General features: G+C 36.6%; 1 pseudogene; it reads left to right on the top strand.

Moving 5' to 3' along the window:
• The first annotated feature begins 33512 nt into the window (after positions 1-33512).
• On the top strand, positions 33513-115040 carry LOC137777363 (tigger transposable element-derived protein 1-like; annotated as a pseudogene).
• The last annotated feature ends 29139 nt before the right edge of the window (positions 115041-144179 follow it).

Here is a 144179-nt window from a genome sequence, read left to right as displayed (position 1 = left end):
TACCTGAGATTGCCATGCCGTGGGAAGATCAAGCTAGCCATGTGGACAAGCCATATAGATAAAGTTACACAGATAGTCCTAGCTGTTCCAGCCACCCAGTGTAGGCATCAAACATGTGAGTAAAGAAGCCATTGTAGACATTTCAGTGCCAGCAGGCACAGAGTGGAAAAGAATCAATGAAGCCACTCAACAGGCTGAACCAAGGCCCCAACTGAGCAGTCCCAACCAACTGCACTCTTCCAAGCCACCTTAGCTGAGGCCCCAGACGTTATGCAGCAAAGATGAGCCATTCCACACTGTGCCTTACTCAAATTTCTGACCCACAAAATTGTGAGCGTAATAAAATGCTTATAGTTTTACTCCAGTAATTTTTGGAACAGTTGTTAAGCAGCAATAGATATCTGGAACAAGGGGAAACAGGGTTATGTGACTGAGATTCCGTGATCTCAGTCCAAACTTTAAAGTTTAATAAGACTTGGTCTTTTCTTTGCTCCTTGCTCGTAATTCCTCCCTAAAAAAACAAACAAACAAAAAACCTCAACAGATAACAGAAACCTCACCTGCTATTGGTTTGCTGCCATTTAAATGTCCTTGTTTCTCTTTGATCTTCTGCCAAGTGACCACCAAAGTCTACAGGACTTCCCTTTGCAAAACATATGGATCTTGCTTGAAAGAAAAGACTAAAGTTTGCATATGAAATAATCAATATTATGCCGTGGTTTCACTATTTGAAGACCTACTTTCTGTCACCCAGTAAGCCTGGAAATAAAGGAGCTATTATTATGAACATGATATGTAGGTTTTTAAATTTTAATGACAAAATTATGGCTCAAGTACATGCCAAGGGAGGAAAGAAGGCAGGTACAGGGCCACACATAGCTCACCAGAGGGCCTGCTAAGTATGTGCGAATAGCACTTGAGCACGCATGCCTAGAGGAGTAGGTCTGTTGTAACTTTAACAATGGCATCTTCTGTTTCCAATTAAATGCTGGTTCGTTTAGGAGGTACCATTCTCAAAGGAACAATTATTTTTGAGTCTCTAAAGTCTCTGAATAGTATATTTTAACTCTGTCAACTCTCATTGCCTTCTGTAAAACATCACAAAAGCTCAAGGTTAGAATTTATTTTACAAAGAAGGAACATTTTGTTTTGTTGTGTTTGCCTACAAGGAGAGAAAAAGTAAACACACATGGTCTTAAAGTGTTCAGCTGTTTAAAACTCTAGCTTACTAGCAGTGAAGAAATGTAGTCTCCTATAACCATAAAGCATTAACTCATGTGTAGTCCTATTTTTACCTGTTTCCTCAGAAGACCTCTCTCTTCTCTTCTTCATCTTCTCCTGCTCTCCATCTTTTGACTGATAGCTAAGAATAGCCTTTTATTTGGATTCTCCAACTAATTACATTTTTTTAAACCCAAACACTACCATTTTTGGGGGGTAGGCCTTATTTGTTAATTTGGGACTTGTGTTAAATATTTACTTTAACATTCTCTTGAGATCTGTGGGGGATTGACAAGATCAGGAGTTTCCCATTCAGGGCTGAGATGTTTTTAGTGTGCTTTTTATCTTCTTCCCTAGATAAGAGAGAGAGAAGAATGATCTGCTACTCTGAAAACTGTATAATGTGCTGGATTCACAAGCACTTGTCATCACTCGTTTGTGGTCCTATCCCTAGATGATTCATGATTTCATTGTAGTCTGTCCATACCGTCTATTTATCCATCCAGTAATCTATATAATTATTGTTTCTTAAGCAATTAGTAAACTAGACAGTCTGGTAAGTGTTGAGGACACTAAAATAGACTAAGGCATGGTCCTCTCAGGGAGCAAAGATGAGAGTCATTGAGTTTGCTTTAAATAAATATTGAGTCTTAATTAATTTACCAACTTTGCTTGTAGGTATAAAAGCTCTCTTTCACCCATAAAACACCCAACTTATTAGCAAGGTTATCTTTCTCAGCAATTACTAAGTTTCCATAGTGATTTAAGTAAAATCTATATTACCTTTGGCTTTCCAGATCACTGTTTTGGCAGAAAGAGATAAGGCAGGTAAAAAAGACTGTGGAAATATAACATATTATCAACTATAACCTCAAAGCAAAATGTGTTCAAATTTCATCTAAATGTGACCAACTGTTAAGAATATTATGTGCTTCTTAAGATGAGTAAAATCTAAGTCTCTACGTATATTGGCATGTGCTGTTAAAATGCATTTTCATGTTGCATTATGGAAAGATTTGCATAGCTTAATATAACCACAGTGAGGGTATCAATTTAAGTATCCAGTGAACCCTTCAACCTGTGGAGATTTTCTTCTTACAAATGAAAAGCTAAAACTGTTACTCACCTTTGCTCCCAGAATAGAACCAAGGGGGGGACTCCCGATGGAGCTGAAAAGGCATACAAATGCAAAATGGATAAAAAGAAATCCTTTCAGTTTTTTACAGACATAGCCTGTAATCAACCCATGGATTTCATTGCTAGTGAAAGAAAATCACTGAAACAACTAACTTTGTAGGGCTTCAGAATTTTTATGAATAAGAATAACATTTTCCAGATCTTCTAGTGAGATCAAAAAGCACTGAAGGGAAGACAAACAACAAAGACATCCTCATGCTTCTGGGCATGATGTAATACTGTACAGGGACTGGGAGCACGGCCTCCTACCCCAGCTGTAGAACTCACAAGGGTCCTTGGCTCCCACATGTTCCCCACAAGGGCAGCCTAATGATTCTATTGGGGGAGGGAGCCTGAAGCACAGATTCCACTCATGGTTTTCTGTTTTTGAAAGCTGGGCCTGTTCTCTTTGCTGAAAACAGGTCCATATTCCTTAACTCAGAGCTCCATACCCGTCTGTTCAATAACAAAGTAAGAGGTACTAGACATAGCATGAACTGACTCCTTGGGTTAGGTTTTCTTTTTGTTCTTCTTCACCTGGAGTTTAATTGGATGACTGCTAAGACATTCTATAGCCGCTCCTCTCATGTCTACTTCCTTGTGCCGTAAATATTGCTCCTGCTTTCCTTGAGATGGCTGTCTGGCCTCTTACACAGGCCAGATGACCTGTGTACTTGGGGGAAGAGAACAGTTTGTCCAAGAAGTAGAGACAATAAATGTCACAACTGATAGAATATTGACAGAGGATTTTTAATTTTAGATAAAATAATGCAGGGATGCTTTTCTAATCTCATGGCCATTTCATTGAATAATGGTTGCATTCATTTTGCTACTTGGTGTCCATATAACAGAGCAAGGGATTATTAAGTTAAATGGGAATGTAAAAGAGTGATTTAATTCTCCTAGGAAATATGGGACGTAGCAAAGCCACTCTTTTCTTCACCTCTGCTTTATAAAATAATAACTTTTCCTTTTATCTTAATAATATTAATACCTGTCCATTGAGGGAAAATGTAAATAAAAACCATCCATCATTAACATTTTGGAAGATACTGTTCTCTCTCTTTTGCTTTTTATACATATATACACAATTTCTCTCTCTATATAGTCTTTCTTTTTCATCCATCCATCCATCCATTATCTATATACTAGACCACAAAACCTTAGCACCCTCTTCCCCAAACTACTCAGTTTTGAGAAGCCCCCAAAAGGTTCCCAGAATTGTTCACAAACCAGTCTGTCAGCAAATATCACCACAATGCATCTGCCGTGTTTTCCTCTCTTACTTAGGTTCTGATTTGGTGTCTGGGTCTCAGAAGTTCAAGGAGTTACAGTTGTTACTGCTGACGGTGGCCTTCATGAAAATGTCTGTGGCTAGACCATGGGTTTACTTGGGGTTTTGTTCTTCTGGCAGCCCAGGCCAAAACCTGGATTGCCATGACTGATTGTTTTTTTTCTTTCTTTCATAATACAAATTCAGTCTGTAAGTAAGTCCTGACCCTTCTAGTATAATATAGCATCACCTCTGGACTAAACAACAGCCCCTTAGTCCTTAATCTCCCTGCTTCCTGTTCTCTACAAAACAGGGAATTTTTTTTAACCTAAGCGAGATCATACTTGCTTTCACTAGGAATGCAGTGGTCTGTCAGCCATGTCCCTGCCTAGGATCACCCCCTGACCTTGTCTGCTTCCTCTGGTGCTTTGTATTCCTTAGCACCAGTCTCCTTACAGTTCCTCCAGCTGTCAAGATCTCTGCCACCTTGTAGCCTTCACATGTATTCTCCCCTCCATCTAGCATGCCCTCCAGATATCTGCAGGGCTCACTCTATCTCTTCATTCAAATCTCTTGAAATTCCTCTGTGTTAAACTACCCCAATTAAAATGATCCCTTTACTACCATACCATTCCTTCTCTGACTTTTTTTTGGATAACATTTATCACTATATAATGTATTATAATCTAATATATAATATTTTTGTATATTTAATATATTAGAAAATATGATATGCTTATATATAACATGATTATAGACCATATATCATAATTATATATTTTATATAACTATATTATATATTAATTTTTTACTTGGTAATTGTTTCTTGTCCAAGAGCAGAAAATGTGTTTTATTCACTTTTATATTCCCAGCAGCAAAACCAGTGACTGTTATGAAGTAGTTGCTCAATAAATATTTGTAAATTGAATGGGTTTATAAACAAATGGAAGTCATCAATCCTCAGGGGGCCAAAGTTAGGCTGAGATCTGTGTTTAGATGAGAAGAATAGTCTTTGTGCCACACTGTGTCACTTGGGGCAACATACTAACTTTTTTACCCCAAGAGTATCACAGAATCTGTGATCTTTGCTCATCCCTCAAACCAAGAAACAAACATTCACTAGCAAAATCCTGGCTTCATGTTTGTTTACTCTTTTGTCACAAGATGGAATTAAATCAGTTCATGCCTGAGTCCTCAACTCCCCCCCCCCCACAACATTCCTTCTTTCTTACTTCTTTTACCAGTCATCGCTCCCTACACACAAGCATGCATATCAAGCCTTCTCACTCCTTCATGTAGCATAGAAGACTCATAACAGATACAATTCCATTATTGGTCCACAAACAACAACACCTTTATTATTATTTTTTCTACAACACCTTTGTTGTTAGCAAGATAGTACTTTATCAATATTTTGTAATTCCATAGAATAATTTATGTATTTAACCCTCTTTTTGGTTATTAGGCTGTTTCTGATTTCTTGCTCTTACAAACAGAATTACTCTGAATATCCCTGGGGCTGATTGCTGACTCAAGGGGTTCACACCTTGTTAAATTTAGTAATCACCCTCCAGGATTATTAACACAATTTGCACACTTAGCAGCAGTGCCTGAGAAGGCCCATATTTTGTCACTCGCACAACACTAAGTCTTTTCAATCTTTTTGATCTTTGAAAATTATAGGCCCAAATGGCATCTTGTTGTTTAAAAAAATTTATATTTCTTTAATACTTGGTGAGTTTTAACATTTAATATTTCGTAAATATTTGGATATCCTCATTCATGAACCTAATTCATGTCCATTAATAACGATTTGGTTATTTGACCATTTTCTCTAATAGTATTTGCTTTTACTTTTACATTTAGATAAACAAATAAGGTCTTTATTAAGAATATTAAACATTTACAAGTAGGAAATATTTTATTAAAATTTTGCATTGGTCCTTCCAGTGACCAAGAGTGAGATGACTTTGTATCTGGGGCCTTGGAGGAACCATGGATCAGGACCCCACGTTGGCACTGACAGTGGCTCATCTGTCATCTCTGAATTTCCTTTGATACTCTCTAGGGATGGACTCCCACATCTTCTTGTCTTTTCTGTATTGAAATGCTTCCTCAAAAAAAGTTTTTAAAGGGCACATGGGACTAATTTTCTCAGTCTTGGATATCTCCAGAGGTCTTTATTTTCTCCTTTTAGCTTGGTTGACAATTTTTAGCTATGACTTCATTGTCATCTTACATCCAGTATTGCTGTTCAAAAAGGTCAGTTATATTCTGAGAAGACCGCATGAAATGACAGCCAGCATGGCAGGACACAGGCTTATCCTCTTGCCTCAATCTGGGGTACCTCTGAAGAGCCATCTTGGCTTCTGAGCTCCTGGTGGAATCAGATGAAGCATCTGTTGGTACTGAATCTCAGCTTTGTTTCTCCCCCAGTCCTGCAGCTCAAGTTGCCTCACAGGCATTTTGGTTTTGTTTTTGTTTGTGGGAGTGCTCCCCAGTAAACTTTCTGTGTGCAAATCTGCATCTGTAAGCCTATTTTTAGGGCATCTAATCTAAAACAGTTGTTCCCAAATTGGACTGAGGAAAAAAACCAGACCTTAAATTAGGATGTTGGAACTGAATCATTGGTGAATGGTTGGTAATGAGAGCACCGTCACTGGTGGTAGGTAGAGTACAGATAGGCTCTGGAATGCCTTTGTGTTGCAGTGGTTAAAACTTTCACCAGTGGTGAACTGGCATGGAAAATTAAGAAAGAGCTTAATTGGCAGTGCAATATTTTAGGGGCCTGAGAAGTTCAGGGTGTGTAGTAATTATATGGGATATGGAATCCTATAACTCTTAATGATTATAGGCTGTACTTTGGAGAAAGACAAAGAAGTATGAAGAATGATTTATCACCAACTTAATGTAAACAGTAAAAGTCAGAAAGGCTCCTTCAGAGCATACAAAACTATGCTATTTCTTGCAACCAGAGAATAGAAAAAGCTGAAGATGATGCCTAGGACTTAATTAAAAAGATAATAGAGCTTCTTAGAAGGTTGAGTTCTCAATCTGGCAAACTTTCTGTGCTCTGACCCTGGTTGGGAAGGAAAGGGGCTCTGGGCCTTGGGATTAGATATCTGAGTCAAATCCTTTGATAATATTGAAACCACATATCCCCCTGAACCTTCTGGGTCTGTAGAAGTGTCCCACTCCTTACTGTTAAAGGCCTGAACTCCATACTTAAATAAAATGCAGAAAACCTTGTCTAATAAGACAGGATGTACCCTCTCTCCCCAAGGATTCACCCTGACAGCCTCTCCTGGCCACAAGACCAGTAATTAGGATGAAAATACATTGTTCATTGGGGAAAGTTCTGGGCTTTTCAAGGGATAAAAGGAATTATACATTGAAAGATCTGAAAGACCTAGCCAAGATATACTGGTGAGAACCAGGTAAGTAGTTTATGCTGGATCAAGGAGAACAGGATATGAAGTTGGACAAGGGAGAGTTTATTGAGTTGGGAATGCTCTCCTGTGATAAAGGAATTCACACCCTGCCAAGGACCCTGTGAGGCAGTGTTTCTTTCTATGCTTCTAGATGGTCACTTGGGAAAAGGAGTAGTCTGCAATGAATAAACTAGAAATGACAGAATTTCTATGGTAGTTGATGGAAGAAGGTATCAAAAGCCTTAGAGAAGTGGACATGCTAGAGTGGGTATATTTCATAAGTCCAGAAAACCTCCTGCTGACTGTGTTCTGCGGGAGAGCCCATTCAAATAGGCTAGCCAATAGTACGCATTTACAGACTTGCCCTAGGAAAATGATAACTCTTCCGTCCTCTAATATAGCCCCAATGATCTCATGTCAAACAACCCAGATGAGCAAGAAGTGGTATGTTCATATCATTGGTAATGTATATGTGCCCCAGAGAGTGAGAGAGAAACCTATTAAGGTTCAAAGACCTATCACATTAGTGAAGTTTATAGAAGTTGAGGTATCTGGGGCATGCTAGAGCATACCCTCCAAAGTAAAGTATAAATTATTAGGTTTCCCAGGTCCCACCACTAAGAAGGAAGAACAACTCTTGGTAAACCTATTTGAGATAGAGAGGCAGTTCATTCTACACTTTGGTAGAATATCCATCTATCAAGTGACATGGAAGGCTGCCAGCTTTGAGAGTGGCTTACTCCAGGAAAGGACTCTACAGTAGGTTCAGACTCTAGTATAATTAAACCTGCTATCTGGGCCATATGACCCAGCAGACCCTATGGTATTAGAGGTATGTGTGGTGAGAAAAGTTGCCATGTAGAGTTTATGGAAAACCCCACTGTGAGGATCACAATATGGATACCTGTATTTCTGGAGTAAAGTCATACCATCTCTAACAGATACTTGTGCAGCACTTATAGCTCCTGGCATGCTAATGGTCCTTGATAGAGATGAAGTGTGCCAGTCCATGGGAGATAAAGTAACCATGCACCTAGGACTGCTCATCATGAGCTTGGTTCTTTCAGATCCATTAAGTTATAAGGCTGGATGGACTCTGTAGCAGTCCATTGTAAGATGGAAATATTTCATCCAGGGCCAAGTATAGGCTAGGTCAGAGGGCACTTAATAGCAGAGGAGGTGCAAGAGGGGGGATTGATCACACAATATATTACCTGGAAGTTACCAGCCTGAGTGAGCTATGGAATGGCTCAGCTGTGTCACCAGTTTGGAGATAATACCCTATGAGGATGGAGTACCACTACCCAAGATATAATGTACAAATCAACAACTTTTATATATGCTGTATTCCACAACAGGTGGGTAATACATGGAGCCAGGAAGCAGAAGTGGACTTAACTATCATTCCCAGGAACACACTTCAGGAATTTTTGCTTTCCTTCCCTGCAACTCTAAGCTTTGCAGGTCTGAGGTCTTGGTTCTTAGTCGGAAAATGTTTCTACTGGGGAACACAGCAGTATTCTTGTTAAATCTAAATCCGCCACTTCACATTTCTTACACTAAGAAACTAACAGGCAGGGAAACGTGTTCTGATCATTAGGAAGAGGTACGGCTTCTACTACACAATTGGGGATAGGGAAGAATGCTTGTCAACTAGGTGATTCACTGGGTGTCTCTTGATACTCCATTGCTCAATATTTATGCTTAATGGAAAAGGGAAGCAGCCATGGGCTGAGAAAGTCATGAAAACCAGGGAGGGGCTCAGACCCCTGCCCCCCCAGGGGTGATCTACATCATCCATCCACATAAGAGTAACTGTAACAGCAGGGGCAGTTAGTCCTAGTAATCTCCCTTTTGTAAGTTTTCTCAAGCAATAGGATCAACGAGAATTCTGGAGGAGATGCTCCTAGATGGGGTAAACTTATTATATGAAGCAAATAAATCTTAGTAACATGAGTGTGATTAGTACCCTCTGGCATGAACAAGGCTCTCATTCTCCCAGTTGCCGGGAGTGTAGGCTGCTGACCAATCACAGTTGGCTCTCTCCTGAAGCATGCTCTTCAGGCTAAGGAAGCTGATTCGCACAACGTTTTAACCCTTCTTTGGGTAAGCTTGTACAGCTGTCCCTCAGTATCCTTGAGGAGTTGGTTTCAGGACCCCTGCAGATACTGAAACCTGTGAATGCTCAAGTGCGTTATATAAAAATGGTGTAGTATTTGCGTATAACTTGTGCACATCTTCTCATGTACTTCAAATCATCTCTAGAATATTCATAATACCTAATACAATGTAAATGCTAAGGAAATAGTTGTAAATACAATGTAAACGCTATGTAAGTAGTTGCTGGTGTGCAGCAAATTCAAGTTTTGCTTTTGGAACTTTCTGGAATTAAAATCTTTTTTCTTTAATTTTATTTTTTTATTTAAATTTTTATTGGAGTAGAGTTGATTTACAATGTTGTGTTAGTTTCAGGTGTACAGCAAAGTGAATCAGTTATACATAGACATATATCCACTCTTTTTTAGATTCTTTTCCCATATAGGCCATTACAGAGTATTGAGTAAGAGTTCCCTGTGCTTTACAGTAGGTCCTTATTAGTCATCTATTTTATATATAGAAGTGTGTATACATGTCAATCCCAATCTCCCAATTTATCCCTCTGCCCCTCTTACCCCCTGGTAACTGTTAAGTTTGTTTTCTACATCTGTAACTCTATTTCTGTTTTGTAGATAAGTTCAGTTGTGGCTTTTTTTAGATTCCACATATAAGCAATATCATATGATATTTGTCTTTCTTTGTCTGACTTACTTCACTCAATATGACAATCTCTAGGTCCCTCCAGGTTGCTGCAAATGGCATTATTTCATTCTTTTTAATGGCTGAGTAATACTGCATTGTATTTATGTATCACATCTTCTTTATCCATTCCTCTGCCGATGGAAATTTAGGTTGTTTCCATATCCTGGCTATTGTAAATAGTGCTGCAATGAGCATTGGGGTGTAGGTATTTTTTTGAATTGTGGTTTTCTCCAGATATATGCCTAGGGGTGGGATTGCTAGATCATATGGTAGCTGTATATTTAGTTTCTTAAAGAACCTCCATACTGTTCTCTGTAGTGGCTGTACCAGTTTACATTCCCACCAAGAGTGTAGGAGGGTTCCCTTTTCTCCACACCCTCTCCACCGTTTATTGTTTGTAGACTTTTTCATGATGGCCATTCTGACTGGTGTGAGGTGATACCTCATTTTAGTTTTGACTAGGTTGTAGCTGCAGATACAGGATGCACAGATACAGAGAGGCGACTATAAGTTGATCCATCCAGTGGCAGAAAGGCCTTGTTTCAGTTTGGGAGATCTCTAGGAGCTTTCCCAGCTCCAGAGTCCCCGAGGGTTTGGCTGAAACCTCTGTTGTATCTGCATCACAGTTCAGCTTCTCCCATAGCCCTATCCTGCTTTCCTCACTTCATTCCAGACGTGCTTCCAGAGATGGCAAACTCCCCAGTAAACTTCCTGTGTGCACCTTTCCATCTTATTGTCTGTTTCCTGGGGAACCCAACTAAAACAGAAGACTGAACCAATGGAAAGACATGTCATGTTTTTGGATGAAAGGTTTCAATACCATATGTTAATCATAGTTGAGTTAAGTTTTAAGTTCATTGCTGGCCCCAGTAAACATTCAGACAGATTTTGTAAATTAGATAGGTGATTCAAAAGTTCATATGGAAAAAGAAATAAGCAAGAATATCCAGGGAAATGCAAAGAGGATGTTAGTTGGTCCAGCAAATTCTGTATGTCAGAACAGCTACTTCTCCAACCTCACAACTGTTAAAGAAACAATCATTTATAGCCAAGTAATTTTTCTTTAGAATTTATTTTTCAGTCATGTTTATCCTGTATTGAGATAAAATAGATATAACCAGATTATATATAAATGATGGTAATTTTTAATAATGTAGTGAAATTCTGAAAGAATTGATTCATCACCAAGGTGTTTTGTATCCAACTTGGGCCTTTATTACCAACTAGCTCAGTCTGGTTTGGTGTACAAACTTATATTCTTATAGGAAACATACTCATGGCAGAGTATTGTTTCATTAGTACTATTTTTTGCTTGTAGTGATATATTCTATAATGCTAACACAGTTATATGAAATAATGGGGTATCATCATTAATTTTCAGGAAAAGATCAAGATAGTAAACATCTTCAGAGGCAAAGGATTATGCAACTCAACTACAAAGAAATTAATTGTCTCTCACATGGTTTACATTTTCCTGTTTTTTAAAAGCAGTAATAAGTCATCGGTCATAAGTACTGACCTCTAAGAAGTCAGTAACTGATCAGTAAGTCAGTAACCTACTGACCTGTAAGCTCAAACTCTGATCTAATTTCTCTGTTTGATTAAGGCAGTGATTATTTCTTGATTTTCTTCACAGTGAAAATGAATACCCGTTAAATGACAAAATCATGTCCACAAACTGTATGGTGTTTCAGACTGAAGGTGTGAAGGCCAGAGAAATTTGGTTGGTCATTAAAATGGTACTGGGGCTAAAACAATTGCTATTTGTAATTGTTGCACCAGTTCTTCATGCTTTCTTTGTATGCAAAGACATTGTGGCTATTTCAAGAAAATAATGAGTTGATAATATGGGGTGAGATAAAAGCAATTTCTTCTTTACAAAGAATCCAACTCTCTTATTACTTCTATAAGCTAAAGTATCTTTACCTTTGCCTGTCTCGCTTTACACCCGCTACTGGGAAATTTTAAAAGAAGATTGGGATGTACTCGCAAATCAATAGCTACTCCAACTGGAAAATAGGCACCTATATAGATATCCTTGTGGCTAAAGCTTTATTTAAGAAAAAACTTTTTTCTAGGATAACTACTCTGCCACCTGTATGCTGTGTTTCTGTTCAAGGGTAGTATTATGCTTTTTGTCAATCCAGGACTTCACTGGCCCCATGTAACTTTGTGATTCCGTTTATCCTTAACCCAGACTCTGCTCCAACCAAGCCAATAGATAGGCTTCTGTTGCTGCTGCCCACTCTTGGTGTTAACTCCCACCTCAGTGGCATCTCGACCGCCCCTTCTCTTATCCACATTTATCACTTCCTTCAAGAACCAACTCCCACATTTTCCCCCTCCAAGAACAAGGCCTGCTTTTACTTTACCTTTTTGAGCTCCCACACTTTTTAAGTTTTCCTTTTCTTCTTGCTCATATCTATTCTGCAGAACTTAAAGCTTCATGTTTTATCTATCCCAGTTAAACTCAAGGGGCATTGTGTTGTGTTTTCTTTTATGCACCTAAAGAACTCATTTATTCACACAGTAGTTACTTGATACATACTGTTTACTGTGAATTTATTTCTAGAGATGATTATTGTCTCTTCAGTATTGATTTTTTCTTTTACCTTGAGCTGAGATGAAGGCAAAATAAATGCAAATTTCAACTTCCTGAATAGTCATTGACTGAGGTGACTGTAAATGAATCACGCTCTTTCCACTACTCTGGCTCTACTTTCTCATCTACCGTTATCCCCGGCCTCTTCCAGTCTCAGCTGCCGTGTCAACTTGTATCAGTGCCCAGGGTTCAAATGCTTTATCGAAATAACAAGTCACCAAGAAGTGTAGTTGGTTTTGCAGATAGTTTTGCCACCATGTTTCTTTAAATTGAAGTAGTTGTTGAATTTGGGCCAAAGATGACCCAAATATAAAAGAAAAGCAGTCTGCTAGCGGGAGTTGTATGGGGAGTTATCAGTGTCCACCGTGGCTCATTCAAATCCAATCACTTGATGCTCAGTCTCTGAGGAAAATGGAGACGGTGATCTGGTGAACATAGTGTTCTGAGTGGCTACAGCTGTGTGGGCAATGAAGTTCTGAAACTTTAAAGACCTGGAATCTAGGACTTGCTCAGATATATTTGTGGAATAAACAGGTGAATGAAAAGGAATGAATAAATGGTATTTGTAGATTTCTGTTTCTCAGAGGGTCAACCATGTCAGAGAAGACATGGGTAAAAATCTCTGTAATAAGGCAAGCTTAATGCTGACAACCGCTACCCATAATATTAGCGGGGACACAACTGTTAGAAACTGGCCTAGGAAGCTCAAAGCGCCCTGAACAAAATTAAAAATAAATGTGCAAATGGGATTATTTTTCTGTCGCATTGTAAATCTATATGCAATATATAAATATGGCCATCTGCCTTCCTTTGAGGAAAAAACTATTAACCAGTAAATTCTTAGTATAGGAATCAGTTTTGTTCTCCTGCCCTTTTCTGCCATCTTTCCTTCCACATTCCAAAAGTTTCACGTGAAAGATTATTGATATACTGGTGACAGGCTTTAAATCACAGCACACAGCTAAATGGGTCTTTATTTGAAACCTTTCTTTAGCATAAAGGTAAAGAGTGATTTGTTTTGCATCAAGATGATAGAGAAGTAGGAAAAAGTTTGAAGTCACAAAATGAAACATGGTTTGCTGACTTATAACTAACTTTTCTAGACATTACCTATTTCTTGAGCCTGTTACGAGTAAAGTTCTGTCAGGTGCTATGGATTAATTTGAAAAAGAACATGTTTGAGCACCTGTCCTCAAAGAGAATGAAGTCTAATTTGGGAAAGACAGAATACATATATATGATAAAGACAAAATGTGTATCTGATCAAAATTATGATAAAATCCAGTAAATAAATTCCACATAAGTGATGCAAATAACAGAAAAGCACAATTGCAGCTGAGTTGTGATAAGGATGACATTTTGTAGGCAACTCAGAGAAGGCTTGTGCCTTCACAGTAAAAATAGCTCCCTGAAAACAAGTACTGTAAGTCAGCCTTCTTTAAACACCATTTTGGCATGTGAGTGATAACCATGTCAGATGAGATTTTTCTGAATGAAAAGAGGGGTTATATATGAGGCATATAGGGGCAATAATGTGATGGCAAAAATAATCATTCCACTGACAAGTCATGGGGTCCACACTTGGCCAGAAGCACAAATGTCAGTGTAACTCCTATGTTGAGCAATTGAAACTCAGGGAAGGTAATCATAAAACAACTTCATATTAATTTCCTCTCTCCATTTAAATTCATCTTTGGGGCTTCTTCTTTCTCTGTTCCTGGCAGGCCCCATAACATTTCTCTGTACTCTCAAATAATAAAAGAGATAAGAGCCAAGTTCAATCACAAAACCCAGGCTCAGGTCAGTAATAAGCGTGATTAATACCATCAAAAACAAGTAATATTCAGAACCCCAAATTTGTTTAAAATTTAGACTCCTCTCCTCCCCCTGGCAGCAGGTGGGAAGTCTACCGTAAGGACGAAAGAGTTGCCGTCTTCTCTCTTACCCCATCTGAGCTTTCATGCTCCTTCCACTAGCTTGTTCACTGTAACAGTTTCTGACCACTTGGGCCTGGTGCCTGGGGAAGGAGGAGATAAAAGGTGTTGCAAAGTGTGGTACTGCACTGATACGGGTCGAGAATTGATGTTGGTGCTTTTTGGATGTTCTGGGTGTTTAAAGCTAGTGGTCTCTCCCTATCCCTACCCCTATCCCGAGCATTTCATGGCTTCTTTGGAGAATTCCCCTATTTCTGAGGAGTTTTTCTGGAGTCCCTTTGGAAGGGTCAAATACATCTCCATTCTGGTTTGATGACTGACTCCTTCCTCTGCTGTTAGGAATCCAGTCATACCTCTAGTTTCTTTCTCCAGGTAGTCTTCTTGGATGGGCCTTAAGAAGAACCATGTGTAATATTCCATTGTATATATGTACCACATCTTCTTTATGCATTCCTCTGTTGATGGACATTTAGGTTGCTTCCATGTCCTGGCTCTTGTAAATAGTGCTGCAATGAATATTGGGGTGCATGTGTCTTTTTGAATGACGGTTTTCTCTGGGTATAAGCCCAGGAGTGGGATTGCTGGGTCATATGGTAGTTCTATTTCTAATTTTTTGAGGAACCTCCATACTGTTCTCCATAGTGGCTGTACCATTCCCACCAACAGTGCAAGAGGGTTTCATTTTCTCCACATCCTCTTCAGCATTTATTGTTTGTAGACTTTTTGATGATGGCCATTCTGACCAGTGTGAGGCGATACCTCATTGTAGTTTTGATTTGCATTTCTCTAATAATTAGTGATGTTGAGCAGCTTTTCATGTGTTTGTTGGCCATCTGTTATGCCTTCTCTGGAGAAAAGTCTATTTAGGTCTTCCACCCATTTTTTCATTGGGTTGTTTGTTTTTTTGACATTGAGCTGCATGAGCTATTTGTATATGTTGGAGATTAATCCCTTGTCGGTTACTTCGTTTGCAAATATTTTCTCCCATTCTGAGGGTTGTCTTTTCATTTTGTTTATGGTTTCCTTTGCTGTGAAAAAGCTTTTAAGTTTAGTTAAGTCCCATTTGTTTATTTTAGTTTTTATTTCCATTACTCTAGGAGAAGAGTCAAAGATCTTGTTGCGATTTATGTCAAAGAGTGTTCTTCCTACATTTTCCACTAAGAGTTTTATAGTGTCGGCCTTACATTTAGGTCTTTGATCCATTTTGAGCTTATTTTTGTGTATGGTGTTAGGGAGTGTTCTAATTTCATTCTTTTACATGTAGCTGTCCAGTTTTCCCAGCACCACTTATTGAAGAGGCTGTCTTTTCTCCATTGTATATTCTTGCCTCCATAAAAAGGAACGAAATAGTGCCATTTGCAGAGACATGGATAGACCTAGAGACTGTCATACAGAGTGAAGTAAGTCAGAAAGAGAAAAACAAATATAGCATAATATCGCTTATACATGGAATCTAGAAAAATAGTACAGATGAACTTATTTGCAAAGCAGAAATGGAGATACAGATGTAGGGAACAAATGTATGGATACCAAGGGGGGATGGGAGGTGGGATGAATTGGGAGATTGGGATTGACATATATACACTACTATGTATAAAATAGATAACTAATGAGAACCTACTGTATAGCACAGGGAACTCTACTCAGTGCTCTGTGGTGACCTAAATAGGAAGGATATCTAAAAAAGAGCGAATATATGTGTACGTATAACTGATTCACTTTGCTGTACAGCAGAAATTAACACAACATTGTAAAGTAACAATACTCGAATAAAATTAATTAAAAAAAAAAGAACCGTGTGGGCCTTCTCTCATAGAAGGCCCGTGTGGTCCAAGGGAATCACTCACACACACATCTGTGTGTGCAAAATTGTGAAGGACTAGATGTTGAACACCTCCTCTGAACAATTTTCACTTGATCATTTTTATCAGATTTTTCAAAATTTATCTATTTTTTAATCAGATTTTCTATCTGATCCTTTTTTGTGGAAGGATTGTCTATGATTCACAGCTGAAACATAACATCTTAACATCTCTTTTTATTAGTATGTTAAGAGAATAAGTTATATAACTTTGAGTCAATTAACTCTTCTAAGCTCTAGTTTTCTAGTCTTTTTTTTTAAGATTAAATAATTATGTTCAGCCCTTAGCTCATAGTAAGTGACCAATATGTAAGAGCTATTATTATTTAGCATTTGTAGAATCATTGTGCTTGAGAACAAGAATAATGCATATTTATGTACACTCTCTGAAGATGTGTCAGCCTTGTAATTATCATGGTACCCTGAGATTTCAAAATAATAAATTTATACCTAGCGACCTGAGTATTTGCTGAAATGTTTATTCTCTCCTGTGCAAGGTTTGGATGTCTTCAATATTTTATTTGCTCTCTTAGTGCGCATTTTTCCTCTTTCTTTTCTAACTGCTCACTTCACTTGAAGGGGAAAAGGAAGGGGGTTTATTAACATGCTCTGATGTATATGTCCTTTCCTAACATTGCTTTTTACAGGAAAAATGTTTTTTGGTGATAGAAACAGAGTGGTGTGAATAGGGTAACAGTAAATCTGTCCTAAAGCCACTTTCCAACTGTAAATCATCATTATGGAGGATTGGCTTTCTCCTCATGGTGACACTTTACCCAGTGAAGTGACCGGAAGGATTGGAAGTGATTTCTACAGTATCAGCCTCTTTGGCATGATTCATTTCTGCCCTCATCTCAGCCTGAGCAAGTGGGAGCTCAGTTTCTGGTACTGAGGATGAGGATGGCAGCCCCACCGCAGTGAAATCTCCAGACATTACTACACCTCCCACATTGTCAGCTTCCCATAGATAAAAAATTTTTAAAGCTGTTATTTGGTTTTGTCAAAGCTACTTTAAATTGAATCTGTTTTGCATTCCTCGCTTGTAGGTTTGATAGCCGTAATCTAATAAAACAATAGGCTAATTCTTTAAATTACTAGGAATTCACAAAGATACCTTAAGTAATGATATGCTTCATACAATTATATCTTATGTTTTTACAGTGAGATGAATTATTTTAAATTAAAATTAGTATCAAACATTGGTTGGATAGTAATACATTTTTTTTGTTTGTTTTAAACCTTTGTTGTCAAATAAAACACAGGTCCAGAAAAACCATACCAAACAAATGTGTAGCTTAACGGCTTATTTCAAGTGAAAAGCTTATGACCACCATCCAGGTCAGGAAAGAGAATGTTTTCAGCCACCCTCCCTGTATGTGCTTTATCCTAATCTTACCTCTTTATTCAGCCAGACACAATCACTGTCCTAACTTTTATAGCAATTAATTCCTTGAATTTCTTTATTGTTTTATCATCCAAGGGTGTGTCCCTAGAAGCAATAGTTTTGTCCAGTTTTTTATTTTATAATGAAAAAAATTTCTATTAATCTGTAATTTCCCCTTCTGTAACTTTCTTTTCTTTATCATTTATTTGCTAAAGAATATAAATCTCTACCCTGCAGAGTTTCTAAGTTTGGATATTGCAGACTGCTTACCCTAGGTGCTGTTCAACGTGTTCCTCTGTCTTCTGAATTTCCTAAAATTGGGCAACTAGCTGGATCCAGAGGATGTGCTTTCATTTCTATAGGACAAGAAGGATCATTGCTTGATTTTTAAAATCAGTTTTTAAGAAAATTAATTGGATTCTTATCCTCCAAATATAACATAATAACCATTTTTTAAAAAATGCTTATTGTTTAGTAACTTGTGTTTCAACATATTTGGGTGGGTTTCACCCAGTTGCAATTATTATCACGACTGAAGCTCAAATTGTCCCAACTCTGGCCAGTGGGAGCCTTTTCAGGTTGATTACTAAGTTCTTTTCTTACAATTCTAACAGATTTTGATAGCTCCCTTGCTGTCTAGTATAACAAGATGCTCCACTTTTATCTTTATTTTCTGTCATAGACTTGGAACTGCCATTCTTGCAAGAAGCTCTGGGTTCTTTTAGTGGAATACGGTATTTCAAGACCAACATATGTATTCACTAGAGAGATTTATTGGTCTCAGTTGTGTGGTCATTTTTTCTAGGCCTTTTTAGTGGGCAGAGTTAGATAGAATATGCATTTGTGTGTGCACACGTGTGTGTCTGTGTATGCATGACTCATAGATTCATAGGAATATTTCTAGTTCAAATACAGCACAACAGAGTTTTTAAATTTAATTTCTTCTATATTACATCTGTATTTCCTTTTTGCTACACCATGAAGCCTGCTTCTCAAGGATGTAGGGGATGACAGAATATCCCATACTGGGCACACAGCTATATCACACTAGCAGTACTCAGCTCCAGCCAAAAGACATAGACCGCCGGAATGGATACAAAAACAAGACCTGTATATATGCTGTCTACAAGAGACCCACTTCAGACCTAGGGACACATACAGACTGAAAGTGAGGGGATGGAAAAAGATATTCCATGCAAATGGAAATCAAAAGAAAGCTGGAGTAGCAGTAACAGTACTACTAATATGTAATTGAGATTATTTTTTAAAATTCTTGCATATGCTCTTACCACCACCCCATCTTTTATAGTTGTACTATTTGTAAAATTTCAGAACCTATAGCCATTACCGACCATCTTCTCCCTTTAACCTCCATTTTTAACTCCACCTTTAATGCTTACTACCAGTCCTGTGTCAAAGTTTCTCTGGTTATTTTAATTGTCTGAAGATTTTTCTCTATTTTTCAGAAAGGACTTATGGGAATAATATTCTCTGTCTTCCTGCATGTAATAACCAACCATTTGTCTCTGCTCTTTATGTTTGAAAGTCAGTTTTGCTGGGTAAAAAATATTTGGCTCACATTTCTTTCCTTGAGTATCATAAGTGTTACTGTCAGCAAGTCTAGTCATCTAACTTTATTTCTGTTATAAGAACACTTACTCTTCCTGCCTAGATGCATAAAATATTCTTCTGTTTTTTTACAATTTAAAATCCACCTTATAAGCTCTTTCAATATCTAAGTTTCAAGTGGCATTTTAAAACTTTATGTTTCAGGAAAGTCTTAAGTTTCTAAGAAATTTCTCTTTCTCTTTTTTCTTAATTTTTTAATTTAAAAAAATTCTTCCTTTTATCCTCCATTTCTCTTAAAGCACTAACTTCTATGTTTATTTGGTAATGTGTTGTTTCTAATTTAGCCTTCATTTCTGATTTTTTCTTTTATTTCTAATTATTTCCTGAGTTTAGTCACCTAATTCCTGAGTTTTTCTAATCATGATTTGTGTTGTTCTTTCATATCATTTATCATTTTCTTAATGCCTCTTAGCTTGTTTTGAAAAAGAAGAGTGTGGCTTGATCTGTTTTGTGGACATGTCTTTCTGGAATGCTCAAAATGTTTTTAGGAATGTTATTTTGATATTTTTTAAATCTTATAATAATTTCAGATAGAATTTGACCTTTTTTCCTTCTAATAACTTTGAATAGAATTTGACCTTTTTCTTTTTCTATGCTCAATTTTATTAATTTTACTGGATTTTTAGAAGAGGGTGTGGTTCAAGATAGCTTCTAAAAACACGTTTCCTCTTTTGTTACTTCATTTAGTGTTCACAATATGAGTATTCATTCACTGAGATTTCTTGGCTTTCTTCTACCATCCTACTCCCACCCCCGACTTTTATCTGAAGTTTTTCTCTTCTGCTTTTATTGCCTGTTTTCCTGCTCAGTTTTGATTCTGCTTCCAGGAGTTTCTCCTCAGAGTGGGTGTCAGTTTACAGGGATTAGTCTGCTCTGTCTTCTTCATACCTTGATAGCAGTCCCTTAAACTTGTCTGCCTTTGGATTGGGTAAACCCCTTCCAGTTCAGCTGCTGTTCTCAAGTTGGTCCATCAAACATCCAGTGATTACCTGGCGGCTACTTTGGGGTTCTGTTGTTTTCTGGTCCACTAAATATCTGTTGCTTCCTCCTGCCTTCTCCTTCACTGGCAATGACTGAAGGAAGATCTGGCGGTGGCTAGTGGTTTGTCCCCGTCTGCTTGTTTTTGAGGATGGTAGGACAAGTTCTCACCTAGTTTGTTATAAATGTTGTCCATGGGTTTTTGGCTTTACTATCTAATTCCTCTGCTCACTTTGATAATGGGGATTTGAAGAAATTCAAAAGCTTTACCACTACTGCCACGTTCATGATTTTCTTTCTAAACATAAGATTTACTAGAATTTTTTCTAATACACAGATATAAAACACACACAAACACACACACAGAATGGTGTGTCACAATCTATACATTCCAGTTGTTATTTTTAAAATAATATAAATGCGGGACTTCTCTGGTGGCACAGTGGTTAAGAATCCACCTGCCAAAGCAGGGGACACAGGTTCAATCCCTGGTCCGGGAAGATCCCACATGCTGCAGATCAACTAAGCCCTTGTGCCACAACTACTGAGCCTGAGCTCTAGAGCCCACGAGCCACAACTACTGAGCCCGCGTGCCAACTAGTGAAACCCGTGCGCCTAGAGCCCGTGCTCCACAACAGGAGAAGCCACCACAATGAGAAGCCCGTGCACCACAATGAAGAGTCACCCCCGCTCGCCGCAACTAGAGAAGGCCCATGTGCAGCAACGAAAACCCAACGCAGCCAATAAATAAATAAATTAAATAAAATAATATAAATGTAATAAAAATATAGAGCACAGAATATATTTTTACTTTTAATCTCAATAAAATTTCAAAATTTGACTAGGTACTGCTCTTCTAAAGCTCTCACAGTAAATTCATAGCTGGGGAGATGTTTTTGTTCAAGTTGAAAAACCTAAACAGAAAGGTACCATAGGGGCCTTTAATTGAATTTTCCACTTTTTTGTATTAGATATATACAGATAGTACGTCTTTGGTGTCACTCTTTGAATAACACCATCTATTTATAAAAATAGATGAACAATGGGTTGGGTGAGTACCTTAAACATTTGTAATTGAGAGGATAGATAATAAACATTGCCTTATGTGTCTTTGCCTTTGAATTTTGAGCCTAGTATATTTGTAAAGTAGAAGCAGCTCCCATTTGACATTCTGTAGTTTTTCAGAAAAGCCATCATCAGCTCCTATTAGTACAGTAGGCCTGTAATGAATACATATCTGATACAATTGCCTTATTTTCAAAAAGTATAGCAGTTGTAAATGGGTTCTGGTGATCCTATCTAGTGAGTATTGTCTTGTAGTTGTACCTGTAATAAAGAAAAAGGAATTAGATTTTTGATACCCCTTTTTATCCTAAAGTATCCCCAAGTGTATAACATAATATTGTAAATCAAAAAGTTTCCCTTACAGTGCTCACATAATGTTACCCAGTTTTATGTGAGTCTAAGTAAGAGACTTCTTTTTTAAAGATGTGTTCCACTTACTACTGTATTACCTATGTGTTGTCACATTGTTACCGATTAAGCCAGCATAGACATATGCTAACATACTTACACTAAATTGTTCCTCTTTGATAACAACAGTTGATAATCAGAATAGCTTCTGCCACATTCAAAGGAAAAGCGAGATCTCTACTTGGAGAAGTTTGAGCCATCAGTGAGATAGGAATAACCACGTTTTCCTCAATATTTTATTTAAGTTGAAATGGGCAAAAAGTGGGGAACCAAAACATTAAAACTACCTATTGACACTGCCTGAAGAGGCCCGTAGTCTTATCAATGAAATCATGATCTTTTCCTGCATCCTTTTCCAACAAGGCAATTTTGATACCCAGCCAACTTCAGAGGGCAGTTTGAAAGTTGACTACTTTCCTTCTTTCAAGGGCTGATTTCTGAGGTCCAAATGTGTCTCAAGGCTTCGTTCATTGTAGATGGAACTCATATGTTGGGAACTGTTACAGAGGAAAACCCATCAGCTCTGGAGTCACAAAGCCCTTAGTTCCGTCCTGGCTCAAAATCCTCCTTATCTGAACTGGAACAAGTTACCTTCCTTCCTGGTTCTATTTCTTCACGTATAAAGTAGGTCTAGGGACTTCCCTGGTGGCGCAGAGGTTAAGAATCCACCTGCCAATGCAGGGGACATGGGTTCAATCCCTGGTCTGGGAAGATCCCACATGCCGCAGAGCAACTAAGCCCGTGAGCCACAACTACTGAGCCCGCGTGCCACAACTACTGACGCCCATGCGCCTAGAGCCCATGCTCCGCAACAAGAGAAGCCACCGCGATGAGAAGCCTGTGCACCGCAACAAAGAGTAGCCTCCGCTCGCCGCAACTAGAGAAAGCCCGTGCGCAGCAACGAAGACCCAACGCAGCCAAAAATAAATAAATAAATATGTCTAAGGATTTCTTATTTAGAGTGTATTATCTAGATTTAGGGTTTGGCACATTACATATTGTAGACATTTAAAAATATACCCATTTCCTTGTCATATACAGAAGAATACATCTTCCAAAGTCATGTAGGAAATATATGTGACTTGAAAACCTCCCTAGATGACTTTATATGCTCCCAGTGCTCCTGAAGAACATTCCCGGGAGAGTAAGGCCTCTAGGTACTCATGACCAAGCAGCTAAACAAATCAGTCTCTTAGATACCAGTCACCAAAAGATGAAATTGAAATGAACTGTTATTAATCATTGGTACTTTATTTGTTTAAATTAATTAAAAATTTATTTACTGCTTATAGCCATTATATTTATAAAACATCTGATTATGATTCATTTAAATGTCACCCAAAGCTTATAAAAGGAAGCTGCATGAGTCTTTTTTGAAGACTAATATAAAAGTAAAGTACTTATTTCTTACGTAAAGAACGGATTTATTGTTTTCACTTTAAGGAAACCCTTAACATTAGAAAATGTAAACTTACAGAAAGTGGGATTTCTAAAAGCAAAGAGTCCCTGGATGGGACAGACTGCGTATTGACATTATGCTAATTAGAGACTTGAATCACTGACACCTGCGTTGCTTAGAGGGACACAATGCAGCATCAAGGTCTCTGTCCTTTTGTTGATTTAAAATGTTATCCTTGAAATATCAATGTTATAAATATTAATAAAAATACTAAGAGCTTGGCAAGTGGATTCCAGGAAGACTAATGACTTCCAGTTAAATATCAAGTCATTATTCTAACGGACCTTTTATTAGGCAACAAAGATGGAACAAAGCTATAAGCCCTTCATAAAGGTCTTAACAACCATTCAATTGAGACAAAAATTCCATCAACTAGTTGTTTGACCTAAATAGGTTGATTGTTTCTGGATGAATTAATCAGCCTTTGGTTATCATCTCTCAATACCAAAAACAGGTCTGGCTGATTTTTTGACTCCTTAATTGGTTGTCTGTCCAGTTGGGGCACAGGTACATGCACATAAACGTGCACAGTTATTTGTGTGAGCCAATAACTTAAGTCAGTTCATCCCCAGGTAGTCTGATGTATGTCAGTGTAAAGGCATCTCAAAAACATAGCATTGAACAATGAAAAGTAAGATGCATAAAGGATATGTAGGGTAAAATATCATTCTACTGTCCATTTATCAAACTACACTATATGTTGGTAATGGATGCAAATTTATGTCAGTTAAAGTATGGAAGGTGAGTAGAAAGGATGCATATTAAGTGTGCAAGACTTGTGCCTAAGAAATGGGTGGAGGAATGGGATGTGTAACAAGAGGGCAAAAAACAAGGGGCCATGTTGTGATCAATAATGACAGTACGCCGTAAAAGGTATAGCATGATTGATCAGAGTAATCCTATGTTAGAATATAAAAGCGGGGATATTTGCAATTTATCTTTGTATTAAGAATATGGGCATTTTTCACCCTGACTTGAACTTATTTAGCATTTAGAATGACATATGGTGTCATTCTGTTTCCTGTGTGTCACGTTGAATGTGGAAATGGTAGGCCTCCTGAAGAAAGCATCACCCTTCCAGTTGTTCCTCAAAAATCCTTTTAATGTGAACTGGTGGCCAGGCCAAATTATACTACACACTCTGACTAACCTGAGTGTCTATGCCAGTGAGGAATGTTTTGTTACTTCATTAAATTGTGTGCTATAAATACCTTCTACCACTAATGGGTTTAGGGTAAAAGTTCATAGTTAGGACATTATCAATTTAACTTCATCATTAAAACAGTAGCTAGTGGAACAGATTTTACCTGGAAAACACAAAATAACACAAAGAACATTGTACCCCTAATATTTTAGGAATATATAAGATAATTAAATACATATAGCACTCTCAGTGAGAAAGACAGTAAAGAGCTATTGTCAGAACTCCCAAGGATGAATGCAAATCCATTTAATATTAATCATATTCTAATTTCCTTAGGAGATCTCAACAGTGCAACTTGATTGTCAGCCTGACTTTGTCCATACTTACATTCTGAGCCATACAGTGTTTAAATGATTGCATTAAACTCTTTTTGTGTATGTTGTATATTTTACACTATAGCTGTCTGTATGGAGTAGTAACTTTCAAGGGCCATTTTTCCCCCTTTAAGCCCGGTGTTTTGAATGCAGTGCAAAAAATGTAATAAGACTGTAGCCTATTCATGCAGATGCATTCATTTCACAGAGGTCTTCCTTTGAGATCAATCAAACCAAGAAAGAGAAAATTCTCTGTAGTCAACAAAATATACAGTGCATGTCTCTGTTTCTTGTCAAGTACCTCAGATCTGCGTTTAAGGATGGCCTAAAACCCCCTTAACAGACTTTACGAAGGAAAAAAAAAACAGCATGAGTAAAAAATTGTAAATAATTGCCCATTTCTATAGCAAAGTTCAAACTTCTCTCTTGAAATGGTGAACCAACTCAAATAACAACATTAGGGAATGTCCTTGTTGAGGGATAATTAATGGCCTTGTACTTTTCTCACTGTTTATTATGTACAGTCAAATAGGAAAGGAAAATGTTAAAAGCTCAAAGGCTAAAGCTGAAATGTATACAGCAGATTTATTACGTGTTCAGTTTTTGTTTTGAGAAGTCGCTCATTTTAATTTCATGTGTCATTTCTATTATGCAGAACAAAGAAAAATACATTTGTTACTCATGCAGAAGCTGCAAGCATCTTTTAAGGAAAAGCTTTAAGTTGTGTCAAATCTGTTGAGGTATCTTCTACTTAATACACTCAAATGACTGAGTTAGTTTTACATTTCAAACTTTAAGGTGGGTAGGTAATTAAGGAATGTTTGTCACTAATGACCCAATAACAACAAAACCCCACAATACATAGTTGTGCTCAAATATTCTAAAATATTTAGAATATTTTAATATAAACAGAATGCTAGAAAACATTGTACAATTTAGGGAAAAAGACTAACATTGTTACTTCAGTGGTTGATGATAGCAGTTGACTAGTGAAATAGTTTGCACAAAACAGTTTTTCTGAATGCAGTTTCAGTAATATGGAACTGTATATTCTGAGAAATATGGGAAGATGTAGGAAATTGTTGCATAAACTTCTCTGACTAAAGTAGACATTGTGATGAAGTATAATCTCCTAAAGTAAACAGTTACTACGTTAAGAATGTAGAAGCAATCACACAACGTTAAGTATTTTGCCTTGGCAGCTCTACTTTTATTGTCCACTCCTTACTTTCCCTGGGATGATACGTTCCTGCCATCCACAAGCTTACAAAAATGGGCAAGGGGCTAATACATATAGGAGTAAAAATCTGTAGAGAAAATATTACTTTTTAGAGAGCAGTTAAATGTTACATAGGCCTAATTTCTTTACCTTGACCGAAAACTATTAATGAACACTGCATCCAGATGAGTCATCTCAGTTGACTGAAAATATTTCTGTGACATAAATTGTACCAGGTAGCAGATGTCAGCCCACGAATCACCTTTTGAAACAAGCAAGGAGAGGAAATTATCACAGAACCCACTCAGTAATTCCTAAATAACCCTCGGGACGCTGTGCATCAGGTTAAACATACTTCCCCAAACACCTCTCTCCTGTGTTCTTTCTTCAAGCCCTCACTTCTCCCATAGTCTTTCAGCTCTGCACTGAATAGATCTCAAAATTTACTCACAATAAGGTAATCAAGACTTGACTACGAAAAAAAAGTATGTGTATTTAAAAATATCAGTTATCTTATGAATTCCAAATAATAGTTTTTCTTTCACCTCGGTAGTTACTGATTTTCCTCAACATATTTTAAAACAAGTTCCTATGACTTGTCATACATTCTTTTGATTATCTTTAGTGTGGTAAGATTTTATTCTCAAGAGCAGAATTTGATTTGGTGTGAAGTCTTATAGATTAGATAGATGTTGAAGGTTTGTGATACAGTAGGTCCCCTACATACGAATGAGTTCTGTTCCAAGAAAGCGTTTGTAAATCCAACAAAGTTAGCCTAGGTACCCAACTAACTCAATCAGCTATATGGTACTGTACTCCAATAGATTTATTACACTTTTTATACAAATAATACATAAACAAATACAAAAAATAAAGAAAGCATTTTTAATCTTACAGTACCTTGAAAAGTACAGTAGTATAGTACAACAGCTGGCATACAGGGGTTGGCATCGAGGAAACAGGCAAGAAATAAAGATACTGTACTACTGTACTCTATGCAATACTGTACAGTAAAGTACACAAAAGCACAACCACTTGTAGAAGATGCACGCACGTGACAATGTACACCAGACTCGTGAATTTACTTACGTGATTGGACATGCGAATGCATATTCGCATCTTTGAAAGCGCACAACTTGAAGGTTCGTATGTAGGGGACTTTATTCTTCTGATTTAAGAGAAAAAAAAAAGAATAGTGATGAGTTTATCTTGCAGCTTGGGAACTAGTCTGAAAGGCAGTTCCTGAAGAGGTTTACAAAACATTTTGAGTAATCGAAACATTTTGGAATGAATCTGTAGCCTTAAAATTGTGTCTACTCTGAAAACCAAGATGGTGTGCTTGTCTTTAGAACCCCTTGCCTGGTGCCTTCAAGTCTCTCCATTACCTAGGTGTTGAGTTTATCGCCTGAAAGATATGTGGATTCTCTACCTGTTAAACTGTCATTTATATACTCCAGATGATATCCCTAGCTTTTGAGAAACTGTTGAAGCATGTCACATCGACTGCTACTGGGAAGGAATGAATATACTCAGCAATTCAGTATTTTACAATCTTATTAATTTTTAGCATAAAGTCAGACATCTCAAGTTCACATTTCAATTCCATCATTTCTTAACTATGTGACTTTTGGGCACTTTACTTAAATGTTCTTGACCTTATTTTCTTCATGTATAAAATGGGAATAATAATTATTCCTGCTTTGTAGGACTGTGGTGAGAAACAAATGAATTAATTCATATAAAGTATTAAGTCTTGGCACATAAAACACATTTAATAAATATTTGATAGACTTGTTGATTTTATGGTGATATTTTGTAAATACTGTGCTTTAAAGCATTATTCTTCCTGCTTGGCTTTTCATCTTAATAAGATAATAACATTTTTAACAAAAAATAAATAAATACATCGGTGAAATTCAGACTCAATAAAGACTCAGTAAAAGATTGAGAAGTATTTTGGCACAGAAAACCCATTTCTACCAAGCTTTTTATTTTATATACTTAAGGCTCACCTTTAGTGAAATTATTTGCTATCATCTACTGCTTTGGTTACTCCTCATCTGAAAACCTCTCACATAACTGAGGATCACTCTTCCAAATCAATATGAAGGAGCACAATTTTTAAAGTAGATTTTTAAGCATGTTTTTTCAGGCCTATAAATAAAGCCTACCATGTACGCATCTAAAAATGATTTTTAAAATGTATTGCTCTACAACAAATATTTTTATTATTTATATTTTGGTTTCAATTCAAAGAATTCAGAATATACCATTAAATATTTTATTTGAAAGACAAATTATATATTCATTGGATGTGATAAGTATTAAACATTAAAAAATTGTCACATAGATCTCATAATGCAATTGATAAATGAAGAAACAGCAAATAAACATCTAATCTTACAAGTTATAAAGATAAGTCTTGTACCCATTTAGACTTCTAGGCATGATATTACCTAAACTTTCTGGTGTGTCTTGACTTTTCAAATAAAAATATGACCCAGATAGTTCCTAAAGGAATGTAAAGGGACTGCGTATTTTTAAAAGTGTATTCTTTGATTTAGAAAGTGTAGGGATTTTTTTTTTCCGGATTATCATGACTAGTTCAAAGGGTGGGAAGAGATGTCTGAAATTTAAAATAAAAAAGATTGTGTGGAGAGATTTTTTTGAAAATTAATAGCAAAAATAGATTTTCCAGGTAATCACTTGACTTGGTATTATCTGTGAATGATTACAAACACAGAATACAGAAATGCATTGTTTTAGCTGGAGTTTCCCAGAAAGTAGAGACTGAAGCAGAGGGCTTGTATGTTGCTGCTTTATTGGTGAGTGTAATCTTAGGCAACAGGAGTGAGGGACAAGGCAGTGAAACAGGAAGGAGGGAAGACAAATGATGATGCCTTATGTAGTTGGCCACTCCAAAGTACGATGGATTGCTTAATCCCACAGCAAAGTCCTCCTAGAAGCCATAGATGCTGTGTCTCAACACAATCCATCAGGGGAGAAACGGGAGAACCATTTGTCAAGTGGCTTTCTTCTCTCATTGGTTAAAGGTTCACCCCAAGAGTGAAACACCTTGCGTGTCTGGTTTCCAGGACAGAGAATGAAAGGGTTATGGAAACAGTCTGATGGTCTGAGATAAAGCACTGTCAGAATGTGCATGCATGAAGTGACTGGGCCAAGAGACAGGCGAGGCCTTATTATTTCTGAATCATAATGAATTCAGAGGAAAAATTATCAACCATATTTTTGCAAGCCAGGGATAACTACTTGGTGACTTTTTAATGTATTTTCTCTCCATCACTTTTTCTGTGCCCAGCTTGAATTCATTTTATGTAAATATGTTCTCCACCAGCCAGTATTGTGTTTGGCTTTAAATAATAGAAGTTCAGTGAAAAAGAAGTAGATTTATCACATATAACACGAAGTTCGAGGACAGGCACATGAGAACTAGACAGGCACTGAAGAACCAAGTATGCACTGAAGAACCAGGCTCCTCTGCCCCTGCTCCACATTCCTTACTGATAACTGTGCCAGGCTATTCCTCTTCATCACATTTTAGTCAAAAAAGACAGAGTAAAAAAGACAGTTCATGAATAATTCTGTGTATCTGTTTTTTTAGACAAAACTTAGTTACATGAGATAACTTAAAGCATCTACTACATGAATATATTTTACATATATTTTTAAATTCACATTATTTTAAAAACCTACTTTTTAAAAAAATTTTATTTATTTATTTATTTATTTATGGCTGTGTTGGGTCTTCGTTTCTGTGCGAGGGCTTTCTCTAGTTGCGGCAAGTGGGGGCCACTCTTCATCGCGGTGCGTGGGCCTCTCACTAACGCGGCCTCTCTTGTTGCGGAGCACAGGCTCCAGACGTGCAGGCTCAGTAGTTGTGGCTCACGGGCCTAGTTGCTCCGCGGCACGTGGGATCTTCCCAGACCAGGGCTCGAACCCGTGTCCCCTGCATTGGCAGGCAGATTCTCAACCACTGCGCAACCAGGGAAGCCCCTAAAAAACCTACTTTTAATGATATACCAAAGCGCATCTTCCTCAGGAGTTACGTTCAAATATTAAGGCCTACGGAGAAATTTCCTATAATCAGAATCACTCTTAAATTGATTTAACATTCTAAAATGGATCAGTGTAATTCACCACGTTAACAGAATAAAGGAGAAAGCAATAGTATGATTATCTCAATATATGAAGAAAATTCATTTGATAAAATCCAATACACTTTCATATTTTTAAGTCTCAACCAACTAGAAATATAAGGAAATTTCTTTAATATGATAAACACTATTAAATTTTTAAAAGCTACAGTTAATATCATACTTGATAGTAAAATAGTGAACACTTTCTCCCTGAGTCTGGGCACAGAGCAAGTGTGTTCACTATTATATTTAACTTTGTACTAAGAATCTTAGTGCAATAAGACAAAAAAGAAACAAAAATTATAAAGAAAGACATAACAACACTAATTTTAGCTAACATGATTGTGTACATGTAAAATCAGAAGAATATACAAATTATTGCTGTAAGTTAATTTAATAAGTTTGCTAGATTCAAGGTCAATATACAAAAATCTCTGATAATTTCTGTAGACTAACCAAATATTAGATAATAAAATTTTAAAAAATACCATTTACAGTAGCAGAAAAGTATTAAACTTATACAAATAAATCTAAGGTAAGATATGCAAGTCCTTTACCTTGAAAACCTCAAAACATTGCTGAGAGAAATTAAAGACTTAATAAGTAGCTATGCCATCTTCTAGAATTAGAAGACTCAATATTGTAATTCTTTTGTTTGAATTCTCTTTGCTTTCTCTTATTCTCTTCCTTTTACTTCTTGTCCTTTCTCCATTTCTTCCTTGTTTTTGTAAGGTAAGCAACATTTCATCACAACCTCATGAAAACTGTCTCATGTAGCATTTTCCTTCATGAAAGTACATTTATGAATCTTTGATCTCACCAGTAAATTTATAGCACATAGATGCAATATTAAAAATGATAGTATGGGGGGCTTCCCTGGTGGCGCAGTGGTTGAGAATCTGCCTGCCAATGCAGGGGACACGGGTTCGAGCCCTGGTCTGGGAAGGTCCCACATGCCGTGGAGCCACTAGGCTCGTGAGCCACAACTACTGAGCCTGTGCGTCTGGAACCTGTGCTCCGCAACAAGAAAGGCCGCGATAGTGAGAGGCCCCCCCCACCGCGATGAAGAGTGGCCCCCGCTCGCTGCAACTAGAGAAAGCCCTCGCACAGAAACGAAGACCCAACACAGCCAAAAATAAAAAAAAAAAAAAAAAGGAAAGGTTTAAAAAAAAAAAAAGATAGTATGTCTCCTAGGCCAGTGTACAAAATCCTGTTTAATTCATAATATAATTTATATATTTTATTTTACAGTAAAATTTGGAGAAAGAAATTTGTTCCAACACTGATAATAAAACAAAGATCAAAATATGAGGATTTTTATTATAAATTTTTGAGCTAGAGGAAATTAGATTTAATGAAATGAAGATGAGATAAAGCTGCAAATTAATGAACTCTCTGACTGCCAGGCACCTTGTGAGTATTTTATTCTCACAATTCTACGCCTTACCTGTAAGGTATACGTTATTCCTGTTTTGCAGATAAGTACTCTGAAGCTCAACAAGTTTAACTTATCTAGAGTCAAATAGCTGAAAAAAAAATATGAATATGAATCTTTACTTGAGTATGACCAGCCCTACAACCCATATTGTTTCTTCTGTGCAATGCTGTGAAGAGTCATAGGAAATTTCATTTCACTTTCAAAGACTTCATGCCCAGTACCTTCCTGGATTTCCTGAAGGGAAGGAACTCTGAGGTAACTTTTTTTCCAAACCCATTGCTTTACAATTGAGAAAACTAAGGCGAAGAGAATTTGAGCGACTCACTACGTATGGGCAGAGCCAATCCCAAATTCTGTTCCTTTAAATTCTGGTAGCTGCCTTCCTATTTCTACTGCTGGTGACAAAATCCAAATCCTTGTTATCTCTTGCCTACACTACTGCAGTAACCTCCCCACCGGTCTCTCTGCCTCCAGTTAATAATCCTATGTACTGCTGCTTGAATAAACTTATTAAACACAAATATTTGTTACACTAAAATGGGATAATAATACGGTTGTGAGGATTAAAAGGGATAAAACATGTAAAGTTCTTAATACACGGCTAAGCACTTAGCATCAAATAAATACTTGCCATTATTATTTTCCTATGCGGAGGCCATAAATGATATTCCATCGTTCATAAAAGGAAGATACTTTCTCTGGGAAGAGGTTTCATGTGCAAGTGATTGCCTAAGGAAACGCTGCCTGGAGAAATCGGTAGTAAAGTGGAGGAATCAGGACAGGGAAGGAAAAGATCCATGAATACGTTCAGGTGACACCTCAGCACCAACTGGATCTCATAGGAGCTCTGAAGTATACATTACACCTCAAAGTTTATTCCACCTTGAGGCAGGGGAGATGGGTGGCTTTATATTACTGGTCAGTCATTGGCTGTGAGCCACCCTGGGAGAGACATAAACTCCCAGCATTTCTGTCTCTTGGCCCGTGTGGTCAAAGTATCTGACATAACCCAAGTGACATCTTCAGGAAAAGGTTTTAGGAGCAAGCCAATAGAAGCAAAGCATACAGGCCAGGGGACGGGTGCACAGGACTGCGAGAAGGGTAGGCAGAGTGCCAACAATGTCCAGCACCTTTCTCTGTATCACACTTGCAATCTTCCTTCCTATTAAGGCCCGTTTCCCACTGTTACTCTTCACTTATCCTATGTTCCAACCAAGCCGCACAATTCATTCATTCACAGTTTAATCAGCATTTGCCAGGCACCGTTCTAGGTGTCGGGAAAATAATAGTAAACAAGTTTTCTCTCTTATTGAGTGCATATTTTCTTGGGGAGATAAATAATAACAAGCAAACACATAATCTATATGACATCAGGTAAGGACATAGGTGAAGAAAAATAAGAGGATAGAGTGTCAGGGCTTTTTTGTTTTTTGCTTTTTGTTTTAGATGGGATGATCAGGAAAGGCCTCTCTGAGGAGGTGACGTATTAACAAAGACATAGGCAAGGTGCAGAAGTAAAATCAGCTAATATTTATTAATCAGCAGAAGAGAATTCCCAGGGAAGAGAAGAGCTGTGCCCAAGCTCTGAGGTAGAAGGTGCCTTGCTGCTTTTGTGGAACCACACAGAGGCCTGATGATTGGAGTCTGGTGGGTGATGGAGAGTGGTAAGCGGTGAGGTGAGAGCCAGAGATCACAGGACATAGGTCTTGGAAACTACAGTCGTGGTGCAGACTTCTAACTGTGCTGAGAAGTCACCAAAAGCCTCTGAGTCAATGAGTGACATATTTGCCTTATGTTTCCAAGTATATCAGGTATTTCTTGCTATTCCAGAAGGCATCAGAATACTTAGTGGCTTAAAACAGCTACCACTAATTTGCTCACAGTTCTGTGTGTTGGCCGTTTGGCAAGGGCTCAGTTGGGGCATCTTGACTCTGCTCCAGGGAGGTGGCTGAGCTCAGTCATGCTTAGGCTGTCAGTTGGCAGTCAGCGGAGGCCTTCATGGTTTCGGAAGGCCTTCCTCGTGGGTCTGATAGTTGGTGAAGGCCGAGAGCTGGGGTGGGGCGGGTCTTGGTTCTCCTCCACTGGTGCTTTCACGTGTATCCCTTCATGTAGGCTTCCTCACAAGGTATGTGGAGCAGATCTGAGCAGGAAGATCTGGAAGTCAGTTATGGATAGGTTAAGCTGAAAAAATTCCTTAGCTGTACAGAAGTTTTATGTAGGCGTTTGGTACGTTTAAGTGAGAGGTCAAGATACACACTTAGCTGCTATTTGAAGGCAGTGAATTGGGTGAGATCATATAATGCGTGAATATAGATAAAGAGTAGAGTAGAGTCATGACTTAGTGCTTCTTAGGTTGGGACAAGAAGTGGATTCCGCAAAGGAGACTGGGAAAAAGTAGACGTTCAGTACCTTATTAAGCATAACCTAACTAAGAAACCAAGTATAGATGATTGCGTATCATGAAGCAGAGAGTATGTTTCATCCAGTCTATGTACCTTTGTTATTTAAAATGAAGAAAACAAAAATTGTTTAATTAAATCACATTCTATTTCAGGGATTTTTCTTTCTCATGTTTCTATTATTTTAATTTCTACTCTTCGAAAGCTTCTCCTCACCAAAGTACTGAAAAACCTGAAAAAAAATAGGAGTGTTGGGTAGAGACTGAAATGTCAGCTTCTTTACTAATAAAATACAAGTTGGAGGAGAGGATATAGGTTAGCATTAGGCAGATTTACCACCTGCTTGGAGACAGTCCTAGGCAGCCACATCCTAGCCTTACTAGAAGTTTCTCTACTACTACATATTTTGTTCTCCCAAATTCTACTGTTTTGTTTTTATTTTTTATGTAAAATATAGAAAATGTTGTCATCTTTGTGGAGGTCCAATAAAGAGCATCCTACTTCCTTGCCAAGATTCAGAAGAATTAAAAAATAAAACAGAAGGACGGCCAACAGAGATCAAAATGTCAATTTTATTATTAGCAACTGCTAAGTTGGAGGACTTAGTTTGAGGGCCTAATGAACCTGCTAAACAAGCTCCAAAATTAGGTAGACTTTCCAACACATGACAGGCAGTACTGGACTTGGGCAGGCCCCAGCTGGTGGAGGTGGGCAAAGAGCTGCCCTGGGAGAACAGTGGAGAATAAATAGCTGCTTCTGTGGGCAGTTTAGCCTTAGAAGGAAGCAGGGAGGTTCTGGTTATGTAAGTCTTGTTTATTTTTCCCCAAATTACACCCTCAACCCAGATGGAGTGAATAAAAGTGTAGGGAGAGGCCAAAGTGTATACCCACTCAGGATGGGGGTGGGGGGGAAGGTTGCCCCAACAAACATTCAGGGCTTTTGCTTTGTACAGGCATATTATTGGCACCGTTTAACTGCTTTTTTTGGGGGGGGGTTCAAAAAAAGAATCCATAGTAATATTTCTAGAAGTAATTGGAATCCTTGGAAAGAAACTGTTATAAAAAATAACATTTTCATCTGTATTTTCATATGCAAAAGGAATGAAATAAATTTATGTGTGTGTATTTGGGAGGTGTTAGGGAGTTGAAGAGAGGGAGCTTGGCAGAAGGATGAAGCACGTGGCTTGGGCTTGATTCTGCTGAGGGGATAAAAGGAAATAATGGAGGAAAGGCATTGAATTAAAAGTTCCCTGAATAGTTCAGCCTATGGTGGAAACATGGGCTCAGAACAGTTGTGTTGCTGTCCAGAGTGAAAGGTTAGGGGAGGGAGAGAGACATGCAGTGTGCATCTCAGTGTTCCCTAGTTGAGTGTTCTCACTGTAAAGCGAATTGGCCAGCATCAGGCATGCGATGAACATAACTTCCTTAAAACCATTTCCTCTGCTTCACTACAGTGTGCACAAGTGTGAGGAATCTGCTGTTATGATTTGGCCCCTGAAGAATTAAGTAGGTAAATGAGTTCTAGTGTATCCCAAACAGAAAAATAGCCGTCCTGTCTAATCTTTGCCCTAGGCGCACTTTGAATCATCCTTCCAATGCCCACTTAATTACGCTAGACTGACAGCTGCTCTTCCAGGCAGCGCCCTAAATGGCAGTCACTCTGGAGGGGCGTCCCCAACATGTGACTGCAGGATTGGGAGCACATAAAAATTATTTTTGATAATTTCACTTGAATGGAAGTTCAAGGATACCTACCACCTCCCTCTGGATATGTTAACTATTTTTTAATGATGCTATCTGATATTTTAACAATGTATGCAGAGCAGCAGAGCCTTGAGTTTGTTGTTTAAATATCTTTGATGCTGTGTCATAACAAATTAGTTTCTAAATGTTGCCAATTTGGCAGACAAAGCTGATTATTTCCCGCAATCACACTGCATATGTGCATGAGATTATAATTAATGATCAGGGATGCCAGCCATACTTTAATAATGATCCTTCAGTGTTTAGGAGCCGATTAGAGCGACTGGCATTTGTACCCTCTATTGGGGCAGAGGCAAGAGAAAGGAGGCAGTGAAGCTGGATAGATCCGTCAGCGTCAGAGAATCAATAGTTTGCTGATTTCTGTTATAAATTTGAAGATTCTGGGGGAGTTATTGACAAAGCTGCTGCTGTGAATATTAACAGAGTGTTTATGTAGCCTTCACTGAAGCAGTGCAAGTCCTAATTAGATTGGAATTGGTCTTTTGGCAACTTTGCAGTATTTGCTTCCTCAACATACCAGCATGCCACATGAGGACTCAGAGCAGATTAGTGATATATTTCAGAAGAATTTATTGTGAGCACTAAATGTCAGGATAGCAAAGGTGTTTCATCATGATGAAATGAGATTTATCAACTCTCGCTTCCCAAGATTTTGGCTTTTTAAAAGACCACGTTTTCTTTCTGTTTCTTGGCAAAAATGTGGCCAACAGTGAATGTTGTTAACGGAAGATGATAGCATTGAAGATAAAAATGAGAGGGAGAGAAGGAGGGGGAAAGAGAAAAAACACAAATCTTTATAAATGGAGCCTTAATGAAAGCTTCTTTCTTTCTTTCTTTCTTTTTGGCTGTGTTGGGTCTTCGTTTCTGTGCGAGGGCTCTCTCTAGTTGCAGAGAGCGGGGGCCACTCTTCATCGCGGTGCGCGGGCCTCTCACTGTCGCGGCCTCTCTTGTTGCGCAGCACAAGCTCCAGACGCGCAGGCTCAGTAGTTGTGGTGCACGGGCTTAGTTGCTCTGCGGCATTTGGGATCTTCCCAGACCAGGGCTCGAACCCGTGTCCCCTGCATTGGCAGGCAGATTCTCAACCACTGCGCCACCAGGGAAGCCCAATGGAGCCTATTTTAAGAAGGTAATCTGAAGCTTGGAATTCCAAAGCAATTAAAGTTTACAGTGATTTTTTAGCCAAAGGATTCATCCTAGGGTAATTTTAGATTATCTGATATTAAAAATAGAGTTTGATTTGCTTACCATTTAGAACTCTATCCTGTACAAACTAAGGTAAATCTGTAGTCTCATGGACCTTTTTGCAATGATGCTTACTATGATTCCAAAAGGCTTTGGATAACCCTAATTCCCCTTCTCCCACATCTTCCTAAAATACTGTAATACATCATTCCAAGGCAGATCTATTCTTCTTTTTAATGAAAAGGCTATGTGATGATTAAACTCTTATGGGGTATCTGGAGATTGTAACTTTGAACAGAACTGCAATGAGGACTTTCATCCCAGCAAAAATAAAGCAAGGCATGGAGAGCTAATGTTATGGCACCATTTTTAGGCAAGAAAATCACAAGGAGGGCCTGCTTTCTTAACCATGATTTGGATGGCACTTTCCTGGGATTATTTTGAAACCAGGTTCTTAAATTAGAGGACAATATTTCATCAAATGTACATATATTTGATAAAATATATACATATAGACACACATATATAATTTTTAGACTGGGAAGGAAGAATTGGAGTATATGTTTGATATACCAGCTTGAACAGGAAGTCAGATTAAAGAAATTATAACAATTTGTTTGCTCTTGCTTACAGTTAAATTGAATAAACACCTAGAGATAGACACAGAAGCAAAATTACCTTGGGGATGCCAAGCTAACTCTACCCATCCCTTGGGGTCTCTGATGGCTCCTAAGGCAGGCTGAGCAGTCCTTCTAGAGATTCACTGATCACTCTTTTCCAAGGCTTTCTTCACTCTTGAGAAAGAGATGGGGGGGGTGGGTAGAACCATATGACATCTTGGGATTCAGTGAATAGGAGCTTGATCAAAAAGCTTAAACCTTTTAAAAAACTTTTAAAAACATGTCCTATTACTTGTTTTATCAATTTCTTTAAAGAATTCTCTATGTACTACAGATTGCATCCATTTAAAGTGTACAATGTGATGACTTTTGACAAATGCATAATAAAATTCTAGAAAATGCAAATTAATATATAGAAATAAAAAAGGAGATCTACTGCCTGGAATGGGGCAGAAGGAAGAATTGACTATGATGGATGGAAATGGAAATGGAATTGCACTCTGTCTTGATGTCCTGGTGGTTTCATAGGTGTAGTAGGGTTTTGATCAAGAACTTTCTGAAACTCTCTTGTTTGTGTTTATTTTTAACTGTGTAAGTTATTGATTTAGATTCTATTTGTGTGTGTGTGTGTGTGTGTGTGTGTGTGTGTTATCCAGGTTTTTTGCACTTAATTTTTCCCCCTTTTGGCGTTTTAGACATTGTCAATAGAAAAAACTCAAAAAGGATAATCGAGCTGAGTTTAGTCTGGAAATTGCTTAAACATGGATTGAATGTTATCACCTTTATCAAATTGATCTTTGCAGAAAGATTAATGTTAATGCTTTGCATAATTAAAAAATTAGACTATATATAATGCAAGCTAAAGCATATTTAGAAAAATACTATTAAACATAAATGTGACCTGACTCTGGAATGCTTCACTGGGATCAGTGGCCACATTATCCTCACTGTCATGGGCATTCCTGCTTTGGAAATGAAGGAGAAGCAGCATTATTTTAACTTCAAAAGAGAGAAGTAACTAATGACCTTGTCTTTACAACACACCTTATACAATACCTCTGCCTAGTATTTATAAATTCATTCCCTTACTTTCTATCACTATATCTCCTAATTTGAGTGAAAGTTTTTCTTTGCAGACAATTTTCATTTTATTATAATTTTCCTACAGAACTGTGTATATAGTGGTTACTAAGCACATTCTAACTACATGAATGGAGTAAGTCTGATTTATTCTAAGATGATGTTTCAATGGGAGCTTTAATCAACATGACAAGAGTCAATTTGGGGAACACTAGGTCTCTCTGAAACTGCTATGTAGAGAATTACGATATGTGCCCTCCCTTCTATATTCCTACACATCTATCAGATTGGATCTCAAGTTCTTCATTCCTACTTGTAAACAGATTACTAATAATACATTTTTGAAATGTTTCCCCTTCATTTGTATCTACATTTTAATAAGGCTGTGGTGTAAAAGTGAAAGGCATGAAGCTCAGAAAAGTGAACTTAATGTCTCAGTTAATGGATGGAAGAGGACTCCAGGGTCCACAAAGACTTTTCTGATGCCCTCATTTTCAAGCATGATGCTGGTACAGGTTGTGTATTGTATAGGTATTAGGTGTTCAAGAGATGCTGAAGAAAAATTCAGCAGGCAGCTGGTACCATGTGTTCCTATTTTTAAAGAAGTATAGCAAGCTATTTCAATCACATACACATTGTATAAGTTAAACAGCAGCATATGTAAACCATTCATTCTTTTTTTACAACCTAACTTCTTAGGCCAAGTGCTTCCCAGCATCTACATAATACCTGAGGTCTATCTGAACACTGTTTAATGAGCACATATTTATTGAGTCTTGTTGTCCTTAAATTTTGCTAAAAGAAATATGAGACATAGCCCTTGTCCTTATAAAATTTATAATGGCAAAAATTAAAGAAAATTCAGTACTGAACTGCATGGAATTTAAGAGGAGTTCTGAGAAGGGGCTGAGAAATCAAACTCATTTTGGAAGGTAGGGTCTCTGGAACTGGGTTTGAGGAATAAGCATGTTTCTCAATGGCCTAAAATTTAACAGAAGGTCAGTGGAAGTTGGGGAAAAGTCTTCTGACAGGGGAGGAGAAAGTACTCCAGTGGAAATTGCTGTTCTCTCTTTTTTTTCTGAGATAAGTGTCAAATGTACTTTGAGGTATTATCCTGCAGGAGCGAGTGGCCTGTGTTTAGGGACTTTATTTTTGGTGTGCCTTTTAATTTCCGTTAGTCTCACGCTATGCAAAGTGTTCCAAGCACCAGCAGCTTGGGTGTCACCTAGGACCTGGTTAGAAATGTGGATTATCAGGACCCAGTTCAGCCCTGCTAGATCAGAATCTGCATTTCAAAAAGATCCCAGGGGTTTTCTCCCATTGACAAATACATAATATATTCTTACAGCTAGAAAAACAAAAACAAAAACAAAAACCCAGGTGATTCATATGCATAGTAAAGTTTAAGAACTACTGCTCTAGACAAATATTGCTGTGTCCTAGAATTACCTGGGGAGCTGTAAAATCCCTGATGCCTAAGCCACACTTCATTTCCATTAAGGCAAAGTCTGATGAATGGGTAGAACCTGGGCATCAGAATTGTTTCTTTAATGATGCCCAGGTGGTTCCAGTGTGCGCCCAGGGTGAGCACCAGTGTGTCACGTACTGCCAGCGCAGCACCTGGAACAGCAGTAGGTAGAATTTAAGAGTATCTCTCAATACTTTATAAATTCTGATTGCCTAGGTTGCTTTACAAATTTTCATTGCGCGCACACAAAGTATTAGCGTATCCTTTTAATATGTGTGTGAAAATTTAATTAGGCATCATTTCAGCAGCTACTCTTGAGACTGGCTTTTCCTTTCTCAAGATTACTCTTCAGACAGGTTTGGCTGTGTCAAATACAAAACGTTGAAGTTTTTTGGTTCCCTTAAGGAATATGCGGTAACAACATTTGATCAAAGATAAACAGGATGAAGTGAAATAGGATGTACTGCAAAAGCTACATAGTCTCCCTATTTGAGAGTTCATCTGTAATTCCCTTTTGTTTGGGCAACTTCCCTAATGAATAAGGATATTTTTAGCTTTTAAATAATTTTTTTTTTTTTGGTAATCTTTGAACCATAAATAGGGAAGTATTATTTAATCATTCATAGTGGTAGAAATAACCATTTTTTAAAAAATGATAAGTATTCAGACAGTAACATGTTATATGTTAGAAAATTGAGGAACTCAAAGAGACTCATTCAAAATATTGGAGGATAAATTTAGTATACTTTTTGTCCTTTCCTATGAAACTTACATAAGAGGTTTATGAATCCGTATTTGAATGAGAACTAACAATCAGGTCTCTGTTTTCTTACACATTGCTGATGCAAAATAATTTTGTGGATAATTTTATCAATTTCACTTACATGCATGCTTACATTATACTTCAGTAACTGAAGTATTCTTAGGTGTACTTAAGTATACTTATGGTCAAAATGAAAAATAAGATGAAACTTCATTATAAAGCATTGTAGTATCCTGAAGTTATATTTGGGGATAAGCCCAATGGATATAAACATATATTTTTCACAAATCAGATTTTGTTATTTTCTTCACTAAATATCTTTATTTATATATGTGTGTGTGTATTTTAACTTATTATTTGAAATAACTTATTATTCTGAAATAATTTGAGACTTATAGAGTAATTGGAAAAATAGTACAGAACTATTAAAAGAGGCAGAACTTCCATAGTGGTGGAGTAAGGACCTCCGAAAATCTGCTTCTCCCTTAAAGCAATAAAAACACTGGCAATCAGCCTTTTCAGAATTCTGGAAATAAACTAAAGGATTTCAAAAATCCAAAGAGAGTTTATTCAACAAAATGACTGCAACTCAGGAAAAACACTGGACTTTATGGCACTTTAACTTGCCCTGTTTCCAACTCCTCACTAATTCCAAGATCCTTGAAAACCAGAAGTGTAGCCTCCACTGGAAGGGGAAGAATGGATTGTATCCCCAGGGCATTTGTCTGTCAATCAGCAGCAATTGCTTAATACTGCTGTTGCCCTAGGCAGTGATACCAGTTGGGGGCAAATCAGTGGTAAACCAAAAAATTTACAAAAATCTGTGGAATGAAAAGTCCACAGGGGGCTTTGGAAAGTTCCAGTGTGTTCCTGGGAATCTAGAACACCACGTGCATGCATAGGCTGTGCACTTGTGCAGAGCTGTGGGCATGCTAAAGGAAGACCTGAGATTAGGAAAGACTAAATCTCTCACCTCTGGTGAACCTTGGGGCCTTTCAAATGAAAGTTAAGTCAGAGTTCAAATTTGCTGGAACATTGAAGCTGTGCCCCAGGGCACACAAAGGCCTTTTGACAAATAGTAGAAGACTTATTGGTTCAAGACATTTAAAAAAATCTCTGTTTAATTATTAACTGAATGCTAAGCTAATCAGTGGCCACATACAACAGGGAATACAGACTTTGCATAATTAGTCCAGGAATGTCACTAACTAAACAGATTACAACAACCACAAAAAAACAAAACCAGACAGACAGAAACAACAACAGCAAGAACAGATCTTTGACAGGGGATTTGATTTCCAGACTTGTCACATTATATTATTTAAAATGCCCAATTTTCAAAAAAAATTTGTGAGACACACATAGAGACAGGAAAATATGGTTTATACACACACACAAAAGCAGTCAATAGAAACTGTCTTTGAGAAAGCTCAGATGTTAGATTTACTAGAGGCATTATTTTTCTCTTGCTGACATAACAAATTACTAAAAATATAGTGACTTAAAACAAGATGAATGTATTATCTTGCAGTTTTGTAGGTCAGAAGTCTGACCTGGATCACTGGGCTAAAATCAAGGAGTTGGCAGGACCAAAATTTTTTCTGGAGCCTCTAGGGGATATTCCATTTCCTTACCTTTCCCTGCTTCCAGAGGGCACCCATGTTACCCTGTCTTCAAAACTAGCAATGGAGGTTGGAGTTCTTAACACTTTGTATCCCTCTGACCCTTCTTTCATACTTGTGTCTCTTCCTGACTATAGCCAGGAAAAGCTGTCTGCTTTCACGGACTCATGTGAATAGATCTGGCCTACCCAGCTAATCCAGGATAGTTTTCCAGTCTTAAAGTCTATAAACTTAATCACATCTACAAAGTCCTTTTAACAATGTAGAGTAGGTAACACAGACACAGATTCCAGTGATTAAAGAGTGGACATCTTTAGGGAGGGGGCATTATTCTGCCTACCATATGGGACAAAGACTTTAAATCAGTCTTATAAGTATGTTCAATAACTAAGGGAAACCAGGTCTAAAGAATTAAAGTATACCATGCTGTACTTAGATATTCAGAACTTACGCATTTGATAACTGGAAGTTTGTAGCTTTCAACAACATCTCCCCATTTCTTCCATATCCCAGACCCTGGTAACCACCATTTTACTCCCTATGAGTTTCTTTAAGTTTGGCTTTTGTAGATTCCAACATAAGTGATATTGTATGGTATGTGCCTTTCTCTGTCTGACTTAATTCACTTAGTATAATGTCCTCAAGTTCCATTCATGTTGTCAAAAATGACAGGGTGTCCTTCTTTCTTATGGCCAAATAAAATTCCATTGTATATACTGGTGTCATCCCCCACCCACCTCTTCTTTATGTCTTGGCTGTTTTGTAATACGGCAGTGAACATGGGAGAGCAGATTTCTCTTTGAGATCCAAATTTTCTTCCTTTGGCTGTATACCCAGAAGTGAGATTACTGGATCATATGGTTATTCTAGTTTTAATAATTTCCCTAGTTTTATTGAGATATAATTGACATACAACATTTTATTAATTTAAGGTATAGAGTATAATGGTTTGAGATATATATTTCAGAATGATTGCCATAATAAGTTCAGTTAACATCCATTACCTCACATAGTTAGAAAATATTTTTCTTTTGGTGAGAACTCTCAAGATCTATTCTCTCATAAACTTTCAAATACACAGTTAACTATAGTAACTGTGCTGCACATTATATCCCCAGAACTTATTTATCTAACTGGAAGTGTTTACCTTTTGAGCACCTTCAGCTATTTTGCTAACCTCTCTACCCCCTGCCTCTGTCAACCACCAGTCTGGTCTTTGTAACTATGAGTTTGATTTTTTTAGATTCTACATATAAGTGAGAACATACAGTATTTACCTTTCTCTCTGACTTATTTCACTTAGCATAATGCCCTCAAGATCCATCCATATTGTCACAAACGGTAGAATTTCTTTCTTTTTTATGGCTAAATAATATTCCATTGTATATATGCAGCACATCTTCTTTATCCATTCATTGGTCAGTGGACACATAAGTTGTTTCCATGTCTTGGCTGTTGTAGATAGTGCTACAATGAATATGGGGGTGCAGATATTTTTTTGAAATAGTGATTTAGTTTCCTTTAGATATATATCTAAAAGTGGAATCACTGGATCATATGACAGCACTGTTTTTAATTTTTGAGGAACTTCCATGTTGTTTTCTACAGTGGCTGCACTGATTTACATTCCCACCAACAGTGCACAAGGATTCCCTTTTCTCTATATCCTTGTCAACACTTATCTCGTCTTTTTTTTTTTTTTTATACAGCAGGTTCTTATTAGTCATCAATTTTATACACATCAGTGTATACATTTCAATCCCAATCGCCCAATCCATCACACCACCACCCCCACGCCCCTGCCGCTTTCCCCCCTTGGTGTCCATACGTTTGTTCTCTATATCTGTGTCTCAATTTCTGCCCTGCAAACCAGTTCATCTGTACCATTTTTCTAGGTTCCACATATATGTGTTAATATACGATATTTGTTTTTCTCTTTCTGACTTACTTCACTCTGTATGACAGTCTCTAGATCCATGCATGTCTCTACAAATGACTCAATTTCGTTCCTTTCTATGGCTGAGTAATATTCCATTGTATATGTGTACCACATCTTCTTTATCCATTCGTCTGTCAGTGGGCATTTAGGTTGCTTCCGTGACCTGACTATTGTAAATAGTGGTGCAATGAACATTGGGGTGCAAGTGTCTTTCTGAATTACGGTTTTCTCTGGGTATATGCCCAGTAGTGGGATTGCTGGGTCATATGGTAATTCAATTTTAGTTTTTTAAGGAACCTCCATACTGTTCTCCATAGTGGCTGTATCAATTTACATTCCCACCAACAGTGCAAGAGTGTTCCCTTTTCTCCACACCCTCTCCAGCATTTGTCGTTTGTAGATTTTCTGATGATGCCCATTCTAACTGGTGTGAGGTGATACCTCATTGTAGTTTTGATTTGCATTTCTGTAATAATTAGTGATGTTGAGCAGCTTTTCATGTGCTTCGTGGCCATCTGTGTGTCTTCTTTGGAGAAATGTCTATTTAGGTCTTCTGCCCATTTTTGGATTGGGTTGTTTGTTTTTTTAATATTGAGCTGCATGAGCTGTTTATATATTTTGGAGATTAATCCCTTGTCTGTTGATTCGATTGCAAATATTTTTTCCCATTCTGAGGGTTGCCTTTTCGTCTTGTTTATGGTGTCCTTTGCTGTGCAAAAGCTTTGAAGTTTCATTAGGTCCCATTTGTTTATTTTTGTTTTTATTTCCATTACTCTAGGAAGTGGATCAAAAAAGATCTTGCTGTGATTTATGTCAGAGTGTTCTTCCTATGTTTTCCTCTAAGAGTTTTATAGTGTCCGGTCTTACATTCAGGTCTCTAATCCATTTTGAGTTTATTTTTGTGTATGGTGTTATAGAGTGTTCTAATTTCATTGTTTTACATGTAGCTGTCCAGTTTTCCCAGCACCACTTATTGAAGAGACTGTCTTTTCTCCATTGTATATCCTTGCCTCCTTTGTCATAGATTAGTTGACCATAGGTGCGTGGGTTTATCTCTGGACTTTCTATCTTGTTCCGTTGATCTGTGTCTCTGTTTTTGTGCCAGTACCATATTATCTTGATTACTGTAGCTTTGTAGTATAATCGGAAGTCAGGGAGTCTGATTCCTCCAGCTCCGTTTTTTTCCCTCAAGACTGCTTTGGCTATTCAGGGTCTTTTGTGTCTCCATACAAATTTTAAGATTTTTTGTTCTAGTTCCGTAAAAAATGCCATTGGTAATTTGATAGGGATTGCATTGAATCTGTAGATTGCTTTTGGGTAGTATAGTCATTTTCACAATATTCATTCTTCCATTCCAAGAACATGGTATATCTCTCCATCTGTTGGTATCATCTTTAATTTCTTTCATCACTGTCTTATAGTTTTCTGCATACAGGTCTTTTGTCTCCCTAGGTAGGTTTATTCCTAGGTATTTTTTCTTTTTGTTGCAATGGTAAATGGGAGTGTTTCCTTAATTTCTCTTTCAGATTTTTCATCATTAGTGTATAGGAATGCAAGAAATCTCTGTGCATTAATTTTGTATCCTGCAAGTTTACCAAATTCATTGATTAGCTCTAGTAGTTTTCTGGTGGCATCTTTAGGATTCTCTATGTATAGTATCATGTCATCTGCAAACAGTGACAGTTTTACTTCTTCTTTTCCAATTTGTATTCCTTTTATTTCTTTTTCTTCTCTGATTGCCGTGGCTAGACCTTCCAAAACTATGTTGAATAATAGTGGTGAGAGTGGACATCCTTGTCTTGTTCCTGATCTTAGAGGAAATGCTTTCAGTTTTTTTCCATTGAGAATGATATTTGCTGTGGGTTTGTCCTATATGGCCTTTATTATGTTGAGGTAGGTTCCCTCTATGCCCACTTTCTGGAGAGTTTTTATCATAAATGGGTGTTGAATTTTGTCAAAAGCTTTTTCTGCATCTATTGAGATGATCATATGGTTTTCTTCAATTTGTTAATATGGTGTATCACATTGATTGATTTGTGTATATTGAAGAATCCTTTCATCCCTGGGATAAATCCCACCTGATCATGGTGTAAGATCCTTTTAGTGTGTTGTTGGATTCTGTTTGCTAGTATTTTGTTGAGCATTTTTGCATCTATATTCATCAGTGATATTGGTCTGTAATTTTCTTTTTTTTTTTTGTAGTATCTTTGTCTGGTTTGGGTATCAGGGTGATTGATGGTGGCCTCTTAGAATGATTTTGGGAGTGTTCCTTCCTCTGCAATTTTTTGGAAGAGTTTGAGAAGGATGGCTGTTAGCTCTTCTCTAAATGTTTGATAGAATTCACCTGTGAAGCCATCTGGTCCTGGACTTTTGTTTGTTGGAAGATTTTTAATCACAGTTTCAATTTCATTACTTGTGATGGGTCTGTTCTTTTTTTCTGTTTCTTCCTGGTTCAGTCCTGGAAGGTTATACCTTTCTAAGAATTTGTCCATTTTATTGGCATAGAGTTGCTTGTAGTAGTCTCTTAGGATGCTTTGTATTTCTGCAGTGTCTGTTGTAACTTTGCCTTTTCATTTCTAATTTTATTGATTTGAGTCCTCTCCCTCTTTTTCTTGACGAGTCTGGCTAATGGTTTATCAATTTTGTTTATCTTCTCAAAGAACCAGCTTTTAGTTTTATTGCTCTTTGCTATTGTTTTCTTTGTTTCTATTCCATTTATTTCTGCTGTGATCTTTATGATTTCTTTTCTTCTGCTAACTTTGGGTTTTGTTTGTTCTTCCTTCTCTAGTTCCTTTAGGTGTAAGGTTGGATTGTTTATGTGAAACTTTTCTTGTTTCTTGAGGTAGGCTTGTATAGCTCTAAACTTCCCTCTTAGAACTGCTTTTGCTGCATCCCATAGGTTTTGGATCATCGTGTTTTCATTGTCATTTTTCTCTAGGTATTTTTTGATTTCCTCTTTGATTTCTTCAGTGATCTCTTGGTTATTTAGTAACGTATTGTTTAGCCTCCATTTGTTTGTGCTTTTTACTTTTTTTCCCCCTGTAATTCATTTCTAATCTCATAGCGTTGTGGTCAGAAAAGATGCTTGATATGATTTCAGTTTTCTTAAATTTACTGTGGCTTGATTTGTGACCCAAGATGTGATCTATCCTGGAGAATATTCCGTGCGCACTTGAGAAGAAAGTGTAATCTGCAGGTTTTGGATGGAATGTCCTGTAAATACCAATTACATCTATCTGGTCTATTGTGTCATTTAAAGCTTCTGTTTCCTTGTTTATTTTCATTTTGGATGATCTGTCCATTGGTGTAAGTGAGGTGTTAAAATCTCCCACTATTATTGTGTTATTGTCGATTTCCTCTTAGAGCTGTTAGCAGTTGCCTTATGTATTGAGGTGCTTCTATGTTGGGTGCATATATATTTATAATTGTTATATCTTCTTCTTGGATTGATCCCTTGATCATTATGTAGTGTCCTTCCTTGTCTCTTGTTACATTCTTTATTTTAAAGACGATTTTGTCTGACATGAGTATTGCTACTCCAGCTTTCTTTTGATTTCCATTTGCATGGAATATCTTTTTCTATCCCCTCACTTTCAGTCTGTATGTGTCCCTAGGTCTGAAGTGGGTCTCCTGTAGACAGCATATAGACAGGTCTTGTGTTTGTGTCCATTCAGCAAGCCTGTGTCTTTTGGTTGGAGCATTTAATCCATTCACGTTTAAGGTAGTTACCGATATGTATGTTCCTATTACCATTTTCTTAATTGTTTTGGGTTTGTTTTTGTAGGTCCTTTTCTTCTCTTGTGTTTCCCACTTAGGGAAGTTCCTTTAGCGTTTGTGTTAGAGCTGGTTTGGTGGTGCTGAATTCTCTTCGCTTTTGCTTGTCTGAAAAGCTTTTGATTTCTCCATCAAATATGAATGAGATCCTTGCCAGGTAGAGTAATCTTGGTTGTAGGTTCTTCCCTTTCATCACTTTAAGTATATCATGCCACTCCCTTCTGGCTTGTAGAGTTTCTGCTGAGAAATCAGCTGTTAACCTTATGGGAGTTCCCTTGTATGTTATTTGTCGTTTTTCTCTTGCTGCTTTCAATAATTTTTCTTTGTCTTTAATTTTTGCCAGTTTGATTACTATGTGTCTTGGCGTGTTTCTCCTTGGGTTTATCCTGCCTGGGACTCTCTGTGCTCCCTGGATTTGGGTGGCTATTTCCTTTCCTATGTTAGGGAAGTTTTCAACTATAATCTCTTCAAATATTTTCTTGGGTCCTTTCTCTCTCTTCTTCTGGGACCCCTATAATGCGAATGTTGTTGCATTTAATCTTGTCCCAGAGGTCTCTTAGGCTGTCTTCCTTTCTTTTCATTCTTTTTTCTTTATTCTGTTCCACAGCAGTGAATTCCACCATTCTGTCTTCCAGGTCAGTTATCCGTTCTTCTGCCTCAGTTATTCTGCTATTGATTCCTTCTAGTGTAGTGTTCATTTCAGTTATTGTGTTGTTCATCTCTGTTTGTTTGTTCTTTAATTCCTAGGTCTTTGTTAAACATTTCTTGCATCTTCTTGATCTTTGCCTCCATTCTTTTTCCGAGGTCCTGGATCATCTTCACTATCATTATTCAGAATTCTTTTTCTGGAAGGTTTCCTATCTCCACTTCATTTAGTTGTTTTTCTGGAGTTTTATCTTGTTCCTTCATCTGGTACATAGCCCTCTGCCTTTTCATCTTGTCTATCTTTCTGTGAATGTCGTTTTTTGTTCCACAAGCTGCAGGATTGTAGCTCTTCTTGCTTCTGCTCTTATCTCTTATGTTTTTGATGATAGCCATCCTAAGGGGTGTGAGTTGATATCTCGTGATTTGACTTGCATTTCCTTGATAACTGGTGATGTTGAGCAGCTTTTTGTATAATTGTTGGCCATTCGTATGTCTTCTTTGGGAAAAAAATGTCTATTCAATTTCTTTGCCCATTTTTAATCAGATTGAGTTGTTGAGTTGAGTTGTTTGCTGTTGAGTTGTTTGAGTTCCTTATAAAATTTGAATATTAACCCCTTGTCAGATACATGATTTGCAAATATTTTTCCTCATTCCATAGGTTGCCATCTTATTTTGTTGGTTCTTACTTTTGCTGTGCAGAAGTTTTTTAGTTTCATGTAGTCCCACTTACTGATTTTTGCTTTTGTTGTTTGTGCTTTTGGTGTTATATCCAAAGAATCATTGCCAAGACTAATGTCAAGGAACTTTTTTATCTGTTTTCTTCTAGGAATTTTATGGTTTCAGGTCTTATGTTTATATATTTAATCAATTTTAAGTTAGTTTTCGTGAATGGTATAAGTTAGGAATCCAATTTCATTCTTCTACATATGATTATCCAATTTTCCCAGCACCATGTATTGAAGAGACTGTCTGTCCTTTCCCCAGTGAGTGTTCTTTGGTCCCTTGTCAAATATGAGTTGAGTATATATGAAAGGTTTATTTGGGGGCTCTTGTATCTGTTCTATTGGTCTGTGTGTCTGTTTTTATTCTAGTACCATACTGTTTTGATTGTTGTAGCTTTGTAGTGTAGTTTGAAATCAGTGTGATACCTCCACCTTTGTTCTTGTTTCTCAGGATCGCTTTGGCTATTCAGGATCTTTTGTTATTCCATATGAATTTTGGGATTCTGTTTCTTTATTGAAATAAAGAAATTAAAGCATTTTCATGAAAAATGCTATTGAAAGTGTGGTAGGGATTTCATTTTTCCAAAGAGGATATACAAACGGCCAGTAAGCCCCCCAAAAAGTCAATATCATCAGTCATCAGCAAAATGCACATTAAAAACCAGAGATACCACTTTACACCTATTAGGATGGTCAGAAAAAAAAATAAATAAGACGGGCAATTTAACAAGTGATGACAAGAATTTGAAGAAATTAGAATGCTCACATATTGCTGGTGAGATTGTAAAATGATGCTGCCTTTTGGGAAAACAGTTTGTCAGTTTCTCAAAATGTTGGACATAGAATTACCATGTGATCCAGTAATGCAACTCCTAGGTATATACCCAAGAGAATGAAACATATACCAACACAAAAACTTGTGCATAAATGTTCATAACAACATTATCATAAGAGCCAAACAAAACTAAAAGCAATCCAAATGTCCATCAACTGGTTTATCAATGCAATGGAATATCATTCTGCAATAAAATAAAGGAATGAGGGATACGTGTTGCAGCATAGATGAATCTTGAACACATTATGCTAAGTGAAAGCAGCCAGTTACAAGGACCACATATTGTATTACTCTGTTTATATTAAATGTCCAGAATAAACAGATTCAACAGACAGAAAGTAAATTTGTGATTGTTGGGGGTTGAGTTTAGGGGACAATGGAGAGTGACTGCTAATGGGGTGCTGAAAGTGTTCTAAAATTAGAAAATGCTGAATATTGTACAAATCTGGGAACATACTAAAACACACTTAATTGTACACTTAAAAATGGTGAATTTTATGATAGGTAAATTATAATTCAATAATTGTATTATTTTAAAAAGAACTAAAAATTTACCAAATACCCTTCACCTATATTCTGCAAATTAATGGTACATTTCCCCAATTTGCTTCATCATTCCCCCTCATATATCTATAGGTATAGATATAAATATATAGATATAGGTATAGAGTCTCCCATTACTGGTGATGTTAACTTTGATCATTTGATCATAGGTTTCTCCACTCTAAGGTTACTGTTTTTAACCCGTTGTACTTAAGAAATACCTTTTGAGGATATACTTTGGCATAATGTCCCACTTTTTTCATTATGACCTCACCTCCTTAGGTTTAGCTTGGAGATAGATATCTCTCCCTCTCCCTCCCTCTCTCTCTCTCTTTCTCTCTGTCTATGTATATATATAATTTTTTTTAATAGCATAAGAAGTTAGACCAAGGCATGTGTGTGTGTGTGTGTGTGTGCGTGTGTTGGTAGGGAGGATTAGGGGATAGTTGTGAAAATCAAGGAGATTAAAAACTAAGTGTCCAAACATAAATGTCCTTATTTTGATTAATTTAAACCCTTACTAAATTGGATTTCATATGACTCTCACATCTGAGAAAATGAGTTACAGTAACTTTGGATTTTAACACTTAAAAAATTAATGAGAAATATAAAACTGAATAATTGATACCATGGAATTAAAAATCGAAGCCAATACCTTTTTTAACTTGAGTTCTACAGGTTTTCTTTTATTAAACTCAATATTTATGCTTCTTAAATAGTGTGTTACTTCCTAGGTTTCTACACACACACACACACACACACACACACACACAGAGTAGTTAGAAAAGATTATGTCATATAACATTTTATCTACCTATCTACCTCTACATATATTTACTGAAAGCTGAAATGTAATCATCAGAATGTACAGAAGTACATTGGTGTGTTCATCTGGTGTTTTAAATGATTGATAACTAAGTGTACAGCTAACCACTGTACCAAATCTAGACCTTAATGTACCTCAAAGTTTCCATAGCTGTGGAAATATGTGGGATGGACAAAGACCAATAGCAAGACCATCATTAAAGGCACTTTGATCCTCATTCTTGTGATTTGCTCACTGACAAAGGACTCTCATCTCATGAGGACCCAATTTTTAAGGATTTCCAGGAAAAAGAATGTCCAGATGGTTTTCTGTAATCTGTGAAATAAGTAGGCTAAAATTATGCTGTATTTCACAGAAGTTTTGCTGTCTTTGAGGTGAAGTTCATCCAGCAGAAAGAATCACATGTTTCGCTCAGAGCTTAATTCAGAGAGAATAAAACTCCTCAAAGCAACTCCTTAAAGTTTTTTTTTTTATTCAACCTGAGCTCTCTATATACTTTAAATATCCATAACCTACCAAATGAAAATCTCATTTTGAAGTGATTTTCCTACCAATTGGATAATTGCTTTAGGTTCAAACTCAGTGTTTCTATGTATACATCGGAATGCTTTCTGAGCCTATTAAGATCCATACAGAACAACGCTGTCCTCGAATATGTCCTTTTTTATGATAATGAGAATCTCACTTTATATGTATATGGGTCTATATCTGAATTTTTATCTCCAGCTGTATCTCCACCTGTATGTCCTTCACAGTGACTGTGAAGGTAGGATTCGTTATTCACATTTTACCTTATTTATCCCTACTTTAGAAATTCAGAAACTGTGACTCAGTGAACATATTTCTAATTTTGCTAGAAGAGAAATCCAGGTCTTGCAATACTCTTTCTGTTATACAGTACTGTTGCTCCACCTCTTAATGAGTGGGATGATTTTGAACACCCAGGAACAATGTGTAGGTGTATTTATTTTAGATGAAGCACAATATCTGTCTTGTGAGCAGGTATAGTGTGTGGTCCCTCATTGTTCCAACTCTGAATTCTCCAATTATGTAAGTCAAGGTTCCTAGATGTGTTTACTAAAATGTTTGCTGTATTTTAATATATGTTATATTTTGCATAAAAATTCGGTAGTGGAGATGGCAAGACAGTCTTATACAGCAAATAGTTCCTATGAACTATAAATCCAGATAAATGACCACTAGATAAATGAGGTTTTATATATATGTCAGTGGTTAGAATTTGTGTGTGATTGGGTTAATATAAGTAGGCTAAGCGTTGGTACTATTTTGTGGATTGTTTTTTTATATTTAATAATTCATATTTAAAATCAGTTAAAATAATCAATCATCAATAAGTCATCAATAAGTCCCTAATTCTCTACACTTTAAACAGTTTAAAGGATTTCAAAGAAATTGTAGTCAACCTGCTTCACTTTGCTGATCTTATTGATATGTTAGCCTCTTTGATATTTGATTTATACTTTTTATTCAGACTGCCTCATGTTTTTGAGCTAATAGTAAAGCTTTACTATTTTTGTTGTGGACATGTAGAGGAGCTCACATAATTCTTAGTAGTTGAAATGGCACCCTGAACTTGAAAACATAAAACCCATAGGGGTGCAGTTTGGACTCAAACTCTATGCTGTTCAAAATATAAGAAAGGCGTGCTGAATTCAACTCATTTCAAATTTATTTGAAAATAATTCTTATGTCCATTTTTTGTGGATTAATTAAAACTATATTTTCCCCCTGAGAGTCTATGAAATAGTTTACCTTCAAAAATAAAAATGAAACAGAATATTCTGAATGTCTTACATGGAAGTCCTATGAGGGCAGGGTGATGGATGTCATAATCTCTTATTTTCAGTGCCTGACATATAGCAAGTATTCAATACTTATATTCTAAACGAAGGACTGTTTGAGTGAACAAGCTCTTTCTGGTACTGTGCAGACCAAATTTGGGAATGGGGATCGGAGACTGAGTACAGTGGGAATGTGGATCATTAAAGGACCATTTTGATTAATTCTGTAGATCCCATGTAACTAGGCAAGTCTGAAGACTTTACTTGATTTTAGCCATTCAGTTATTTCTGAACTTCTTACTGCCTGCAGTGTACAAATGGCATGAGTTAATTTCTTTCTGTCACAAGATTTCTCAGGATGGTTCATAGCTCTACTAGTCATTTTTCTATAATACTTTCTAGAGTATCACATTATTTTTTGACAGATTGGTAATTAACCTAGGTCTTCATTAGATAGAGAAGAAGATATATGGATTTAAAACATTCTTAATAATAAGATGATACATTGCTAATCAAACTGGGATCTAATATATTAGTGATAAGTATTATAGGGCTTACTAATTTAATTTACATTCATTCATCCAACAAATATCATTCACAGTTCCAGGCACCTTATTATGTATCTGCTAAATAATGTTTACTGGAGTATTCCAGTGATGTTTTGATACATTATCATTTCTTGATCTGTTGGAAATAAGGTTGAATTCAGCTTGATGTAAATGTATCTATGCTTGTTGTTAACCTGTTAAAGGTAGGCATTTAAAATTCTTCGACCTCTTTGTTAGATAATAAATAGGTAAATCGGTAAGTAGCTTTTAATTGATAGATTGATAGATGCCTTCTATTTTAGGTTTTAAAATAAACTGCATTAGATAGGATGAGCTATGTTATACTGAAGAAACAAACTCAGTAGCTTAAAGTAATATGATAGATTATATTATTATTTCCAAGTATTTTCTCTTCTTCCAGTCACACGATCGTAACATTCCTGTTGATTCTCATGAGACTTGCTGTGTTTCCTGGTGGGATAATGTATATCCCTAACCTTTTGATGTGAGACTAGGCCATCTGTCTTGCTTTTTCCAATGGAATTTGAATGGGTTTGATGTGTACCACATTCAGACACTTTAGTGGCCATTGTGTAGTTCCATTCTGGCTCTTTTCTCCTAAGCATTAGGTCAAGACAGGGGCTCCTAAGTCTACATCCTGGGAAGGAGAATACACATAGAATAGAGATTCAGAGGTGTGGCTGACCCGTAGCCATCATGTAAATGAGAGAGAAATAAATGTTCGTTACTGTAAACCACTACAATATGGGGTCATTTGTTTCTGCAGCCTTATCTAACAAAAACTGACTAATACCATCAGCAAAGTTATTTCTCACACATTATATATGTCCATCTTCAAGTCCAGTCTACATACTCTGTGCTGTGTTCTTCATTGTCCTCCCTCCCTCCAACTCTCACAGAGCTTACAGCATCAGAAACATTGCCAGTTGATGGAGCAGAGGGAAAGCAACATGCTAAATCATGCTTTAGCAGTTCATGTCTTCCTTCTGGAAGGGACACACATCAAATTTGCTCACATTTCAGTGGCCAAAGCAAGTCACATAGCTTAGCTTGATTAAAGGAAGGGAAAGGAAGAGAACTGGCAAAACTGGTGAACAGTGAAATGATTACCACATAAACTAACAATCCACAATTTAAAGTTCCTTTCAGAACTGATTGAGTGGATCAGTCTCTGCAAAGAACTCAGGTCTGGCTTTGGAACATTCTCTCAGAAAAGACCTTGATACACGGAATTGACAGAACAAATACAGAATATAATAGGACTGAAGCGAGCAAAGAAAACTAAATCACAGTTACAAGTTGAGTGATTCAATAACATATAAATTGATATTTAAGGACAAAAGCTAAGACCAGTCGTATCCATTAGTTCGTAATACATTTTTGTAATGATGGAAATGTTCTATTTCTGCACCGTCCCTTATGGTAGTCACCATCAATGTGTGACTGCTGAGCCCTTGAAATGTGGATAGTGCAAATGAGGAATTGACTTTTAATTTTTTAAAATTTAAATTAATTTACATTTAAATAGCCTAAAGTGACTGTTTTATTAGACAGTTCATGTTCAGAAAAACAAATCCATGTCTTTGGAAAAAATTGTTTCATCTGTTCTCAGGTTTGTCTTAGAAAAGCATCCAAAATATAGCTTTGTCCATTTTAAATGGTTTTCCCTCTTCATGGATACAAGATTTTCCAAAGATTTGGGTCTGCCTGCCACTATCTTTACAGCAATCTGAAATATACTGAGATGGTCTTTGGAGAGCAGTCATGGACATAAGGTTTTACTCTGGAGAAACATGTCTTACGGAGCCTGACGTATTTCATGGTAAAGAGAATGAGTATGAGTCTCCTTAGAAAATTTTCTCTAATGTCAAGTTAAAAGGTAGACAATAGGCCTCATTTATAGACTGTTGATTATTTGCTTTGCTGTCTTTCCTAAACTCCTGATATGAATATAGAAGCGGTACCTGACATCTTTGTGTTGGATAGTGAATAAGTATCTTAGACTTACTATATCTAAAATCAAAATCTTTATTTTCTTCCCAATTTTTACCTGCCTCAGCATTACCCACCTTAAAAAAATTTACTCAGTTATAAATGCAAAAAAAATTGAAGTTATTCTTAATTCCATTTTCTCTCTCACAACCAGCAAATGCTATTCCTCAAAATATATTTTAAAAAATCCAAGTTCTCATCGTACCCTCCACTGCTACATCCTAAATTATAACACCATCACCTGCCTCCTGGATGGCAGTGATGCTTGACCCCTTAATCCTAATGGTCTCTCTGTTTCCTTGTTATCTTTTCCCTGAGGGAAAAAAAAGTAAACCTTTTAAAACATAATACAAATCCGTCCCTTCCCTGAAGTAACCCATGAAAGGCCTACAAGGCCCTTATTACTTGGCTTCTGACTGTCCCTCTCTGCCTAGTTAAATAAGCTTCTTTGCTCTTTCTTGAACACATCAAACAACTTCCCACCTCAGGCTCTTTGCACTTGATGTTTCTTCTGCTCTGAATGCTTTTCCATCAAACATCTGTAGGGCTTGCTTCTTCTCTTTATTCAAGATTCTGCTTAAAAGCATCTCTTCAGAGAGGCCTTCTCTGACCACATTATCTAAAATCAACCTATTCTCTGTCTTCTCACTTTAGTTTATTTTCTACTAATTCCTGTTTGACTCTATATTGTACATTAATGTTTAGATTTAAGTTTGTTTGTTTGTTTGCTTTAATCAATTGTATTCTCCCACTGGAATGCAAGCATGATAAGGTGAGGCACTTTGTCTTATTTATAGTTGCATCCCCATTTCCTAAAATAAGGCAGGACATAGAGCAGAGGCTAAATAAATACTTGTTGAATGAATAAATGGATTTCTGAATAATTGTGAAAGCATTAATTATACTCTTTGGGAAAAGGATTTTGAGATTTGAAAGCAATTTGCCTTACATGGAGTCCATTAAGGAATCACTGGTTGAGTGATGTCAGCAACATGGTGGAGTGAAAAGCTTCCTTTCTCTATCTCCTTCAATCTATGACTAGTAAAATACATATAACTTAACAGAGGTACCCTGCCCAACCAGGGAGCTGGAGAATTCCACACATTAGTACATCTAAAAGTGGGTGAATTGGAACACATAGAGGAGACAAAACTGAGGGAACAACAGAGTCAGTGCCTGCAATCCTGGCCCTGAGACCACAGCAGCTGAGCCCACAGCTTCAGAGAACCCAGTAGCAGCAGAGGAAGTGGTATACTGGGCTTTGGTCTCCTGACCACAGCAGCACGCATGACCATAGGTAACCAGGCAGCAGTGGCAGAGGGGCCTGGGACCCCACCTCCACACCCTGTCCTTCCTCTTCCCTCAAGACGACAGTGCCTGTGACTCAAGGGATCCCAGGTGTGAAGAGAGAGCCCACCATCCCAGTAATGACAGCAACTCTGGCAGAAACAAGGCAGCAAGGCCCCTGGAGGCACAGGAAGCAGTAACAAAGGCTTGGAGCCATACTTTTGCAGAGATGATGGAAGCTGGAAAGTGCTAACTCTCAAGTGTAACCAGAGACAGCTCAGGTAAGAGAAACAAAAACTTGTGTTATAATACCACCTATAGGAAAACAGATGAAAGGACTCTAACTTCTAACCTGTCATTAACTTCATATGCACCAGTGGAAGAACAATTCATCAAGCACCGTGAAGAACCACAGTAAGACTAGTCCACATAAAGAAAATGACAGTTCTCCAGAAACCAAACTTGAAGTCATGGAATACTGCTATCTAACTGATAGAGAATTCACAATAGCTTCTTGAAGAAACTCAGCGAGCTACAAGGAAACTTAGGAAGGCAGTTTAATGAGCTCAGGAATAAAATTAATGAAGAGAAGGAATATTTTAATAAAGAGACTGAAACTCTAAAAGAAACAAAAACAAATTCTGAAGCTGAAGAATTCAATAAATGAGATGAAGAATGCATTAGGAAGCATTGGAAATAGAGCAGACCACAGAAGAGAAGCATTGGAAATAGAGCTGACCATGGAAGAGAGGATTAGTGAGCTTGAAGATAGAAATCTAGAAATGATACAAATAGAAGGGGAAAGACAAATAAGATGTTAAAAAATGAGGAAGTTCTATGAGAGCTATTCACCTCTTTTAGGAAAGGCAACATTAGGTTGTTGGGTATCCCAGAAGAAGAAGAGAGGGAGAAGGGAGCAGAGAGTTTTTTCAAAGAAATAATAGCTGAGACCTATCCAAGCCTGGGGAAGGAACTGGACATCCAAGTCCATGAGGCTAAGAGAACAACTAATTACCTCAATGTAAAAAGACCTTCTCCAAGACACATTATCCTAAAATTGTCAGAAGTCAATGACAAAGAAAGAATTTTAAAGTCAGCCAGAGGAAAAATGATGGTAACCTACAGAGGAGTCTCCATTAGACTATCAGCAGATTTCTCAGCAGTAACCCTACAGGCCAGGAGGAAGTAGAATAACACTTTCAAAATACTGAAATATAAAAACTGTCACCCGAGAATACTCTCCAGCAAAGTTACCATTCAGATATGATGGAGAAATAAAGACTTCCCCGAACAAACAAAGTCTGAGGGAGTTATAAACACTACACCTGCCTTATAAGAAATGTTGAAAGGAGCTCTTTTACTAGAAAAAAAGGCAAAAGCTACACAAAATTTTGAGTGAAAATTGCAACTCTTTGTCAGAATGGGTTTTAAACACTTTATTATAGCATAAAGGTTAAAGGGGGAAAAAAAAGAAAGCAGAAAAATAACTGTAGCAATTGCAGTTTTTTTTATCAAACTCAGGCCATAAAAAGAAATAATTTGAAACAACAAATACATAAAAGGGGAAAAGGAAAAGGATGGAACTTATTTGGTAAATGTAGATAAGATGCTATCAGAAGAAAAAGGACTATTTTATATGAGGTGTTTTATACAAACCTTAGGGTAACCACAAAATGTAAACATAGAGCAGAGACATGAAACATAAAAAAAGGGGAAACTGAGAAAAATATCAGAGAAAACCACCAAACCAAAATGGCAGACAGAAATATAAGGAAAAATAGTGGAGCTATAGAGCAACCAGAAAATAAAAGGTAGAATAGCTGTAATAAGTTGTCATCAATCAATAATAACCCTAAATGTAAATGTATTACATTTATCAGTCAAAAGATACAGAGTGTGGGTGGATGGATTGAAAAACAAGACCCAACTGTATTCTGCCTCTAAAAGACACACCTCAGCTCTGAAGACAAACATAGGCTGAAAGGGATGGAAGAGATGGAAGGTGATATTCTAAGCATACTTATATCAGACAAAATACACTTCAAGCCAAAAAAGATAACGAGCCATTATGGACAATATATAAATGTGTCAATTCATCAAGAAGACCTAACAGTGGTTAACATATATTCACCTTTTCATAAGAACATGAAAATGTATAAAATAATTATTAGTGGACTTAAAGGGAGAAATTGACAGCAGCACAATAATAGTAAGGGACTTTAACAGCCCACTTATATCAGTGGATAGATTATCCAACCAGAAAGTCAACAAGGAAACAGTGGCCTTAAATGAAGCATTAGACCAGATGGATTTGATAGTTTTATATCGGACATTCCATCTAAATGCAGCAGAATACACATTCTTCTCAAGTGCACATGGAATTTTCTCAAGGATAGACCATAGGTTGGGACACAAAACAAGTCTCAAAAATTTAAGAAGACTGTGATCATATTAAACATATTTTCTGGTCAGAATGATATGAATCTAGAAATCAACTACAAGAAGAAAATTGAAAAAATCACAAATATGTAGAGACTGAACAACATGCCACTGAACAACTATGGGGTGAATGAAGAAATCAGAGCAATAAAAAGTTACCTGAAAGCAAATGAAAATGAGAATGCAGTATACCAAAATCTATGAGATATAGCAAAAGCAGTACTAAGAGGGAATTTTATAGCAATACAGGCCTATTTCAAGAAACAGGAAAAATCTCAAATAAATAAACTAACCTTACACCTAAAGTAACAAGAAAAAGAAGAACAAATTAAGCTCAAAGTTAGTAGAAGGAAGGAAACAATAAAGATCAGAGCAGAAATAAATAACAGAGAGACTAAAAAGATAATAGAAAAGATCAATGAAACTAATAGCTGGTTCTTTGAAAAGATAAAAAAATTGACAAACTGTTAGCTAGCCTCACTAAAAACAGAGAAGAGCCTGGTAAATAAAATCAGAAATGAAGGAGGAAAAGTAACAATGGATAACACAGAAATACAGAGGATTATAAGAATATTGTAAACAGCTATATACCAACAAATTGGACAACTTAGAAGAAATGGACAGATTCTTAGAATCATACAATCTTTTAGGACTGAATCATGAAGCAATAGGAAATCTGAATAGAACAATCACTAGTACAGAGATTCAGATAGTAATCAAAAAGCTCCCCAGAAGCAAAATTCCAGTCCCAGACAGCTTCACAGGTGAATTCTACCAAACATTCAAAGAAGATTTAATACCTATCCTTCTCAAACTATCCCCCAAAATTGAAGAGGTCGAACAAACACTTCCTAACTCATTTTCTGAGGCCAAAATCACCCTGATATCAGACACATTACAAAAATGAAAATTGTAGGCCAATATTTCTGATGAATATAGATGCAAAAATCCTAATTATTTTATTATATTAGCAAATAGAATTCAACAGTACATCATGACCAAGTGGGATTTATTCCAGGGATGAAAAGATGGTTCAAAATCCACAAATCAATCAACGTGATATATACCACATTAACAAATGAAGGATAAAAACGTATGATCATCTCAATAGATGCAGTAAAAGCATTTGACAAGATTCAACACTTATTTATGATTAAAAACTATCAATAAAGTAGGTGTAGAAGGGATGTACCTCCACATAGTAAAGGCCATATATGACAAACCCACATCTAGCATACTCAATGGTGCAAAATTGAAAGCTATCCTTCTAAGATCAGGAACAAGACAAGGATGCCCACTCTCACCACTCTTATTCAACATAGTATTAGAAGTCCTAGCCAGTGCAGTTAGTCAATAAAAAGGAATAAAAGGGACGTAAACTTGGAAAGGAATAAGTAAAACTGTCACTATTTGCAAAACTATTAGAAAAAATATACAAATAAAGTTGCAAAATACAAAATCAGTATACAAAAATTTGTTGCATTTCTATATGCTAACAATGAGCAAGCAAAAAGAGATTTAAGAAAACAATCCCATATACCAATCACAATAAAAAGAATAATATACCTAGGAATATATTTAATCAAGGACGTGAAAGACCTGTACACTGAAAACTTACTGAAAGAAATCGAAGAATTCACAAAGAAATGAAAGATATTCCACATTTATGGATTGGAAGAATTACCACTGTCAGATGTCCATATTACCTAAGGCAATCTACAGATTCAGTGCAATCCCTATCAAAATCCCAAGGACATGTTTCACAGAAATAGAACAAAATATTCTAAAATTTAAATGGAACCACAAAAGAACCTGAATAGCCAAAGCAATCCTGAAAAAAAGAACAAAGGTGGGGCATGATGCTCTCCTATGTGAAACTGTATCACAAAGACATAGTAATCACAACAGCATGGTTTGGGCAGTAAAACAGATACATAGATCAATGGAACAGAATTGAGATCCTGGAAATAAACCCATGTTTATATGTACAATTAATTTATGACAAAGGAACAAGGAGAGTACAATGGAGAAAGGATACTCTCTCCAAAAAATGGTTCTGGGAAAACTGGGCAGCCACATACAAAAAAATGAAACTAGACCACTATCTCACACCATCCACAAAAATTAACTGAAAATGGATTAAAGACTTGAATGTAAGACCTGAAACCATAAAACTCCTAGAAGAAAAAAAACATAGGCAGTGTGCTCTTTGACATCAGTCTTAGCAATATTTTTCTAGATGTGTCTCCACAGGCAAGGGATACAAAAGCAAAAATAAACAAATGGGATTACATCAAACTAAAAAGCTTATGCACAGCAAAGGAAACCATCAGTGAAACAAGCAAACAAAAAACCTACTAAATGAGAGAATATATTTGAAAATGATATGTTCCATAAGGGGTTAATATCCAAAGTATACAAAGAACTCATACAACTAACAATAAAAAACAAACAACTCCATTAAAAAATGGGCAGAGGAGCTGAATAGACATTTTCTCAAAGAAGACATACAGATGGCCAACAGGCACATGAAAAGATGTTCAACATCACTAATTATTAGGGAAGTGCAAATCAAAACCACAATGAGATATCACCTCACACCTGTCAGAATGGTTATTATCAAAAAGACAGGAAAACAGGTATTGGTGAGGATGTGAAGAAAAGGGAATCCTCATACACTGTTGGTGGGAATGTAAATTGGTGCAGCCACGATAATAGACAGTATGGAATATCCTCAAAAATTAAGAATAGAACTATGATATTATCCAGCTATCCCACTTCTGGGTGTTTATCCAAAGAATATGAAAACACGAATTTGAAAAGATAACATGCACCCCTCCGTTTGCCATAACATTATTTACAACAGACACGTTATGGAAATAAAGTGCCCATCAGTGGATGAATGGATAAAGGAGATGTGGTGTATGTACCCAATGGAATACTATTCGTCCATAAAAAATGATGAAACTGTGGGTTTGTTTCTCAAGTACTCAAGCAATTATTTAGTTTATATTTTATTTGAAAAGTTACTTTTTAAAAGACATTTACCAATTTTAAGTGAAGGGCAATATACACTATGTGGACAACTGACAAGAGAATTTTCAATTACATTTAAGTAATAATAATTTAATATTATCTGATCCCAGAATGCCTTACAAGCTTTAGCTAATAAAGCTTCAGACTCTGATTACTAAGGAAAGCAATCAGAATATTCCACATTTCCATGGCTTTCTAGGGCATCTTGTTGTTACAGCAGGAATAATGCCTTCAGGGTCCCACAAGACCTATCAGGCTGTGCAGTGTGATTGCTCATCTGGCCTTTAAAAGTGATCCAAGACTGAGGTCCTTTATGCACTTGAATAAACTGGATTCCCCAATCTATTCTCGTTCCATTGACCTAGCTCCTTTTGCCTCATCTTGTTTTCCGTTTTCTCATTCCTGATACCTGACTCAGAGGCTGGGCTTGCCTTCACAGGTCCAAGCCTCTTCTGTCTAGGGTCCTTCCCCTTAATGTCTGAAAGCCTCATCTAGAAATGCTACCTGCAGTTTCCCTCTGACTATAGCTTTCCCCTATCCTCTCTACTAAAACTGGCCCTCATAATTCATGGGGTTCAGTTTTCTAATGCTCAATATCATACTCTTTACCAGGAAAATTCCCTGGGTCTATCTCTTTATGTTATTAGACTTGCTGGCTATTGAACCACACAAAAGAAGCTCTATTCTTACAGAGACAAAACTGGAGAGGGTAAATGATATTAATTAAAAATCCTATCTTACTTAATGCTTAAAAATTTGAGTATTTCCCATTTCTCAGAAAAGAAAACTGACTCTCAAAGAAATGATTTCAATGATTTTCCCTAATTTTGCTGTGGTAATAACTGATGAAGTTTGGGTTCAAAACGAGTTGTATATTATTGTAAATTCCCTGCTCTTTCTGCTATATTATTTGTGTAAAACATAAATATTTAAGAAACAAATTCTAACATGCAATAAATCTTAAAAAGAAAAAGAAAAGACTCCAAATATCTCAAAACCTTGTATCAGAGAACTAAAACTGGTACTAAAGCCTTAAAATTATACCTTGCTTTTAATATTCCAGGAAGGAGCCTTTGGCATTACATCATTACTCTTTCCAAATTTAACTAATTTAAAGGTGACGTGAATAAAATATTCATTAAAACTACAGTAGTCATTTATCTATGACCTTTAACAAAGCTGCTATTAACTTTCAGTTGACTCACAGTTGTAGATAGAACCTTACCCAATAAAGTACCCATTCCTTTCTAAACCTTCCTGGTAGAGTTTTGATTTACATCCAAAACCTGTCTATAAATATTCCACCTTAGCCAGCTCTATGCTTCCTACTTCTTGTTTCTTAAATCACTGTAATGCTTCAAGCCAACATTGTTCCTTGCATTTCAGTAAATAACATCTCCATTAAACATATCTGAAGCTCCCTATTTTAATTACTGGTTTCTTTAATCTAGTTTTCCTTATAGGGAATAGCAATGCCAAATGGTTTTTAAAGGATTCAAAAATGTTCCCAGATGAACTAATTATGCCCTTTTATTTCCATAACTGTTGTAATAGAACCTTCTAAGGAACATTTCTGATGGATCTGTGTCCCTTGCCTCTCCCCTAAAACTCATTCCAGTTCTCTTTCTTACATGCACAAAATACACATTTATACTTACTGTAGAGTTAAATAGTCATCATCTATCTGAACCTAATCTGCTTAAATTTCCAAAGTCTAATTGATTTGAAATTATATTTTAACACATAATGATTAAACCCACAGAAGAGCCAAGAAGGTAAAGATAAGATAGCAAAGTTAAAATTCCAAATCCCTTTTGCTTAGATATCTCCCACCCTTCTCCCTCTCTACCCTGCTTTGCCTCGCATCTGGAGAGAGATTGATTTGTATGGACTCCAACAGTGGCTTCCCATGCCCTCTGACCTCTGGTTGGGTTTGGTCAATAGGGCCCTGGAGGGAGACAAGGGGATTCAGGTCAGCGTATTCTGGGTATTTATTTTCAAGTAGGGAAAACTCTCCCTACAGAGTTTTCTTGGCTTGGTTTCTATTATTTGGAAAGAATTATGACGTAATGCTGAAGGCTTGTTCCTGGAACATTAAAAGCAGAATTCAATTTTAAGGCTTTAGAGCCAGTTTTAGTTTTCTGATAACAAGGTTTTAGAGTATTTGAAGTCTTTTCCCCCCGTCAAACTAAGATGTTTCTTTCAAGGTGGCCTTCTCTGTATACCTGTCTTCTTCTGGTTCTGGTAATGGTTTCTTTGTCTCTTTATGTCTAAGGAGTTGCAGCAGCTTTATGGCTACTAATCTCAGGTTATTGCACTATCCCTCTGGTTCCCTGCACCCACGAAGAGTGCCTTTGTAAATAACCTGTCCTTGATTTATTATAATTTAAGTGCACCACTTATTTCCTATTGGGATCCTGACTGTTACATACAATTTTAAAGGCCAGAGGGGTTTTTTTTTTTTTTTTCTCTGAACTGTATATAATTGTACTCTCCTGAAAGTCAGGAGCCAAGATTTGGTCACTGTACATAGTTCTAAATTGGCTCCAGATTTAATAACATCAGGTAACTTCAAAGTCCTACTTTGGTCAATTCTATACTTCCAGATTCATATTTCTTATGTTGCTGTGATGCTTGAAGTCAGCCTTATTCCTGAAGTACACTTATATATTTCAGAAGTAATACCTCTTTACTAAGCGCATTTGAAGTTCTCAATTTTATTCAGCATCTTTTAAAATCGGCCTTTACTTTTGGCATTCCTGAAAAGTAAATGAATACGTCAGATGTTTTATTAACTTAATTTTATTTTTAACAAATTTTACTTAAGTTTTAATAAGTGGCAAACGTACATTACTTATGGTACAACACAAGGAATTAGAATAGGAGCTCAGGTTGTATCCTTTCTGAGTTGTTGTCACAGTGTGGTTTTTCTGGCAATCCAAGTATTACTTTTAAATTCCTCAAGGGCTCAGTTTTTAATGAAAGTGAATAATGATAACTTTGTGGACTTCTGCTTCAGGCACATTCATGCTTATGGCAGACAATGTGTCTGTTGAAAAGAGCTAGAGGATTGGGATGAAATATGACAGGCATCTACTTGGAGCTATTTAGGTTAAGATGCTGGAGAAGAAGGAATGACACAGAGAAACATTGGAAGCTAGGAGACAAACAATTAGCACAATGTATCAGCCCAAAACAGCCTCATCCAAATATACTAGCTGATTTATGATAAAGGCTATGAAGTAGGGAAAACGAATGACCTTTTCCATAGGTGGCCCTAAGAAAATTAGATAATTATATCGGAAAAAATTTACCTTGGACCTATACTTCACTTCATAAACAAGTATGAATTCTAGTTGGATTACCAATCTAAATGTGCAAGATAAATCAGTAAACTTCTATGAGAAAACCTAGTTGAGCATCTTTATGACCTTGAGGTATACAAAGTTTTCTTAAACTGGACACAAAAATACTAGCTATAAAGAAAAAAATTAATTGTACTACATTAAACATGAAGACTTCCTGTTTATCAAATGTCATAACTAAAATAGTGAAAGTGTATGTCACACAGGACAAAGGACTCAATATTTAGAAAAAATGAAGAGCTTGAACAAATCAATAAAAAAAGATCACTCAATAGAAAAATGGTCAAAGGACTTCAGTGGCACTTCACAAAGGAAGATATCTACATAGCCAATAAGTATAGGAGCAACTGCTTGTTAATCATCAGGGAAATTAAAATATAAATGGCAAAAACACCATTACTTATACAGCAGAATAGCATTAAAATTAAAGGATTGATAATACCAAGTATGGCTAGGATGTAGAACAACTGGAATTCTCTTACACGACTGGTGGTGTGTAAATGGTGAAAATATTCTTGAAGTCTATGTGGCAGTATATACCAAAGTGGATCATGCATACACTTTGGACACATCAATTCCACTTCTAGATATATGTCCAAAGGAAATATGTACATTTGTTTCACAAAAGATTTAATAGAGTGTTCACAGCAGTATTACTTATAATAGTTAAATACAGGAAGTGACCCAAATGTCAATAAACAGTAGAGTGGATTAAATTCAATTTGGTATATTCTTACAGTGGATTATTATAAAGCAATGAGAATGAAGGATATATTAGCACACAATAATATGATGTGAAGTGCTGTAAGCTAGGAGAGTGGTAACTTTTGCAGGGGGTGTGACAGAGAGAGCATAAAGTGTGGCTTCCTGAGATGCTGGTAATATTCTTGACTTTAATGCTAGTTACAACGGGTGAATAATTAGTGATCTCTGTGTATGATATACTTCAGCCAAAAGGTTTAAATAAAAAGAAAAGAAGATAGTATGTTTCTTCCAGAAAGATGTCAGCACCCTGACTGACTCCTGTATTTTAATAGAAAAACAAAAGCAAAACAAAACAATTAGCAGCATATTACCAGTCATCACAGGTAAGCTGTAAGCTTGATGTATTTAGCTAAGACATATAAATAGCATCCAGTAGTTAAAAGACCACTACATTTGACAGAGGGTCTTTTAATCAAACACCATTGATGCTTGAGAAATTCTTCAAGAGGAGGAATTTCTTTGGTTCTTTGGATGGCTCCCATCCCCAGAGGCTGAATTTGGAAATTTTTGGAACATGGTTACATTTGATTTCCTCCTCCTTTTCTCCATTTCTCTTTACCCAAAGGAGCAGTTCAGGAAGGATAATGTGAGAGTTTGGAGGTACCTTCAGAAGCTGGGCTCCCTCCTTGTTTTCCCTTTACCTTGTCTCAATTTTTTGAATGAGTGTTTCCATTGAGAGTTTTGGGACAAAATGTAGCATTGATGTACTTTAAAATTTCATTAGGAGTAAATATACATTTAAAACAATTACTTTGTGACCCAAAGTTTATCAGCGGGCTAGTAACGTCCACTAACAATCAGCAAATGGACTGTACCAGTACCTTGAGAAGAGAAGCGTGAGCATTTCTTAGCTATCCAAGGCCATGAATTTCTTGGAGTCATGCCATTGCTACCAAAGGTCTGTTTTCAGGCAACTCTGGCTCAGGTCATATAATTCTGCTCAAGATGCCTCATTTATGAATAATTGGAAGATTCGGAAATTCTGATTTATTCAGCTGGGTAATTTTCAGTAGTAACTGTGAAAAGCTTTCTGAAAGGGTTTTGCGCTTCCACCCTTGCCACACCAGAGCCTTTTCTTAATGCAGTAGCCCAAGAGGTTATTTACTGCCATGTACACAACTCTCCTATAGTTTTCCATCAAATTTGTAATCTCAATACATTATCATGCCTATAAAACCATATGCTCTAGGCAGCACTATGTAGACAAATATTTAACAACCAGCTCTCTGGGGGAAGGGCATCTTGGTGTGTAGCATTTGCTGATTTCTGATAAATGCTCCCACTGTAGGTGATTTTAAGCTGCCAATGGTTCAACAGTAGGCTCACAAAATTCCTGAAATTTTTATAATAATTTGAGCTGGTTCCAGCACACCACTAGATCCAGGCTACCTTTCTGCCCTACTTTCCTTCTACTTCACCCTTGCTCATCCCACCCCAGGCTTCTTGCTTCCCTCCTATTACTGTCTAGTTCTTACCCTACTTTTTCCTCCTTATAATTTTTCACTCTTTGGTTTTAGAATGTAAGTTTGTGGAGGCAGAGATTACATCCTCAGCACCTAAAGAAGAGTACCAGAGCCCTAAAAGATGCATAATCAGTACTTACTGAATAAAAGAATAAATGTTGTATTCAACAGTGTGCCTTTATCCACATTCAGAGAAGTATTTAGTGATACTGAAAGGCAAATGAATGATAATTACAAGAGCCGTAAAGTGGGTGTAGCCACAGTGATCATAGCCACAGTGATCATAGCCACAGTGATCAAACTCACGGTCCCAAACTGGGTGGATAGTAAGTGCTGAGAACTTGATGTCACTGAATTCAGTGTATCCACAGGTTCTCAGAAAAGGGCCTTTCTGGAAACATTGGCTGCTGCTAGACTAACCACTAGGGTGTCACCACCAACTACCAGTGGAAAGAAGCCTTTGGGACAAAAATTTCAAGCATTTTAAAGATTCTCAGAAGCAGAATTACAAACCGTAATAAGCTTGAGGAATAATATCCAGAGCTGTGAGCTGACTATGTGTTTTCATGTGTGCTCAGCAAGGAAGAGACACTGTCATAGGTCAGTCTTTGCAGTCACATGTGTCACTGGGAAAGATATTCCCATACAATATTAAGGAATAGTTTTTCCCAGTTTTTCTCAGCATAGCACTGATATTATAATCCTAAAGAATGAACAGCAATGAAATGTTTCCAACTCCTAGCTGAACTTAATTTGTTACAATCTAATCAGAGGGGGCTTCCCTGGTGGCGCAGTGGTTGAGAATCTGCCTGCCAATGCAGGGGACACGGGTTCGAGCCCTGGTCTGGGGAGATCCCACATGCCGCGGAGCAACTAGGCCCGTGAGCCACAACTACTGAGCCTGTGCGTCTGGAGCCTGTGCTCCGCAACAAGAGAGGCCACGATAGTGAGAGGCCCGCGCACTGTGATGAAGAGTTGCCCCCGCTTGCCGCAACTAGAGAAAGCCCTCGCACAGAAACGAAGACCCAACACAGCCAAAAAAAAAAAAAAAATCTAATCAGAGATACATGAATGAGAAGAGATAATCAGTGATTAATCAAAATGAAGGAAGAAGCAGATATTTTAACTTCGTCCTGAGGTAGATTATCCTTTTATCCAGCAAATTCATAATGTTTTTATGCTGTTAGTTTGGTTATAGTGTTTCAGAGGCCCTCAGACATTGATAAGGAAAAAAGGCCGACTGCACAGCTATGAGTTTCCTGTGTGCTTATCTATGGTTAGAAGAATAATGTCCTTCAGCAGTGTATTTGTTCTAACCTTATCAGTGTATTTGATCAAGACCTTAGGGAGTAAGGAAGGGCCCATGTGTTCCCTGTCAGAGGGCATACATTAGAGAAAGAGAGAAATTCCATCTTGGTGTGTTTAGAAGCATTTGTACACTGGCAAACTTATTTATGGAATATGAGGTTATTAACTCTTTAGAAATAATGCTTTCTCTTTAAGGGATACACATATTACCCATTCTTGGCTTCAACTGCATAGGGAATGTTCAATGGCTAATAAACATGAAAATTCTCTGTATCTCTCCAAATCTTAGGATGTAAGAGCCGTTAAAAATTAGTTCCAGAAACAGGCAAGAATGATGCAAAGTGGATATGAATTAGGAAAAAAGAGTATACTCAGAACACCTCTCTCCTTCTTTGCATGTGTTGGTTGATATGTGATCCAGCAGCACCTCTACACACATCTCCCAATAAGAGGTTTATCTTTTCTTCACCAGATCCTCAATGCTGAGCCTTGAAAATGAGGGATGTATGCTTGTGTGCAAAATGGGATGTTCTTAAAAGTGCTAACAAAAGATCAAGATGGAAAAAAAATTAATTACATGGGACTGAGTGAACTGATGAGGATGAGTATAATTTTTGTGACTTTCTGTCTGAATTAAAAAAAAAAAATCCCACAAGGACTCAGAGGCAAAGAATATACAAATCAATTTTGCACTGCAAAGTAAAGGAGCTGTTACAGTGGAGGATTACTGGACTGGATGTCAATATTATGACATAGTATGAGTGTGTTTCATGTTTGGTAATTGCAATCACTGTTGCTTTTGTTGTGGTCATCCATGTACAATGCTTAGTGTCAGTCTATCTATCTCTTGTAAAAATAAAATACAGTGTGTGTGTGTGGAAAATAAAAATAAATTACTTTTAAAAACCCGTGAAACAAACAAAAAAAAAAAAAATGGGATGTTCTAACTTCATCCTTAAGCACAAAAAACTAAGATGGAGAAATTGATCTGGTCTGAGGAGATATATTCTCCTTAAGAGCTCTCTGCTGTTCAATCTTCCTGTTTTCTGTTGAGGCCTCTGGGAGGATGTAAGAAATGGGTAAGCTGCTACTATTTACCCCATCCTACCACCAAAAAAAATAGGCAATATCTTAGGTGCCCTCAGTCTACAGAAAATGAATATTTTCCCTCATTTCTTCCTCTTCTGCTCTCTTCTTCTCTGTTCTCCTGTAATCTAAACTGTCTGGTATCCTGCCAGTAGTGTATGCGAAGTGAGTGTTTTTCCTCTTTGTCTCTTTGCTTTGGGCATTACAACAGGGATTACCTTCCAAGTTGTGTACAATTTGAAAATAGGATTCTGCACTCTGAGAAATGTATTGACTTTTATAATTTCTGTGTTATAATCTCATATGTAGATTCTTGTGGCAGACACCTGGAGGTTTATTACCATGTGGGCTTGGCTATATCCAAACTAATTAAACCCTGGAAGGAGGTCCATATCCTGTCTGATTTTCACCTCATGTTGAACAAGCAGTTTGGGAGAGAATTACATAAACAGAAAGATGTTCCATGGGTCAGAAATAGTCCCATCTATTACTGTTCTGAGTACCGACAATTTTTCTTCCCCAGGGCCCATGTTTTCTTTAAGCCCCACTGTTGGTCTGGTTAGAACTCCTAGGACCACACTGATCAGTATTGCCTATGGCTCCTCCAATAGCCTGGTGGGACATTTCCTGGTTTTCTCTCACTCCCCAGAACAGAAAAAACACTTTCCCCAATAGTTTATTTTTCCAGCCTGCCTGACTTTAGAATTAACTTTCTTTACCTCTTTGATCCCCTTGACGGTGATTTCTAAAGCAAAGGGCACATGGAAGAATGGGTTCCCTTTTTGACCTGTCTGATCTGCGTCGGTATCAGCAGTCTGCTCAGCTGTTCGTTAGGTTCATCTCAGCTTAGTTAGTCCATGTAGTGGCCATGTGGCTTTCGTGATATTGCACTACATCTCATTTACTAGTAAACCGTGTTTTCCCCAGCTCAGTCTCCTTTTGTGACCTCAGCTGAGTCTCTCTTTTCTCTCAGGAGGATATGAAACTCTCATTCACATAAGACAAAAGTAATGGATATGCCTTAATCCTAATTAATGACCACTTCCTGGTGCAGATGATCAGTTTTGTCTGTTTTCTGGATTTTCTTTGATAACTCCTAATTCCCAATTAAAAAGGGGAGGGTTGGAACTGTTTCAAAGTACCTTAAATGTATCCCTATAGACAATATTTTTAATGTGAAAGGAGTAAAATGCTATTAAAATATACTAGGGCTGGTAATGGTATAATGAAACAGATACATTTATATTCTTCTGGTGACAGTGGAAATTAATACAAATTATCTCAAAGAGATTTGGCAAGGTATATCATCATGACTTGTAAACATTTAATTTTTCAACCCAAGATTAGGCATTCCTCCATCCTAATGAGATAATTAGACTTGCTTGTCTAATTTATGTACAAATACTATTTACAGTTTTATTTGAAATCATAAAAAAATTGGAAGTAAATAGAAAGGGTTGGATATAAAAGCTATAATACTTTATCATAGTAATAATATAGAGCCAATAATAATTTGTGAAAATGTTAATGTCAGAGGAGATATGCTTTATGAACAACCTAGGGTATGAATCAGTATGAATTCATGGCCTACATTCAGCTAGGGCCACTCTGTCCCTTAGAGATTCAGTTAAACTTGATCTAAGCCTGTGTTCATGGCTCTGTGGGAGTCCAGAAGCCTTCCGCTTGCTTTCTGTGAGATTCTACATCTTACTTCATCATGCTCTCTTCAACTGTATTCCGTTTTTATCCTGAACCACCTGGACTTAGATCACATTGCTCTCATTGGTTACCACGATTATCTCATTCACAGCTAATATTTGTGTTTTCTGATAGCCTGTGTTGAAGAGTTAGGTGGGCAGGGAGTGTTGGAGAGGAGAAATTATAGGGAGGATTTCAAATGGTAACATGATATTCTGCAATCTCTTGGCTCCATGTTCATTTTCTCTTCTTTCTCTCTTTTGTTTCTGCCCACCCCACCCCCTGCTGCCTTTAAAAAAAGAGGGGGGGGGAAGAAGAGAAAATCCTTCCTTCATCCCATGCAGGGTTAATCTGGCCATACCCAGGCCTTTTAATCCCAATTGGGTAAGATAAGAACTTTCTTCTCACTAAATACAGTCTGTTCCTGAAAATTTTTTCTGGCCTAAACGCTCCTCTCAATTGAATTATTTATAGATTTATTTCTATTTAGTCAAAACAACAGATCTATGTATCAATATTTAACTCTCTAGCTGTCTATTCCTCCTTTTCTGAGACCCCTTGTGCTGTTATTTGTAAGCACATTTGTAGGTGATCTAACCTGCTGGGCAAATACTCCTTTCCTCTCTTGCTGTTTCATTTGTATTCACTCCCTCTAAAAGGATGATGTCCATATAAAATAAGACTGTTCTTTGATTAAGGGTATAGCGGTTGCTGTAAGTCCATGTCAGAGTCTCCCCAGTGTTTAAAAATTCCATTTGTAGGAAAAAATAAGTTATATATATATAAACCGAAGACTGTAAGGAAATACATCAAGATAGTAACAGTGTCTTTTGGTGAATAATATAATCATTAGTGATTCTTATATTTTATTTATTATATTTTTCAAATGTATGTGTGTATGTACATAACTATTAACTACATAATATGAAGAATATTTTATCACAGGGTTATACACGTAGTGTTGGACTGTTGATAGATATATAAATATTCTGATGGTTATTTAGAATAATTGTGTATTCTCTTTTAAATTCAGACGTGTGCTTACTCAGAAATAAGTATTTATTCTCTTGAAACCTAAGAACCTCCACTAAACAGAAAGAATAAAAAACTTAAGTTCCAAACACCTTGGCATGTTCCAAGATGGAATGCAAATAGAAAGTAAGTTCTAAGGTAATTTTCACATTCTCAAGTAAATGTATTATTTTCTTGGTCTTTTCGTTATGAAATCTTTCTGTAGCTGAATATCTTTTGGAATTATGCTAAGCTTTCAGCTGCTCTGCTCTGGTGGCATAATGTTTGCAAGTCTTCTCTAGGCCAAACCACCTGTATTATGCTGTATCACTACACATTAGGTGTCATTAAATATCTATTTCATTTATCACAAATTTCAACATGTCCACTGTAAATTGAAGACCTGGTTTAAAATTGCTCAATACGGGGCTGTCACTTAGTATTAGACCAGGGAAAAGGTGATATGCTGGCAGGTAAAGACCTTAAAAAATAATTCTCATCTGTTATTAAGAAAACAAAAATTGGCTTTCATGTTGTGAATTTTAATGGAAAAAAGAAATTATGTAGACTTTGTTTCAAAAAGGCATTTGTGGAACTAGTGAGTTTCATTCCTATTTTTTCCTACATACTGTCATTTGTCAACTCTCAGTATCAATCTAAGGAGAATTTTGTAAGGGATATAAATGGTAAATGAACCAAGTCTGAATATCCCAGTTTAACTTACACAGTTTACTTGCAGGAAGTAAGGAGGCTAGATGGTAGGAGAATACAGTTAGATGCATCTTGTTTAAACTCTACATGTTAAATTCTACATGCATCTTGTTTAAACTCTACATGCCATTGTTCCATGACAGTAGTCAGAAATGCTTAAAAAGGTTTGTCTCAATTTTTCTACAGGTATTTCAGCTGTCAGGTTGACAACTAGAGGAATATTATTAACAACTGAAATGTAACAATTAAATTACTCTCTTTCCTTTTTGATTACCCCACATTAATTTCTGCCAACTCTTCCTAAATTACACAACCAAAAAAACCCCACATTTTTTTCATTACGAGCTGTATACATTAAGCTAGGAGTTCCCACTGCTTGAAACATTGCCCTCACTCAACTCCATTTAAGAAAACCTCATTATCTTTCAAGTCTCAAATCAAGCCCCATTACTTACAGGATATCTGCCCCATCCTCGGATGATGCCCTGAATTTCTGTTACCAAGCCTGTTTCTTTGTGTGTGAATGTGTATGAACATATAAACATATACGTGTACATATATGTTTATATATTTATATGTGTGTATATATATACACACACGTGTGCGTGTAAATTTTTTTTCATTTAAAAAATTTAGTGTTTTTGGTGATAGAGATTACACTATATTTCTTTGGTATTTCTTCAGTACCCTTTAAAATTGGAAAGGGTATTAAAAATACCTGACCACTGATTCAGCATGGGGCTGGACCCGTCAGAACAGATGCTGGTTGGGAATTCCCAGGTGGTCCACTTGTTAGGATTCCATGCTTCCACTGCAGGGGGCACGGGTTTGATCCCTGGTCAGGGAACTAAAATCCTGCAAGCCACACAACACTGCCAAAAAAAAAAAACCAAACAAACAGATGCTGGCTGCCAACAACCAGTACATCCATGCTGTGCGAACAAGTTAAATATCACCTCTACTACAAGGTACTTATATGTGTGTATTGCTTCGCTAAAAATAATAAAAATAAAACAAGGAAAAAAGTGAGGACATTTCACGGGTATGTGCCAGTAGACTATAATACAATAAACTTTTATGTCTAATAAAGTTTCAGAGACATAGACCATATGGCCACTTTCTAACAAAGAAGACATGGTCAAATTCCATGGGAGGCAAATCATTTCCATAGAATTATTTGAAAGCTTAGCTGGCATCTCTGGTATTAGCATAAACCACAGACAGTCTATATGTATTTATTTGAATTATCAACAACCACAAACAATAATTATTGATTATATGTCTGCTTTGTGCCAGGGACAGTGCTAAGGGTTAGGAGGGATATGTGATGTGTAATCTATGATTCAAGGTGTTATGGAAATTCCCACAAGCCATGTCCTACTGTTTGAAACAAGACAGCCAAAAAGAAACCTACAGCCAAGGAATACTATAGTTCAGCAATATATACCCCATGAGCAATTATATTAGCAAACTAAAGTCATAGTACAAATTGTTTTGGGTAACTTGTTTTTCATTCTTTCTCACACAAAAGTTAAACTTGTGCTGTGGTTTCTCTCTCTCTCTTCAACTTTGCAGCAGTGACAAATTATGGATTCAATAATTTCTCACATTCTACTTGAAAAATGTTTCTTTATCCAAAGGTTAACTCCTTTAGGAGTACAAACCCCTAAATTTTCTCTGTTGCTGTATTAGTTGGTACAACTAGATTCACTAGACTCATAAATCTATCAATTTTCTAGTCTATAACACTGTAATCCCTGAAATCTCATAGATATAAATGGAATTGCTAATTTTCAATAAATCTACAGAAACAGGTAATGGTGTCATGGGCCCCCAGTTCCAATCATTTTAGCTATAATAAATGATACCACAGGGACTCACTTTGGGTCATAAAATTTGCTGATCAGGATACAGATTTTAACCCCCAAAGTATTTTATAACTTTTCCCTTTTTTTGCCACTTTTAAGTATGAATTCCAAGAATGATTTCTCACTTAAAACTGATTGTAGATAGGAAAGAGGAAAAAAAATAAATGAAGAATTTTTTCAGGTTAGTATTTTCTTTTGAGAGGAGACAACACAAGTAATACTGAAGAAGTTATTTCAAACATATACAATAGTATTATATTGGTTACTTAAAATTTAAGCATTTGGGAAAAGCATGAAATTACTATTTATATTTTTATATTTTATAAATAATGCACATTGTACAACAGAAATGTATTTTTCTAATGAATGATAAACTTATGTTTCCAAAACAATTAAATTTTAATTTTCTTAAATAATTACAAACTATTTTCCTATTGTTCTTTAAAAGGAGAATTAGGTACTTTCACTTGGTGTTTTTCTTTGTGAGAGTTTTACCAGTGTTTCTAAAATACTTATCATTTGTCCATGATAACTATCATTCAGCCATATATTAGGATGAATTACAGATGTTGCTTTAGATGTATCTCAAAGGATTTTTTCTGAGATTGTATATGGAATAACCTCTAAAATAATATGACTATAATCACCTTTTAAACAAACTTAAGGAATTGGTAAAAATGAAATTATCAAGAGTATCTTAAATGTAACATTTCAATAAAAATAATCGTGAAAGGTATGAGTTGAAATTCATTCTAAATGAAAGCTTACCCTGTAGTATTGAAATCTTTAAAGTCTTTGAGTTTCACACTTTGGGATTTCCTGGGCTAAGCTCAAAGTGGATGTGTGACAGGAGGAATGGATTAGCTGTGTTCTTTGCTATATGTTTATAATGAAAGCCAGGATGAATAGAGCAGTGGAAATGTTAAATCAGTATTCCCTCATTTATCTACTCTTACCAGAAATGCACACACAAATCAAGTACTGGTCAGCAAAATACAGATCTGGTAACATTCCTGTTTCTTTTGTGGATAGCTTATGGTAATATTCATGCTGCTTCTCTACTTTTATAATGCACATTTTCCTCCTTACTATGTGGCCAAGTTGAGTTGTTAATAGATGCTTAGTAAGCCATATAAAAGAAATGCAGTATACAGTTACTTGGAAATAGGTCTTACATGACTGGTTTTAGTATAAATAAACAATTTAGGAGAGAGCTCTGTAATAGTTGGGATTCTCAAAGAGAAATCTTTAAAAACGTAAACATTTATTATTAAAAAAAGGGTTCTACTAATCTTGACAAGAGGATTGGTTTTACTGGTCAGGTCAGTACCCTTATGAAAATTAAAAGCTACGTTGTACAACAGAATCTATGCTGAAGCTACAAGATGGATCACAACATGTTGAGAAATATGTGAACATACATACTCTTACACTCCCCATAAATATTTATTAACAGCACACATGATTGTGAGAAGTATATTCTGAACAGCAACTCAAATATGTCATATTTAAGACATGGAAGAGAGGTGTATGCCTTCCTCTGATTAACTCATTGAAAATAGGATTGAAATTTCTAGGGTCAAAATCATTACTACCGTCTCTGACTTTGCCGCTAATGACTGTGCTATAACTATTAGAATTTGGCAGACTAAGTAATATCATATTGACCTTTGGAGAAATAAAACATTATTCACTAGTTCTGGTACAGATGCTATATTTGGATATAGGAATTTCTTTTTCACTTAGCAGGACCATATGTGTGAATACCACTGCCTGAACCTTTCATGTGTATGAATTATTCATTCATTTATTGTTATCCAGTCATTTATCTATTTATGTATTCCCATAACCTTATTCCACAAGACATTTGAATAGCATATAGGGAATATGGTTTGAATTCTGACTTGGAACTTGGTAAAATGATTCCACTATGGTCTGCTTTTTGGAAGATCCTGCCAAACAGTGCAGTGGAGAAGGGAGCAATTTTAGCCATGCAGATGTTTTGTTGCAGTGATGCCAAATGCCCACTAGGAAGCTAAACATCTGGATGCTTGAATTAAAATTTTTTCTTTTCAGCAGATTTTTGTTGTTTGCACAGACACTGTGCCCAATGAAAAGCCTTTGCCTATTTGTTTAATCTCCTGGGATGTATGAATGCAGATATGTGAGGCCAAATTGACAGCATCATATTTAAATCAGTGTTCCTGCCTTGATCCCTTTTAAAAACTATAAAACCCTTCCTCCAAAATCATAGAAAATGTACTCAATTGGATGGGCCAACATAAAAAGAATTCATTCTAAAGGACCTAATTCTCAGGTTTCTCATTTTCAGACAGGTTATTTTCTTTGAATTATCATTTTAATTCATGGATTAGTGACAAAAAGAATGTGGTATATGAAAAGATAGTCTGGTAATTATAGGCTTCCCTACAGACTGAAACAGCATATCACGTTGTACACATAAAACCATGAAAATGCTTGCGATATTATTATTTTATATTGAGAATTTAATTATTTAGACTGTGGTTTTATTTTTTCATATGCAGCCAATCATATTCTATTATTAAAAACTGTTGCCATGGTTTCTGGTTTGGAAAACTATATTTATTGTATTATGGCAACATATTGGAGGTTTTGCTTTCACATTAAAAAGAAAAAAGATCGAATAAAATAAGTTTCCCAATAAATTAAATTGTGCCACACAAATGTATTTATGATTAGAGCTTATTAAAAATATCCTATATTGGTCCATTTGGCATTTTGAAAATTCTCAAGTTAGAAGAAGTCAGCTCCTTTTTCTTCGTGTTTCCTCGAGTTAGGTCGGCTTCATGTTTCAAACTGAAATGTTTAGGGATAATCTGAAAACATATTCCAGGTGGGATGGCAGTATAGAGTCTGCGGGGAGAGAAGGCGCTTGATCAGGCCTCTCTCTATTCAGAACAAAGGGAGGAAGGTATGAAAGACAGAAGTGAACTCTAGAAAGCAGAACCTATTTGATACGTTGGGGTACTTTAATTTTCTTCAACATTTGCTTCCATGGCCTATCATGCCTTGTTGCCTTCCCATGCACCTTCCCTTTGTCCCTTCTTTCTAGCAAATTTATCATGATAGTATGCCATTTCATCCTACTTAAATTACTACCTAGTTCATATATGAGCCTGAGAACAATGCTGCAGAGCAAATTTGATGTACCCACTTAAGGGCCAGGAAAAGCGCTTCTGAAAGAGGCTGAAGCAACTTGCCCAAGTCAGGGCTGGCAGTGGTGGAGCTATGCCTGGACCCGGTACCGTGGAGTCCTCCACCGTGCTGTCCATTGGCCCAGTGCCTCTCCTTCAGCAGTGTTGTGCTCAAGTTGGATGCACAACTAGTTCAAACATGATTTTCACCTTTGTTTAATCACTTTTTGAATCTTTGGTTCTTTTCCTCATATTTTAAGAACATCTGCTTTCTCAATAAGGAAGTGCTCGACATTCAGGGCTGACCGTAACTGACACTGAGGACAGACCCCAAGAGTGAGAGACAACCCCAGAGAGGACAGAGGCACTCAAAGCTGGAAGAAAAAAAAAGCTGTCAATTTTTTTAGTATTAACAATTTTTCTAAAGACAGTGTTATTAAAAAAAAAAAGCCAGACTGTAGGATTGAGTCTTAAAAAATAGGTAACTGAGATATATAGCAAAGTGTTATATACTTTCTATATACTCAAGCAAAGTCTTGAGTTTCACCACTGCTCCAGCGGGTAAGCAGGAGAATAACCTTTCTTGAGCACTTACTACATGCCACACATTATGCCATGTTTGTGTATTAGATCATTCAATCTATAGAACAGTATATAAAATTGGCATATTAACCCCACTTTACTGATAAAAAAGATCAAAAGGCTCAGAGAAGTTAACGTTATTTTTGGAAATTAATAACAGGAGTTTATAAGTATTGACCATACACAGTGCTAACAGGGATTAACTCATTTATTCTTTATAACAACTGTAAAAAAGAAGTAATATGAATTTTTCCATTTTTCAGATTAAAAAAGCCAAGGTTAAGAGTTAAGTAGCTTTCCAAAGCTCAAGTAGAAGAACTTGATTTAGTCAGTTCAATGATATTGTCTTTTACTGAGAATACTAACAACAAAAATATAGGACAGTGTAAAATCCTTGAACAGTACTGGGATATCAAGAGAGGAGAAACTACTTGCTGGGCAGAATTGCTACCCCTAGAGAATGGAGTCTTCTAGAGCCCTCATCTTACCTTCTCCTTTTTCCAATGGTACATCAGCACTGAATAACTTCATTCCATAAGATGACTTCATTTTCTGAGTTATCCCTGTGTTGTTCTAAGACTCGTGGTAAAGTCTGGAAGACATTTCCCAGCCTGATGGACACTGGTCAGGCATTTCTCTCAGCAATATATGTAGTCTCTGCTACTGCTTGTTAGCACCTCAAATGAAGAGGAAGTAGAGAGAGTAAAAGACTCAGATCAGGCCCTGTACTATTAAAAAAATGCATCTTAGAAGAATATATGCTGGAAAAAGAAGTAATGCTTTTTGAATTATGTATAATTTTGGAGTATCTTTGGAAATTTTAGTGACTTAGAAATTAGAAATATATCCAGATTTATTCTGCACCTCAGTGCCTAAAAAAAAAAAAAATCAAGAAGAAGTTGGAAATATTGCCAGATTTTTCCTTCAAGGTCAAATACAGATATTTAAAGATACACTTATATAGTAAATATATAAAATTTAATGTATATATAAATTCAAAAAATATGAAAATTTCCTAGCATACAAGAATACTGATTAGCAAGCAAGCTATGGGTTTTTACAAATAATAAAAGTATAATATTTGAAATGCAAATTTATTATTTTGAGAAGCCATGAATAAAAGGACAACCTAGGTAATTATTCCCTGAGTAACTGAATGAACTACATTAAAATATTAAAACATGAAAGACACAATAAAAAGAAAATAGATATAAGAAAAACTCATTAATCCAGCGGCATTTTAAAAATTCCATTTTCAACACTGGGCAAGAGAAATAATACCAATATAGTCTTTAAAATTTATTATGATCTTCATAGAAGTATGTTTTCTAGCTATACCAACCCTATTTGCGTGACAAGGTCAAGAGAGCAAAGGACAATTAGAGCGTGAAATCTTTGTAGTTAAATAGAATAAAAGAAGATGAAAATAGTTGTAAGTTTTCAATGATGTGTTTTAATGAGAGCACCAAAAACCACAAGGATGCAGTTGAGCTCAACCATGAAAATATGAAAGTTTCTGTCGCATTTGTGGATCCTCAATTTAACAAAATATTAAATTATTTTCCCTACAGAGCTTATGTGTTTTGAGTATCCTTTGGGTTTATTTTTCTCAATATTTCATCTTACTTTGGCTTATTTCAGAAGGAAATCATTCATGGCTCAGGTGTATTGGGGTCCCCTGTCAGAAGCCAAGTGCTGTCTCAGGAGATGGGTGTAAAATATGGTCTTGCAGAGGGACCCTGCAGTTAAGACTTTCTTCCCATTTAACAACATTGGTGATACCTGTCTCGTGAACAGCAAAGGAATATGATTTCTAGAGTGACTGGAAACATGTTCGGTCCCCAAACCTACTATTTTCAGAGTTTTCTATTTGCATAGACCTTGGTGGATTTGGGGTGTGAATTTTTTTGTTAAATTTATAATTTTGTGTCGAAGGGGAAAAAGGGTCAGAATCTGGTAACCAGAAGGAAACTTCTAGATCTCAGAAAATAATTGAAATCCCTTTGAGTCACATGTGGTTTGAATTTCAGAAGTTGAGTTTAATATCACAAATATAATTTTTAGTGCCTACCTTTATCCTTCAGGAGGAAATTATTTAAGCACTGATATTGGGAAAACTGATTATTAAGCAAATACACAGAGCATTTCAGCACTGAAATAAAGATACAATTCAAAATTGTCAAAGGAAATGCTCTTTCCATTCTTTCACCTTCACTGTATGCTGCTTCTATGTTTGAAAATATTTTACACATCGAGTTTCACTTCTTCAACAGTTGTTATAGCTCCTCGATCCTTTTCTCAGCATGGAATCTGACTCAGTCTCAAAGATAATATCTTTCAGATGGAAATATTTCTCTCAACTGATATCAAATACATTTCCAATGTGAAATTGACACCCCAAGTTTTATTTAAAGAAGGGAGAAAGTGTACTGGCATATCCAAAAAGAATTGACACAGGTATGTGACTTTATACAAAGAGGAAAGTCAGTGAATGAGAGGTCTCTTTTGGTTCATCTGTAAGCAAGGCATTATTTTCATTGGAGCAAGCATGTTCAAGAGTGGGAAGAAGAAAATATGCTTTGTAAACTGTGAATTTTACTGCTATTTTTTTTTTCCTGCAAGCCCCCTGTAGGGAAAGCATAACCTCAAAGCTCTCTAGAGAGATTAGGTATGAACAAATTGTACATTGAGATAAATTTGAATAAAGAACATTTACAAAGATAAAGTGAATTGAACACCTTATAAAATCTCAGTATAAAGCTTAATGGTACATTTGAGGAAAAGACAGCTTGCAAATGCGGCATGAAATAAACAGATCATCACTTAGAAACATAACACTCACTAACCCTAGAGACACAATTGAAGTTCATCCCAAGTACAGGGCCTGGGAGTTTGGCCAAGAAAATTATTTCACAGGGTCTAGGTCTTGATTTGTATTTCACGTAATGTGAAGTGGCATTCATTACCTTGTAATTGATATGCAGATAAGAAGAAATTATTTATAGCACCATTAACTGGGAATATGTATATGTACATATGGGAGAACTGAGGGTTTCTGACAGGATCATACCATAAAGAGACTTTTGACAATGATCAGACCTCTGAGATAACCTACTGCCTTGGAAATTCATCCAGCTTTATGTACTCTAATATATTTATAATCATCTTTTAGTGTCATGCTTCAAGTGTAAACTGGATGTTTATGAAATTCCCCCCACCAACAAAAAATAGCTGAAGTCGTTTTGATTTTTTGAAACATTAGAAAAATGTTCCCAAAATGATCTCTTTAGAATATAAGTTCTATGAGATGTTAATAATCAGTTTGGGAGAGATGTTGGATTGAAGAAGGAAATAGGACTCCTCAGAGCCTTTAATATTCAAGTATATATTGTAACTCTCCATGAGGAGGATAAATTATACAGTATTTCCTAACTTATTAAGTTGCAAAACCCTGTTCTTTGGCATGCTTCTTTGAGAAATAACCTTCAAGAAGAAAAAAGAAAGAAAGCAAGCTAGAGTGACTGTTTTTCAGACCTTCACTAACAGGCGCTGGAATGTGTCTGCCTTCCTCATCAAACCGAGTGCTCTTTATACTAAGCCTTCTCTAATTTATTTCATCTTGCTTAGCAACATCCTGCATCAGGGTCCTCCGTCCTCAGCCAGAGTCCTTTCGAGGATGGCAACTCCTGTTTGGTGAGGAAGTCTGTTTGATGAGCTTCCTCCGGAGTTGGCACCAGTACTGCCTTACCCTGCAGACCCTCACTAAGAAGCCCAGTTACCCGTCAGTTCACCAAGGTCTGCCCTGGGCTTCCAGGTTCCCCAGGACTGGTTTTGCCCACTTAATGAATAATTGGAAATTCGGAGCCTTGTGTTCTGGGTCATGAACCAGAAAGACACATAGTTCATAGAGACACTTCCAGTGTGGAGGATTGCTGCACGAGACTGCTGACAACATCCCATTAAGTCTTGACATGCCCCTTTTTAGTGTGCCTTTACTCCTGCAGTTTTCCCCACCTGAAAAGCCAACCTTTTCCACTTTTGCTTTCCAAACGCTTTTTTTTTTGAACTTTTAAAAATTGAAGTATAGTTGATTTACAATGGTGTGTTAGTTTCAGGTGTACAGCAAAGTGATTCAGTTATAAATACACATATATTCTTTTTTAGGTTCTTTTCCATTGTAGGTTATTACAAGGTATCGATATAGTTCCCTGTGCTATACAAATAGGTCCTTGTTGCTTTTCCATTTTATATATAGTAGTGTGTATATGTTAATCCCAAACTCCTAATTTATCCCTCCTTCACCGTTCCCCTTTGGTAACTATGAGTTTGTTTTCTATGTCTGTGAGTCTGTTTCTGTTTTATAAATAAGTTCATTTGTATCATTTTTTAAGATTCCACATATAAGTGATATCATTTGAAATTTGTCTTTGTCTAACTTACTTTACTTAGTATGATGATCTCCAGGTCCACCCAATTTGCTGCAAATGGCATTATTTCATTCTTTTTTATGGCTGAGTAATATTCCATTGTATTTATTAATATATACCACATCTTCTTTATCCATTCAACTGTTGATGGACATTTAGGTTGATTCCATGTCTTGGCTATTGTAAACAGTGCTGCTATTTACAATAGTGTTCACTATATAATAGTGAACATTGGAGTGCATGCATCTTTTCAAATTAGAGTATTTGTCTTTTCCAGATACATCCTCAGGATTGGGAATGCTGGATCATAAAGTAACTCTATTTTCAGTTTTCTAAGGAAACTCCATACTCTTCTCCACAGTGGCTGCACCAATTTACACTCCCCCCAACAGTGTAGGAAGGTTTCCTTTTCTCACACCCTCTCCAGCATTTATTACTTGTAGGCTTTTTGATGATGGCCATTCTGACCAGTGTGAGGGGATACCTTATTGTAGTTTTGATTTGCATTTCTCTGCTAATTAGTGATGTTGACCATCTTTTCATGTGCCTGTTGGCCATATGAATGTCTTCTTTGGAGAAATGTCTATTTAGGTCTTCTGCCCGTTTTTTGATTGGGTTGTTTGTTTTCTTGATACTGAGCTGTATGAGCTGTTTGTATATTTTGGAAATTAATCCCTGTCAGTTGCATCACTTGCAAATATTTTCCCCCATGACATAGGTTGTCTTTTTGTGTTGTGTATGGTTTTCTTTGCTGTGTGAAAGCTTACAAGTTTCATTAGGTCCCATTTGTTTATTTTTGCTTTATTTCTTTTACCTTGGGAGACTGACCTAAGAAAACATTGCTATATGATTTATGTCAGAGAATGTTTTGGCTATGTTCTCTTCTAGGAGTTTTATGATATCGTCTTATATGTAAGTCTTTACGGCATTTTGAGTTTATTTTTGTGTATGGTGTGAGGGAGTGTTCTAACTTTATTGATTTACATATGGCTGTCCAGCTTTCCCTACACCACTTGCTGAAGAAACTGTCTTTTCTTCATTGTATATTCTTGCCTCCTTTGTTGAAGATTAATTGACTTAGGTTTATTTATGGGCTCTCTGTTCTGTTCCATTGATCTATATGTCTGTTTTTGTGCCACTGCCATGCTGTTTTGATCACTGTAGCTTTGTCATATTGTCTGAGGTCTGGGAGGGTTATGCCTCCAGCTTTGTTCTTTTTCCTCAGGATTGTTTTGGCCATTCTGGGTCTTCTGTGGTTCCATATAAATTTTAGGATTATTTTTTCTAGTTCTGTGAAAAATGTCATGGGTAATTTAATAGGGATCACATTAAATCTGTAGATTGCTTTGGGTAGGATGGCCATTTTAACAATATTAATTCTTCCAATCCAAGAGCATGGGCTATCTTTCCATTTCTTTGAATCATCTTCAATTTCCTTTATCAGTGTGTTATAGTTCTCAGCAAACACTTTTTAAAATCTTTAGTAGCAACAATAGAAATGCCTAAAAATTATGAAATGTTTATTACTTTTCATATAAACCTCATGTTTATATTAGGAACTGTGCAAAATGCTTTACGATACTGTATCTTACTTTGAATTAATTTCTAAGAGTTTATTAAAATTTTGAGATCTTTAAAAAATTCAAAAGCACAACCACGAGTGTATTCATAACCTCAAATTTACAGTTGTTAAAAATGACGTTTTCTTTCATTTTTTAAAAATAAAACAAAGAATGTTACAGCTAAATATGAAGTCTTTTTAAAATCTACCCACTTATATCCTATGCACCTCCCCCATTCTTAGGGGCAAAAACTGTCATGGATTTATTGTAACTCCTTATATTTACATAGCGTCTTATGCATGAATATGATTCCATGAAAAATATATAATATTATTTCAAGTGATTTCCACAAAAATCCGTACAATCATATCGTATTATATTGGGTGGGCCAAAGAGTACCTTCGGTTTTTTATGTAAAAATAAAAGACACATTTTTCATTTTCACCAAGAACTTTATTGAACGACATATTCACCCTTTTGTTCTGCTACCTTCTGCCATTTTTCAGACAACTTCATAATTCCATCTTCCCAACACTTTTCATCTTTCTGAGCAAGGAACTGTTCCAGGTGCCTTTTACAGTCTTCCAGGGAATTGAAATTTTTTCCATTAAGAGAATTTTGTAAAGACCGAAATAAATGGAAATCTGAAGGTGCAATGTCTAGTGAATACGGTGGATGAATCAGAACTTCCCAGTCAAGCTGTAACAGTTTTTGCCTGGTCATCAAAGAGACATGCGGTCTTGCGTTATCCTGATGGAAGATTATGCGTTTTCTGTTGATTAATTCTGGACACTTTTCATCGAGTGCCTCTTTCAGTTGGTCTAATTGGGAGCAGTACTTGTTGGAATTAATCGTTTCGTTTTCCGGAAGGAGCTCATAATAGAGGACTCCCTTCCAATCCCACCATACACACAACATCACCTTCTTTGGTTGAAGACCGGCCTTTGGTGTGGTTGGTGGTAGTTCATTTCACTTGCCCCATGATCTCTTCCATTCCACATTATTGTACAGTATCCACTTTTCATCGCCGGTCACACTTTGTTTTAAGAAAAGAATGTTTTCCTTAACGTTTCAGTAGAGAATTGCATGTGGAAATATGGTCAAGAAGGGTTTTTTTGTTTTACTTATGTGGAATCCAAACATCAAAGCAATTCACATAACCAAGGTGGTGCAAATGATTTTCAGTGCTTGATTTGGATATTTTGAGTATGTTGGCTATCTTCCGAGTGGTATAATGTTGATTGTTCTCAATTATTGTTTTGATTTGATCGCTATCAACTTCAACTGGTCTACCTGACTGTGGAGCATCGTCCAGTGAGAATCTCCAGCACAAAACTTGGCAAACCACTTTTGACACATTCGATTGGTCACAGCACCTTCTGCATACACTGCCTAAATCTTTTTGTGCGTTTCAGTTGCGTTTTTACCTTTCTGGAAATAATAAAGCACAATATGCCAAAAATGTTGCCTTTTTTCTTCCACCTTCAATATTAAAATGGCTACACAAAAATTTGCCAATTTTGATAACTCTTTTTTTAAATGCGTGCTGATATGACAGCTGTCACATACAATCTAACAAAATTGTTTCAAATGAAGTTAAGACAACTAAGTGCTACTAGAGCCATCTTACAGAGAAAAATGAATGAAACTTTTGGCCAACCCAATACATACGTCATTTTGACACTGGCTGTTTTCTCTCACCATTGTTTACAACATCCTATTCTTATCATAACATTTCAGTGGTTCTTAACCTCTGTTGTGCCATAGGCCCCTTTGGTAGCCTTGCAAAGTTAATGGTCTTCTTTTCAGAGTACATTTTCAATTTTCCTTAATAAAATACATAGGATTATGAAGGAACTCAATTATATTAAAGTAATAGCTAGCAATATATTAAAAAACTAATTGTAATATAGCAACACATATCTTTTTTCATCAATACATTAAATAATAAGATCTAGTAGTGTATGCTCTAATTTGGAGGAAGTGATGAGAGTAAACATTATTTCTGGATGTCTGCAACAACTATAACGTTCTGTAAAGAAAATCTATAAACTCTAATTTCAAGAGTCTCAGGTATGACTCATGGCACTCTGGTTTGTTGTCTACATTTATAGTAAAAGAAACTGCTAAAATTTCAGTTAGAGCTTAGTAATGATAAAGTTGTAAATTTATTTTTATTCAAGCTCATGGGCCTCCTGAATTATTTACATATTCTTTTTTAATTGAGGTATAATAATACATAGTCTTGATTTCTGATTTTTTTCTCCCTTCAATTAATTGCCAACGTCTTCTCCCAATCTTTTGTTTGATTTTTTTTCTAACAGTGTTTATGGGGTCTTTTGATCAAGAAATTAATTTTTTTTCATTTAGTTAAATGTGTTCTTTTTTTACTTTTGGGGACTTTGTGCCTTGTGTAAAGTAGGATGTTTTATTATATTTTGTTCCAGTAATTTAAAATGGTATTTTTCACTTTTAGGCTTTTAATGTACCTGGACATTCAAAAATGTATTTTTTAAGGATGGGACTCAACCTTCTTTCGTGTAGTATCTTACAATAAAGGCAACGTTTTGGTAATATTATTATCATCATTCAAGGAGCAGATTAACCCTCATCTTCCCCGTAACATCCATGCTGAATGCTCCCTTTAACAGGTATCTTCATCTTTCTAAATATCTATCCCATTTATATTCATTGTTACATTTTTTTTCCTAAATTTTTCTTATTTCTCAAGAGTTCATGTGTTGCCTGAAAAGATGGCAAGCATTTTGAGGACAGAGATAATGTGCTTTAACACTTTTTTTCAGTAGTGACTAGCAGAGTGTTGGGCCAAATGATTGAGATTAATATATTATAATGTGTTTTGCTTCCAAACTCTTTCCAATTTCAATATAAATTTAGAAAAAAATCATATAGTTTATATAAGAATTTATCTTTTAAAATAGAATAAGAGTTTTTTCCCTTTTCTAATTCGTGTTTTAGCATATGACCCATTCTCACTTTCTGTATTCCTTATTCCAACATAAGATATGCCTCTAAAATAGTAACAGTGATTTCCATAAGCCACATACAGACACCAGGTCCTTGTCAGGAGTACGAGAAAGAGAAAATTTCTCTTCTGTAGGGAAAGGGAAGGGGAAGGAGCCCTTAGGCCTCCACAGTCCAGACTGCTTCAAGCTGCTCAGTCGCCGGGTCCATGGTCTTCATGCAGTTAGGACGTGTGGGGAATATCTGGCTGTGAGGACCCCCGGGGACGAGAGCTTTCCAGTCTGGCGTTATCCTGCCACGCCCTTCTCCTCTTCAGCTCAATTAGGGTTTCTTCTGCTCTCCTAGGCTAAAACTCTGTGAGTATGTGAAAGTCAAAGAAACTCCTTCTACCTAAAAATAGTTCAACATCCACAGCAATAAGTTTCTGGAGATTTTATTAACCTAAATATTGTAACCTGGGACTGTTGTCACTAAAAAAGATAACACATTGTATTTCTGCTTATTCCCTTAATCAGAAAATTATGCTTTTTCTTTTTTCCAACACATTTTTTCACTTTTTATTTTGCAATAATTTTAAACTTAAAATTTGCGAAAATAGCACACAGGGTCCCCGCATAAATTTTACCCAGTTTCCACTAACATTTATATTTTCTATAACTCAAGCACAATGATAAAAACTAAGAAACTAGCATTGTAACAATACTATAAATTTACTAGAGACTCTGTTCATCTTTCATCAGTTTTCCACTATGTCCTTTTTCTATTCCGGGATACAGTATAGGATCCCGCATTGCATTTATTTATTGTCTCCTTAATATCCTCTAATCAGTGACAGTTCATCTATCTTTCTTTGTCTTTCATGACCTTGGCATTTGTGAAGAGTACTTGTTACTTATTTTTGTAGACTGTCACTCATTTTGGGCTTGTCTGATATTTTTTAATGATTAGATCAAGGTTGCATTTTTAGCGAGAATACCACAGAGGTGGCATGCACTTCTCAGTGCATCTTATCAGAGGGTAAAAATGATGTCCTTATGTCTTTTTACTGGTGATGTTTACCTTGATCACTTGGTTAAGGTGGTGTCTACTGGCTTTCTCTACTGTTACTATTTGTCTATTTGGAATGAACAAATACCTTAGGGGAAATACTTTGCAACCCTGCAAATATGCTGTTTCTCCTTAAATTTTCAGTCACTAATTTCAGCATCCATTGGTGGGTCTTTCTTGCAACTGTTATTATGGTATTCTACTGGTGATTTTCTATTTCCCTCATTTATTCTACATTTTTTTACTTATTTTTTTCAGTATGGACTCATTCATGACTTTAAAATTTTTACTCTATGAATTATAATCCAATACTGTCATTACTTATTTTGTGCCTCAAATTGTTCCAGCTTTGACCATTGGGAGCTCTTTCAGGTTGGCTCCTATGCACTTTTACCAGCATGGCCCCATCCTTTTTGGAGCACTTCTTCATTTATTGCTACCATATAATGCTCCATGCTCATCTTGTGTTTTCCCTGCCACAGCTCTTTAATCAACCACTTCTCCAGGTATCCCTGTGTCTTTGTATCAGTGAATGATATTTAGACACCAAAAGCTAGGCTTTTAAAGATTAAAAGATGTAAGGACTTGGCAAATTTTATAAGTGGCCAGATCGTAAATACGGTTTGCAGGCCATTCAGTCTCTGTAGCAGCTACTTCATTCTGCTGTTGTTGCACAAAATCAGACATAGACAGTAGGTAAGTGTGTATATGTGGATATGTTCCAATAATACTTTATTTACAAAAATAGGTGGTAGGCTGGATTTGCTTCATGGGACTTGTTGTTTGCCGTCTCCTACTCTAGAATGACAAGTCATGTGCTGATTTTCATGTATAAAAACAAAGACAAAAACCTAGTAATGTTTTCATCTTCTCTGGTGAGGAACGTACTGGAGTATACTGATGTAAATGGAATTAGCTTAAGTGTTATTACTTTTAAAAAATTTTGGATTATTTCAATTCAGAATAGGAAAAAAATGATCATTACTATTTCCCACCTTTAAATCATTAGATGTTTAGATAGTGCTGTATTTATTTTCAGATGAATCAATAAATTAAAAGTTTACTTTCACTTTTACTTTATGCATGGAATATCAAAGATAACTAAGTGCAAAATAAATGGTACAGGGGAAGTAGGAAAGACTCGTTCTGACCTTGCTCTGGAAAAGAAGTCAGCAAATTTCATAGATGGCCAGATCGCAAATTGGCTTTACAGGCCAGGAAGGCTCTGTTGCAGCTGCTTGCAGGGTGGAGCATCCTGAAAAGTTTCCAGGAGGAGGTGAGGACTGAGGTTGACACCAAAGAATGGATGGGACTTGAGTCACCTACAAAAGAAGAAATAAACGTGGTGATTCAGGGATGATTTGAGTAAGAGACGGAGAGAGAAACAGATTGAGAGTATTCAGGAATAATAAATAGCAAACAACAGCTACAGCAATTCAGAAAGGAATGTAGGAGCCAAACCTAACCCTGCTAGCAGCTCTGCTAATCCTACAGATTTTAGTAATTGGCTATCTTTCAAATCACCTGGCTTTATTAAAAGCAATTGACACTATGCTTTGTAGGTTTAAATGATTCTACGGAATTTTTAACAGATCTTTAAATGGGTTAAAGATCTAAATTACTACTTATTAATTTTTCATGTTAATATATTAATGTTTTTTGCCATTATTTCTAAGCTTTTCAGTGTTAATTCTGTAATGAGCAGGTATTGCCAAGAAGCCAATCTTATAAGATGCAAGAACATTTACTCTTGCACTCATTTCTGTGACAGACTTTTTGGCTCTCCAGTGAGTGCACAGTGAGCTGAACAACGAATTCTTACAAGTTTAATTCCACTTTCACTGGGAGTCAAGTATATCCTGCTTCTTTTGAATGCAACCCTAATCCCAAAGACAGGTCATTTTATTGTCTTTGGCCTCAGTAGTTTCTGTGCTAGCCCCTGAGTAAGATGGTGACACAAGTGGACAAAGGAATTGTCAGTTTATTTGGGAATAGCCTAAGAATTAATTCATCATTAATGATTGTTAATGAAATCTGATTCCATGAGATAAGGTGACTTCCTAAGTAAAATCAAACTCTTCATTTAAAGTATATTGCTGAAATTTTTCTTATCCAGTGTTCTCATTTAGAGGTCACTAAATCCATTATTATTTGTGCTCCAAAGTAGATTCATAAAAAATACATAAAATGAAATTTGGCTATAGTTTGAGCTTCTTGTATAAAAGCTGGTATTATCGAATTAAGCAGACAGTTGATTTCTATATTTCTGACATTTAACGTTAATTTGATAGGAAATAATTACCATAATATTATAATCAAATATTCTAAACCCACACTTTTTAAATATAGAGTTTAGTGGGTGACTTAATGTTTTCTACATGAAGTACCATATGTCAAAGAGAACTAATGATCTCCTTAATAGGCAGCCTACTCATACTTACGTATCTGTGGTAGGGAACCTTCTTAAAGGTCAATCTAGTTGGTGTCCTCTCCCTTATTCTCATAATCTTTCTGCCCTTTTCATTCACGTGTGGCCACCTTTTAGCCAACTTTGTTGCCTGCTTTAATACATCCTGCCTCATGTTCCGTGGTGAGCACTGCACATTGCAGCTCCTTCAGGAAGCAGCTTCAGTCTTACCAATCCATAAACACAGACAACATCCCTTCTTTTCTACTTTACTTGAAACCCCTAAAGAAGGTATATTATATTTTTTAAATGTTCTCAGATCCCAAGGACCATGTTCTATGACCATTTCAAGAATAACTCTTCACCATTCCTTGAATATGGCTGGTACACCCCATTCTTCTGCTTACGCAGATCTTGAAATGGCCTCTTTTCTTATCAACTCTCTTCAAAGCCCTGCCTTCCTTTAAGACTCAAGTTGAGTTCTAGACTCTCTCTCAGATCTTTGTGGACCCCAGCTCCACCGTCGGTTCTCAGGGGCCTCTGTTTCCTGTGCCATTTGTCATTGTTGTTTCCCTTTGTGCACATTCCCATCTCCCCCAGCAGATTGCAAGCCCCGCCCAGAACGGAAGCATGTCCTGTGCCTCCCCGCACAGTATGTAGAACCTAACCACGTGCCCAGTTAAAGCAGGCATTCAGTAATGTTTGTGAGGAGGAACAGTGACGTTCATTAAGCTCTTACCTTCATCAAAAAGGAGTGTTTAAAAAGCTACTGTACTGCACCAAATTACCTGCAATAATCTTGGTATCCCCATAGAGGCAAATCTGTTGAAAGCCAAATCACTTCAGAGTTCCAGGTATTCGTGTGAGGATTTGTAAACAAGTTAGATCGCAGCAAGTCAGTACTCATTTTTTTAAGCAATAAAATACTCTGTAATATAGACAAGGAGACAGTCTCCCTTCAGTTTAGGATGTCTGCTGAGACAGCGAGCATTAACTGAGAGGTCAGATATCTATATATATATATATATATTTTAAAGCTTCTTTCTTTCTTTCTTTCATTATTTATTTTTGGCTGTGTTGGGTCTTCGTTTCTGTGCAAGGGCTTTCTCTAGTTGCAGCGAGCGGGGGCCACTCTTCATCGCGGTGCGCGGGCCTCTCTCTATCGCGGCCTCTCTTGTTGCGGAGCACAAGCTCCAGACGCTCAGGCTCAGTAGTTGTGGCTCACGGGCCTAGTTGCTCCGCGGCATGTGGGATCTTCCCAGACCAGGGCTCGAACCTGTGTTTCCTACATTGTCAGGCAGATTCTCAACCACTGCGCCACCAGGGAAGCCCCTATAATTTTAAGCATAGTGGAAAGCCACATAAACTGAAGTTTGATTATTTCCCAAATGATCAGGAACCCTAATGGCTTTCTGCATATGAAATATCATTTTACTGAGTTCTGTAGAGATTTACCAAATCCAATAGTATTAGTGTTAGGCATTTGGGACCTTCAATGGCTAGTCTCTGTGCTTTTAAAAGGAAGAGTGATATATAGCCATGTACAGTGTAGACAGGCCACATCTCTCTAGGACTTCAGTGCTGAGTTTCATCTTTAGAGCAAAGGTGTTACAGAGCTAAAAGACATATGGATTATATTATCACCTTTAAAAGGTGAAATTTTTTGGTGACTCTTTTCCGGATGTTTCAGCTGTTAGCAAGATCTGGCAAGACAGTCCACTGGGATCGAGCCAGCTTCTGTAAGATTTCCAGTCAAGGTCTAAATCTCTGAGTGCAGCAACAAACCAGGGTGGTTTCTATCAGAACCTTATATACTTGTGTGTCTGGCGTTTACTTTGCAAAGCAGTGGAAGAACTCCATGTAAACCAATTTGTGACTTAAGACAATTTAAGTAACCTATCATAAAGCCAAAGGAAAGTTTTTCTCATCAAGAAGTTGTTTCTTTACGATGCAAAGATTTTTCTAATACTATTAGCCTACTTATAAACTCTTAATAGCAACCAGATAACTTATGCCTAAGATCTATACTTGTCTATATTTGTTACTAAAATTTTTAGACATTTGAGTAAAGAAAGGAAGCCCCATTTGGGTTCTTGGTTCATACAATAAGAATAGACCAGAAAAGATATTTATATCAAGCTAGTGAAATTCCTATTAAATATACTATAAAGTCTCTAGGAATCATTTTCCTAATCTCCTCTGAAAGAATAATTTTATCTTTAAAAATATACCACTGTATATGTCATATATATATATATATATATACACACACACACACACACACATATATATTTTTTTTCTTTCACCTTCTCCACACCTTTAAATAAACTTGTCATTTTTACAGCCAATTCAGGAAGAGAGTTCTTCACTCCTCTCCTTGGAGACCTAGATGTACCCCGTCCGGTGTCTGGGGTCAACCCCATCTCCTCTGAAAGCCTGACTGCGTGATTTGATAGTCACAGCTGTCATTATCATCTAGCTTGGCACATGCCTCTAGGGTTTTCCCATTGAGCAAGGGTCTGAACTGTGCTGCCCACGCTTCCTCATACCAATTATAACTCCCATGCAGTTATCTAAAAGGCAGAAAAAAATGATCAACACCATTCCCAGCCTTGTAATGAGGAAGCAATTTCCCCTTATTATAACTGACTAAATATGTGCAGGCTGACCCTCAAGGCCCCTCCTCGCCCTCTTCGTGTCCCTCTGGAAATCATGGTCAAAACTCACTTTTCCTTTCAGATTTCCTTGACTCCCCACTTGTTTTGTTTCTTTCTCTTAATCCCACACTTTTTCCATCTTCATCGTCACTGTGCCGAATGCCGTTCCTCGTTCTGTGCCCTCATGGAGTGATCACGCTTCTTTCTGGTGCGTTCCTCATTAGAACCTGACCTTTGTTTCTCGTTTCTGTTCTTCTGCCACTGGACTCCCTTACCACAGATTTACTGCTTGGGCGCCAGAGGAAGAGGGTCCTCGAGCCATGCAAATGATCCAGCAGATTTCACTCTTCCTTCCTTTTGTCACTTCTAAGACCCTCGTGTCTCTTACACTTTTTTGTCCGAAGAACCTATACTGTGTGTGTTTGGTTTAACCAGAAACAGTGCTGTGTTGGCTGTAGGCAATCAAAGCGTTAGTTACGTTGTTGAAAGGCATGAGGAATTTATCATCATTTTTTTACCTTTCTACTTCAAGTAGAGGTAATTCAAAGACGTTGCACGAATGAGTCAGTATCCCCTGTTTTGGAGCATAAGGAAATCATCTCTGAAGATTTGATGAAAAACTGAGACAAAACAGAAAAACTGTTTTGGACCCTGTGTATCAGTGGCTCCTCCCTCTGACATGTGACCCTTTGGAGCAGTCCCAAGCTAATAAAAAACCTTAGATTGAGAGACTAATTCATTCTGATTAAAGCTTTTATACTAAGGATTTTCATTTGGGCATATGGAAGAGACTAACCTAATATCTGTCTAACCTAATATTTGTTCTTCCTTTTCTTCCTTGGGAATACAACCTCCAGTTTTTAGCTAGGCACATGCTAAGCTGAATAAAGAGTCCATTTCTCAGTCTCTTATCAATTAGCCATGTACACATTAGGCCAAATGATATGTAAGTGGAAATGTTTTGCGTGGGCTTCTAAGAAGTCTTCCAAACATTGGTGCATGCGCATTGACACTTTTTTATTCTGTTTTCCATCCTGTTTCCTGATCATAAGGCAGATGGCTGGATCTCTAACAATCATATAGGACTGTGAGGTCAAGGGCCCTATCCTAGGGATGGAGAAATAGTGAGTTGGTAAAAGCCTGAGTCCAGAAACTTCATGAAGTGGAACATCATATCAAGCATGGAATAATTTTTATGTGAGAGAATGAGAAATAAACTGTATTGTTTAAATCTTATTTTGGTTTTTCCTGTTATATATAGTCATGTGTAATTCTAATTGAGTCAGGGAACTTTGTGGTGAGTTGGATAGATGGAAGAGAAGTATTGGGAGATTATGACTGTACCCTTTGCTTATGCAAGGTGTGGAATCAGAAATTATCTAACAGGGTTTGGGTTGGGGCCTCATGTAAATCAGAGGTTCATAGTTGCTTCCTAGAGACATTTGCTAGTTCTCTAATAACTAAGCACATACACTAAAAGAAAATTTTCTAAGAGATTCTGACAGGAAGGCAAATGTATGTGTTTGTACATGTTAATTGTAATACCTGTAATAGAAAAATATTTTAAATAACCTAACTATTCATCAGTAAAAAATTTGATATATTACAATGGCCTATCTATACTTTGGCATATTCTTCAGCCCCTAAAGATGATATATTATGCAGCCATTAAAGATATTAAGAGTGTGAATAAAATGAAGAGGTGTTTGTAACATTTTGTTGAGTGAAAAAAACTAATGGTAAGATTTCTAGTCATGATGGCATTGTAAATTCTCTAAGGAACCTCCTCTGCCTCTACACATATGACATATAGATAATATGTAGAATGAGGAAATCTAAAAGGTGTAGTCATGCTCAAAAGTAAGATAAATGTCTCCATGACACAGAAACTGAAAGTGATAAGCAGTATAAAGGCATCAGCCTACCAGCCTACCAGGTTCTGGGTAAGAAAAAGACTGATATGGCCAGGAGTTTAGCTACTGAAGATAAGAGGGAATAGGAGCATCCATAGCAGAACTTCAGCTAGGTCTTCTCCTTACATCATGTTTCATGAAAAGAGAATCTAGAAGATATATGTACAACCACATGACTAGGAAGTAAACCATTAAGTTGCTTTGCTGGCTTGATGATTGATGACATCCCCAGTGTGCAGATGTTTTTAATATATAACCCCTGTCTGCCTGGGGTCCAAAATGGATGGACTGGTACCAATTGCAAAGACACTAGAGAGAGGTTAGTATACATACACATGCGCGCACACACACACACATACGCGCGCACACACACACACACACACACACACACAGAAAAATAACCTCCTATTCAAAAAATATCTATAAACCAAAATTCCAAAACATATTAAAAATCTATCACTAGGAAAACAGCCAAATAAACCCTATAATATGAATATGGCATTACTATGATGAATATGAAATGAGCAGACTGAAAAACTTTTCTTAAAAATAAATATGTTTAATTTCCACTCCCATGTTTATTGGAACGTTATTCACAGTAGCAAAGATATGGAAACAACATAAATGTTTGTTAATGGATGAATGGATAGAGAAAATGTGATTAATAATAATATATATATACATACATACATATATATGTACATATATATGTAAGCAAGCCAGACTCAGAAAGACAGACAAATATTGCATGATCTCATTTATATGTAGAATTTAAAGTAGTCAAACTCATAGAAACAGAGAGTTGGATGGTGGCCTCCAGGAACCAGGGGAGAGGGAAATGGAGAGATTTGGCCAAAGGGTACGAAGCTTCAGTGATGGAGGTGACTGAATTCTGGAGGTCTAATGCATGTACGTCACAGTGACTGCAGTTTACAGTACAGCATTGTACACTTGAAATTTGATAAAAGGATAGATTGATCTTAAGTGTTCTCACCACACACACACACACACACACACTCACAAAGGTAAATAAATATACTATTCAAAAGTAAAACAAATAAAAATATCCATTTTCTGTGAGAGAAAAACTAATATGTAATGAAAATAGAGAAATAATGTACTTGGAAAGATTATTGCAAAAATATTGTGTAAAAGGGTTAATTTTCTTATTGTATAGAGAGAACTCTGAGAAATTAACAATATAAGAACCAACAGCCCAAAATAAAGGAAGGGGCAAAAGTTTTAAAGAGAAATCCAACAGATAAAGAAATACAGATCAATTATAAACTTGAAAATATGTATGGTATCGCTCACAATTTAAAAGATACCAATTGAAATGGTGAAATAGCGTGTTTAACATGTATAAGATTGGAAAAAATGAAATAGAAACACTATTACTATTGCGTGCATTGAAGGTGTGAAATTTGGGCAATCACACACGTTGGTTTGGGAAGAGAATGACACACTTTTTTGCAAGGCAGTTCTATAGTATCTATCAAATTTATAATACCTATCAAATTTACTATGCATATACCCTTTTATTTTACAATTCCATTTCAGACATTCACCATAAATGAAACATACACAACGTATGAAAAGATGCATTTATAATAATGACCGTTATAGCATTAATTTTAGTAATCATAACATTGTTTTTCAGTAGAGGACTAGAACTGGTTAAACCCATTATGCAACATGGCCTACCCTTAACATTCCCAGGCCTGGAAGCAGGGCACATAGAGGTCCACACACTATATATCTAAATATTGAAGACTTATAAATTAAATAAAATATACTTCATCTTCCTTCACTGACAAAGATGCCTTCATAACTACCTAAAGTAATAAGATAATGACAAACTAAAAAGGACCTAATGTGGCATTCAAGCCTTTACACAGTGAAATTCTACACACCTGTTTAATGGTATCTCTCACCACTGCTCACTCAAAACTAGCTCCATATGCTGTGAGGACTTATCTCCATTTCAAGAATGTTTTGTGTTCTTTCTTCACGCATGCTGTAACTTCTTTTTGAAATTCTTCCCTGCTCAGGTTAAATGTCCCCTTTGTTATTACCAGATCTGATCTTGAAAGAGAATTATTTCCTCCTTTGAGCTCCCTTAAGTCTTTGCTGTAACATTTAAAAAATAATCTACCTCAGATTATAGAAGATTGTGGACCTAATTACTTCTCCACCAGGTAGTAAGCTACTTTAGATTATGGAATTTATTTTAGTCATTCTTGCACATTTTTAGCATCTGAACCTGTGCCTTGCCACCAATAGGTACTCTACAATTGAAAAAACTGGATTATAGATTAAGAAAAAAAATATTTATTATGAAAATTTCAAACATGCTTACAGTAGAATAGTATAATCAGGCAGTTTCAAAACTAAAAACTCACAGCCAATCTTGTTTCATCTATACCCTTGTTTCAAACCACACCTAATTTTAGTATCAAATTATTTTGAAAAAATAATGTCATTTTTTCTGTAGCTACCTCTGTATATATTTATATAAAATAAGGAGTACTTTCTCAAAGCATAATGATAAAGCCATTGTCAAAACAAACATTTAACAATCATTCTTTAATATATCACATTTCTAATTAGTGTGAAAATTTCCTTGATTGTAAAATAATTTTTATTTGTTTGAGTCAGGATCCAGATAAAAACCATATATTAGTATTGGTTTATTTGGCTTTTAGATTACTTTTAACCTACCAATTTATTCTGTCTTTATTTCTTCCCTTCCTAGCAATTCTTCCTTGCAGCTGAAAGACAAGTGTGTTTTGGAAAGCAGATCTAAGTAATGCACCTCATGGCTGCCATTTAATGTTAGTAGTTTTAAAATTTTTATTGCCTAGATCCAATATTTCATTATTTCACCAGAAGTTGATAATGGTAAATTTTTTCTTTTGTATTTTTTTCATTTATTTAGGTGACCAACACAGTGACTCACAATTTTTAAAAATTATACTCAATTTATAGTTATTATCAAATGTTGGCTATAGTCCCTGTGCTGTACAATATATCTTTGTAGCTTATTTATTTTATACCTGGTACATTGTACCTCTTAACTCCCTACCCCTATCTATCCCTCCTCCCTTCTCTCTCCACACTGGTAACCACTAGTTTGTTCTCTAGATCTGTGAGTCTGTTTCTGTTTTGTTATATTCATTGCTTTTTAAAATTTTTTTAGATTTCACATATAAATGATAACATACAGTATTTTTCTTTCTCTCTCTGACTTATTTCACTAAGCATCAGAGCTTCCAGCTCCATCCATGTTGTTGCCAATGGCAAAATTTCACTCTTCTTTATGGCTGAGTAGTATTCCATTGTATATATACCATATCCTCTTTCTCCGTGGACACATAGGTTGCTTCCCTATATTGGCTATTATAAATAATGGTACTGTGAACATTGGGATGCATGTATCTTTTTGAATTAGTGTTGTTGTTTTCTTCAGATATATACCTAGAAGTGGAATTGCTGGATCATATGGTAGTTCTATTTTTAGTTTTTTTTTTTTTTTTTGTCTTGAATTTTATTTTATTTATTTTTTTATACAGCAGGTTCTTATTAGTCATCAATTTTATACACATCAGTGTATACATGTCAATCCCAATCGCCCAATTCATCACACCACCACCCCCACCCCCTGCCGCTTTCCCCCCTTGGTGTCCATACGTTTGTTCTCTACATCTGTGTCTCTATTTCTGCCCTGCAAACCAGTTCATCTGTACCATTTCTCTAGGTTCCACATATATGAGTTAATATACGATATTTGTCTTTCTCCTTCTGACTTACGTCAATCTGTATGACAGTCTCTAGATTCATCCACGTCTCTTCAAATGACCCAATTTAGTTCCTTTTTATGGCTGAGTAATAGTACATTGTATATATGTACCATATCTTCTTTATCCATTCATCTGTCGATGGGCATTTAGATTGCTTCCATGACCTGGCTATTGTAAATAGTGCAGCAATGAACATTGGGGTGCGTGTGTCTTTTTGAATTATGGTTTTCTCTGGGTATATACCCAGTAGTGGGATTGCTGGGTCATATGGTAATTCTATTTTTAGTGTTTTAAGGAACCTCCATACTGTTCTCCACAGTGGCTGTATCAATTTACATTCCCACCAACAGTGCAAGAGGGTTCCCTTTTCTCCACACCCTCTCCAGCATTTGTTGTTTGTAGATTTTCTGATGATACCCGTTCAAACTGGTGTGAGGTGATACCTCATTGTAGTTTTGATTTGCATTTCTGTAATAATTAGTGATGTTGAGCAGCTTTTCATGTGCTTCTTGGCCATCTTTATGTCCTCTTTGGAGAAATGTCTATTTAGGTCTTCTGCCCATTTTTTGATTGGGTTGTTTGTTTTTTTTAATATTGAGCTGCATGAGCTATTTATATATTTTGGAGATTAATTCTTTGTCCATTGATTCATTTGCAAATATTTTTTCCCATTCTAAGGGTTGTCTTTTCGTCTTGTTTGTAGTTTCCTTTGCTTTGCAAAAGCTTTTAAGTTTCATTAGGTCCCGTTTGTTTTTATTTCCATTACTCTAGGAGGTGGATCAAAAAAGATCTTGCTGTGACTTATGTCAAAGCGTGTTCTTCCTATGTTTTCCTCTAAGAGTTTTATAGTGTCTGGTCTTACATTTAGGTCTTGAATCCATTTTGAGTTTATTTTTGTGTATGGTGTTAGGGAGTGTTCTAGTTTCATTGTTTTACATGTAGCTGTCCAGTTTTCCCAGCACCACTTATTGAAGAGACTGTCTTTTCTCCATTGTATATCCTTGCCTTCTTTGTCATAAATTAGTTGACCATAGGTGCGTGGGTTTATCTCTGGGCTTTCTATCCTGTTCCATTGATCTATATTTCTGTTTTTGTGCCAGTACCATATTGTCTTGATTACTGTAACTTTGTAGTATAATCGGAAGTCAGGGAGTCTGATTCCTCCAGCTCCGTTTTTTTCCCTCAAAACTGCTTTGGTTATTCGGGGTCTTTTGTGTCTCCATACAAATTTTAAGGTTTTTTATTCTAGTTCTGTAAAAAAATGCCTTACATAATTTGATAGTGATTGCATTGAATCTGTAGATTGCTTTGGGTAGTATAGTCAATTTCACAATATTGATTCTTCCAATCCAAGAACATGGGATATCTCTCCATCTGTTGGTATCATCTTTAATTTCTTTCATCAGTGTCTTATAGTTTTCTACATACAGGTCTTTTGTCTCCCTAGGTAGGTTTATTCCTAGGTATTTTATTCTTTTTGTTGCAATGGTAAATGGGAGTGTTTCCTTAATTTCCATATCACATTTTTCATCATTAGTGTATAGGAATGCAAGAGATTTCTGTGCATTACCTTTGTATCCTGCAACTTTACCAATTCATTGATTAGCTCTAGTAGTTTTCTGGTGGCATTTTTAGGATTCTCTATGTATAGTATCATGTCATCTGCAAACAGTGACAGCTTTACTTCTTCTTTTCCAATTTGTATTCCTTTTACTTCTTTTTCTTCTCTGATTGCCGTGGCTAGGACTTCCAAAACTATGTTGAATAATAGTGGTGAGAGTAGACATCCTTGTCTTGTTCCTGATCTTAGAGGAAATGTTTCAGTTTCTCACCATTGAGAATGATGTTTGCTGTGGGATTGTCATATATGGCCTTTATTATGTTGAGGTAGGTTCCCTCTATGCCCACTTTCTGGAGAGTTTTTATCATAAGTGGGTGTTGAATTTTGTCAAAAGCTTTTTCTGGATCTATTGAGATGATCATATGGTTTTTCTTCTTCAATTTGTTAATGTGGTGTATCACATTGATTGATTTGCGTATATTGAAGAATCCCTGCGTCCCTGGGATAAATCCCACTTGATCATGGTGTATGATCCTTTTAATGTGCTGTTGGATTCTGTTTGCTAGTATTTTGTTGAGGATTTTTGCATCTATATTCATCAGTGATATTGGTCTGTAATTTTCTTTTTTTGTAGTATCTTTGTCCGGTTTTGGTATCAGGGTGATGGTGCCCTCATAGAATGAGTTTGGGAGTTTTCCTTCCTCTGCAATTTTTTGGAAGAGTTTGAGAAGGACGGGTGTTAGCTCTTCTCTAAATGTTTGATAGAATTGACCTGTGAAGCCATCTGGTCCTGGACTTTTGTTTGTTGGAAGATTTTTAATCACAGTTTCAGTTTCATTACTTGTGATTGGTCTGTTCATAGTTTCTCTTTCTTCCTGGTTCAGTCTTGGAAGGTTATACCTTTCTAAGAACTTGTCCATTTCTTCCAGGTTGTCCATTTTATTGGCATAGAGTTGCTTGTAGTAGTCTCTTATAATCCTTTGTATTTCTGCAGTGTCAGTTGTGATTTCCCCTTTTTCATTTCTAATTTTATTGATTTGAGTCCTCTCCCTCTTTTTCTTGATGAGTCTGGCTAATGGTTTATCAATTTTGTTTATCTTCTCAAAGAACCAGCTTTTAGTTTTATTGCTCTTTGCTATTGTTTTCTTTGTTTCTATTTCATTTATTTCTGCTGTGATCCTTATGATTTCTTTCCTTCTGCTAACTTTGGGTTTTGTTTGTTCTTCCTTCTCTAGTTCCTTTAGGTGTAAGGCTAGATTGTTTATTTGAGATTTTTCTTCTTTCTTGAGGTAGGCTTGTATAGCTATAAACTTCCCTCTTAGAACTGCTTTTGCTGCATCCCATAGGTTTTGGATTGTCGTGTTTTCATTGTCATTTTTCTCTAGGTATTTTTTGATTTCCTCTTTGATTTCTTCAGTGATCTCTTAGTTATTTAGTATCGTATTGTTTAGTCTCCCTGTTTTTGTGCTTTTTACGTTTTTTTCCCTGTAATTGATTTCTAATCTCATAGCGTTGTGGTTAGAAAAGATGCTTGATATCATTTCAACTTTCTTAAATTTACTGAGGCTTGATTTGTGACCCAAGATGTGATCTATCCTGGAGAATATTCCGTGTGCACTTGAGAAGAAAGTGTATTCTGTTGTTTTTGGATGGAATGTCCTATAAATATCAATTACATCTATCTGGTCTATTGTGTCATTTAAAGCTTGTGTTTCCTTATTAATTTTCTGTTTGGATGGTTTGTCCATTGGTGTAAGTGAGGTGTTAAAGTCCCCCACTATTACTGTGTTACTGTCGATTTCCTCTTTTAGAGCTGTTAGCAGTTGCCTTATGTATTGAGGTGCTCCTATGTTGGGTGCATATATATTTATATTTGTTATATCTTCTTCTTGGATTGTTCCCTTGATCATTATGTAGTGTCCTTCCTTGTCTCTTGTAACATTCTTTATTGTAAAGTCTATTTTTTCTGATATGAGTATTGCTACTCCAGCTTTCTTTTGATTTCCATTTGCATGGAATATCTTTTTCCATCCCCTCACTTTCAGTCTGTATGTGTCCCTAGGTTTGAAGTGGGTCTCTTGTAGACAGCATATATATGGGTCTTGTTTTTGTATCCATTCAGGAAGCCTGTGTCTTTTGGTTGGAGCATTTAATCCATTCACGTTTAAGGTAATTATTGATATGTATGTTCCTATTACCATTTTCTTAATTGTTTTGGGTTTGTGTTTGTAGGTCCTTTTCTTCTCTTGTGTTTCCCACTTTGAGAAGTTCCTTTAGCATTTGTTGTAGAGCTGGTTTGGTGGTGCTGAATTCTCTTAGCTTTTGCATGTCTGTAAAGCTTTTGATTTCTCCATTGAATCTGAATGAGATCCTTGCCAGGTAGAGTAATCTTGGTTGTAGGTTCTTCCCTTTCATCATTTTAAGTATATCATGCCACTCCCTTTGGTTTGTAGAGTTTCTGCTGAGAAGTCAGCTGTTAACCTTATGGGAGTTCCCTTGTATGTGGTTTGTCGTTTTTCTCTTGCTGCTTTCAATAATTTTTCTTTGTCTTTAATTTTTGCCAAGTTGATTACTATGTGTCTCAGCGTGTTTCTCCTTGGGTTTATCCTGTATGGGACTCTGCACTTCCTGGACTTGCGTGGCCATTTCCTTTCCCATGTTTGGGAAGTTTTCGACTTTAATCTCTTCAAATATTTTCTTGGGTCCTTTCTCTCTCTCCTCTCCTTCTGGGACCCTTATAATGCGAATGTTGTTACGTTTAATGTTGTCCCAGAGGTCTCTTAGGCTATCTTCATTTCTTTTCATTCTTTTTTCTTTATTCTGTTCCGCAGCAGTGAATTCCACCATTCTGTCTTCCAGGTCACTTATCCATTCTTCTGCCTCAGTTTTTCTGCTATTGATTCCTTCTAGTGTATTTTTCATTTCAGTTATTGTCTTTTTCATCTCTTTTTGTTTGTTCTTTAATTCTTCTCGATCTTTGTTAAACGTTTCTTGCATCTTCTCGATCTTTGCCTCCATTCTTTTTCCGAGGTCCTGGATCATCTTCACTATCATTATTCGGAATTCTTTTTCTGGAAGGTTTCCTATCTCCACTTCATTTAGTTGTTTTTCTGGGGTTTTATCTTGTTCCTTCATCTGGTACATAGCCCTCTGCCTTTTCATCTTGTCTTTCTTTCTGTGAATGTGGTTTTGTTCCACAAGCTGCAGGATTGTAGTTCTTCTTGCTTCTTCTGTCTGCCCTCTGGTGGATGAGGCTGTCTAAGAGGGTTGTGCAAGTTTCCTGATTGGAGGGACTGGGGGTGGGTATAGCTGGCTGTTGCTTTGGTGGGCAGAGCTCAGTAAAACTTTTATCCACTCGTCTGCTGATGGGTGGGGCTGGGTTCCCTCCCTGTTGGTTGTTTGACCTGAGGCGACCCAATCCTGGAGCCTACCCGGGCTCTTTGGTGGGGCTAATGGCAGACTCTGGGAGGGCTCACGTCAAGGATTATTTCCCAGAAGGTCTGCTGCCAGTGTCCTTGTCCTCACGGTGACACACAGCCACCCCCTGTCTCTGCAGGAGACCCTGCAACACTAGCAGGTAGGTCTGGTTCAGTCTCCTGTGGTGTCACTGCTTCTTTCCCTGGGTCCTGAAGAGCACACTACTTTGTGTGTGCCCTCCAAGAGTGGAGTCTCTGTTTCCCCCAGTCCTGTCGAAGTCTTGCAATCAAATCCCACTAGCCTTCAAAGTCTGATTCTCTAGGAATTCCTCCTCCTTTAGTCAGACGCCCAGATTGGGAAGCCTGATGTGGGGCTCAGAACCTCCACTGCTGTGGGTGGACTTATGTGGTATAAGTATTCTCCAGTTTGTGAGTCACCCACCCAGCAGTTATGGGATTTGATTTTATTGTGAGTGCGCCCCTCCTACTGTCTCATTGTGGCTTCTTCTTTGTCTTTGGATGTGGGTTGTCTTTTTTGGTGAGTTCCAGTGTCTTCCTGTCAATGATTGTTCAGCAGTTAGTTGTGATTCTGGTGTTCTTGTAAGAGGGAGTGAGACAACATCCTTCTGCTCCACCATCTTGAACCAATCTCCCTATTTTTAGTTTTTTAAGAACCTCCATACTGTTTTCCACAGTGGCTGCACCAATTTACATTCCCATTAATAGTGTAGGAGGGTTCCCTTTTCTCCACATCCTCACCAAAATTTGGTACTTGTGTTATTTTTGATGATTCGCAGTCTGGCATGTGTAAGGTGATATCTCACTGTGGTTCTGACTTGAATTTCTTTGATGATTAGTGATATTGAGCATTTTTTCATGTGTCTGTTGGTCATCTGTATGTCTTCTTTGGAGGAATGTCTATTCAGGTCTTCTGCCCATTTTTTAATTGGGTTGTTTGGTTTTTTGATATTGAGTTGTATGAGCTGTTTATGTATTTTGGATATTAACCTGTCATTGGTCATATCATTTGCAATTATTTTCTCCCATTTCATAGGTTGTCTTTTTGCTTTGTTTATTGTGACCTTTGCTGTGCAAGAGCTTATAAGTTTCGTTAGGTCCCATTTGTTTATTTTTGCTTTTGTTTCCTTTGCTTTAGGAGACAGATCCCAAAAAAATATTTCTATGATTTAAGTCAAAGAGTGTTCTCTATGTTTTCCTCTAGGAATTTTATGGTTTCTAGTCTTACATTTAGGTCTTTAATCCATTTTGAGTTTATTTTTGTATATGATGTGAGAAAATGTTCTAATTTCGTTATTTTACATGTAGGTGTCCAGTTTTCCCAGCACCACTTATTGAAGAGACTGTCTTCTCCATTGTGTATTCTTGCCTACTTTGTCTTAGATTAATTGACCGTAAGTGCATGGTTCATTTCTGGGCTCCGTATTCTGTTCCACTGATCCATGTGTCTGTTTTTGTGCCAGTATCCTACTGTTTTGATTACGTTAGCTTTGTAGTATAGCCTGAAGTCAGGGAGCATGATACATCCAACGTTGTTGTTCTTCTTCAAGATTGTTTTGGCTATTTGGGGTCTTCTGAGTTCCATACAAATTTTAAAATTATTTATTCTAGTTTTCTGAAAAATGCCCTTGGTATTTTTATAGGAATTGCATTGACTCTGTAAGTTGCCGTGGGTAGTATGGTCATTCTAACAGTGTTAATTCTTCCAGTCTATGAACATGGTATATCTTTCCATCTGTTTGTGTCATCTTCAATTTCTTTCATTAGTGTCCTTTGTTTTCTGAGTACAGGTCTTTTACCTCCTTAGGTAGGTTTATTCCTAGATGGAATAATTCTATAAGGAGAATCCATACCTCATAAATTATTTGGTTATTGAAAAGTAAACATTATATAGGAAAGAATATATAAAGAATAGCTGCTTGATGTATTCCCTTGGTAAACATATATAATTGGTTAATTACTTACCATTAAAAATATAATTTATTTCCTTAGACTCTTCCAAAGAAGACGACTACCTTTTTTCTGATGAGTGGATGGTGGATGGTATTTAAATGTATTTATGTGTTTCAAAATACTGCAGTTATTTTTTTTATTCATGGTTAAAATTATTTTATTTTTGTCCAGCAGAAACCTCTTCAAATTGTCTTCTGGGTCCTTTTAACATGGCACTAATAATCCTTGTTACCTTTCTTACTATCTAATATGACAAAATTCTTTGCATTTGTCCTATTAAATTCTGATGCCAGTTATACCAGGACTGTATGAAATGTCCTTGTTACTTGTTGTGGGATATAGAATTTAGAAACTACAACTTAAGCACTGGAATTTTTCATTGCCTTTGGATTAGTTTTTGTTTCTAGACCTTTTCTAGTTTTCAGAAGTAAGAAATATTTGTTTACTCTATAAATATAAAACACAGTATAACTGTATCTCATTTATTTAATATATTAATAATTAACCCAATAGTAATTCATATAATTAATTCACACTCAAGACTGTAGGGCTTTTCTTAACCTCTTTGATCCTATTTCTTTATTTCACTTGTATTTCAATATTTCTACAGTAATTATTCATTTGCTTTATTCCACAATACACACACTACAGACTCAGTATAATAATATCAACATTATTGCCAACACTGTAATTACTGAAAACAATTTCAGATTTTAATTTTCCTTTATTTGTCCTTCAGAAATTTCACAGTAGGGTTATTCAGTTAAAGTATTGTTTCATATTCACCTGGAATTTTCCTCTCTGTGTGGTTATACTGCCAAGTTAGTACAAAGTTTGGTTTGTATAATTCATTTTGCTTCAGACATTTAGCAGTTGACTTTAAAATTTAATTTTGTATTATAATTATGCAAAATGTTCACATGGACAAAAGTAAAATATCTCAAATGTGTTATATTCAGAGAAGTATATTTTTCTGTTCCTTTCCCTCCAGTGCATTCCCTCCCTCCCCTTAAATGTAAGGATATTATACAAACATAGAGCCACATATGGTTTATCTTTATACATAAATGCATGCATCCACACATATATACATACATACATACACACATATATATTCAGTATTCAACAATGCTGAATGAGAACTGAATGGAAATTTACTGTAACTTGTGGGAAATTAAATTTTTACATTAGCAAATGAATATAAATTACTTGAAAGTATAAAATGTGGTATTTCAGTTTAGTTACATTTGCCTATATTTTCTAAATTCCACTGTTCATGTAATTCTGAATAAAATGGCATTGGCACCAGACTATGTGCCATTGTGATGTTCCTTTAATGAAAATGCTGCTACCAGAGCCCTCGCCATACAATGCACTTTCACATTTACCCATTTGTAGATACTCATTGAACACATATCTTGCATTTAGTTCCCTTGTGAAAACAGTAAGAAAGAGTTAACAAGAGTTATATCCATAGTGGCTGTTTTGTATACCACTTCTCAGCATAAAGCTAAACATTTCTTATATTCAAGTCAATACTAAATACCCATAGCTTAATGCTTTCATCAACATAGCTAATCACAGTTTATGCTTTACAATCCTCTACAGTGGCCTTGTGTAGTCAAACTCTTTGTATCAGTTTGAATTATGTTTGACTACATGTAACAGAAACCTAACCACAATAGCTCAACCAAATAGAGGTTCATATTTTCTCACATTATGAGAAATCTGGAAGCAATTAGTTCAAGATTGGTACAGCTGCTCAGGGAAGGTCCAAGATCTTTTCAAATTCCTGCCCCATTATTCTTTTCATATGGTATTTATTTTTTCATGGTTTCAAAATGGCTTCTCTGCCTCCAGGAATTATGTTTATATTCTAGGCAAAAAGAAAGAGGGAAGAGTAAAAAAATAAAACATGTCTGCCAGCTGAGCCTATTCTCTCTATACTAGGTAAAAACAGACTTCCTGTAAAATCTACCTAACAGATTTACTCTTTAATATCATTTGTCAGAACTGGATCACATGTCCATTCCTAGCTACAGTAGAGTCACATTACTGCTCTGAGAACAACCGGACCTCCCAGTAAGTAAAGGAAACAGAAGGAATGGCTACTGGACAAGGAACCAAAACTTTCTGCCGTATGCCTTGAACCCTTGTCAATGATGTTTTAAGGTTTATTTTTTTCCTCAAAACAAAAGCAGTATCTGCTTTGTGCTACTCAGCTATGTAAATATGAATCAAGTCTGCTTCCCTGAACACCAGAAATTTGTTTTATGATTTTCAAGGACTGTAATGGAAAAATATTTTGCAACTGCTTTTATGAGTTTTCTAGAGCTGCCATAATAAGGAACCAAAGACTGAGAGACTTAAACAATAGATATTTATTTTCTCACAATTTTGGAAGTTGGAAGTCCGAGAAAAAGGTGTCAGAATGGTTGATTTTTTATGAGGCGTCTCTCTTTGGCTCATGGATGTCCATCTTCCCCTTGTGTCTTCACACAGTCTTTCTTTTGTGTGTATCTGTATCCTGATCTCTTCTTCTTATAACGACACAGTCATGTTTAATTAGGGCCCAATGATATGACCTAATTTTAACTCAATTACCTCTTTAGAGACCCCATTTCTAAATATAAATTCTGAGGCACTGGGGTTTAGGACTTCAGCATATGAATTTTTGAGGGGACACAGTTTGGCCTGCAACATTGCTAAAGCATAGAAGAAATAGCAGTAACAAAACAAAATAAAAACAAACCAAAAAGGCAAGGTGACAAGAGACATTTCTGGGTCATCCATTTCAATTTTTAAATTGTGTCAACATTTCCAATCCCACCTCACTGGTATCATCTGAAACTGGTAACCAGAAAAAATTACTTAGCCAAATATAAAACATAATATTGCCAAATGATTTCTAATTCCTATGATTCATAGATTCTAATGGCTTAATAAATGACTGTTTAAGTGGGATAGTAGAGTCATAGGTAATTGCAGTTATTCACACATTAAACTGTAGGGAAACGGCAAATCCAATTATATTGAATTCAAGCATATCTCTCTGGGATTTGTGGAAGATATTTAAGCAAAGAGACATGCCACTTTCATATTCCAATTTGCTTGTACCTGTCTACTTAGATTTATTGTGATTTGTCCTTGGTTTGTGTGTGTTCACTTGCAGATAACAATCAGTTGCAGATGCAACAGACAGCAGTATAACTTTGGAATATTTTTTAAATTAACTTGGGTTCAAATTCTAATAATGTGTGCATTATTAATAGGGTATTAGGGTAATAGAGTGTGGGAAATAAATGCTCTTGCTCTTCCTTGGTTTATTTTTCTGCTTTTTATGTTATATAGAGTGTCTGCAGGGCTGTGGAAAACAAAACAGACACAGGCAATAATGATGTTTTATGTGAGTCATAGAGAAAAGTAGGAAAGGATACAATCCAAACAAATATAAAGTGGTATTGATTTTAATTAATTAATGATTATTTGAGAGTCAATCAATATAGAAGATCTCTCATTCATTAGATAGTTATAGTAATTATAGGTTGCAAATTAGATATAAATCTTGGGAGGCGGGAACTGATTTGGCAGCCTGAGCTGGAGGTTATTATTGTCAACACTGAAGGATTTGCTAAATACCATCAAGCTGAACTATCTAGGGATGATCTTCAAAGGTGAGCATTTGAAATAAGACCAGTTGAAAAAAAGAGATCAGTTCAGTGCCAGGGAGATAATCACTGCATGAGATGATCCTGATGAATTAGATCCTGATGCTTATTTCTTCTTCTATCTCTTCTTTGACTAAGGTGAAGATCATGGTGGGCAACAAACCCATGACTCAATTGCTTTCACAACTATCTAAAATAAAACCATCTATCTCAAACATTCTATTTCAATTCATTGAATTAAATGAATTTAAATTAATCAAACATATAGAGCTTTGGTTAGATACCTTGCCCAGTCTAGGTATATGAGATACAGTGATGACCAATTGTGTAGACGGTTATATGATGATAAATATTTTAAAAAAAATGTAGAACAGGGCATATATTGACACAATCATGCTATGTAATAATCACTCACAGAACTTCATACATTATTGTTATGCATTACAACAATAAACATTCATTTAGTTGATGTGTCTGTGAATCAGTGATTTAGGCTGGAAAGTTCTTTTGGTCAGTGGCACGGTGGTCTCTGTCACATTCCATTAGGCGAAACAAGTCACACAGACGACCCAAACTCAAAATCAACTCTACATCTTTAGTTGGAGGAACCACAAAATTACTTGGTACACATACAGAGAGGAGAAAATAAGTGGAATTATTAATATAATCAGCCTGCCATTCTTTGCCCTCAGGGAGGACACAGTTATTCACATCCCTCTTATGTATAAAATATGTTCTCCCTTTACCATGACTGTCAGAAGTCACGTCCCATCACAGCATGAAATTCAAAGTCTATAATTTTGTGATCTCTCTTGGTCTGGATGTAGCCCCTCTTGGTCCAGAGACCTATAGCCAAAAAGACAATTTATGTGCCCCTGAAACACCCAACATAAAATGAAGAAAAACTAAATTTATTTATGAAAATGAAAAGAATGAAGAACACATTATAGTCTCTGGTCTATAGAAATTTTGAAATTTCTTGAGCAAATATTCCAGATTTCCCTCTTGTTTTGGAAAATGTTTATTAGTTTGGGCCTACTTCTGCTCCCTAGAAATGGATCCTCTGTTTATTGTTCTCTATGACTTTTAGCTTTTCCCTCTGAGATATCCTTTCTTTTCCATCCATCCTGACCACTTTTGAAGAAGTGGTCCTATTAGCTGAGTAGTCTTCTCGGCCTGTAGAAAGTTGTAGGTCCAGAGTCTTTTTTTTCCCTCAGTCAAACATCCTTTTTTTTGCAGACTGGCAGGGCTTTTGCCAATACAGCTCTCTTAAGACATTGTGAATTTTCTTTTTTTTAAAAATTGAGATATAATTGACATATATTTTATTAGTTTTAGGTATACAACATAATGGTTTTATATATGTAAATGATGTGAAATTATTGCCACAATAAGTTTAGTTAACATCCATCACCTCACGTAGTTAACAGATTTTGTTCTTGTGATGAGAACTTTTAAGATCTACTATCTTAGCAACTTTCAAATATACAATAGAGTATTGTTAACTAGAGTCACTATGCTGTACATTACAGGCATACATTGTTTTATTGCACTTTGCTTTATTGTGCTTCCCAGATACCGCGTCTTTTTTACAAATTGAAAGTTTGTGACAAACTACATCAAGTAGTGGGATCTATTGGCACCTTTTTTCCAACGGCATTTGCTCACTTCGTGTCTCTGTGTCACATTTTGGTAATTCTTGCAATATGTCAGACTTTTTCATTATTATTATATTTGTTATAGTGATCTGTGATCAGTGATCTTTGATGTTACTAGTGAAATTGTTTTGGGGTACCAAGAATCACACTCATATGTAATGGCAAACTTAATTGATAAGTGTTGTGTGTGTTCTCACTGCTCCACCGACCAGCCATTCCCCTGTCCCTCTGCCTCTCCCCAGGCCTCCTTACTCCCTGAAATATGATAATATTAAAAGTAGGCCAATTAATAACCCTCCAGTGGTCCCTAAGTGTTCAAGGGAAAGGAAGAGTCACATATTTCTTACTTTAAATCAAAAGCTAGAGATGATTAAGCTTAGTTAGGAAGGCATGTTGAAAACTCAGGACGAAGACTAGACCTCTTGTACCAAACAGTTAGCCAAGTTGTGAATGCAAATGAAAAGTTCTTGAAGGAAATTAAAAGTGCTACTGCAGTGGAGACATGAATGATAAGAAAGCAAAGCAGCCTTTTGGCTGATATGGAGAAAGTTTTAGTGGTCTGTATAGAAGATCAAACCAGCCACAAAGTTTCCTGAAGCCAACACCTAATCCAGAGCAAGGCCTTAAATATTTTTGATTCTCTTTGATTCTGTGAAGGCTGAGAGAGGTGAGGAAGCTGCAGAAGAAAAGTATGAAGCTAGCCGAGGTAGGTTCATGAGGTTTAAGGAAAGAAGCTGTATCCGTAACACAAAAGTGCAGGGTGAAGCAGCAAGTGCCAATGCGGAAGCTTCTGCTAGTTATCCAGAAGATTTAGCTAAGATAATTAATGAAGGTGGCTACACTAAACAACAGATTTTCAATGTAGATGAAACAGCCTACTACTGGAAGAAGATGCCATCTAGGAGTTTCATAGCTGGAGAGGAGAAATCAGTGTCAGGCTTCAAATGACAGGCTGGCTCTCTTGTTAGGGGCTAATGCAGCTGGTGACTTTAAGTTGAAGTCAGTGCCCATTTATCATTCTGAAAATCCTGGGGTCCTTAAGAGTTATGCAATATCTACCCTTCCTGTGCTCTATCAATGGAACAACAAAACCTGGATGATAGCACATCTGTTTACAACGTGGTTTACTGAATATTTGAAGCCCACTGTTGAGACCTACTGTTCAGAAAAGAAGAGTCCTTTCAAAATGTTACTGCTCATTGACAGTGCACCTGGTCACCCAAGATCTCTGATGGAGATGTACCATGAGATTAATGTTGTTTTCATGCCTGCTAACACAAGATGCTTTCTGCAACCCATGGATCAAGGAGTAATTCGACTTTCAAGTCTTATTCTTTAAGAAATACATTTCATAAGGCTATAGCTGCCGTAGATAGTGATTCCTCTGATGGATCTGGGCAAAGTCAATTGAAAATCTTCTGGAAAGGATTCACCATTCTAGATGCAATTAAGAACATTTGTGATTCATGAGAAGAGGTAAAAAATATCAACACAAACAGGAGTTTGGAAGAAGTGAATTCCAACCCTGATGAATGACTTTGAGGGGTTCAAGACTTCAGTGAAGGAAGTAACTGCAGATGTGGTAGAAATAGCAAGAGAAGCGGAATTAGAAGAGGAGCCTGAAGATGTGCCTGAATTGGTGCACTCTCATGATAGAACTTGAATGGCTGAGGAATTGCTTGTTATGGATGAGCAGAGAGAGTGGTTTCTTGAGATGGAATCTGCTCCTGGTGAAGATGCTGTGAGGATCGTTGAAATAACAACAGAGGATTTAGAATATTACATAAACTTAGCTGATAAAGCAGCATCAGGGTTTGAGAGGATTGACTCCAACTTTGAAAGAAGTTCTGCTGTGGGTAAAATGCTATGAACAACATGCATGCCACAGAGGAAAAGTTCTTGAATGGAAGAATCAATTCATGCAGCAATCCTAATTGCTGTCTTATTTTAAGAAACCGCCACAGCCACCCCAGCCCTCAGCAGCCACCACCCTGGTCAGTCAGCGCCATCGACATTGAGGCAGGACCCTCCACCAGCAAAAAGATTACAACTGGCTGAAAGCTCAGATGAGGGTTAGCATTTTTTTGCAATAGTTTTAAATTAAGGTATAATGCCATTGCATACTTAATAGACTGCAGTATGGTGTAAACGTAACCTTTATGTGCACTGGGAAACCAAAAAAATTCATGTGACTTGCTTTATTGTGATGTTTGCTTTATTGCGGTGGTCTGGAACAGAACCTGGAATATCTCTGAAGTGTGCTTGTACATCCCTAGGACTTATTTATCTTATGATTGGAAGCTTGTACCATTTGACTACCTTCACCCACTTCCCCCACCCTCCACCCCTCACCTCTGGCAACCACCAGTCTGTTCTCTGTATCTATGAGTTATTTTTTTTTAGATTCCACATATAAGTAAGTGAGATTATATAGTATTTGTCTTTCTCTACTTCACTTAGCGTAGTGCCCTTAAGGCCATCCATGTTGTTGCAAATGGCAGGATATCCTTTTTTATGGCTGAATTATGTATATGTGCCACATTTTCTTTATCCATTCATCTGTTGATGGACACTTAGGTTGTTTCATTGTCTTTTCTATTGTAAATAATACTGCAGTGAACAAGGGGATGCAGATAACTTTCTGAGTTAGTGTTTTCTTTTCCTTTGAATATATACCCAGAAGTGGAATTGCTGGATCATATGGCAGTTCTATTTTTAATTTTTTGAAGAACCTCCTTACTGATTTCCATAGTAGCTGCACCAATTTACATTCCCACCAACAGTGCACAAGGGTTCCCTTTTCTCCATATCTTTGCCAACACTTATGTCTTACCTTTTTGCTAATAGCTGTTAACAGGTATAAGGTGATGTCTCATTGTGGTTTTGATTTGCATTTCTCTGATGATGTGAATTTTCTATGTATTTGAAAACAAAAGCCCAATTCATTATTTCACTCATAGGAATTTCCCAAATGGAAATACATATGAATGTATGAATAATACATTCACATGTATAATTAATTTATATTAATGAATAATATAAATCTTTTTGTAAAACAATATTTACTACACAATTATATTGAAAAATGAACACTTGTATACATTATTTTTAGTTTTCTTCTTTTAACAGAACATTTTAGCAAAATTGTTTATTCAGTGTGATCCACTTATTCCTTTTCTAGGCTTTTACCCAATAGGATATATCTATGTAGATGTGTGAACATTTACATATAACCATGTTCACTGAGCATAATTTAAAATATTAGAAGATTGGGAAAAATCTAATAGCATATATTAAATTTGTACTTTAAAATTTTCTATTTTATATATAGTTAACTTACTTAAACAATGTATTCATTTTATAATTGGCAAAATATAAACTTTTTAAATATGAAAAATAAAAATATTGCTTTATCTGTTGACTAACATTTAAGGTAAATTTGAACTGTTTTACTTAGCCTCAGGATAAGAGTGGAAAAGTCAAAATGATTAAAAATGTGTTAAAACATAGCTCATGGGTGATGCCATTACCTAAAATAGGAAAGTAAAACAGAAGTTATTGGATTTTGGACATGTTCCATTTAAAGTGCCTCTGAAAGCCTCCGTGGGAGGTATCCAGAATATACTTGGAAAGATATGTCAGGTGCCGTAAAAATAGTTCAGATGTAGACAGATCTGTTTAGGATCTGGAAATGGGGGAAATAATTAGCACTCTAAGTGAAAATTTATTTATAGATAAACAATCTAAGGCCATCAACTTGGTGAATGTCTAAATGTGAGGTTGGGAGATGTAAAAGGGTATAATGAAAAAGGCCTAGAATGCATACTTGGAGGCATAGAGGGTTGTAACAATGCGGAGTCACAGAAGGCAAGGGAGGGATATTTCAAGGGGGGCCTGCAAGACTCAGATGCTTCAGGGAGCAGCCTGTTAGAATGCCTCCATATTTTTTAAAAATAACATTGTGTTCAGTAATGAGATGCTTGATGAAAACTTTCAAATGAACAGTTTCAACAGAAAGTTAGAAATATTATAGACAGTTGAGGAGTAAGTTGGTGAAAGAAAGTAAGAGGTAAAATATAGGTAACTTTCAAAATGTCTTGAGATGAATCCAATTACAGAGATCAGGCAGTAATAGAGGGAGACTGACAAAACTATTAGCAATTACCCAGATTTCTTGCCAGCCTCTACACCAAGACTGTATTATATAAGGAGAGTATAATGAGAGTGTAAGCTCTCAGAAGCTTTTTGAATTTGATCCATTTTAATGACACAGAAAATTCTTCTCATTCTATGGACAAAACTTTGGAAAAAATATTTGAAAGAAGGTCCCAGCTTCTGTGCTCTGAAATTCATGACCATTCCTATGGCTGTTTCCACAATGATTGAGCATGGCAGGGATTGTAAGGAAGGATGTCCCTGGGACAGAACAACTTTGGCTCCAGAACTCTCCAAGAGCCCTGCCAACCACTCCTGAGACAGTAAAGCATTCTGAGGTGCTTCACCCAGCCTTCATACTCTCTCTCCTCCACTGGAGTCAGACTACCTTGCTGCCTGGTGTTTTCACCCAGCCTTTCAGCTCCTGCCCCGTTTTCTCTCACACATGTATTTCCCCTCATAAAATCCTTGAACATTTAACCCCAACTTGGCATCTGCTTCTCAGAGGACCTAGAGTAACACACACATATAATAGAAATTTTCAGATGTTCTTTGAAGCTGTGAGCTGCTAAAGACTTATGCTATTTATTAAAGACAGCAGCTTAACATTTATCACATAGTTTCTCTTGATGTTTGCAAAACAGATACTAGTTAGACTTTTCTGATTTTACAGTGGGAGCAGCCCATCTTTGGTCACATTTCTTTTTTCATTGTCCTCCTAATTTTCAAATTTTGAATATCCTACTTTTAAAAAATCATGAATGGCACCATCCAGTGATTTCTGCTATTCCTTTTTGTTTTTGCATATGTTTGTAGGCTCCATTTATGAGCTTGGTGAAATTGGTGGATAAGAGCAAGGATTCTTTACAATTCCTCTGTTTGATATGTAGTGTTTATGTTATTTGATATTTGTCCATTTTGTGGAGATAACATTTCCATCTGTGAAATGATGGATACTGGTTGATGAGTTAGACACAATATAAATCGAAGTAATAACCTTAGTACTATGGTGAGGGAAGTGCCAGGAATCTTTGTGCTCATTAGCATGTGCTTTGCATCAAAAGATGGTAGGAGAACAAAGAAGAAAATATCACTGGGTGAAAGCCCCAAAGAAAAATACCTCTAAATTATGGGTGAGACTTGGTCCTCCAGTCTTTTCTAATAATGTCCTATTCTTCTTGTGGGATAATTGGATTAAGGATAGGAGTATTATATGGGGATAAGTTAACTGAATTTGACCTGAATTTTATTAATTACTTTTTCAGTAAGCCTCTCCCAAATTATTAGACAAGCATACTGGTCTCTGTTGTCTCTCTGTCACTCTGAGGTCACAGGGGTGGGAGGAGTCCTGTAGTGGTCACATATATGCCAGCATTATAAAAAATGGACCTTCACACTATGCAAATGCTCTTTCTGTAAGAGACTCTGAGCTCATCCAGTTTGGAGGGAGCCTCTTGAGAATGCAGCTTTATGCAAAGGCTTCATATTAAATGATACTTGACCCTATTTAAGTGAAGACATGTGAAATGTGCAGAGTGGGTATAATTATTTTGATTAGTGAACTCTAATGCAGACGCCATCGCATTTCCATACCACAGTTAATGTTTAGCAGAATAGGCAGCCTCAGATCATTAACAACAGGGCATAAGCAATCCTGGCATTTCCCAGGAAACCTATAATTAATTGGAAACCATGAATTGAGGAGAGGCATCTATTTCTTTAAAGTTGATTACTTTGTTCTATTCAGATAAAATAAAAGTATAGAATAGGCCATTACCTAGTATATTCTACTGAATGGTCATTACCTAGTGTGCTGTACTGAGAAACTAGACTAGTGCGCTAGGAAATACTTCCAGAAGACGGGGAGTAAGAAAATATGCAGGTAAAACAAAATACACAAAAGTCACAAAATCCTTCCCGCCCATTAAAGACTCACCAACATTATGAAGACACAAAATGTTGACTATTAAAACAATCAGTAAAATCTTTGAGGTAGATATTTACATTTATTTTGACTTATCAGAATCCAAACTCCCTTCCCATTTTGGAAGAATGCCTTATCCTCACTATTTAGCTAAAGGGGTACAAATTCTTTCTCTCTCTACCCCTTAGTAGGTAGGATCTACGAATCTGATTCTTTGTCAGATTGATATTTCAAACAAAGCTTAAACTCTGGAGGGAGTGACGCAAAAAAGAAGGGACAGAATTTATTTGCAAACGCTTTACAGATTCCTGTGAGATATGCATCAGCAACATGATTGGCATATAGCCTTGGTTTTAAGTATTCCATGAAGGCTGGGTCGGGCTCTGATACCAAAAGCTGGATGGCTCTGATACCAAAAGCAACATTCTCATGAGACTAGACTTCTGGTATGAACTTGGCTGTGGTTGTGTTTGCTTAGACTTCCTTGGTTTACCCATTTTCCCAAGCTTGTTTCTCCAGTTTCCAGCCTGTCAGCTACCACATAACTAATTCCTTCTATGTCAGCTAGAGGTTTAGCAGGTGCTTATGGTCAAGAACCCTGAATGATGTGCCACCTTGTTTAAAAATTAGATGTTTTAAAATAGCTCTGTTAGGTAATATTTTTCATCCATCATTTTCCTAGAATTATAGCCACTGAATATTGAAAGTAACCCTAGAAGGCATACTTTAAACAATTCTTTAAAGAGTGCATGGTACCTTCTACCACATTTCAGATTAGTGGATATTCGGTCTTCACTCAAATGCCTTCAAGTGGCAGAAAGCTCACAACTTTTCCAGCCTAGTTATTCCATATTAAGACAATTCTAATTTTCTATTGTTATTTCTTTTAACTAGCTTTCTTTAACTGTAATACTGTGATGATTTATTGGGCAGCCTCATCTAAGTTTTAGTTCATATTGAAATTGCAGTAAGTATATATCTCTGTTTTGACAGTGTATAAAGATTCAGTTTCATTGAAGTTTAGAAAATAAAAAATATTTTGAAGAATGGATATGACACAAATATTGCCTCTAAAGCACACCCTTTGGGAAAGTTCATTGTTGCAGACTTGTGATGTTTCTAGCCCAGATTTAGGCCTGGCTCCCTAAATTTAATACAAGTTTGAGTCTTACTAGCTCATCACCATTGGCAACTGCCTCCAGAACCATTTGTCTTCCCCAAACTGCCTGATTTAGTATCATATTTGGGTTCAGTGATAAGTGGTAATTAGATCAATATGAGTGTTGGATTGGCTCAAACTTCCTATGACAAAGAGAAGGAAAAGTGTTCACGTATGTGAACATTATGACAAATAGTTTACAAAAATAATAACTTGCCAAAGTGAGTGAATAAGATGTAGATAATTCAAAGCTCAGAAAACTCTTAGTGTGAATAATAGTCTCCACTTGGCCTAAAACGTGGCTAATTGCTGTTTATTAACAACACACTTTCCTCTTTTGCAATGGCTACAATAAATCAACTGTTGGAATTCCCCTGATGAGATATTTCATGGGCCAGATCCAGGATTTTCATTTCTGCTTCAGAAAACATACCTTCATTGATCGAAATCATGTAGGTGAAGAATAAAGACACACTTGCTTCAGTAAATTAAGGAATTTATATCAGGAATGTATTTGTCCAAAAGGACACCTGATCAAAACAATCCCTCAAATCTCTAGCTGCTTTATCACTTTTTATTTAGTGGTGTCTGCTTTCATCAATGGAGAAACGCAGGGAAATAGAATTTATTGTGAAACAATACATTAATTTACATTAATATGTGAATTTTTAATTTTTTAATCCATGTATTTCAAACTCTCCTGTAAATGCAACTAAAGTAGTGTGGCTTAGGAGCTGTAACTGAAGACAACCCTCAAAAGTAATAGGTACAGATCTTGTATGACTAATATGTATAGTAGTTCAGCCCTCTGGAAGTGTGTATCATTCAAAATTAATCCTTGGGACTCCTCTGGTTAATTTCCCATTAAATTCACCCTATTCCTCTACCCACACCTAAGTCCCCTTGAGAAATGTGAGAGATGGAGGCACAGAGGTAAAGACAAAATTTCAGGATAACCACTTCTGCTGTCAAGTGTCCACTCTAAATCCACTTGCTAAAGTGAGTTTGTAAGATGTACAGAATCCAAAGTTCAAAAACTCTCAGCATTTTTAAAGACCATATGGTCCCCAAAGCTACCACTCTGTCTGGAATATCCTTCCTACCATGCCTTTCTAGTTAACTCCATTTATTCCTCAATTATTAGCCCAATCATATCTTTCTCTGGGAAGTCTTCCCTGATCTCATTGAAGACTAGGTATTTTATGAACTGTTTTGGAAAAATGTACTTTTCTGCTGTTACTATTCATTACTGCATGATCATGTATATGTGGTTATATTAATAATGGTTATTATAATAATAATAACCAATAATAATGGTTATTATAATAATAATGGTCTTACCTCCTGAAAACCCTGAGCCACTTGGGTGCAGGAGCCATATCTTTTGTTCACCAGTGTATTCTGAGCACCTTGCACAGTGGCTGGCAATCAGGAGGCACTTGATAAATATTGGTCAGATGGGTAACACCTTCACACCGTTTGAGAATATGACTTCTCACAAACGTACCATTTTCCTATCTCTCTGCTATTGAGGGGAATAAAGGTTCCTCCTCTGGTCAAGGAAAATCCTTTCCCTGTGCTTTGGGTCACTTCCCCTCAAGACCCCTTCACTGTCTCGTTCCAACGCTCCCTGATGCTTCTATCTTCAACCTTTCCTTCCTTCCCTTCAGAATGAATGTATACTCAGGTTTCTTCAAATTTAGCAAACAAATAAAAACAAACCAAAAAAGAGTCCCCAAAAATCCTTCCAACCGTCCATTCAATTACTTTACTTATTGGACATACATGGCAGAACACTTGCAGGTTTTGTCTGGCATTCACCAACATTTTAGGTTATGTAGGTGACTAACATAGACGTAAAAATGTATGCTAAAAAAACTGAGTCTAGCCAACATCCTATCTGTTTTACTTCAGAGCCAAGTTTGTAGTTTCTTTAAAGTATTATTTTTCCTCCTGTTTTCCACTTCCACACTGCCTGTTCAATGCTCCTACTCCTCAAGTCTGAGTTCTGCCCCCATCCCACATCCTGCTCTCTACTGAACTGCTAACCAGCTAGTGGGTAGTCCTCAGTCCCTATCAATTTGTTGTCTCTGTAGCATTTGAATCCACTGACCATTCCCTCCTCAATCCTCTTTCCTTCACTGATTGCCTAACACTTCTCTTTCCTGGATCTCCTCCTACTTCATAGAAGATTTTTCTTGGTGTCTAAATGAACTGTTGTTCCTCAATTCATATTTCACTTGGGTATTCCCTGTGGTTCAGTTTTTATACTTCTTAGGCATTTCCTCGGTGGTCTAATTTAATCTATTGGCTTAAACTATTATGTACAGTCTCAATATATACTGCAAAGATCTCTGTTTTGATTTTCAAGCCTATGTATCCAATAATTTTCTGGTTTTCTTCTTCATCCGGATATCCTACAGATCTTTTTCAAAACAAATCCATTGTCATGTCTTTCCCAGGTCTTATTCTTAAATTTTATCTTGCTTATTTTTCTTATTCTTATTTTCTTTCTCTCTCAAAAAATTGTCACCCTCCTTTCAGTAGTTTGAGATAGACCCTTGGTTTTCACCCCTTGATTTGTGTCCACTTCTTCCCCTCACTTGCTGTGATGGTCAGTCATCAAGTAGCATCAATTCCACTTGCTTAAACTTCTTTAGCTTCTATCCTCTTTTCTCCATGTTCACTGCTACTGCTTTTTTTTAGGGTTTGTCTTCTCTTGCCCAGATTACTAGAAGAGCCTCCTAAGCAGTTACCCTTTAAATCTAGTTTTGCCACGCCTCCCAGCATGATTTTTCTCATATGCAAGTGTGGCCATGCTGTTTCAGTGTTAAACCTTCTTCAGTGGATCACCAAACTGTCAAATCACTGTCAACCTCCTTAGCATGTCATATAAGGCTTCTCGTGTGTAAGCCATTCATATTTTTCACCACTTGTGTATGCCTCTTTCAAATCCTATATTTCAATCAGATTATAATACTTCTACTTCCCCTGAGAAACCATGCTCCCTCTCACTTCCAGGATTTAGTACATGATTTTCCTATTTCTGTTGTCTTCCTTGATCTTCCCAGTATTATAAAGGGGTCCATTCTTTGTCCTTCAATGATAGAATCCTGTGATTGTCTTTATTATATACTCTTTCAATGTCTACAGGATAAAGTTCACTCAGAAATGTTCAACTACGTGTACCCTTTTTCTACCATCTCCCCTCACCCTCCTACACATACACACACAAATATGATATAAGGGAGAGGGAATTGATCATCCGATTTGATTTTCTAGTAGGAACTCATGTAAAGTCATATCTTGAGAGTGGCACTTTCTTCTGTCTTCTCCTCCCTTTTAATTTAATTTAACTATATTAATAAAATAATCCAGTGCTATTTTTTTCCCTGCCTGTGGAATAGGCTACACCATTTTCTCCTATCTTAGGTTTGCTCCCTTTTCTTCTTGCCTCTGTAGGATTAAGTGTGAATTGACCCAGGGCTTTTCTCCTGGGGTAGCCATGGCCAACTCTTATTTCTGCTTCCTTTTTCCTGTGGCTCCAACTGTAAAAAAGGCTAAGATTGTGTCTTGAATATGAAAAGTCACAGTTACCTCTGTCTTCTCATATTAAGATCAGGTATTCTCATCAATTATTTTTATTCTTTTAGTTGGCTTGAAAAGGAGTTCTTGAGATTTAAATTTGTATTCATGGGAAGAAATAATTTTTTCCATATTTACTATTATCATTCTAATTCAACTTACCATCTTCTTTCATGAGCCCTAATACCATAATAACCTCCTAACATGTGTTCCCGTTCCGATTCTTGCTCTCTTTCCAATTCATTCTCTACCCAGAACTCAGCGTGTTATTTCAAAAATATTTGTCTCCTGTTTAAAATGGTTTCCCATTTAGTCATGTCTATTCCCTGCTTAAGTGGTTTCCCATTACACTGAGAATAAAATGTAAACACCTTCACGTGGTATAAGAGGATTTACTCTTATCTGTCTGTTGAAACTCATTCTTCTCCATCTTGCTCACAACTCTCCAGCCCCACTGACCTTACTTCAGATCTTTAACCGTGTCAAGCTCTTTCCAGCATCACAGTCTTTGCATGTGGTCTTTCTGTCTGAATACTCTCCCCACCTCTGACCCCTCCATTCTTTATCTGGCTGTTTGTGCCCATCTTTCAGGTCTCAGCTTAAATGTCACTATCTCATATAAGACTTCTTTGACTTCTTATTTTATAATGAACCCCTCCTTTCTCACACTGCTCCTCACCATGGTACCTCATAGAATTATCATAATTTATCATTATAATCTGTCTCCTCCATTTTACTATAGGGCCCATAAGTCTGGAGACCCTCTCTCTTTTGTTTACCCCTGTATAATTTGTCAGGCATCTACAAGTGCTCAGGTACCTGTATTGAATATGTAATAAGCGTAGTGTTTTGGGGAAAAAGAATGTAACATGCTTTCATTGCTTGCCTTTTGGAAGGACTGGGGATGGAGGCTGACCCTGTTGGCCTTTGTAACCTCCACTGATGTCCTTTTGGATCCATTACTCTTTTGGTGCATTTCAGTTCCCCGATTGCGTTCACTCCCAGAAGCCAGATTCCACCTCTTTCTGTGAAGGTTGCCCTCAGACTAGCTAGAGATGCTCGGGATGTGAATGCCTGGGGTTCACAACCCTCTGGAGTCCAAGTCCGTAAGCAAGGTCTGATGCGTTTTGGAGGATGGACTATGAATGCACCATCTCTTTCATTCCCAATTAAGACCACAATCTCCTCTGTCTCTGTTGTTCCCATGGGGAGTTGAGCCAAAGTTACTACGCCCTGTGTGATTTTGCTTAGCTCTACGCTCTTGCTTGACTTCCATTCATCCCTTCCTTATACTACTTCCTCACTTGCCTAACAGTTTTTCTAACAAATCACTTTTTCAAGAGTTCTTGACTCAGAATCTGTGTCTGGGGAACTCTGTCTGAGATATCCAGGTTCACAGGAGAGGCTTTTAAATGTTTTTCATGTCCTTAGTACATAATGTTGACCTAGGTTGTCAATCAAATCCTAAATTATTTCTTGTTTAAGCAGGCACGGATGGAGAATGTGCTAGAAAGGCCTTAGTGATCCACCCATCCAATGGCCTTGTTTTATTGATGAGGGACTGAGCAGCAGAGGGCATGTGCTCTGCTCAAGGTCACAGCCTTCCTGAGCAGCAGGGTGGCAACCAGGACTAGCATCCTGATATCCCTGACACCCAGCCCCATGCTTTACATCAACAAGTTTTCATAAATTTAAATTGGGTGATTTAAAAAGGATGCAAAGAAACCAAACACTATTAAAGTAAAGCAAATTGGCCTGCAGATGAAAATAATTCATTAGGGGTATTAGAAATCATTAAAATACAACCTAAGGAGAAACTGAACCGATAACAACTTAGTGTCTTTTACTGTGTTGTACTCTGCAGCTTCATGTAAATGTCATTTCCTCTAATGCCTCCTTCAGAGAAAACCTTGGGTAAGTATATAGCTGTAGGATGTGTGTGTGTGTGTGTCTGTGTGTGTGTCTGTGTGTGCGTGCGCGTGTATGCGTGCATGCGTCACATAGCACTGTCTTAAGAATCTTCTCAAAAATAAAAATTTGAAATATTTACAAGACTACGATTAAACGCCACACTACAGCTGCTTCACAGATTGTGATGAGTAATAGCTTCATATGTCTTACTTTGAGGCCTCAAAGTGCCTTAAGTGTATTGTAGGTCTGACTTATGAGGTTCCCAGACAAGACATAAACCCATAATTTTCTGTAGTCACTGTTACTCAAAACGATGGACTCAACCTAGAGTAGAATTGATTTATTAGATTTTTTTATTCAGATGATGAATAATTCCCCGATTAATGAAAAGGTTCTAATATCAGAGCTAGCACATCATTGAGATTTGGTCTCTAAAACTACTTTAAGCAAAGTTGTAAATACCATTCAATAAAAGACACCTATTGCGCCGTGTGTGTGTGTGTGTGTGTGTGTGTGTGTGTGTGTGAGTGTATGTGCTAATGCACTGTCATAGGCCCATGAAATTTTATGGGAGGTGGAGAGGGGGTCTCTTCTTGTGACATCAATTTCATTATTACTAAAGGGTTTGAGAGCTATTATGATAGTTTTGCTAGAAGGAGGGGCAGGATCGAAAGCGTAAACATATTGCCTTGAAGCCCATTGCTGATAGCTTAGCATCATTTCAACTGGGATGAAAACACCGAGTGCAATGCTTTTCAATAGGTAGAGTGAGAAGGGGTGTAGTTATCACTCAAACTTCCACGCCATGCAAACACGCCCTAAATATCCTTTTTTAGAAGTGATGTTTCATACTGGCAGGGATGAAGAGATTAAAATTTACAGTTTTAGACAACCATGAGTTTTAGAAAAATTTAACTTGTATTCATATGAGATACATGTTTTTATAAATCCAAAGCTCTTGTCAGTATTCTGCCCTCTGGTGACATACAGAGTTAACCTAGTCCTTCTTGCACAGGACACTTTCAAATCCTTGAAGACAGACAGCTGTCATGTGTCCATCCCCTCTTTGCCTTTTTAGATAGAAATTGGAGGCTTTCTAGTCCTTAAAGCACTTCTCATGCCACATGCTTTCTATATTTTTCATAACCCTGCCATAGTTTAATTGGTGAAATTCCCTCTTCAAAATGTGGTATTCAATTGAGAAAACAGTACATTTGCTGCTCCTGATTTGTCCATTCAACAAATATTTATTTAGTGTCTATTTTGTATCAGAAATCACTCTGGGTATTGATTGAGGCATACAAGGCGAGGAAGAATAGTGCCTGTCTTCACAGTGTTTCTATGTTTGCTCAGCAGTGCATATTTTAAAATGTGATTTACCTCCTCTAGATCCAAACACTCTTTTATCTTTATCGTCTTACATTTCACTAGAAATTTCAGTTCAGCAGGTAAATCATGCTATTTACTCATATTTAACTAATCACTAATGAAAACATTTAGGGTTTTTCAGATGAGGATGGTGCAGTCTCACATTCTAACTTCCCTTTTTAATTATCTCTAAAATTAATACGTTTATTGTCTTTTTAAAATTTCATCTTATCATCCAACTTGAAATAATCTTTATGATTTAATTTCTTATCTGTGAATTGGCCCTTTAGGTGTTGGATCAACAAAAAATTGATAACAACATTTTTTGTGACTTTATTAAGCTATGGTTAAAGTGCTATTTAGGAAAAGAGCCAAGTACAGAATCTTGCAATCCTACAGTAGTCACATTACTCTTGGTTTCACATGGTGATATCACTTAAAACAAGCATCATGGTGAAAAACATTTTAAAAAGACTGTTCAGTGCAACCAAAAGTTTCTCAGAGAGTCTGCTCCCATGTATAACCATCATTAACAATTCATTGTTTACCTTTCCAGAATTTTAACCCACATATTTTATATAAATAGTATCATATTATATACTTTTTAAACTAACATACATATATACACATTTGTTTTCAAATGTAGTAAATATTCCTGTCCTTTTGAACGTATGCATTTTATTCTACTTCATGCGTATACTGTAATTTATTTATTATTCATTGACAGTTAAACTGTTTCCAAATTTTTTCCATTGTAAGCAACATGGCCCATACATACAGAGATATACATCTTCATGTACTTACACTAGTCTGCCTTAAAATAAAGTTTCAGAGGTAGAATAGTTCCAGAAGTGAATTAAATTATATAGAAGTTAAGATTTTGGAACACATTACCAGATTGCCCACTAGAAAGCGTGAACAATTTCACACAACCGCTTCCAGTATATTAGAGTTCTCATTTCTTTACATCCTTGTAGCATGGTGAATTGTAAATCTTTCTAATCATTACCCATCTGATATTTTTGTTTTACTTTGCATTTACATGTTTAGTAATAATCTTTTATATACTAACTTGCCATTTGCCCAGGTTTTTGTTTGAGTTATTTCTTTTCCTTTTTGATTTGCAGGAAGATAGTGAGTTTTTAAAATCATATTTTGCACAAACTTGTTTTTTAATATATATCTTTTGCGTATGGTATATATGAAGTGTGTGCTGTCAAATCTGAAACACTTATCTCTACTGTTAATTTGATCTTTAATCAACTCTCTTTAGATGCAGTTGAGAAACAGATGATTTATAACAGCATTCCAATATCAAAATGGAACTTGGAGAGTGCTGGAGAGTTATAATAAAAATAGTCTTGGCAGATAGTATCATGTCATCTTTTGCTAAGTATTTCAGTCTCTCCAAAATCTCAATTTCTATATTTGTAAACAACAACAACAAAGAAAATTGGGAATAATAATACTTGTCTTGCATAAAGGGATGTTGTGATGATGAAATGTGTTAATGTATATGCTAGAAATTTTAACTGTATGAGGCACAATTCAAGTAATATTTCATTCTTTTTTAAACTACTCTGATTATAGAAATCCAAGAGGTTATGGCATCTAGCTATCTAATCTGTAGTTTGCAGAGCCAGTATCTTTATTTCTGTTCAGAATGTGGTTCATATTCAATCTTGTAGGACTCCTGGCATTTCCTGTAATTCTTAAACATCACTGGCAATGTTTGGGCAATCACAATTGCAAGTTTTCTCAATGTTTAAGATGCCATTCATCTTAGTCTATAGACAAAAATCCACTTAAGGCCTCTGGGGGCTCTCTCACTACCTTCTTACCTCTCCTGAGTTTCAGTGTCCTCTTAAACATATTTGCTCTCTCTTTTTGCAGATTATTCTCCTTGAGGGAAAAGACAGAGTAGTTTTCCTTTCCTTTTGTCATCTCTTTATCCCTGCTTCCAAGCAGTGTGATTATCTGTTTCTGTTTTTTCTCATTCTGAACAATGCTTTAGGCACCCTGTGGTTATTGTTGATAATTTTTTCAAGCTTTCCCTAACATAAGGTTTAACTTTCTGAAATAAATTTGTATGTTTTCTTGTTTCACTCTTCTGTGTTTGTTCTAGGTTTTGTCGCATTTCCCACCTATCATGATTTTATAATTTGAGTGACTGGATGGCCCAGGTAGATTTTCCTAGTACCAGAGACAACAGAGAGTTTTCTCAACCAAGACAATTGGAAATACCAGAGCCAGGGTAGAAACTGTGGGAAGAGAAAGCCAGAAAGGAAATCTGGAGGTGAACAATCAGTGGGTGAAAAGACATTATGAAGCCAGCAACCAGAGCAATTAGAGCAAATGCAAAGCGAAGCAGAAGACGACCAGGAAGAGCTGTGTTTATTGCTTGCTTTAAAGGACCAGCTGGAGCATGGTTTTTAGCACGGCTTAAAAATGTGTAGTCTTATACTCTTGTTCAGATCCTGACCTAGGACTCCCCTAGGTTTCCTCTGGAATTCAGTGATTCCACTTCAGATTCATTTATTGTTCTCTGTGATATGGACAGGGCTGTTCATAGATCAATGGTTCAGCTTTGTGAAGGTCTAGGGTTATTTATTTATTTATTTATTTAACATCTTTATTGGGGTATAATTGCTTTACAATGTTGTGTTAGTTTCTGCTGTATAACAAAGTGAGTCAGCTATACGTATACATATATCCTCATATCCCCTCCCTCTTGCGTCTAGGTTTTGTAGAGCTGGGTCGTGAGGTTGAGAATCAATAGAAAATTAGCATTTTTTGAAATGGCATGTATTAGTTCTGTCAGAGGTCATTGGGAGTATATAAAGAGACTTGTGTTGTAAAGTGCTCTGGTCCTTTGTTGGGAAGATGGAGGGGCATCTAATGAACCCTTGCTATAAGGTGCTACCTAGGTAATAGTGGAAGAACTCAGTGGCAGGCTGGAAAAATCAAACATGCTGAAGAGGCAGGTGACAGGAAACTGCCCTTTGGCAGTCTGTATTGCAGCCTGATTCCTCTATACCAACAGAGAGAACTGACACCTTGATGATAATGAGTCTTCCAAACCATGGACATCATGTATAAATACATTTATTAGGTCTTTTAAAATTTCTCTCAATAATGTTTGCGTAGGTTTTATGTGTTTTTAGTAGATTTATATGTAGATATTTCATATGTTGATGGTATTGTAAATTGGATTTTTTCAGTTTTATTTTCTAGTTGGAGCCAACAAAAGAAACAAATTATCCAGTAACCTCCCTAAGTGCGCTTCTTTATTCTAATAGCTTTTCTGTAGTTTGGTTTCATTATATACACAATTGTCATTTGTATAAAGTAGATTTTTAGGTCTTTTTTCGAAAACTTATACCTTTTGGAGGTAAACTTTTTTGGGGAAGAGGAATGATACGTGTTGGAATCCTGAACCAAAAGGCATGGAGCCTGAGACCTGGAACAGGGCTAGAAGTAACACTCTGAGTAAAGTGTAGCATTTCCAGGTGCTTGGTAAGAACCATGGGAAAACATGGGTGATGCGTAACACCAGCTTTTCAGAAATGTCACTATGTGAAGCTTGATGCGGGGAGTTTTATAGATCCCTTCCTCTCCCTTAAAAGAGTATATTTGATTAAATCAGGTTACAATAGCTAGCATTTTAAAAGATTCATTATGTGTAGGATATAATATGCTTTAAATTTTAACTCATTTCCCCTTCAAAACAATACAGTGAGATATTAACAACTATTATTCCCATTTTACAGATGAAAAGACATAGTTCCAAAGAGGTTAAGTAACTTTCCTAAGATTATACAGTAAGACGGTGAAGTATGATGCAAATTGAGATGTTCTGTTTCTAAAACTTGTGCTTTATGTTACACTATTTCGAGCTGATCTTATGGGTCATAGATTATTCACAAAGCTATTACATATGCCTTGATCTACCCTGAAGTGAGTATATCCTATGAATGATGAAATAAAATTCAGTACATCACTTAGCAGCTAAAGCCAAGGTACAGTGTGGGCGTGTAGGATGGACTCCATTAGTTGTCCTTCTATTGGCAAGCTACTTTTCCACCGGTGGCTGTGGTTTTATTTGGGCCAACACCATGCACAGGACTTGCCTTGTCACTTTGAGGGCAAGACTAACAGCAAGCCAGTGGCAGGAATCAGCAATCAGTTGGTTTAGAGAGAGAGCCTCATAAATTTCACACCACACCTTGTTTTGGAGAATGCATTTGCCACAATGGCAGAAGCATGACCTGATCCCTATGTCAGGTATGGTTCATCGTGCAATCCAGGAGCCACTAGTAAATGTCTCCAAACTCAGACACAAACCAACCGTTACTTAGAGAAGGATACTTTTAACTTCCAGAGCTACTTCATCACTCAGTGGCTCCCAGGAGGGTCACCTGAGTTAAATCTATACTCCTGAGTTAATCTAATCCAGTTTGTTTCATGTTGGCGCATTAGCCCTAATCACAGAAGCCCAGGAATTATTAGGGGTTTGTAGCATTCTAGCTGGTACAGTTGTCAAACATACGAGGAAATGAGGAAATACTATTTAGTTCTAAACCTGCTGCCTTGTTGACACCTGCAGTTCAACATGCTAAGAAGGCTACCTCAATTATAAAGTAAAGATTAGTTAATTTTGTAAAAATATTGGCTATTTTCATATAAGACTAATATTTCCTATTTCCAACAGTTTGATGACAAGTGGTCTGCATTTTAGCTGCCAGTATTCACAGAGGAATAAACAAAAGTACCAACAGCCAGCCGAAGATGTTCAAATTCAATCTAGTTAAAATTTTTCTTCAGATCCACGGTTCTCAAAGCCCATTAAAATTGCACAAGGCAGGTCATAAGGCAATAGCCAGGGCATAGTCTGTGGGGACTTAGAGAAGAAAGGGAAAAATAGAACACCTCCTTGCTCTTCAGAATGTAGGTATAAACTACCTTAATGTAAAGTGCTTATTTGCCAATAAATTGGCTAATTGCCAGCTACACATAGACCATTCTAAACAGATTTTTCAGAAGTGGACTCTAGAAAGTGAATGAGTTGAGAGAGCTAACGACCACATATCCCGATTAAACATTTTGAAAATATTAACCTACAATGCTTTGGTCTCCTTCAATGATAAGAAAACAGATATGATTAATGATGGCAGTGAGCCTTCTACTAACACCTGAAAGACAAGCCAGCACTAACAGGGGGGATAAGTCATGGGAGAAAAAAAAAAATCTATAAATATCACATAAGAGCAGCTCCTTTGAGAAGAAACCATTAAAAGAGTTAACCCTCCCCTCCCCACAAAAAAGGCAAAATGAAGAAAAGTGATTAGATTATCCACCTTGAAATATCCAATAAAGATAGAACACTAGCCTGAATTTAAAGGGCCAGACTATACATCAGACGCGTTACCTCCCCTTAAATGCTGGTCCTAGGAGAGTATGGAACACTGGTGGAGCATAAGAAACCTGTGATTGAATTGATGGCCTCTGGTTTCTCCTGGAAAGGGGCAATTAATTCAGAGTGAGAAGGGGTATGCAGTACTACAGAGTAAAGAAATAGAGATGTTGAGGGTCGTATAGGGTTAAGTGCTCTGAATCTTAAGTTAGAATGGGAGGGGAAAGTCATGGGAGTCTGAAAGGCATTTGAGTTAGGAAGGGAGAAGATTATTAATTGGTTGTTGTTGTTGTTTATGCTTTGTGTTGGCAGTGCTTTTATGTTGAGCCTGACGCTCTACTAGGAACCATACATACGTTTTCTCATTTAATATCAAGATAACTCGGGGAGTCACACATTATTATTCCCATTTTACAGACCAGTAAACAAGTGCTTGGTGACATTAAATCCTTGCCAGAGATGAACAGTCAGTCCATGAAAGAGCCAGATTGCAAACCTGTGTCTCTCTGGCTGCAAGGGCCAGACTCTTTCTTTTGCAGCTGGCTGGTTGTAGAAGTTTGAATAGGTCACTTATCCGCCCAGGCCTCAGTTTCCTCATCTATACAGGTGGATAATAATACAGATCTGATACGGTTGTGGTGAGAAGTATTTGGGGATGATTTCCAGGAAGGACTCAGGACGGGGCTTGTCACAGGGTGGGGCTGGCCACCTGATGGTTGAAAGGTTGGCACGATGGAGCGCAGGTGAGCGCTTTGGTGAGGCCAGAGGCAGGTGCTTTATCAAGAGGCGGGACCCTTGCTGGAGTTGCGTATCTTCTCCCTGTCAGGACCACAAGACAGTAACCCTAATTCCAGGCAGTCATCTTGAAAATCTGTTTGTAATTGCTCACATGAGGAAGCATACAAGAGAATATGGATGGAATAGTGAAAAAACCCATGTTCATTACTGAGAAAACAGTTGGAACTACTTCCCTGATTGGGCTCAGTACCATCTCTGTACAGAAAGTGTGTTATTAGAGCACAGATCCCCCAGCAGTATTCTAAAACCAGATTATTTACAGCTGCTATCCAGCACCACCTACTGGTAAACTGACAGAAAAGAGAAAGCAAACTGCACTGCTGAAATTGAGCAGATTGGTTTTTAAAAGTCAGTAGAGGTAGGGGAATGGTTAAAGGAGACACTGCACAGCTACATAATGAGCATTTCATAGTCCTGATGTAATAGGGAGAATATGCAGAAATGTAGATGTTGGAATACTGAATAAAAAATTAGATTACAATATTATAAACAAATATGCAAACGTGTCTTCAGGGCATTTAGAAGTGGGAAAAGGAGGAAGTGCACCTAGTTGGATGAATTTAAGATTTTTTCTTTCAAATTTGTTGTTTTGTGCATTGGCCACAAACATAGCCTTCCAAAGTAATCTGTAATAGATTTGCAACTGTACCAAAATATGTATTAAATAGATAATCATAGGTGGGAAAAAGAAATGAAAGTAGTTATGCATTTTGGGGTGCATTAACTTTTATCTTAAACTTTCTATAATTTTTAAAAAATTAAAGCCTTGTTTAAAGAGCTACTATATGCACATAGTAAACAAAAAATCTAAACTGCAAAAGGTATATAATGAAACATAACTCTCTCTGAACCCCAGAATTGCAGTCCCTCTCCCAGAAATGGATCAAGTTTATGAGTTCTTGTTTACTTTTCTAAATTTTTTCTATGCATATTCAGCAAGTGTTTGGTGTCTGTGCCATGTCTTGGTCAGGAGCCTCTGGGACATCCCTAAATGCTGTCAAATCATTTCAGCGTTAGCTAAAAAGTTGGCTGGTATAACTAGATGACAATAAAATAATTTGAATTTAGGCAACAGAGCTATGTTTAATATGTGTTTAGCTTTTTAGAATTCATGTCAAAAATATTGGTGAATTCTTTAAATTCAGTTTTATTTTGATCAAAGATATACTTGCATGGTGTATCTTATTTCCACATAGCATACTTACGGTCAAATTTCTTATTGATATTTAGTTAACTCCATATAATGCCCATTTCTTTTCTACTGTGCAAGATGGAGATTTAGCTTCTTTAAACTGTCATCCCAAACACACAGGCACACAGTCCCTCCCCCACCCAACCAGTAGAGTTATTTCATATTTGGCTTGACGTATGACCAATACTCAACATATACACTGTTATGATTGTATAAATATTATTTGCAGATGAGACATATTTATGCTTCAGGAGTACTTGGACATTATACCATTTTATTTCTTGTACCAATGTTGCTTTTCCTGGACTTAATAAATGTCTCTTTTTAAACTTTATACAGGTTTCTATGTACCTATTAGTAAATCATCCCTAAACTCTCAGACATCCCTAGACTCTCAGAAAATATCTTCTCTGCATATTCAAACACAGGAGGTTATCTGTCAGTTATTAATACATTTCTTTTTCTTTTTAAACAACCCCTGTTGTCCCACTCAAATGTGGATGGATGGCCCTGGACCTGCTGCTAAGCTACCCTGGATATTTTCTGTACCCTTTCCAGTGTCGTATCCCCTGGATTCTGTCTTAAACTGTCTTAGTTTATGCCTTCGTTTGAGGAACTGTTTAGAACCTTCTAAAGAAAAGGTGCTTGGGTGTTTTTGTTTGAGATGTGATAACCTGGCTGAAAAAGAACTTCTAAGCTGAAAATCATTTTTTCCACAAAAATTTAAAAACATTATTCTCTTGTTTTCTAGTTTCCAGGGTAAACGTTTATTTTTCTTTATTTCTATTTTGTTTGGAGAATTCTGACACAATTCTAACTCCTGATATTTTGTAGATGACCTGTGGTTTTCAGTTTTTTAAAAATTTTTATTGGAGCATAGTTGATTTACAGTGTTGTGTTAGTTTCAGGTATACAGCAAAGTGAATCAGTTATACATATACATGTATCCACTCTTTTTTAGATTCTTTTCCCATTATAGGCCATTACAGAGTATTGAGTAGAGTTCCCTGTGCTATACAGTAGGTCCTTATTAGTTATTTATTTTGTATATAGTAGTGTGTATATGTCAGTCCCAGTCTCCCAACTTATCCCTCCCCCTCTTACCCCCTGGTAACCATAAGTTGTTTTCCACATCTTTATTTGTAGATAAGTTCATTTGTACCCTTTTTTTTAGATTCCACATGTAAGCGATATCATATGATATTTGTCTTTCTCTGTCTGACTTCACTCAGTATGACAATCTCTAGGTCCATCCAGGTTGCTGCAAATGGCATTATTTCGTTCTTTTCTATGGCTGAGTAATATTCCATTGTATATATGTATCACATCTTCTTTATCCATTCCTCTGTCGATGGACATTTAGGTTGCTGCCATGTCCTGGCTATTGTAAATAGTGCTGCAGCAAACATTGTGGTGAATGTACCTTTTCGAATTATGGTTTTCTCTGGATATATGCCCAGCAGTGGGATCGCTGGATCATATGATAGTTCTATTTTTAGTTTTTTAAGGAACCTCCATACTGTTCTCCATAGTGGCTGTATCAGTTTACATTCCTACCAACAGTGTTGGAGGGTTCCCTTTTCTCCACACCCTCTCCAGCATTTATTGTTTGTAGATTTTTTGATGATAGCTATTCTAACCGGTGTGAGGTGATACCTCATTGTAGTTTTGATTTGCATTTCTCTGCTAATTAGTGATGTTAAACATCTTTTCACGTGCTTTTTGTCCATCTGTATGTCTTCTTTGGAGAAATGTCTATTTAGATCTTCTGCCCATTTTTTTATTGGGTTGTTCATTTTTTGATATTGAGCTGCATGAGCTGTTTGTATATTTTGGAGATCAATCCCTTGTCGGTTGCTTCATTTGCAAATATTTTCTCCCGTTCTGAGGGTTGTCTTTTCATTTTGTTTATGGTTTCCTTTGCTGTGCAAAAGCTTTTAAGTTTAATCAGGTCCCATTTGTTTATTTTTATTTTCATTACTGTAGGAGATGTATCAAAAAAGGCCTTCCTGCAATTTATGTCAGAGGGTGTTCTGCCTATGTTTTCCTCTTAAGAGTTTTATACTATCTGGCCTTACCTTTAGGTCTTTAATCATTCTGAGTTTATTTTTTGTGTATGGTTTTCTCTTGAAGTGTGTAAGATCATCTCTTTGTACCCAGGGTTCTGAAGTTTCATGTGTGGGTCTTGGTGTGGTTCACACTTCATTCATTTTGCAAAAAACATGGTGGATCTCTTTTTGAATTATTTCTTCAACAATTGTATTTTGTAAATTTTGTCCTGTTCTTTTTTTGTCTCTCTTTTAGAACTTCTTTTATTGTAAATTAGACTTTCTGTGTCACCTTTTGAATTATCTTCTCTTGAAGTTTCTATTTCTCTGTATTTTGGGTCTCTGGAGATTTGCTCAGTTTTATTTTGCAAAACTTCTGAATTTTCCCTTTCCTTTATCATATTTTTTTTCTTTCAAGAGCACTCTTGTTCTCTAAATGTTCTTCTTTTTTGTAACTGTCTCTTCTTTCAGGGATGCAGTAACTTAATTTATCTCTCTGAGCATAATATAGCTTTTTTTCCTTGATTCTATTTAGCCTTCCCACACTGTCTATATTTTTCAAGTGTAATTTTTTTCTCTATTTGTTGATTTTGATCTTTGTCAGTTCTTTTAGGGACTTTCCTCAAATGTTTGGTGAGCCATGAAGCTATCTAGTAGCACACATGCAAGAGGGAGAGAAATAGAGAGAGAGGAAGAGGATGAGGGAGAGGGGAGAGGGAGAGAGAGAAAGAGAGAAAGGAAGAGGTGTTTGGTGGGATTTATTGTGGAGAGATGTTTATTTAGGGACTCTCTCCTGTTAGGATTGTTTTCCCAGAGAAGAAACCTGTAATATTCTTCCCAGTGAATATAAAGCTGGCTTCAGGGTTCTGGAGCCAAGCAGAAAGGGACTGGGGGATCCCAATACTCAGTATATAGACTCTTATTTAATCTTTATCCCCACCCACTGCTGTATCTGGTGTCTCTAAACCCAGACTTCCTCTGTTCTACCTCCTCAGTAATTAAACCTACTGTTCTATCAGGGTTGTAGAGGTCTAGTTGCCCCTTATGCAGACTTGAATACATTAATTTATTTCTTCAATAAAACTTACCAAATGCCTACTACATGCCAAACATTGTTTTCTGTAGTGTGGAAATGATTGTCTGTGAAACGAGCAAAAATCCCCTGTCCCCTGTGGAGCTTTCATCCCCAACTGAACCCTTACTTTCAAAACTCACTGATGTCTCCAAACTCTAAACTTTGGTCTTCTGTAGTGTAAACTGGCTTGCTTTTTGTTTAGCTCTTTGTATACCCTGTTTTGATTTTCTATTTGGTCTATTCAGTCAGACACCACTTTTCCAGTTCCAATATTGGGTAACTTTCACTTCCTCTTCAGGATTTTTTGTTTTGTTTTGTTTGTATTTTGGGATTGATTTCACACCCTTTTGGTCATTTCATGGCATTTAGGAAGAACATAGGGGTAAACATGTGTGTCCAATATACTACCTTTGCTAGAAATAGCTGTGAGTAATTTTGCCTAATGAGCCTAGCACCCGAATGTCTGCCAACCTGTGATGTGCATGGGTAGCCCAAAGTCTCAACAGAGTTGGGAATCTGGAGTCTTCTCTACTAATATTTATCTCTGTTACAAGCTGGCCCTGTCTGAAAAGATTTTGAGTCACCAGATCATGCACTAAGCTTGTGCTACTCTTCATGCAATTGCTGTGTCCTCTGACAGAACCACAGTTGCTTTTCTGGCCAGCAAGGACCCAGATTTCTGAGGACATGTGGCTATCAGATGCCTACCTCCAATCCTACCTTATGATAAATGGAATATTGCCTGCCATATCAGTAAACAAAGGATGTCACAGTCATCAGCAATTGCAGCCACAGCCAATCGCTGGTGAGCCCTGAGGAAACTCAGGAAGGAAAAGAATACCTGCCATCTAGCAGCCATCAGACTGCAGCCACTCCCCACAGTGAGCCCTAAGGAAACTCAGGATGTGAAAACACAGCATACTAGCCCCACATAGCTGAGGTGCATATCAAAGGAATGATTTCAGTGAATCCAGATTCTTGCATCTTCCCATATGTAGAAAAGCACTAAATTCCTTAACTTGAGATTTCTAGTTTTCTTGAATTAACAGTAATCTTTTGTTCCTACTATGTGCCCTTTGTTGCAAAACTCCTATATATCCTAGCTCCCCTCTGGCCTCCTTGGAGCAGTTCTCTCAGGGTTACTTGAGATGCTGCCTCCCGGACTTGAAGTCCTAAAAATTTCTGCCGCATAAAACATAACTCTCAACTTTTAGGTTGTGAATATGTTTTTTAGTCAACACCCAGTACCAACATATATCAGCACATTTCCTACCCCTCATCCCCCAACCTTTCCCTAGCATTATATATTGCCTGGATCTGAGAGAATCTATAGAGCTGCAGTTTTTTTTAGCTAAGCCTTCTCGCATTTTCCCCTTCTGGGTCTTTGGAAGCTTCAAAGGAGGCAACATATAAGTTTGTATTTTTATCACAATTCTGTGCCATCTGTGATTTTTTTGGGAGGAAATAGTCACTTATCTAGAAGAGGAAGGACCTTGATTCTTCTCACTTGGAACCAGAAAATTCCTATTGAGCACTTTTCCAATTTCTCAAACAAAGGAAGGCATATATGTCCTGCCACCCTATGGAAACTTCACGGTAGCAGACTTTGTGGAGCTGAGGGACACGGGCTCTCTTTCCCTTTAGATCGTCAAACTCAAGGCAGTGTACTCTGAAACCCGCTCCACTCTCGCATGAGTGACATGCCTTTGCCTAGTGTCTATTTTTTTCTCCAGGAGATCAAAACTGTACATTTTTTAAAAATTTTATTTATTTGTTTATTTTTGGCTGCGTTGGGTCTTTGTCACTGCGCACGGGCATTCTCTAGTTGCAGCGAGTGGGGGCTACTCTTCGTTGCACTACGCGGGCTTCTCACTGTGGTGGCTTCTCTTGTTGCAGAGCACGGGCTCTAGGCACGCGGGCTTTAGTAGTTGTGGCATGCGGGCTCAGTAGTTGTGGCTCACGGGCTCCAGAGCGCAGGCTCAGTAGTTGTGACGCTCGGGCTTAGTTGCTCAGTGGCATGTGGGATCTTCCCAGACCAGGGCTTTTGAACCCGTGTGCCCTGCATTGGCAGGTGGATTCTTAACCACTGCACCACCAGGGAAGTCCCAAAACTGTACATTCTTATGGGAGATCTTTTATTGCTCACAGTCTTCTCATATTATCAGAAACTTCACTTTCCTAGTTTTCAAAATAGAGCCCAATTCCAGAGATTACAGATGAAATTCTAGGATTTTAACTCTTGGTACTGTTTTGTCTTTGGACATCAAACCTGGAAAATGCATCTTATACTGTCTTGGGGGGGATTTAGAGGAAGGGAAAAGCAGTCAATCTTCAATTAAGCTGTTAAACTGGTTTGTGAATTCTATACCGGTGGTGGGGAAGGAATGCAGAAACCTCGTGGTTCTGACCTTCTTGTTCCTAAAAATAGCTCTTGTGTGTGAATAAGGATTTCACAGCTCTGAAAGGAAATCTTTCAAAGGGAACCAAAGAAAATGTCAGAAGATTTTCAAGCTATGAAAATTAGTTATGCCAAAAACTAATATTAGAACTCTGACCATTGATAAAGCACAATATTATCTATAACAACTCTTTGGCATCTTTTTATATTTCTTTCAAAATGCTTTGTAAATTGCCTGCCCCTTTAGACATTATTTTCATGAAGTAATAAAACTTTATCTGTACTTCCCTGAAAATCTTTATATCACCTAGAACACACTTAGAACAATAAGTATTCATTAATATTTTTAAATATTAAGTTTTATTTTCACCCAAGATAAATAGGAAAGACATCTGCTCTGAAAGGCACCTAGAAACTAACAGATCAGTTAATCACTTATTTAAGATGTACTTGTTGAGTGCACACCATGTGTCAGGTATTATGATAAGCTTTAGGAATACGGGTATAAATTAAAGAGTTGTGGCAATGCATTCACCAGGCTACAGTAGAGTGGTGCTGACAGATGATTAAAGAAATATACACAAAATATGAGGTACACGATATAGCGGCAGAATTATAAAGTGTTTAGATGGCATTGTAGCCCAGAGTTCTACCCTCTTCCAGAGGTGAGGAAAGGAGTTCCAGCTAAAGGTGCTATCTTGAATGATGAATGAGAGCTCTCTAGAAAAAGAAGAGAAATTAGTTTTCCAAGAGGAGAGACTATACGTGTAAAGGTCTAGAAATGAGAGAGGAATACATTTTAGTGCAGTTAGAACAAAGAAATTTGTGAGATGGAGAGCAGTGAGAATTAGGGTAGGCAAGTAGACAGAGATCATATTATTCAGGGGCTTTAAAGGCACATTACGGGTATAGATTTCATTACAAAGATAATAAGCAGCCATTTAATCATTTTTGGAATGGCAATGACATGATTAGATTTGCACTTTGGGCAGATCATTTTGGTTGTATATGAAAAATGGATTGAAAGAGAACAAAATATTGCAGGACTTCTTATTCCAGTCTTGTCAGAGAGGCTGGCTTTGGACTTAACTTCTTACCTAAACAACTATGGAACTAGACCAATAATGTAAAACAAATAATTTTAGGCATTGGACATCAGTCAGTGTAAGGCCTGAGATCCTTGAGGGAAAAACAGACCAAAAAAACCCCACATAATTTCTTCACCCTGGCTTTCTGCCTGAGGAGATATCCCATGTGTGATACTTGAGAACAGAAAGGGGAATTTGCACTGGGCAGAGTAAGACAGTTTGGTGTTTTGGGGTTGTGACACGATTGGATGGAACTGCTGATGAGGACCTGACAGCTGAGTGAGACTTCTGATCATACATAGATGATGGAATGCTAGGAAAGTGTTGGAGTTCTGACCTAAATAGAGTCCAGACACCTTAATAATTAAGCCAGGCATTCAGCTGAGATCTCCAAATAGTAAAGATACACTCTAAGACTACTTCATACGTACTTTAACAAGTTCTTTGCCCAAAAACCAAGGGTAAATTTGAAGTAAACTCACCCTTGAAAAATGAGAAAACAACTCTGAACAGGATAAAGTGGTCCACCTGTAATTTAACTGCCCCCAAAGCAGGACAGTAGTTAATCCATAGTCTCCACAACCTATCATCCACAGTGTCCAGCACATAATGATAGAAAGTACTAGTCAAGCAAACAAACAAACAGAAAGCAGTAGGAAAACAACAACCATTTAATATTTCCAAAAGATAAAAGAACTTACAGGAGCAGACCCAGAGATGAACCAGGTACTGAAATTATTAGGCAATGATTTTAAAATACCTTTTACAAATATGTTAAGAAATTTAGAAATGAACAACCAAGCAGTTGGATGGGGGTACTTCAGTAGAATTAGAAAATTACTCCTAAAAAGAAATTCTTCCAAATATTTAAGAAAGAAAATGCCAATCTTATGCAATATATTTCAGAAATCAGAGGAGGAAAAGACACAGCCACATTTATTTTATGAGACCAGCATAACCTTGACAAAGATATTAAAAGCAAAAATTTGCAAAACAATATCCTTCAGTCCAAAAATCATTTATAAATATTAACAAATTAAATATAGCAATATATTTTAAAAGATCATCATGATTAATAAGTTTTATCCTAGAAAAGTGGGGTAGGGTTGCCATTCACAAATCAGTCATCATAATTTACCACAATGACATAGTAAAGGGGAAAACAAGATCATCTCAATAGATTAAGAAAAATAATTTAATTAAAATTCAAACCAGTTAAAGGTAAAAATGATTTCAGCAAACTAGGAATAGAAAGCAACTTTCTCAAACTGACAAAGGACATTTATAGAAAACCTACAGGTAATATATTTAATGATAAAATAGTAAATAATTTCTCCCCAATATGTGGAAAGGAGAAAAGTACACTCTCAACACCACATTGTTCTTCAGGTCCTAGCTAGTGTAGAAGGGGAAGGGAAGGGAGAGAGAAAAGAAAAAAAGAAAAGGTATAAGGAATATAGAAATAAAAAGCATAATAAAACTATATTTATTTTTAGAATGACATAATTGTGTATATCAAAAATGCAAAGCCAAGCCATCTGTAAAGAAGTTACTAAAAATAATAATTTAACAAGCTTGTTGGATTAAAAAGTCAATATACAAACATCGATGGCATTTCAATAGAATAGCAAAAAAAAAAAAAAAAAAAAGACATCCTGGAAAACCAAATTTAAAAATCATTATTTATAAAACAGTTTAAAGAATTAGAAATGTAGGAATAAATTTAACAAATATGCAAAAACACACCAAAAACTACAAAATATTGCTGAAAAAAGTTGAAGAAATCCAAAATAAATGGAGAAATATGCTAATTAATGGATGTGAAAGCTTAATTTAAGATGTTTCTCTTAAATTAGCCCAAACTTTCAATACAATTTCAGTCAAAATCACAGCAGAATTTTCTATAGAAATGGATACAAAGATTGTAAAATTTATTTTGAAATAAAATCCACATCGTGTATCTTGACTGGTCAAAACAGTCTTGAAGAAGAAATACAAATTTGGAGGATTTTACTACCAAATTTCAAAACATATTGTAAAACTAGGATGATTAACACGTGGTAATTTTGGAGTTATGATAAAAAATATATCAGTGGCACAAAATAGGTATTCTAAGTCTAGATCTACACATAAAACATCAGTTGCTTTTGTCAAAGGAGTCAAACAATTTCGATCTGAGAAAGGAAATTCTCAGTAAAAAGTGCTGAAACAACTAGATAATCACATGGAAAAAATAATCATTGATCCTTTCCTCATACTAAGCACAAACAGTAATTTGAGCTGGCTCATAGACCTAAAGGTAATATTTAAATTTATAAATCTAGAAGAAAACATTTTACAAGTTTAGGGTTGGGCAAAGATTTCTTAGGCAACCTCAGGAGACTCTAATCATAAGAGAAAAAACGGTAAATTGGTTTTCATTAAAATTGAAAAATTTTGCTTATTAAAAACAGTATTAAGAAAGTCAAAATCAAGCCACAGACTGGGAGGAAATATTCTCAAAACATATATCTGACAAAGTACTCATATTAAGATTACACAGAGAATACCTACAACTTAGTAACTAAAGGAAAAGTAACTAAAATATGGAAGAAAGACTTGAACAGATATTTTACCAGATCTTATATAAGAATGCCCATAGAGCATATGAAAACATGCTGGGTGCCATTGGATCATTGGGAAAATGGAAATTTAAACCACAATGTGATGTGAGTACAGCCTCACTAGAATGGCTTTAAATGAAAAATAATAAAACACTAAATATTGGAGAGGATCTGGAACAGTAGGACACTCGTGTATTGTTAGTGGTAATGGAAAATAGTGTAACCACTATGAAAACTATTTAGCAGTTTCTTATAAAGTTAAAAATCTTCCAAAATACCCTCAGTATTTCCTCTTCTTGGTATATGTACTTTAAACAATGAACGTATATGTATATATTTCACTGCAGGTAATTTATATATCAATAAAATACTGTTAACATTAACAAAAGGAAGAAAAGTTTAAGTTAGTAAGGATACTGGTGAAATATAGGTGAAAGAAGATGTTGGCCTGCACCACTGTGGGGGTAATGGGAATGGAAAAATTCATGGAGATTCAAGA

This window comes from Eschrichtius robustus, chromosome 15, assembly GCF_028021215.1.
Source record: "Eschrichtius robustus isolate mEscRob2 chromosome 15, mEscRob2.pri, whole genome shotgun sequence".
Taxonomy (NCBI): Eukaryota; Metazoa; Chordata; class Mammalia; order Artiodactyla; family Eschrichtiidae; genus Eschrichtius; species Eschrichtius robustus.
This window is presented reverse-complemented; position numbering and strand designations above follow the sequence as displayed.